Raw genomic sequence first — 134637 nt, forward strand, 5'->3', positions numbered from 1 at the left:
ATTTATTTGTCATTTCTGTTTGAAACGGACAGAAAATTGCCCATAACAGAGAAGAGAAAGATTTCGTTGTTTGTTTTGAATTTCATGCAAAGCTACACGAGGACTATTTGCGCTAGCCGTCCCTGATTTAGCAGCTTAAGACTGGCAAAAAGGGTCATCACCACCCACCGTCAACTCTTAACTACTCTTTTTTGCCAACAAATGGTGGAATTGACTGTAACCTTATAACGTATCCACGGCTGAAAGGGCGAACATGTTTGGTGTGGTGTGAATGCAAACCCACGACCTTCACACTGCGAGTCGAGTGCCCTAACCACCTGAACATGCCGGGCGTCAATATATAAGAACTCTATATTTTAATGTAGGTATCTTTTGTAAAACATTTTGCCAGACCAGACGCTCCCTTAGAATTAGTTTTGTATAATATATATATATATTAGTAATAATGTCTACAATATCTCAAAGTTAACCTCTTAGTATATATAAAAACAATGAGGAACAACAACATACTCTCGTTCTCATTACCTTAACAATAACAATACATATATAGACAAACCTTCCACGTAGGAGCAAGTGAGCATCCATTTTCAGCACACACAGGTAAAAGTTTCGTATGATAATTTCTATTGAACGATTCAGCAAAGTAATCCTTCTCTCTTTCACTAATAAAACAGAGAACAACAGACATATGAACAAACTAATTGCAATTCCACAAACAGTTGATACTGTCAATATAAAGACCACATTTCTCATCTCACCAGATTTAACAATAGTTAGTGTACATTCAAACGGCTTTCAGCTTGCTTTACACATTAAGGTGGTCAATGAAACACAAAAGAAAGACTTGTCATAGCTTATTACCTTTTATAATAAAGCAAACGTCAGAGCAAAAACAAGCTCAATTACTCAGTAAAGTAATCCTTCTCTCGTTTACTAATAAAGCAGAGAACAACGTTTCGACCTTCTTAGATCATCTTCAGCTTAGCAAAGAGAGCATTTGCAACTGACAGTTGTCAATCACATGTCTTAAGGATGAGAGAATAAACGGAGACGGGATTGTAGGGGGCGCTGCAGCTGGATGTTAGGTTATTAATTAGTATAGGTGTTCCTTTATATTGGGGGCCTGGCATGGCCTAGCGCGTTAAGGCGTGTGCGTCGTAATCTGAGGGTCGCGGGTTCGCGCCAAACATGCTCGCCCTTTCAGCTGTGGGGGCGTTAAAATGTGACGGTCAATCCCACTATTCGTTGGTAAAAGAGTAGCCCAAGAGTTGGCGGTGGGTGGTGATGACTAGCTGCCTTCCCTCTAGTCTTACACTGCTAAATTACGGACGGCTAGCACAGATAGCCCTCGAGTAGCTTTGTGCGAAATTCTAAAACAAACAAACAAAACCTTTATATTGGTTTAATTTTCGTTTTAATTGTTGTCGGCAATGGTCAATTGCAAAGTCTCTCTTTGTTAACCTCAAGATGACCTTGGAAAGTCGAAACGTCGTTCTCTGCTTTATTAGTAAATGTGCTAATACCCATACCATCCGTTCTGAGAGACATTTTTATTTCAAGTGGGTTTCTCGTCATCAAGAAGTAATCTTTCTATCATAACAAAAATCTGAGCTTTCGATGGGCGGAATAGGTAACTCATGAAATAGAATTATTCTGCATGGCTATATTTTAACTTATATCGGTAAATATATATTGGCCAAGAGTGATAAAACTTCGAAGTATCTGAGATGTAATAGCAACTAATCTAGTATATCTTAACTTGTTAAATGATCTGCAAAGCATCAACGTTTGAAATTCTTTGCGTTGACTTCAAGTGGGGTTTGAAAGAGTTTCATGCCATACTTAATTTTCTGTTAAGTTTCGTGTAACATATTTCATGTTTTAGATATGTGACAATAATTTAAAGTCGGATCTTCTATTATTCTTGGGTAAAAAATTTTTGTATCTCTATTTTTATAATTTTGGCAAAGCTATTTGGACTGCCATTTCTAGTTTTGAATTACTAACCAGAAGGAAGGTAGCTAGTAGGCAACACCCTGTCACCCATTTTCTACGCTAAGGAATTGACTGCCACTGTTATAACACACCCAATAATTTACTTAACGTTCGGGGAATATTTTTAGTAGTTCATTAATTCTAACCAGAATTAACAGCTTTGAAATACTGGGCTCTATCATTATGCTTGTTTTCAAACGCAAATCTAAGCATTAATGATGACTAAAAGACTCATAAAACTCTTATGAGTTTTTTTTTGGATCCTAAAAACAGGTATAACTTTATCAAAATGACACTAAATTCATATTTAATAATCTATTACTTTACCACTTAACTTTCAAGTAACCATTAAATTACCAGACTACTTAACAGGAATTTATGACTGAAACAACAAAAGTAATCGAAATAGAATCTAAGCCTGCAATTTGTTGATTCTGAAGGATAATTTTGATGTGAACTAAGGGCACATTTTTACTCCGTATAGGTATCTAGTTCCCTATTTGTGGTTATTATTATTTTGAAGTATCTAGCTTTAAATCTTATAGTTTTTGTTTTCTTCCTATGATTCGAATCCGAGACACTGGAGAGAAGACAGTGAGTCAACACTACAAATCTTGGATTATTCTAATGGGACGAAGTAGTTAAATTTGATTTTTATAACGTATCTACTACTTCCAAATACAGAGGGCGTTTTTATTTGTTTTTTTTTCATTAAAGTGTAGCAAACCACTGTTTGGGACACCAACCTTTGGGTGTACAGACAACAACATGTTGCTTTATACGTTCAGTAAGTGGATCGAGATGACTCAGGCTTCTTTAAAAATAAGTCCACAAGGGAAGATCATACGTTATCTACTTTAAGAATATATGTATTTATTCTCATACGTTATCTACTTTAAGAATATATGTGTTTTTATTATCATACATTATCTACTTTAAGAATATGTGTGTGTTTATAATCATACGTTATCTACTTTAAGAATATTGTGTTTATTCTCATACGTTATCTACTTTAAGAATATGTGTGTGTTTATTATCATACGTTATCTACTTTAAGAATATGTGTGTGTTTATTATCATACGTTATCTACTTTAAGAATGCTTATTTTTTATCGGGAACAAGGAGATTTTTCTCTGAAATAAGCATGTCAGTTACTCAAAAACATATATTATCAAGTTAAATTATAGAATTATTATTTGAAAAATCCAATCGTGATTTTAAAACAGGCAAGAAGAAAAAATTGAGTTATCTGTGAAAAGAGCGTTGGGTTACCTATTAAATATTAAGAAGAGTTGACCTGCCTATTACATTTTAAGGAACAAGTTGAATTGCCTCTTAAATATCAATTGTATCTAAAGTTATTAGTCTTACAACTTTGTGTGACATGCCTGTAATATTCATATAGTATTTGAACATTTTCAATATATTATTTTCTTTGCATACAAACTTCTACCGACACCAATAAAAAAAAAATCAAATCCTGGTGGGCAGTTTTCGTTCGATAAATGTTAAAATAGCTTATCACAAACTTATTATTATCCAGCTATTCTTGACTGCATGTTTTAGCTATCGGGTAAAGCTAAAAATCAACACTTTCTGTATTGTAGATATTTATTACAAATTTTTCGTTAGAGTGAAGATATACTTCATGAGTTCTAAACTTAAACTTTCGTGTTGAATTGCTACCAGTCTCAAACGACAAAAAAAGAGAAAAAGCTGTAACGCATGCCGTTTTTACTGCCTATAAAAAACAAGGTGTTCAAACGATCGCTTTTAACGCTTTTTTACTTCGATTACAAAACTCTGAAATGGAGAGAAGGCGTTTCAAATCATGACTAGTGTTGCAAAAATTACATATATGTATTTATAGAACAAAGAACTGTTTTTATTGTTACAAGGTAATTGTTTCACATGAACACAGACTGTGATTCTTTTTTTACACCAACAAGTATTTCATGTTGTACGTTGACGGCTTTCGTCAAAATGTCTTTCGTGGACTGATTGCCATTAAAGACATTATATTTCGAGCATTGTGTTAAATTTCTTTACTTTTAAAATAATTATAGATTTAATCAACGAAGTATATCTAACAAATATGTTTATTAAGTTTCCTCGCAATGGTAATATTTTTTCTCGTTGTACGCCATTTTCATTTCCTAGGAATATGTCCCCCACTAGTACAGCGGTAAATCTACGGATTTACAACGCTAAAATTAGGGGTTCGATTTCCTTCGGTGGGCTCAGCAGATAACCCGTTGTGGCTTTGCTATAATAAAACGCATACAGAAATACACGCACTCTAAGAATATTTCAAAATTAGAGACAACTATATCTAAACCCTAGAGGTATCCAACTTGCATATAAGATGAAAAATTCTTATTCTGATATTGAGAGTAAGAGAATACTGGGTTTGAGGGTACCACTTAATTTATTTACTTCTCACTTCATAGAAACAGCTAATTTTGTCCCACAAAAAAACAAACTACAAATTCATATTTTCAACATGTTTAAAATGGTTAAAGTGGTCAATCTTCAAGATCATAGTCTTAATAAACATTACTTTTAAAATAAGTTTTCACTGGTTAAAAACATCCATCAGTGGAAGTCACGAATAGCTAAAACCTTTAGTAGGCATTACTGTTTATCAGTTTCAATCATACTCGCTGTAAATCTGATATATTCTGCGTCTGCCTTGTTTAGTGTTTCGTACGGAATAAGCACAACCGATTTTATTGCTATGGAAAAGTGTTTCAGTGCGCACACATACCAGTAAGTCGCTCATCCATGATTAAGTATCACGAGCTTTGACGTCCAACCAATAAACCTAGGTTTTACATAAGATACTCGCTCTGCCATTGGTATGATAACCATTAATTAAGCCTATATAGTGTATAACATGAGCAATTGCATCTTATGAGTCGTATCTAAGATTATTATTCTCTCATTGCGATAACTCTTTTCAGTGGAAAAGATCGCTCACTTTATTTTTATGCAAAATGGCTCTTTGGTTTTAAAGTTGTCATGTCGCTCCGGTTTACTGATAAACTTTAGTACCAACATAAACGTTTATAGCTAGTGAAAGGAGATTTTAGTCGAAACTTTTAAAAATCTGAACTTGTATCTGACAACCAAAACTGAATTAACTTTTTACGTTGCAACAAATCTTGGTGATTTTATTTCAGGTTCTTGGATCTCTTTCCTTGTTGCGTTGAAGGGAAAGTTAAAATATTAATTGAAGAAAATCTTTAGTTTAAAGCACTGAACGTCATAACAAGAACTAGTAACTCTAATCCCTTTTCTCTTGAGGTTTCGTGTTGATTATTTCAGTTACGCTTTATCAAAAAACGAATACTGGAATTATTTGCGGCAGCCTTTAGGTTGAGTAACTTAATTTAATAAAGATAAGCAGTTCCCAAGATAATCTTGAGAGTTTTCGCGAAATTTAATTGTACAGTCACATTTTCGACACGTTGTTTATTTCTATAAGGCAATGATTGTATCTGAGAATTTATATACATAATGTACAGAAATGTATAAAAACCTCATATTAAGACTAACGTATGTTCTCATGATATATACTCGAGTCGATGTTGTTTTCTTAGGTTTATGAAATTTAAATAAGATTATCATTTACTGCTTTTTCAGGCTTTGTTTACACATACGCACAAACACGTACACAAATATATGTATACGAAATATTCATATATCTACCTATATTTACACAAAGTTGTATGTTTGTCTGACACCGTTCGTTAAAATTTAAAACTGTGGTACCTTCTCCTAAAAAAAAAAAAAATCAGGGTTGAATGAACATGCAATCGGGCTATTAGTTCGACATTAAAAGTTTATTCCCTGAATACCAGTAATGGAGGCTCAAGCGAGCAAAGAAGTCTATAGAAACATACGTGGGTTCAAGGCCAAATGAAAATGACGTTTAATACAGTGCGTGGTACGGATACCTTGACATCAGGTGAGCATTTCATGTACGACGACTCTAAAGAGTGAAATGGAATGTCCCGTGTCTCCTGTTCATAATGTTACGTTTCAAATATCGCATTCTTGCACACTTTTCTAATATTATGCATTAAACTTCTACACACAAAAAACACATACGAGCACATATACGTAAATATATCTTTTAAGTTGATATTTTCAGTTAGAAATATCTTAAGCTATAAATTGTTTGCACACAATTGTAGTAACTCCTAAAATAAAATTCCTCAATTATATTGCATTTATTCAGCATAAGCTATTCTACAGAACAGTTTAACTCAGTGTTGTCTTCAGTTTAAAAATAATTCCAAAATAAATCGAAAAAAACAGTAAATACCAGATCTTTATTTCTCTGAATGTCTTTTCAACTTCTATGAAAAATACAATTGACAGTTGCTATATTTCTAAAAGCCTTACTTTTAACTAATACTTCAAGTTACCCAAAAAATCCATCTCTTCATTTTTAGTTCAAGTTTAATATAAGAAACTTGGTTGTATTAAAAAATATAGCTGATTATTTTCAACTTTATATCGTGAGGTACGTTTGTTCTCTCAGTAGAAATTCTCTCTCTGCTCTTTCATTGCTACTATTGAATAAATAACATTTTATTTCTGATATATATATATATATACATATATTTCAACTTTATCAGACTATAAAAAATTTCTTTACAGAAAATAAAAAACTTACTTATATGTAGCTTAATGTATAGAAACATTAAACTGCTCGGTAGTACTAAAACGTTTAAGACTAAAAATCATAAAAACGTTATATAGTTCAGCTTGTTTTGAAGATATACAAATCGTAGGCCTAACAACTTTTTTAATCAACGACTGTATTTTCTAATTTTCAGTCATTTACTTCCATTGTTTAAGTTCAGTAAGAATGAAGATTCAGCTGTAGACAAAACATGAATGAAACTAAGAGATACATTTTCACACTATATGTCACACAATAAAACAAGTCAGTAATCACGTCATTTACAGTTTGCACTTGTGATGACTAGGAACTGTGTATTCTTGATACGATTACTAACTCAAAGTACTTACGTATGAGCGAAACCAAAGAAGAATATGTATTATGTCAATCGCACCAGATCTGCCATATTCAGTGCCAGGGAGACCTTTCGCCAATACCAGGGATCATCAGGCCGGTTTGGGCGTTTTTATATCAACAATTTCGTGAAATACTATGGTGCGAACTATATTAAATAAGTGAATTTAATCTATCATCAATTTCAGTTAAGTAGTTTACAACTCGTAATTATGGTAAAACTTAATAATACATAATCATTATTATTAATTTCATTTAACTTTTTTTTTTGTTTGTTTGGAAATTTCGCACAAAGCTACTCGAGGGCTATCTGTCCCTAATTTAGCAGTGTAAGACTAGAGGGAAGGCAGCTAGTCATCACCACCCACCGCCAACTCTTGGGCTACTCTTTACCAACGAATAGTGGGATTGATCGTAACATTATACACCCCCCACGGCTGGGAGGGCGAGCATGTTTAGCGCGACGCGGGCGCGAACTCGCGACCCTCGGATTACGAGTCGCACGCCTTACGCGCTAGGCCATGCCGCGCCTTTCATTTAACCCCGATTATTATTATTATTTTGAATTAACTTTACTGTAATTCGCTAAATCTTGTAGCACATTTGCTTGTCCCTGTAGCGAGCTAAGTCATCTCACTGGGAATTCTAAGAACCTAACGTCTACTTCTAAACTAATTTTTGAAACAAAGACAGAAACAAACTTGTAACGTTTTGTAAAGATACATGTCAAATATTCTGTACGAGCAACTAAAATGTAAATACAAAATTACGGAAAGTCAGTCAAAATTTTGTAATGAAACGAAAATTTAATGTATTACCACATTATAATAAATTAGTGTGGAATGTTATGAGCGACTAAAAAATCACTTGGTTGTGTTCCGTGTTTAAAACTAATTACTTGTTTATTTATGTACTTGCTAAAACAAAATTAGTAAAACGAGATCCATGAAACATGATATACACGTATGAATGACTAAATCAAACAATTTTTGAAGACGAACTGTCAAACGAAGATTATAATAAAAATCTTTTAGTTGTGTGCTTGACGAAAACGTACACAAAAAAGGCTTAAGGTGCCGCTGGTGTCGAGAACTGTCCCTAATTACCAAGGGACATGGCGGACATAAGATATCACATAATGCTTTATAAATTAGCTTATTCCTTCACTTGCATATAAATATGTTTTCCCTGACAGAGAATTCTGAGAAACAATATTAACACTTTGGTTCATAGACCCTTACAAGTTACGCCACCAGCAGAAAAACCACGACATTATTTTAGAACAGCGTTACACAGATATTCATTCACAACTCGAGGATAGAGTTGTAAGTTGACAGTTTTGTCGTCAACTCGATGCATGCCCGTCTGAAGTTAATATATGTGTAAATTCTTGGTTTGATGCGACGTTATGTTTCTATATATATATAATCCTTAAATATCGGCTCCACCTGTTGTGAAATTACAATCCCTCATGTATTATAGTATCTCATATCCAAATTGTTCAATGTCTCTGATATCGGATGAATATTTTAAGTCCGACGTGTTCAATGTTTTCTTAACTTACACATCAACATCACGAGAAAAAGAAGTTAATATTGAACAATAAGAAATGTTTTCTTCTGGTTTGAGCAAATCAGTTCTGAGACTAACCGATACATTACAACACAAGGTGTTAAAAAAATCTCACACTGCTCTGTTTCCTTAATCATATATGTTTGTAAACACATAGCTTATTAACTACAAACATATCCTTTCATTGTAGAGTCTGTTCATCTGGCGAAAGGAAGCTGCACAAGGACCACTCTTGTGAGAGATAAAAGTCACTGAAGAGAAAATGGATCGTCATTGGTCGATGAACTCTGACACCTACTTGCTTGTTCGTCATCTGCACGTGATTGTGGCATGAGGTTATTCTCTCCTTCCTGTACAATTTCGCTCTGTAAAAATAACATACACTTATCAAGGGAACTTTTATCAACAGCCATTTCTGTTGAAGTGTCCTAGAAAGCAAGCTGGAAATTAAAAAGTTAAAGAACGATATAAAAAACACATTAACTGGGAGGGAGTTTTTCCTCGGTTTCTGTCTACAGCTGTGGTTTGCTGACCAATCAATACGATTTCTGTTCCTAGAAAAAAGTCGAGAAGTCTGAAGGAAGTTCAAATATTGTTTCTAAGTATTTCGTACAGTACGGAAATAGAAAAGAAATGGCTGTTTGATTTAGACGTTTTTGTTGCATTGTTCTCTTAAGCTAATGTGTCTAGCATAAATATGTTAATATTTTGTTAAATGCTATCATCTGAGAACTATATAGCGTCGGAAACTGATGCACCGAAGTTAATGGTATTTGACTTTAATATTCAGTGTCATTTAACCACATTTTAATAGAATGATTGCATCTCTAATTCTACCCCGCTTAAGTGATATTGCTTGGTGTTAAGTTGTAACACTCTGAGAATGTAATTTTTAAATGTATTTTGGTCACAGATACACACTTAAATAGTTGCATTATCTTAAGCATTAAATACGTAATTGATTGTAGATTATTAAACGAAAATAAAACTTAAATAAAGAATGAATATTTCTCAAATCAAGTATGTATTTCTCGGGGCTTTTAATAACTACAGTTGGAAATATCTAAAGTTCGAACCGTATTTTGCCGCTATAAATACTCTACACTCTCAGCTGTGCAGAGTGAAAATATAAACTTTTTAACATTTTTCTCTTTATAACAAAATCTATAAAAAATCATTCTTCTCATAATCATTCATCTTAGGTTGCAAAATAAAAATTTTATCACGAATTTAATAGTTTCGGAATAAAAATATCATAAGAGCAAACATCACCTGTTCATTACCGAAGTTCAATTTGATTTATTAAAATTTTGAGGATATTAAACATCTTATAGAAGTTGTTTTCAGCGTTTAGTTTTCATATTACTTGGATAAACACAAACTACATTAGGGTTTACAACTGAGAAGTATATGTACTTACATAAGATTCTTCAAATTCTCTACTAATTCTCCTCAAAATGTACCCCACTTCCTGAACCCTTTCGCTCATAGACTGAGACCGGTTGCGTGATTGAAGATGAGGATTTAAAGATGGTGTTTGGACCACATCTGGGAGGGATTCGTTAGAAACATGAATTCTTTGGAATGTCATGGATAAATTATCAGTTTGGTCTAACATGTTGATGGCTGAATCACCTGTAAAAATTATCACGACAATAAAAGGATCAGTTGAACATTCTGTTACTAGGAAAATCAGGGGTTCGATTCCCCTCCGTGGACTCAAAAGATAGTCCAATGTGGCTTTGCTATAAGAAAAATACACACATACGCTGTTGGGACGAAATGATTGCGTAAAATACTTCACTCTATCATGAAACAAGTTTGAATCATGACGTCATCTCCAGAGGAAGTATGTATTACATTTCATACGTCATCTTATACTGAGAACATTAAGTAAGATATCGAAAAACAAAACGTAATTGAGCAGCCAGAAACAATAATTATAAACGGATTTTATGTGTCACTTTTGGATTTTACTGAAAACACGGTGTAACAATGCGAGGGGAAATTATAATATATTAAAAAATGAACTCGTTATGAGAATCTTTCGGAATTTAAATTAATTTTGACTTAATACGTGATTTTGTAATGTTAAAACTTGCAAAAAATATATCAAAATTCCGACCCTGCGAAAGGAAATGCTTATATAAATAAAGGAAAAAGCATAATCCCAAACATAAGTTATGAAAAACAATTTAAATTGAAAAACACATATTACCCAATTGCATAAATTCTGTGTACCTTATTTGATTAACATTCTAGTTCAAACAGCAGTATGGTATATACGTCGCTGACTTAACTCAAAGTACTTATCTCAAGGGCCCGGCATGGCCAGGTGGTTAAGGCACTCGACTCATAATCCGAGGGTCGTGGGTTCGAATCCCTGTCACACCACACATGCTCGCTCTTTCAGCCGTGGAGGCATTATAATGTGACGATCAATCTCACTATTCCTTGGTAAAAGTGGATGGTGATGACTAGCTGCCTTCCCTCTAGTCCTACACTGCTAAATTAGGGACGGCTAGCGCAGATAGCTCTCGTGTAGCTTTGCGCGAACTTCAAAACAAACAAACAAACAAACAAACTTATCTCAATCGCGAAAATTATGCTTTGTTTAAGTAACTTTACCTAATGTACATTAATAAAGTTCCTCAGCAACTTATACCAAAACTTCAAATACATGGATTTAACAAACGTTAGATTGAATCCATAAATAAACTAAATAAATACAGTTGTACATTACCTTGTAAATGTTAGTGAAATATATAATGATTAAACAGATATTTAAAAATCGGATAGAAAATGCTTTTAACATAATGGTCTATATCGTTTAAGAAAGACAAGCAGTCCTATTAATTGTTTTACCATGCTCCACGGTGGTTCAGGGGTACGTTTGAGGACTTATAAATCTAAACATCAGGTTTCGATACTTGCAGTTGGCGGAGCATAGATAGCCCATTGTGCAGCTTTGTGCTTAATTTGAAATAACAACAATAACTTCTCTTTAAACATTATCTAATTGAGCAAATTCAAGGTATTTACTTTCTTTTACATATTTTGAACCAAATCGTCCCCACAATAAAAATTACGTCGTCAGATAACTTGTCATTCGATACCAGTTCACACGCGCTCGTGCATGCTAACCGGTTTTTGTATTTGCCTTCTTTCAGATTCCTCGGTTTTAAACATCAAATACGGAATATAAACAAGGAAAGTGAGAATCAAATCCCAGATTTTAACGCTGTAAGTCTTCAAACTCAGCTACGTTCCACCAGGTGACAGATATATAAATACACGAAACCACACGTACCACACGAAACATCGCAATATCCAAACATCAAATCTGTGTTAGAACGGCACAACAATCTGTCCGAAATGTTGTAGACAAAAAAAAGATCATGATAACAGATTTTAATCTGTACATCACACTTATGTATTACTGTTCCAGTTTAAAGACGCCTACTTAGTATGATAAAGAAACACGATCTCTTGTTCTGTACAACAAGCATTTGTGAATAGAAAAAAAAGGAAAATTATAAAGAGTTACTTGTTACTTCATCAAACACTGTTTGCGGCTATAAAACAAAACGATTTCAAATACGTTTTCCCTCTAAGTCAAGAAACTTATTTCAATATACCTGTTATTGCTAGAAATTCGACCACAATACTGATTCTACTAACTAGTCTTCAGGTGACATTTTTGTCATCAAACATTAGTTTTGTTTGTTTGGAATTTCGCACAGAGCTACTCGAGGGCTATCTGTGCTAGCCGTCCCTAATTTAGCAGTGTAAAACTAGAGGGAAGGCAGCTAGTCATCTCAACTCGTGGGCTACATTTTTACCAACGAAAAGTGGGATTGACCGTAACATTATAACGCCCCCACGGCTGAGAGGGTGAGCATGTTTTTTCGCGAACCCGCGACCCTCAGATTACGAAGCGCACGCCTTAACGCGCTAGGCCATCATCAAACATTAGCACAAACTTAAAAATAACAGTATCGAGATGATGATCGTGTTCGTTGTATTTTTACAAAACCCTAATTTATATAACTATCGAGATACCACAGAAAATATTCAGCCTATAACAACAATACGTATGTGTTAATACGGTGATGTTACATTGCATACATATATAAGTATGCGCCCTGGCTTCACGAGCAAATGTGCTACAACGTTTAGCGAATTATCGACTGTTCAGTCTCGCAGCTTATAACTTTATACACGTACGAATTTCACAGACATTTCAGAGCAAATAGATTCCTATGGTGAAATTGTTAAACGATACAAAACCAAAAGATACAACATATGAAAGAAGAGTGGCCTCAAAGTTCTTAATGGAAGCAGAAGAACCCATTTAAAAATTGTTTGTATGAGTAAAGAGCTTCAAAACCACAGCCGAAGTCAATCTGAAGAAACGTTCTTGCCTTCAAAGTGAAAGCTATGGTTACAAATACAAACAACACACGGAAAGAAATAAAGATGAGTGTATATCCTCTGAAGTTATCAACATCATGCAGAAACAATGGTTCAACCCCAAAGAAGACCTCCTAGATTCCAACCACAACTACAAGTAAACGTCTCTACTCATGAAACAAATTGAAGTCACAGAACCCCATGCTACCACTTACATACTCACAGCAATCCATTCTACCACTCACATACTCACAGCAATCCATTCTACCACTCACATACTCACAGCAATCCATTCTACCACTCACATACTCACAGCAATCCATTCTACCACTCACATACTCACAGCAATCCATTCTACCACTCACATACTCACAGCAATCCATTCTACCACTTACATACTCACAGCAATCCATTCTACCACTTACATACTCACAGCAATCCATTCTACCACTCACATACTCACAGCAATCCATTCTACCACTTACATAGTGACAGCAATCCATTCTACCACTTACGTAGTTACAGCAACCAATCCCTCCACTTATATAATCATATCAATCTCATCTTACCACCTTCATAGTCAAAGCAACCAAATCTATAACTTATGTAGTCACAGCAACCAATTCCACCACTTATTAACCTCATTCTACCACATACGTATGAGTTCCTCAGTGAAACTTCAATGGTCTTTTGTACCTTTGTTCTTATATGTGACCTTAATATCGACTTCACTTACAGTGGGAGATTTGTGGAGAAAAAAAATTCAGAGTGAGTAGAGACTAAGATTGACCTTACGGTAATCAGAATAAACCTTATCGAAGGTGAAGGAAGTTGTTTAACGAATAGCGTCTCTCTGATAAAGTGCGATTAATGTTAGGATAGGAACAGATAGACGTATTTATGAGGTTCACTGGACATCAAACACATACTTTGATTATTTGGGTCAAAGACAATACAGATAATTGACTAAATCTACTCTTATTGCATTACAAAGGAAATGGTTAGCATAAGGTACATCATTTATGGATATATGGACAAGAGATTCGCTAGCGAGAGATTATTCTTATTGTATATGTTTTCTCTTGTGTGATTTACCATTTATATATTGTGTAGCATATTTTATTTTATATTTATCTTGTTTGGTAACAAATACGTAAAAATAATGTTTTTAAGCCAACAACTATGTGTACTGATAATAATGAAACCTTCCAACGAGATAACAAAAGCCACAAGCTGAAGTTATGAAACCTAAACAGAATATTTCTGTATAATGTACCTTAGATATGAGCACCTTAAATGCGTCAACACGACGCCTATTTATGAGCAATACTATTTTGTTTATCAAAAGATTAGCGCAGGTGATCTGTGTGTGACCTAATCGTTACCATGAAAGATTGTGAATACGATGGTCTGCACTTTAGACTAATGAGTGCATTATAGAAGAGAGAGCCAAATCCCATTAACTAGAGCAATCCCAGAATTGACGGAGTTAATTATAACTAGCTTATTTTCCTCTAGCTTAAAATTAGAAACGGTTAGCCTGAGTATTCTAAACAAACAAATTGGTGCTATTAATACTGACGTCATTTCCTTCGTAATATCCGTTATTTACCACAACGTTAGTCAAGCGTTTCAGAGACTACCGAGCTATTGAATAAAAATTGTAAATATAAAGGATCTTTCCATTTTGAGTGTGTATTGTAGTTAACGGTATTTCTTTATAAATCCTTGTCATGAATGTATGTAACTATGCAACACTTTATCACACTTTTCTGTTTAAATAATGATTCTCTGTAACTGTAGCAAGACTGCGCAATCACTAGGACATGGAAAGAAGATGACGTCATTTCAGATTTTACGACTTAAATAATCTACATAACTTATAATTAGCAAAAACAAAATCCCTAATCTCTTACTCAGAAACCAACCCAAAATAATCAGTGAAACTTCTTTTGTCACAATTGACGTCACATTATTCTAGATACGACTGGCGTAAGTCAATTAAGCAATTACATGTGAAAAGGAACTAAAATATAATTTGCGTTAAATCTCAAAGATGTTATTAATTTTACACGTGAATTATTACAAATATTTAATTATCAGATAAAAAAAAATAAACTTCTCATGCATTTATGAAAAAATACAAACTGCCTGTACTGTTAAAAAATATGCCAACAAACATTTTACATATGAATACTAACAAAACACATAAACACATAACTACATAAACAATTTGAAGCTTCAAATAATGAGTACGTTTGTCATTACTATACTTTTAACCCTTTAAGTGTATATCTTACAGTTACAATTAACCGTACGTTACACGATAATTACGTCTGACAAAAATTTAAATCTGTTATACCTTTACTTAAAAGTTGTCAGAAAATAATAAGATTATCTAATACAACCAAATTTAATCTTGTAACTTAAAAAATGCCCTATTATACTATCACATAGATAACAACAACAGACGGTGCTATATATTTGTTTGTTTGTTTGAAATTAAGCACAATGCTACAAAATGGTATACTCGGTTTCTAGTGTTCTAAGTCCACAGACATTTTTAACACACAAATAACACCAACACGATTTAACATTTAAAACAAATATAGAACACCAACATCGATGTGGTATTATTTACAACAAACAAAGAATATAAAATGACGATGTAACATTTATAAAAGGCAAATAACATTAACAATCGATGAAATGTTTATAGCAAGCAATGGACAATAACAGATGACGCAATATTTATAACAGACAGTGAACGAAAAGAGACGATGCAATATTTATAACAAACAAAGAACATCTTAAGACCGGGCAACACTTATAAAAGGAATAACACTTAAATAATCCATGAAATATTTATCTGAGACAATGAACATCAACAGATGATGGAATATTTATCACAGATAGGAAACACTAAAATACAGATACATATAATATATACAACTGTGAAGTATTTGTCACAGCTGGATAACACAGATATTATATTATTTATTTAGAATATATGCAATGTGAAACAGGGCAATATTTGTTAGCTAGAGGACGCTAACATACAATATAGTATTTAGAAAACTCAGAAAACAACGGTAACATAAAACTATTGACGGCTCGAGAGGATTAACACATTCTGTAGTAATTCTTTGTATAAACGAAAAAATACTGACAGACTAGATAGTATTTATAACAGATACAAAGAATTTAATGACTTCTTAAGTATTTATATCACCTACAGAGTACCAACAGAACGTACAGTATTTATAATAGACAGTGAACACACATAGTAATTTTGATAACAGCTGGAGAACCTTTTAGCATTTATATAATCAAGAATGAACACACAGAAAAATAGCGTTTATAACATATACAGACTCTCTAAAATTTCTAAGAGCTAGAAAACATAGAGACTGTGTAGTACGTATAATACCAAAAGAACAGTAACAAACTGAGTAGTACGTTTCAGGACTAAAGACGTTATAACAGACTATGAAGTATCTATAATAATTAAATACCATTAACAAACTGAATAGAATGTATAATAACTAAATATCATTAACAAACTGTGCAATATGTATAATACCAAAAGAACAGTAACAGACTGCGTACTATTTATAATAACTAAATAACGGTAACAGACTGTGTAATATGTATAATAATTAAATACCATTAACAAACTGTGTAGTATGTATAATAACTAAATATCATTAACAAACTGTGCAATATGTATAATACCAAACGAACAGTAACAGACTGCGTACTATTTATAATAACTAAAAGACGGTAACAGACTGTGTAGTATGTATAATAATTAAATACCATTAACAAACTGTGTAGTATGTATAATAACTAAAGAAAAGTAGCAAACTGTGCAATATGCATAATAACTAAAAAACAGTAACAGACTTGTAGCATTATAGTAACTAAAGACAGCAACAGACTATGTAGTATGTATTATAACTAAAGAACAGTAATAGTCTGTATAGTATGCATAATAACTAAAGAATTGTAAAAGACTGTGTACTCTGTATAATAACTAAAGAACAGTTACAGACTGTGTAGTATGTATAATAACTAAAGAACAGTAGCAAACAGTGTAGTATGAATAATAACTAAAAAACAGCTTCAGACTGTGTAGTATGTATAATACCCAAGAACAGTAATAGTCTGTGTAGTGTGTATAATAACTAAAGAACAGTAGCAAACAGTGTAGTATGAATAATAACTAAAAAACAGCTTCAGACTGTGTAGTATGTATAATACCCAAGAACAGTAATAGTCTGTGTAGTGTGTATAATAATTAAGAACAGTAACAAACTGTGTAATAAAGAACAGTAAAAGACTGTGTAGTATGTATAGTAACTAAAGAACAGCAACAGACTATGTAGTAGGTATAATAACTAAAGAGCAATTACAGACTGTGTAGTATGTATAATAACTAAAGAACAGTAACAAACTGTGTAATAAAGAACGGTAAAAGACTGTGTAGTATGTATAATAACTAAAGGACAGTGGCAAACTGAGTAGTATGTATAATAACTAAAGAACAGTAACAAACTGTGTAATAAAGAACGGTAAAAGACTGTGTAGTATGTATAATAACTAAAGAACAGTAACAAACTGTGTAATAAAGAACGGTAAAAGACTGTGTAGTATGTATAATAACTAAAGAACAGTGGCAAACTGAGTAGTATGAATAATAACTAAAGAACAGTAACAAACTGTGTAATAAAGAACGGTAAAAGACTGTGTAGTATGTATAATAACTAAAGGACAGTGGCAAACTGAGTAGTATGTATAATAACTAAAGAACAGTGACAAACTGTGTAATAAAGAACGGTAAAAGACTATGTAGTATGTATAATAACTAAAGGACAGTGGCAAACTGAGTAGAGTGTATAATAACTAAAGAATAGTGACAAACTGTGTAATAAAGAACGGTAAAAGACTATGTAGTATGTATAATAACTAAAGAAGATTAACAGCTTGTGCAATATGTATAGCAGCTAAGGAACAGTAACAAATTGTGTAGTGTGTATAATAACTAAAGAACAGTAATAGACTGCGCAGTATATATAGTAACTAAAAATAACATTAATAGGCTGTGCAGTATGAATAGTGACTAAAGAACATTAACAAACTGTGCAATATATATAATAACTGAAGAACGGTAAAGGACTGTGTAGTATGTTTCATAACTAAACATTAACAGACTGTACGGTATGTATAGTAACTAAAGAAGAGTAAGAGACTGTGTGGTATACATAATAACTAAAGTACAGTAACAGACTGTGAAGTATGTATAGTAACTAAAGAAGAGTAAGAAACTGTGAAGTATGTATAGTAACTAAAGAAGAGTAAGAGACTGTGAAGTATGTATAGTAACTAAAGTATAGTAACAGACTGTGTGGTATACATAATAACTAAAGTACAGTAACAGACTGTGAAGTATGTATAGTAACTAAAGTATAGTAACAGACTGTGAAGTATGTATAGTAACTAAAGTATAGTAACAGACTGTGTGGTATACATAATAACTAAAGTACAGTAAGAGACTGTGTGGTATACATAATAACTAAAGTACAGTAACAAACTGTGAAGTATGTATAAAAACGAAAGAACTGTAAAAGACTGTGTAGTATGTATAACAACTAACGAAAAGTAACAGACTGTTTAGTAGGCATAGTAACTAAAGAACAGCAACAGACTGTAGCATGTATTATAACTAAAGAACAGTAACAGACTGCGCAATATGTATAGTAACTAAAAAAATAATGATTGTGTTGCATATAGACTAACCGAAAACATTAATAGACTGTGCAACTAAAGAACATTAACAGATTGTGTGGTACGTATAATACTTAAGGAATATTAACAGATTGTGTGGCATGTATAATAACTAAAGAGCAGTAACAGATAGTATAGTATGTATAGAAACTAACGAACAGTAAAACACTTTATAGTATGTATAATAACTAAAGAACGTTAACAGACTGGGTAGTATGTATAGTAATTAAGGAGCTGTAACAGACACTGCAATATGTATAGTAATTAAGGAGCTGTAACAAACACTGCAGTATGTATAGTAATTAAGGAGCTGTAACAGACACTGCAATATGTATAGTAATTAAGGAGTTATAAGAGATTGTTTAGCGTGTATAATAACTTTATAACTTTAAAAGAATGGGTAGTATGTATAATAAATGAAGAACATTAACAGATTGTGCGGTATGTATAGTAACTAAGGAACACTGGCAAACTGTGTGGTATGTATAATAATTAACGAACAGTAATAGACTGTGTAGTATGTATAATAACTAAAGAACATTAACAGATTTTGTTGTACGTGTACAAACTTAAAAACTGTAACAGAGTGTGTAGTACGTATATTAACGAAATAACAGTACGAGACTGTGAAGTACGTATAATAACTAAAGAATAGCAACAGACTGTACAGTAGGTACTGTACAAACTAAGGAATAATAACAGACTATGTAGTATATATAATAATTAAAGAACAGAAAGAGACTGTATTGTATGTATAATAACTAGAGAACATTAAAAGATTGTGTAGTACGTATAATAACTGAAGAACAGTAACAAACTGTGCAATATGTATAATAACTGTGTATTATGTATAATAATTAAACAACGGTAACAGAGTGTAGTATGTATAATAATTAAAGAACATTAAGAGACTGTGTAGTACGTATAATAAAAAAGAACATTAACAGAGTGTGCAGTATGTTTAATAACAATAGAACATTAACAGACTCTACGGTATGTATAATATCTACGGAACAGCAACAGTCTATGTAGTATGCATAATAACTAACGAATAGTAACGGGCTGTGTAGTATGCATAATAACTAACGAATAGTAACGGGCTGTGTAGTATGCATAATAACTAAAGAACGGTAACTGACTGTGTAGTATGTATAATAACTAAAGAACGGTAACTGACTGTGAAGTAAATAACGGTAAAAGAGTTTGTATTATTTATAACAGTTATTAATTAGTTAGTTTTTAGTACATATAACAGCAAAAAAGCAGTTAATGACCATAGAATTGAATCAGAACCGATTTTATGTTCATTCGGTATTGAGATATTGTAGGTTATGGTGATTTCATTATTGAATTGTATAACAATAAATTTATGGACGAGTGAAAAACTAACTTATAATAGAATTACAATCCCACTATTTGTTGGTAAAAGAGTAGCCCAAGAGTTGGCGGTGGGTGGTAATGACTAGCTGCTTTCCCTCTAGTCTTACACTGATAAATTAGGGATGGCTAGCACAGATAACCCTCGTGTAGCAATGCGCGAAATTCAAAACAAACAAGCCTTTATTAGGTATTTGTCTTTTCACGAGTTACTTAAGTGTGCATTACGATAATCACGTTGATTAAAATACAGTGCTGTAAAACCATGTTAAAAATGAGTTTGCACAAAACAGCTTTAAGAAACAAACAGCATAGATTGCAGATTCTCTCTTTGAGAAGAAATGAATTTTGGCTCAACCAGATATATTTGCGCCACCTAGTATTATTACCGTTTATGAAATAATTTGGAGTCTAGAGTAATTTGGTATTAATATCTTTCCATGAATATGGTAAAAGTTGACTAACTATGCAACAATTGTATTAATTTTATTTGCTTGGTAGATCAGAAAAATGAAATAATTCATTTGATAATAGATATTGTTAAATCAGAAGTTTAATATAAGTTGAAGCAAACATGGTTTATCTTAAAGTTGGGTTTCACAATACTATTAGATATTAAAAGTGAAATATCCTTCATTAGATGAGCTTATACAGGACTTTAGACGAGAATTTTGTTACGTAATATTAATTTACTTTTGTTTTTATTAATAATATTACACAATGTACTCCGTCTTACAGGCTTCAAACATCTTTTTGGTCAAAACAAAGAACTAAACCTGTCAACAGTTTAAACTCAGAGTGATAAAGAATACGTCTGGACAAGATGAACGATGCAGGGATCTTTGGATCGTGTTTGGACATGTCTCCAGGGGCGGACGATACAAGGAGTAAGTAGTGCTCTGCAGTGTCTTTAGACACTGTAATAATGTAGGGTCATAAACTAAAGGGAAGACAACTACTCATCACCACCCACCGCCAACTCTTGGGCTACTCTTTTACCAACAAATGGTGGGATTGATCGTTAAATGTAACTACCCCACGGCTGAAAAGGCGAACATGTTTGGTGCGACTGAGATTAGAATCCGCGACTCTCGGATTACGAGTCGAATGTCCTAACCATCTGGCCATGCCAAGCCAGGTTAAGAAAAGGTAACCTATCATATCTAGCAGTGACGTCACTGTTGCCAATCAGTTTTTCACTAAAGAAATTAGTCACGTATTTACAGATGTGTTACGTGAAACTACACTGTGTTTTTCGTGAATCAAGGTACTAGATTTTTTACGTGTTTATTGTATGCAAAGTTAAAATCGCGATGTATATTACTAAGCCGGACTGTGTAGTTGCGAAGTATCAGATTTCAAAATTTATATAAATACTCGTTGAAAAGGGAACTTTAAAAGGACGCATGCCGATAAAAGATTAGCTTAATATCAAACCTAATTCGGTGATAATAGCTACTGTAACTCCAAGAGAAATACAAACAAAGAAATTAAAGAAGGACTGAAAGAACCTGTGTTTGTGCAGTTTAGTATGTTAATAATGAATCCAAAATCATTACGTAAATCTTGCATATGTATAAGTTTTAGTGATGTTTTGAAATTACGTTCCAGCTTAAAACAAAGCACCTTTGTTGTCACGTGACTCCAAACAAAAGTTCACACTTTGATAAAAGAAAATCAACAACTCAAGGAAGACGTAGCATCACATAGATTGTAAGAAGTAGAAAATATCTTGGAAGACGTATCATCACTTAGACTGTAAGAAGTAGAAAATATCTTGGAAGACGTATCATCACATAGACTGTAGGAAGTAAAAAATATCTTGGAAGACGTATCATCACATAGACTGTAAGAAGTAGAAAATATCTTGGAAGACGTATCATCACGTAGACTGTAAGAAGTAGAAACTATCTTGGAAGACGTATCATCACATAAACTGTAAGAAGTAGAAACTGTCTTGGAAGACGTATCATCACATGGACTGCAAGAAGTAGAAAATATCTTGGAAGACGTATCATCACATAGACTGTAAGTAGTAGAAAATATCTTGGAAGACGTATCATCACGTAGACTGTAAGAAGTAGAAACTATCTTGGAAGACGTATCATCACATAAACTGCAAGAAGTAGAAAATATCTTGGAAGACGTATCATCACATAGACTGTAAGTAGAAAGTATCTTGGAAGACATTTCATTTCATCACATAGATTGTAAGAAGTAGAAAATATCTTGGAAGACATTTCATTTCATCACATAGATTGTAAGAAGTAGAAAATATCTTGGAAGACATTTCATTTCATCACATAGATTGTAAGAGGTAGAAAATATCTTGGAAGACATTTCATTTCATCACATAGATTGTAAGAAGTAGAAAATATCTTGGAAGACATTTCATTTCATCACATAGATTGTAAGAGGTAGAAAATATCTTGGAAGACATTTCATTTCATCACATAGATTGTAAGAAGTAGAAAATATCTTGGAAGACATTTCATTTCATCACATAGATTGTAAGAGGTAGAAAATATCTTGGAAGACATTTCATTTCATCACATAGATTGTAAGAAGTAGAAAATATCTTGGAAGACGTATCATCACTTAGACTGTAAGAAGTAGAAAATATCTTGGAAGATATTTCATTTCATCACATAGATTGTAAGAGGTAGAAAATATCTTGGAAGACATTTCATTTCATCACATAGATTGTAAGAGGTAGAAAATATCTTGGAAGACATTTCATTTCATCACATAGATTGTAAGAGGTAGAAAATATCTTGGAAGACATTTCATTTCATCACATAGATTGTAAGAAGTAGAAAATATCTTGGAAGACGTATCATCACTTAGACTGTAAGAAGTAGAAAATATCTTGGAAGATATTTCATTTCATCACATAGATTGTAAGAGGTAGAAAATATCTTGGAAGATATTTCATTTCATCACATAGATTGTAAGAGGTAGAAAATATCTTGGAAGACGTATCATCACATAAGCTACCAGAAGTAGAATATATCTTATATCTTGTACATTCATCAGTATAGTTGGACTGCTACCTTGTGAAGAGTGAGTTTTCTTATCGAAATCCTGAATAGTTAGAAGTTGTGCATTGAGTAGAAAAGTATTATCTAAAATTACCCCTCCTGTATAGAAACAATCCCAACTTGTGAGTAAAATAACAAATACATCCTGCAGAAAGTATCCATAAAGAATGATACAGCAGGTATGTTCGAGTTTGTTGCTTTATTCGTGTTCTAAGTGCTAACGAAACCCTCGAATATATAAAGCAAAATAAAAGAGAAAAATGAAAATAATTTCCATGCGTGTAAATCAAAGTAAAATTTTTCGAAAATCTTTATTCTATTCTTGATAGGGCCTGGCATGGCCAAGCGCGTAAGGCATGCGACTCGTAATCCGAGGGTCGCGGGTTCGCGCCCGCGTCGCGCTAAACATGCTCGCCCTCCCAGCCATAGGGGTGTATAATGTGACGGTCAATCCCACTATTCGTTGGTAAAGAGTAGCCCAAGAGTTGGCGGTGGGTGGTGATGACTAGCTGCCTTCCCTCTAGTCTTACACTGCTAAATTAGGGACGGCTAGCACAGATAGCCCTCGTGTAGCTTTGTGCGAAATTCCAAAACAAACAAAACAAACTATTCTTGATAACTTTATTTGGATATGGTGCTTAGAGCAATGTGTACTTTAATAGTATCAAGACCAGCTTCATTTGTTTATTTTTTTTTGTTTTATTTATTTCTCTACAAACATTAAATTGTCCAATTGAATGCTTGTGCATCTAAAGGACTTTCAATGGTTGGCGCCAGTGACATAAGGTCATGTTTGGGGAAGGGGGAGGTAAACTGGTTTGGTCAATGACATCATACTACAATGACCAACCTTATTCAGTGCATGTGAATAGGTTTCCTTCTTTCCATCACGGTTTAATTTTTTTTAAGTCCGAAACTGGTCACCTTTGTTGTAGTCTTAGTACACTCTGCAATCAGCACACAACCTCTCTTTCCTTCTTCCGGTTTCCTGTTTCCGGCTCTCCACATACCATACATGGTTTTTCCAGACGTCTCGAGTTGTTTTTTTTTACCCTAACGCTCACACTCAACCACCACGCTACTAAGTCACCCACCCACTTACGTTAGAGTAGCTCAAACCATTATTATGAAAAGGCTGTAGGAAGTGTTTAATTACTTCAACCTTCAGCTCAAAATTCTAATCTTCTTTTGATTAACTTAACTCACTTTCGCGAGCGGGCTCAAGAGAAACTCAGTTTCTGGACACTTCTAATTATATTTCACTCTCCTAAGAACTCTGATAGACCTTAAATCTAAATAACTACAAAGGATCTTGACTTTTAATCGCACTTTATTTATAAGTTATAACGATCCCACGTTACAGGTAACTTTACACCATGATCTTTAAAATTTATTAGTATGTTGTTGTTTTCATATTTTCAGGCATCCATCTAAAACATGATACCCACTTCTTAAGCACTTAAAATCCAGAATTGTATTCCCAGGGTGGTAAGATTTGATTAAAACATTTGTTCATCTTGTTCAAAATATTTCGATCCACGTCCCAACATTTACGGTATTTCACAGAAAAAAGTCACGTGTGTGGACAAGTAGTAGAATCAAGTAAAGTGTTCTGAGTATAGGATAAATCGTTTACGTCACGTCAGAAACAAGTACGATACACAGATGTGGCTTATATTGTGCGGCAGTGAATTCAGTTCTATCTAACCAAACCATCCTTTTCATTAAAAATACTCCAGACAACAAACAAAAATGTTTGTGTGTACAACGGTTGTTTTTTTTCAGAAATTTTTAGCGCAATATTGGTAAGGTCCTGTGAATAAAAAATACGCTTCGTCCAGTTTTACTGACCAGAAATAAATATGTATTTCTAGAACACTTGCTACTGAATTGTTAATACAATACACTGTATCCTGTGTTTCACAAAACTAAGGAGTTTCAACGTCTAATATAATCTAAACCTTAACCTTATAAAGCCTATGGTATATTCATGGTATATTCAATGGCAAAAAGAAAAGTATAGGATAACGAGGGATATATCAATGTGTAACATTATTAGTTCATTACCCGAGTTATTGTTCGTTTGGCTTGTATATTATTCCACATAAAATAATTATCTCCTATACTGCGAAATGTTCTCAGTAGTTTCATTTTGCTCTGTAACTCTGTGCTCTGTAAACCGTGGGGAATCGAGTCTTGAATTTTAGGATTGTCATTTCGTAAATGTACTACTAACCTACCAGAAACATGGTAAGCACTTTAAACGTGAATTGTACGACCACAACATTGGTACGCAAACTCGATATAAGATTTGATAAGAAAGAAAACATAAAAGACAAGAAAAAATTACACACAGAGAAAAATAGATTTTGGTTAAATTGCAGACTCAAAACGAATGAAGGGTTTACTTTTCAGGACCGTTCTCTATTTACACACCTTTCTAAACTTGAAGGGAATACTATGAAAAAGTGGAATTTTGTCTACAGAAAAGCGTTAAAATTTCCTAAAGAACAAATTGCTCTAAGGTGTTTTTACACTAGGATCTACCAAAGAAATTTAGGAAACTAATGTGTTTGTAAAGGTAACATATAAAACGAAACTTCAAAAAAACATGCAGGTTTCCCCTTTCTAAAATTATCTACGAATGTTTTTAGATAGAAAAGGCATGGCTTATAGGTTCTCCAATGATTAAACTGAGCATACTCGCCCTTGTAACCGCATACGACGTTACAACGTGAAGAACTATCACACTTTTGTTGGTAAAGTGTAGTTTAAGAGTCAGCGTGGGGTGATGTTTACTAGCTGCTTTCCCCCTAATATATTACTTCAAAATTAGTGATAGCTAGCGTAGTTTAAATAGGTTAGTTTTCCTAAGACTACTTCTCTATTCAATAAGGCAATTTCTTTGAAAAAAACAGTGAGAGAAAAAGACTATTGATTACCAGCTGTTTATCTTTCATTAATCATGTTTACATTGCAATGTGCATTATGCTATCTTAATTTCACGAAATTTCCTTAAGTGGTATTACTGTTACAACGTCTTTTTAACATTTGCTATAACGGTTGTATTTACGCCAAACATTTTAGGCCAATGCAAAGGGGGAGAAATTTTATCCCTGGTTCAAGCACCAATGAATTACGGTTGAAAATTTCTTTAAGAGCGAAATAACCAAGTCGTGATTTCTTGTATTCTAATCATTATACGTTTTAGTTTACTTATGTATTTATTTAGGACATTAAATATTCTAAGCTATTTGTTAACTAGGACTGAATTCATTAATGTATACTTTAATTTTTTTTTATCCTGATTTATATAGTTAGTTTATTTTTGACCAGAAAATATTAATACAGAGATATTTTACTTCAAAGTGACGTTCAAATCGTATCGGTTATTTTGCCTCTGACCTGGTATAGCCACTGAAATACCCTATATTATTTCTGTTCTGTTAGCGTACGGTTGTTTCTAACGTCTATGGATAGTCACGTGCTCTAAATGCATGTGTATCCTGATTCCAGAGGATGTAGCCTCAAACGACGAGATGGTCTTTTCAGCGCCTAATAATTTCAATATTCGCTGTAGACACATCCGACTCAATTAATTAAGTAGAAAGCAGTTGTGAAAATACAACAAAATGTTGATAAATTATATTTAATAATTAAGAGTACAAGTCGTTTTGATACTCGCTTTTCGGAAAGATTGCTATGATCGATTATGACCACACCTGATTATAGAAAATGAAAAATTGTTTACCTACATATTTCAATTCTAGCTTGATATTCATGGATAATAAAACAAGTTTCCCAATACCTGAGATTAAGAGATGGAAATTCGCTTCCTATATAACTATTTAACTTCCCATGTTTTGCACACCCAAAAAAAGAAGTAATAGTAATTTCAGATATTACATTAACAATTAAAAACTATACTAATTATCAACACTCACACTTATCAGGAGATCAGTTTACTCCTAAAGTTTACTTCTAATCATGGTCATGTTATACTTTTTGTATTAAATAACATCTGTTTATCTATTGTTATTTTTAACCATTAAGCACTAAGGTGATTAATGTGTTCATATTTGAATATATTTTATTTTTTTATATTTATGATAGTAGACGAAAATAAAATCTTGTTTTTATTTTCGAGACATGTTTCGTTGTAGTGTCCAAAATACGGTGGTTTTATAATCATAGAACATTTTTAGATACGTTTTATCCGTACTAAACAATATACTACAAAAACCAATGCTGCCTGAGTACACTGTATATTTATGTTAACCAAGTAGCTTCGGAGAAGTGTAACTAAATGATAAATGGTTGTATATTAGTAAGTACATATGAACTACTTAGAATTAATTCAGTTTATCTACTCTAGTAATTCGACATTATCATTTATTGTTCTGAAGCCTTATTTGTTTATTCACGCATGTCTCTGTGAGTTTCGGGCCGACACACAGTTTGTTTGTTTCTGATTTTTCTGCAAAACTACACAAAAACTATGTGAATTAATCATTCTTAATTTTATGAAGTATCCACTGCCGATTCGCACTTTTGGGGCAACAAGACGCGAACTCTTCGAAAACCTGACATATTAAACCTTAGTCGACCATCAGCTCACCAGGAATTGAGCTCACCATCCAGTGACCTGCTTAAAGTTAAGTTTCAGTAATTACTGTTCGTAGAAACATTTCACAGAAAATTTGGTCCCCTCTTTAGAAACTAGTAAACTCGTAATGGTTTACACTCAGAGTGATCGAACCTTTGATCAATGATGTGCCCGAGGGCAAATTGTTTTCTAATATCATTATAAATCGCGACACTCCATAAGCATTGATATTAGTGTTGTAATAATGCATTTTTCTATGGAGACTCAATTAATTATGGAAGTTGGATGAAATTATTTGGTCAGTCAAATGTGGGCCGCCACTTGGTAACACAAAATTCTAAGCAATAACCACGTTGCTTACAATTATTTTGATAGCATCTCAAACCTTTAAATTTCTTGTGATATTAATTCACTTTGAAAGTTATAATTTTTTTTAGTACAAGTAAATAGTGATACATACTATACTTTCAGGAACCAATAACAAAGAAAAGGTTATTGAGAAAACGCTGGTGGTTATTTTTAATATAATATATAATCTACGGGATATTAAATAAACAGCATTAAAAACTTTCCTTTATTTTGCAAAGTATAACCCAACAGAAATTCTTGATTTCAAAACAGATTATTTCGAAGTATCTCTGACAGACAGTGATGAAGGTTACATTATAAAGACAAAGATCAGGTCGTAAACAGAAGAAAATATTGAATATTCTAAAAGTTGCCAAAAATCTTAAAAAAACTTACTTTTCAATTTATTAACGTGTTACCTTATTAAACTTCGATTATATAAGTTCCCTTCACAAAGGACACTTATCACAATCTTCCATTAATCAAGCTCCAATAAAGGATATTTTTGTTCCTTTCGTGAACGTTAGTAACTTGTTACCCTGTTAGTTTGTGATTATATAAGTTCTCCTTATAAAGGACACTTATCAGGATCTTTCGTGAATTGAGCTCCAATAAAGGATACTTTTGTTCCTTTCGTGAATGTTAGTAACTTGTTACTTTATTAGATTGTGATCATGTAGGTTGTCCTTATAAAGGGCCCAGTATGGCCAAGTGTGTTAAGGCGTGCGACTCGCAATCTGAGGGTCGCGGGTTCGCATCCCGGTCGCGCCAAACATGTTCGCCCTCCCAGCCGTGGGGGCGTTATAATGTGACGGTCAATCCCACTATTCGTTGGTAAAAGAGTAGCCCAAGAGTTGGCGGTGAGTGGTGATGACTAGCTGCCTTCCCTCTAGTCTTACACTACTAAATTAGGGACGGCTAGCACAGATAGCCGTCGTGTAGCTTTGTGCGAAATTCCAAAACAAACAAACAAACAAATCCTTATAAAGGACACTTATCGGAATCTTCCAATATTTAAGATCCAATAAAGAATATTTTTGTTCTTTCATCAATCCTTGAAACTTTGTTGATCATAGAAGCTTATATTCAACAGTTTTAAATCAATATTATTTACTGAGTTGCATTTCGTATTATAAACTAATATAATTACTATTTGTCAATAGCACTTTGTTTACTGAGTTTAATTGAAACTTACTGCAGTAAAAACAGCAACAAAACGAAAAATACCATCAGACCAACAAAAAGAAAGAAAATGTCCACTGTGGCAGATTGAAACTTCTGACAAACAAAGGCAACGACTTCTCTGTATTTAAGTAAATGATAAATTTATTTTCAAAACAAAGTGAAGTCAGTAATCCGATGGTTATATTAGACGTGGCTCTAAGTAACAAAATGATGTTGATAGTCGTTTAAAGCTCGTAATAGAGTTTCAAAATACGTGAATTTATTATCGTCTTCTTTAACCGAATTTTTACGTACGTAAAAAAACACTACAGAATTATATTTTCTTTCTCTGTTTAACTGAAACCAGAGTTCACAACAAGTGTTTGCTAGCGTACCGTAATTAACTAAAATTACTACATTATTGTAGTAATCCCACAACCTATATTTTCGATATAATACAAATTTCGTTGAAAAGGTGTAAACAAAAAGCGTAGCTTCAGAATCTCTTTAACTTTGCTAGCACTTAAGACAACTTCTCAGACAACTATCTCCAGAAAAAAAGGCAGCTTGCACTAAGAACACACACACACATATATACGTGTATACATTCAATACATGTTTAGCAATATAAAAGTTGTTACTGTACATCAATAGATTGAGAACTGCTACCCAGAAGAAAAACAAATTCTACACACATGCAGAGAATGAGCCCGTTTCGCTTGTCGGTAGATTTGGTGTGGTTATTGCCGCTTGACTTTACAAGCTGATACCGCACTGATAACACGAAATACCATAGGTTTTCCTTTCTTCGTGCGATTTAATAATGTAAATACCTTATCAACCATTGCTGTGTTTGTTTTACTCCAACTAGCTTGATAATCCTAGGTATTTAGCGCAAGGCCACGTCGGCACTGGATATAGAAAATAAAGCATGTCTGACATATTGTTATATATACTACACTCTCATTCATACGATTGTAGAATTAGCTTCTTCACAGAACATATCTTTAACATGACACAACAAATAGTCTGACCACTTTAAAAACGAAATAAACATGCTATATTTTTCTGTCTTAGTTTCTTTAGAACATTCCTATTACTTGAACTATAAGTTTATTTTGAAACTTAAAATCAAAATAAGCTTATTTTAGCATTACGACTGCCATAGCTTCTTCAAAACAGTACTCAGTTTAAGAGTATAGCTTGTCTTACTGTTTTCAAACTAATATAAACAATTCAAAGTAATTTATCATTACGTCTGCCTTAAATTTTTCCGAACTTTAGCTAGCTTTGTTGTTTTCAAATAAGAATAAACAAGCTGAATTTGTTATCAGGTCTGCCTGTCTTAGCTCCTTCAGGACACATCTACATCTTTAATGACATTTCAGCTGGTCAGACTGGTTTCAAACAAATATAAACAAATCAAATTAGGCTTAGGCTGTCATTAAATCCACCTCAGTTCTTTCAGAAGAGATTTATACTATAAAACACTATAACTAGTCTTGCTAGTTTCAAACCAGATATACCTAATCAATTAAACTTTCTTAAAATCCTAGGAATTGGGGAATTTTAGAGGTGTGTTTATTTTCCAGTAAGAACATTTTATGATTTTTATAAATAAAGTCTTAACATTCCTGCGAGAAATGGTCACTTTCAATATTTCTGCTAGTAAAAACATTTTGTGAGATTATTGAGTTCTAGTATTCGTGCTAGTAAGTGTTTTATAATTCTGATGAGTTTTAACATTAAGTTAAAACAGTCTATAATTCTACTGAGCCGTAATAATTCGTGCGAGTAAGGAAAGGCATTTTAAAGGTCTCTTCAGTCTAACATTCCTGTGAGTAAAGGCATTTTATAAGCCTATTAAGCCTTAACATTCTCTCGCTGATAACTGAAAATTAAATACACAGATCTAGCGATCTTCATATTTATGAGATATACTTTTTATGGCGAATGGTGCTAATAGTACATCTCTAGTCCTCTGACAAAGCGGGACCTGAACCGATCTATAGGATAGAAAAGAAACGCTGTAGCTAGAAAGGTATATTAAACAGTTGACCTCAATACACTCTCTTCGTGCTTGTTTGTTTGTTTTTGAATTTCGCACAAAGCTACTCGAGGGCTATCTGCGCTAGCCGTCTCTAATTTAGCAGTGTAAGACTAGAGGGAAGGCAGCTAGTCATCACCGCCCACCGCCAACACTCGGGCTACTCTTTTATCAACGTCACATTATAACGCACCCACGGCTGAAAGGGCAAGCATGTTTAGCGCGACGGGGATGCGAACCCGCGACCCTCGGATTACGAGTCGCATGCCTTAACCCACCTGGCCATGCCGGGCCTTCTCTTCGTGCTCTGCAGAATTTATTAATTTATTTGACTGACTTTGATCTTAAGAGCTCAGTAGCTACACGGTGTTTAAGAGGATTACCTATTTTATGTAATCGTTATAACTATATATCATAGTCTCGAAATAAAAAAGATTAACGTAAACTAAAGATAAAACAGAACATCCTGTTAAATACAAAAAAAAAGCATTTTACAAAATTCCATTTCAGCTCTCTAATAATTTCGTTTCCTCAGTTTTCAATTCACGTAAATAATTCAAGTTAAAAAAAGAACGAAGAAAAAGCGCCTTCTAGGTTATCAACACCCCTGCTTAAAAAAATTCAGAAATAACTAATTTATATTAATGTTACACAAAAATCAGTAACACGAACCTCAATCTCTGAGAATTAAGGCTGTCTAGAACAACCTGCTAGTAAATTCTAAATTTTGGCACTCACTTTTTTTACAGCATGTAAAGCTTAAAAATAATTTCAGAGCAGCGAACTCGGAGCTTTTTTCTGTACTGTTATATGGTAATACTGTGAATCACGCCACACAAATATTGACGTGGTTGCCGTGGTGACCGTTGCGGCACGGTTTATTCTCCGTATTAGTCTTGGTTTAGACTTGCAAAAAACGTTCTTGAAACTTCCATGATAATTGTGGCGCCAAGTCAAAACATCTCAAAAGGAAGATATGAGTGAAAATTGCTAAAACATTGAATTGGTAATAACTGGTTGTATTTACATAATGTAGTGTTTGTTTTTGTTGTTCCTTCTTTTTTAGTCTCGTTTCAGACCAGTTTCTTTTTTCGCCCGAGGTATCAAAATATACAACAACCGACAGCGCCAAGCTCTTCCTATATTCGATCGTTCCCCCATCATCACATGAGTCCCGCGTAAATCGTGACGGAAAGCTCGAGGCCAGCACGTGCAGCACGTTGAACATCACAGGAGTTCTTCATAACGACCAGTAAGTAGTACGATGGTACAAAGGGGCTTATATCAAGGGTTGATAAAAGAGCAGTAACCTACAAAGAGCCTCTGAGAAAGTAAACGTCGTAATTTCTAAATATGATAATTCTAATTATGGAAAGAAATATTAAAATAGATCACCGAATAACAGCTGACCGGTGAAGTAATAACAAAGATATTAGTTCAAGAAAGTAGCTTACATGACAATATGTAACTTACTGCAAGAAATTATCCATACAACTGACTGTATCTCATCTAACAGTATAATTTACTACTGGAAATTAGGTTTTCAGACGATAATACTTAGTAGTTGGAAGTAACCCTTCAAACGATATGCAAACTTACTTTTAGGAAGTAACTCATATAACAATATGTAGCTTATTGTCTGCAAGAAGTTCATCTACCAGTACAGTAGTTCCCTACTGAGAAGTAGGCTTATATAACAATATAAGTGAAATATTAAGTGAAATATCTATTGTTACTTTTAACCTTCATTTTTATCTAATAACTATTTTTATATAATTTTTGATAAAGATTGTTTTGCATTATTAGCTTAATATATGTGTTTAGAACTAACCTAACTTTCTCTGACCAGAAGATAGTACTAGTTGCTACTATCAAGTAACTCAACAATATATATATAGTTTACTCAGTAAGAGCTAAAATATCTCACCCAATAATATAATTCAACTTACTGTAGGAAAATAGCTGATCTAATCGTGTGTAACTTAACAAAGTGCAAACCGCTAGTTCAACGTTAAACTAGCAACTTACTGTCGGATAACATACAACTTATAACATGAAAGAGGCTTATCTAACAATAAAAGATTCACGACAAAAAAATGAAGAGTCTTACAAAATAGCTTATCACTCGAAAGAAGTTTGTCTAATAATATAACCTACAAAAGTGGCTCATCCAATGTGTTACTGCCTGTAAGTAGTTCATGTGACAAAATAACCTGCTAGGAAATAGTTCATCTAATAGCGTGCAACTTATATCTTGAAAGTATCTAATGTAATACTGTGTCTTACTGTTTGAAAATAATTCACCTAACAGTACGTAACTTGCTACCTGAAATTATAGCTAATTTAAGATTATGCAGCGGATTGCCAGGAAGATTGTCATCTAACAATACGAATCTTTTTCTGCCTTGAATTATGGCCCATATAATAATAATATAATAATAAAGCTTAATGTGTGAAAGTTGCTCACTTAACAATATCTACACACTATATTCATACTAGGAAGTAACTTAACAAGTAATACGTAATTTACCAATTGAAAATAGCTCATTCTACAATACAACTTTCTAATGAAGATGACTCATCTAATAATATAGCTTACCGTCAAAAAGGAGATAATTTAATATTAAATTTTACTGCCTGAAAACAGCTTGCTTAACTACAAATGTATCTCACTTCACGAGACGTAACTCACTAACTGAAACTAGATTAGTTAACAGTATGTAGATTACTACCGGAAATTGACATATCTAACAACATGTATAGCGAGTTTCGATACCCGCGGTGGGCAGAACACACATAGCCCATTATGTTTAATTTTTACTTAATCACAAACAAGCTTACTGTTATAAAGTACCTCTTCTAGCTGTAAAACTTGAAAACTACGAGCAGTTCACCTGCAATAAAACAGGCAAATACGCAGGCGATATGTCATAGTAACGTATACATATACATAGATGCAAGTAAGGGAATATCTGAAATTATATATCATGACAACCAACAACATGAACATAAGGGAGACCAGTGTAGAAGTAAGTTAATAAATGGGTTAATTTCTCAAAGCTTTTTATAAATTGTCTTTCTTTGTGTTATCATCTGTATATGTTAGGGATCAAATAAAATATAGCACACTTCAAGCACTTACAAATATGAAAAGAAAATGGTGGATAGAAATATTGCCTTCATTTTTATTGGGGTGTTCGTGTAGGTTTTGTATTTGTCTAAGAAATACCTTTATTTTTATCATTAACCTAAGGAAGTTATGTAATCGTTAAAAACAGTAAATAAACAAAACAATGTTTGCCTGGCAACATTTCGTACCACCATATATTTTACCTTTTTAAAATAGCAAATTTAATGGATTACTTTTACTTACTACTTGATGATCCAATGAGTCCATTAAAATGGCCTTCGTAATGATAATTCTCAAAAGATGTCTGTGTTGAAACTGAAATAACTTGATTTCTAGTGGGAGAAACTGGACTTTTAGCTATAGTCGAATCACGTTGGTTGTAGATGGGATGGATTCGATTATCCTCTGAATGGAGAGGACGAAGGGTTGATTTGTGTTGATCAACAAAAGTCTGTAGCTGAAAACGTGGATTACGATTACGTGCATACACACGAGGTCGTGAGTCTATTTCGGATGACCAGAGAGTATCCCTGGTTTGATCACTTCTAGAAGTATGTGGACGCACAACCATTGGAACACAATATCTGATAGGATTAGGAGATTCCTGAACCTCATTGCCGTCTCTGCTCATAGAATGAAAACTACACGAGCTTAAAGAAATATGAGTTTGGTCTTTTACTAAACTGCATAGTTGGTCGTCTTGTCCACAGCGACGAGATTCACTGGTTATAGCTTCTCCACGACTATTTTTTTCTGACCACTGATCGTCCTCAACAGCTTGAGACGAACGAATATCAGGAAGATACTCCTTTACAGATCTATCCATATTGAAATAAAATATTTATTGACAAGTATCAGTGACCAATAAAGCCTGGTAACCACAGTTCGCTGCCTTTAAGAAATATAACTTTAGTCAATAAATCCCAAATAGTTATCGAACAACCTTCTTTGTCAGAAATAGATTATTCATTAGATGGCGAAAACTGTCGAATGATTTGATGTTTCTGTCAAGAAAAAAAGATAAATATTATGTTAAAAGGCACAAATCAGATTTTACCTAAATATATTAATGAATTGAATAATACTGAAAGCAATCCTGAATTTTCTCATAACAGTAGTTTTACATTTCGAGAGACAAATTCAAATTATTATGAAATTCATGATACTAAAATTTTTGTATAATTCATGCACAAAAACTTAGTTTACGTACGTTATACAAGCCCATTGTGTGTGTGTGTGTGTTGAAATTATCGATTTCGTCATATTAAACCGAGTTCAAGTCTCATCAGTGATACAACTTGGTCTGAGTTCAAATAATCACTTTCAGGGTTCACCAGTTCACTTGAACGATACAACTAGATTTGTATACAAACTAACACACTCCGATTTCATTAGTGATATAACAAAGTTAAGAACTAAATAATCACTCTCAGGTCTGATTAAGGGTAAAACACAATGCGGACCTAAGAACCACTTTAAAGTATCAATAAGTAAAACACAATGCGGACCTAAGTACCACTTTAAAGTATCAATAAGTAAACCAAAGTGCGGAACTAAGTACCACTTTAAAGTATCATCAAGAAAACCAAAGTGTGAATCCAAATAACATTTTTAATGTCTCATCAATGGTAGCTCTATGTAAGTTGAAAACAAAAGAGTTACATTAGATATTAACATGTCGCTATTGGTGGCAAAGCTCGAATCTAGAGCGGCACGTCATTACATTAGTATACACATCATTGTTATATTGTACAGATAATGCACGCTGCAGGTATCAAAGCACAGATAGCCCAGTGTGTGGCTTTGTTCCTAACGACAACAACAACAAAAAGAATCTTTGCTAATTTCTAAGCTACAATGTTCTTTCACGCAGGCCTTCTCTCATTTTTCAACAAAACTTTTATTGTGATCCTGTTACACTTCTCTTTTATGTTTTAAAACTACACTTCTCATTTTATTCGTCGGTATGACATTAAATTGTGTTTTATTTTGTGTTTTCACGACAAGTATGCCAAAGTTACGTTGCAACAATATTATATCATTACTGCACAATCTCTAGAACTCTAGTATACCAACACTATACTGTCAATAGATATTATATGGCAAACCTGGCTGTTTTTAATCAGCCGTACAATACTTTTATAAGGAGATATTAAGACATATAAAACAATTATTCTATTCTCCATAGAATAAAATATTAAAACTATTCGAAATAAATCTGTATTTGTTGTAAATTTCGTGTGAAAATATGAGTACGAGACAGGCTGTAAAACCCATTTTTTATTAGTATTTATACATACAGTCTGCAATTACTGTGTAGTCAGATTTTAATAAATAAAAGGCTGTTTGCAAGAGAAGAAAAACGAAGAAGGGTAAAAACAACTGTATCGCATATTCAAAGCCTATGTAAAATGATGGCTTTGTTATTTAGTTAAAAAGTCAACTCTGCAATATAAGTCAACTTGATTGTATAAATAATGTACCATATTTTTCGTTAAGAGCATTATACCATGGTACCATAGAGTGTCACACAATATTAATCAACTTGTGAAACATTCAGGGAATTAATCTCTTCTATTCTGTCAGCAACTGCTCCTGTCTTTGATTTACGTGTCACATTCATTGTAAAATATTTCTGTTTGAAAAATAATATCGCTACACCGTGGGTGTGAAATAAAAACATTTAAGTGATTTTTTTTTTAATTATCTCATAAGCTACAGAATAATACTTCAATATCGACTGTGGTCCATTAGAATACAGAGTACAAACACAATATTTCAAGAATCCCCACCTCCAACATTTTAATAACTAAAAACTACTTATAACTCACTCAGTGATCGATTAAAGAACCATCTAACCAAATATGTCACACTTACAGAGTAATGTGTGTTTTAGTATCTTTAGAAAACATCAAAAACGTTTTTTGGTGTGTAAGTGCACATTCCAGTAAAAGATACAAGTAATTTTGTGAATTTGAAGAATTTCAAAAATCAAAGTATGCATCAATTAAGGTAAGTTAACGATCACTACGTAAGCCTAATGAAGTTTCGGACTGCAGCATATGGGATTTTATAAATCAGAAGACTTTTACAGAGATTTACAATCCACGTGAATGAACTATCTAAAAATGTTTCAATTTCATTCCAGAAACAGAACAACATGGTAGAAATAACATTTGGCCCGGGATGGCCAGGTGGTTAAGGCACTCAACTCATAATCTAAGGGTCGCGGGTTCGAATCCCCCTCCCACCTAACATCATTGCCCTTTCAGCCGTGGGGGCGTTATAAAGTGGCGGTCAATCCCACTATTCGTTAGTAAAAGAGTAGCCCAAGAGTTGGCGGTAGGTGGTGATGACTAGCTGCCTCCCATATAGTCTTACACTGCTAACTTAGGGACGGCTAGCGCAGATAACTACACGCGAAATTAAAAAAAAAACAAAAAAACACTTATGCTCAAACACTGACTAATTAAACTTACTATATAGTTTATCCTGAAGTTCTAATAGACAAATGAGCTTCACTATTCAATGACATATCACATAATGTTTATACTTCATTTATATACAAATGTTTGATTTTAGCGCAAGAGATACAATTTTGGTCATGTGCGCTCTGTCCACCGTGTTGAATCGAGCTGCGTAAACGTACCGCCGTCCCAATGTGGGAAACCTGTCTGATACGCTTCAGACATATAAACGATTCCGCCATTACAAGCGCTATTTTCTATACTTAGATATTAACTTATATGGAAATATAGCAATTAAATATCACGTTATAGCAAATCTATAATATAAGCACATAAAAAATAGAATTGCTGCACATTGTAATGAACATATGATACCATAAGCGCTTTGCTAAAGTACCAGCCTTACAAAATAGAATAATTTTACACTGCAATAAAAAATATAATGCTATAAGTATTTTTTTCTGGAATACAAGAACATAGAAAGTAGAATCATAATACTAGAATAGTTTTACACATATAACCTTCAGCAAAGTTAGAATATTTTCTGATAGCTGCAACGTGATTTTATCGCTAGAAGAAGAAACAAACGAAAATTATCACGTTTCATAAATTGAGTATTAAATAGGCACTCAGAATCAATTTATACTTTTGTATCGTTGGTGCATTTTACAAACTGTTCCTTTAAGAAATCAGCAGTCACATACGTGGCAGTGTGCTAATTGTATTACATTCATGAAATGTTCCAAAGATAGAAACCCACAGTCAAGATTAAGATATTGATCCAAAGAGAGGACTTACCTGAAGATTACGATGTTCCAAAGATAAAACCCCACTTTCAGGATTAAGATGCTGTTCAATAAATAAAACGCTACTTTCAAAATTAAGATGTTCTGAAGATAGATCCTTACTCTCAAAATTAAAATGTTGTTTCAAAGATAGAACCCTACTCTCAAAATTAAGATGTTGTTCTGAAGATACAAACCTATTCCCAAGAAGACGATGTCACGTGTTACTGTGACGGACAATGTACACTAAATGATAATTCTTGGTTCAAAGAACATAATTGTGAGGTATGTCTTTCAGCTAACAAATTTCTATTGGTGCACAGCTCTAACGAAGAAACTCACCTAGGGAATAGAAATATTTTGAAACTGAGTCACACTTGGAGTAAACATTGGGGTGTCTTGACTTTGAAACTGAGTCATCCTAAAACTGTTTTGTAACGTCCTACATCGGTAACTATGAAACTTAGTCATAACGGGAACAGCGTATGTAAAGCGAAATCGTTCTTAAGGGGTCTTGACTGACTATCATACGTTAAAAGAACAATAAAGGAATCCTCAACTACTACCTTAAGCTTTGGACACTTTATTTTTGTAAAATAATAAATGTTAAAGTTATACGTAACATACTAGCATACCTTACCTCTTTAGTTACTATTGAGTTCGTGCTTACCATTCCTATGTATGTTGCAAGTGTCAGTCAAACATTTGATATTTGTGGGCCTTCTACGCAACATGTGAATTTTATGTTTTAAGCACATACAGTCTATAAAATAAATACACAATACTCGCGGACACTTATACCTGATCAAGGTCACAAACTGATGTTGTATAAAAACTGACTATTTTCTTTAAAATACGTTAACTTGGTCAGATGACTCAGACTAACACATCCAGATATCGGTTCTACGACAAAACTGCAAGGTTGGTATCAACTCTGAATCGACGTTTGTCAATAACCGGTCTTTATTGCGTTAAAAAAAACTACTAGTGCTACTGCGGCTCATATCTTCAAGGGAAAAAAGATACTGTAATAAAAACAAATTCTACATTATATCTACACTTGGTTCTTGGGAGTAAATTGTATATCGATACAGACGACCAATACATAAAGTAATATTACACAGTAAGCGCGTTTTTTGGTTCTCTGAATTCTCAGTTTCAGCATAATTCACACAGACAAGATACCTTAAATAACAACGGACAAAGTACCACGTCTTTACCCAGAACCAAGTGCTTCCGCGTGGTGAACATCCTGGTTCGCGCACAGAGAACCCTGTCACCTGCATTGGTGACGTCATTCTAAGGCTGAAAACCTTTAGTGGACACATGCATTCACTAGCAACTTTGACCACAATGGATGGTTACGATGTGAGTCAGTTTTCCATGATATTTACAAGCGTTTTCGTTTTTTTAAAACGTTTCTTTGAATACCTTCTTTTCCAAGACATGTAAATTCCCACTGAAAAGAAAACGCAGGAATATGAGACTAAAATATTAAAAAATTACGAAGCACTGACAGTGTCTCGAGACATTTCGTCACTAACACCATTTATTACTGATAATTAGGTCATAACTTTTGTGATTTTTCAACTGCATTGACTTCACATATAACAGCCCAGTTTCCATGAGGATTTCTTGGAAGAGATTTAGAGCACTAGTGCTTCTCATTCCAAATACACTTAACCAAATTCTTCATATACAAACCTAAAATCCACGAAGTTTTGTTTGTATTACTGGTTCTGATCGTTCAAAGAATCGCTCAATAGTTGATTTTTATGAAGTTATGAAATATGTTTTTGAACACATCTTTCTTCCTACTTTATTGTCTAATTTCCAAATAAATTACATTAGCTACACAGATGATAAGTTATAGAACACGTAACCTACATACTTGTTGAAATAAAATACATTTCTGAAAGATAATATTCAATTTACTGTTTACATGATAAAACTTGTAATATGAAACTGAACAAGTGTTACATCATAATAAATGCAAACAGAAACACTTGTATCTATAGGTAGAGTTACTACTTTAACGATTTTACTCGATAATTAATATTAATATTTTAGCTCGTTCTGAAATTTCTCCAAAATCAAGCAAAGGAATTAAAGTGTTAAAAATAATATGTTTGTATGTTTCAAATATTTACACAATACTACTAAAAAGCCTCTTGCGATAATCATCTCTAATTTTGATTTTGACACGCTAGGGAAAGGTCCCATGCTAAACTTTTAGTGGAATTTTATTGTCACTCTTATAACGCAATAATAGCCCTATAGTGTGAAGCAGAAATTTGTAGCAACGGTTTGTTTGTTTTCTTATAGCAAAGTCACATTGAGTTTGTAGCAACTGAAGATGTGCCATAAATTTCCAGTTCACAGTCAGACAAGCTTATCGCTAAGCAACCCGGCCGCTTCAGTGTAATATACTCTTATGATGTGTATTATAGAGTTACATTTACATACAGAATAACACAGGTGCTCAACAACATTTGGGTTTTTTTAATTATTAAAAGCAAAGTGCAATATAAACTGAATTATATTCTCCCCTTTTTGTTTTGGTAATATAATCATTCTTCAGCTTTATTCTAACATTTATAGGAATTTTAGCTTTGAAAATATATAAGCAGACATGCTGCATCAGAGCATTTAGGTCTCTGTACTTGATTACGAAGCTCACTTTTAGCAATGACACTTTCAAGTGCTGTAAAGATATAACCAAGTGCTCTTTATCGTCCTTACTGTTTATATACACAGCTTAAATATTTAACAAGTCGTTAAAATGTCTTTCTAAAATAGTGGAAAGTGCAAATTTACGGATCAAGTTTCATCCGATGGAGTTTGAAATGGGGACACTTGGAATCACAGAAAATGTTCTTTTCAATAATCGTCAAAATAGTTTTATTCCATCAATCAAAATCCTAGGATTATTTTAGGAAAGGTTGCTTCGTCGTAGTTAAGCATTTCATTTGATATATGAGCTTATCACGTCACCAGTCGTTTTATGTAATTTGTACCTGAGTTTCATTACAAAATGTATTTTTGCCATAAAAATCTTAAATAAAATCATAAAAGTCTATACCTTTCGTGTTATTTGATTGCTTAGATCAAGATAAGAACAAAATATGATATATTTCAAGGAAATATTTTGATACACTATCATTTTTAACTAAACATTTTGTTTGATTCGGTATACAGAATATCAACATGTTTATTACGTCATAAATCCAAAATGGCCGTCATTAGGAAATTTATTTTTGACATGAAATTTATTTTAATATTATTTTCAATAATGTTCATGATATAGGCATTTTGAGCCTCTGGATCACCTTATCTATCTATTATTATTCTTCATTGCCACGAAATGAAACTATAGCTAACATTAATCTTATGAGTTTTTAATCACATTCTAGACGATATTTATAGCCACAATTTTAGTATAATGTTATTTTCTAAAATCACTGACAGGAACGTGCGAAACAATACAAATGATTACAAAACACGTGAAGTTACTTCCAAATCTTGTGAAGCAAATCTAATACGTACATAAATTCTATTTCTTGCCAAATAAGACGTTCAGTGTTACAAAAAATATGTACAAAGTTTTGATTGTATCCAAATTATAAACTATATATTCACAGGGTTATTATAATGCATCAATTTCAGGGAAGTTTATATCAATGGACTGCATGCATACACATCAGTTATTTTTATATTAATGTTATCCATACAATTATCCACATTTTGTTGTATTATATATATAGCAGTTTATACAGTTCAACCTGTAGCTACATAAATTTTATTTGCTCTCTGTGGTCGTCACTGCATTATATGTTGGTGTAATATATATATATTTTCAGGTGTAACTTTTGCAACTCTTCCTTATTGCTAATCTAAATAAACTTATACACCATTAATTGTTTATTGTGATAGTTTTTATTGCGAGCAAAGAAAATGCACAAATAATTTTTACACTAATTCATTCCGCTTACCTCTCCATTATTGTTAACGAATTAATTTTTCATTAAAACGAGTGAAACGTTTAGAAGTTTCAACTCCGTTATTACGTTGTTAAACGTAACCACATTTCATATTATAGTTAGCATGGTATAAGTAACATTTGATTTTTTTTCTCTTTGTATTTATTCTTAATGCTATATTAATACCAAAGACAGTTTTATCTTTTTCACTGATATGTAATTGATAGGATCATTGTATTTACGTTGTATTATGGACAACAATATTATTGTTTTAAAAACCACGCATTTCAAAGGGATGGCAGCAAATTACTGACTTAAGAGCAGAAATGAGTATATCAGAAGGTTTGTTTGTTTGTAGTTAAGCACAAACCTACACAATGTGCTCTTTGTGCTGTGCTCACCACGAGGTGTAAGTGCTCAGACATACCGTTGTACCACTACGCGGCGAATATCAATGCATGTGTGTTTTCTTATAGTAAAGCCACATCGTCTATCTGCTGAGACCATGAAAGGGAATCGAACCCCTGCTTTAAGCGATGCAAATCCGTAGACTCACCGCTTAACTAGCGGGGGCCGCGAATATCAAAAAGAGATATGGAGTGTTTCCAAGAGACAACGTCCCAGTGAGGGATACAAAGCTGGAAGCTTCCTCCCCTCTTACATTTGAAATGTTTTAAGATTTTTCGGGGGGAGAAAACAATACATTTTTGGCATAAAGCTTTTGTCTGCTGAAATAATTATGTTATTTTTCTGCATATTACAATTTGTGCCAAAATTTACTCTCAGGTACTCTCTTTGAAATGGTGGACCCGGCATGGCCAAGTGGATAAGGCAATCGACTTGTAATACGAGGGTCGCGGGTTCGAATCCCCATCACACTAAACATGCTCGCCCTTTCAGCCTTGAGGGCATTATAATGTGCGACTAATTCCACTATTTGTTGGCAAAAGATTAGCCCAAGAGTTGGCGGTGGGTGGTGATGACTAGCTGCCTTCCCTCTCTCTAGTCTTACGTTGCAAAATTAGGGACAGCTAGCGCGAATAGCTTCAAGATTTGCGCGAAATTTAAAACAAACAAACTGAAACGATGACCTTAATTTTCCTTTGCTCTTGCATTATCAATGTTAGTTCGAAAATTAAAATAACTTGAAGCGAAACGTGTTACATTCCTTTTCCTATTTAGTCCATGATTCATGAAGAAAATACTGTTGGCTCAAAGTAGCCATTTACTATTTTCCCTCTCGTGTCTTCATAACTGGAGTGGGGGGAGTTGCAGGAAGAAAGTTTTGTCACTCATCTCCTATTTTAGAAGTATTATACAATAGTTGTCCTATGTACCTTCTCTTTGTTTTCAGACATCTGTAAATATCGTACAAGCTGGTGTATTTGGTACAATTTAAAACTGTTCCTTTCTTTAATACTAAAAACAAAGATATACAAACACGTTTAATATGATTTGTAATATTCACATCTCTCACCGACAACCTAACCGATAGACCCTAAATAGTATGAGGTGCAGAACCTACAGTAGATAAAGGTGTTTTCAACTTACACCTCATTCGTAAAGTATAATACCTAAACTTATAAAGACTAGATCTCAAATTAAAGCACTTGTAAAGGGTGTCTTATAAAATATAAGCATGCTATAGTAATTAGAGTTGTTAAGAAAATTGCTTTACGCGCAAGCACTATGGAGTTAGCCCTTTAGTTTATTTGATGGTGTATTTGTCTGGTACACGATAGGTCCCGGGGTTAAACCTTATAGACAAGGAAATATACAATGGAAAAATAAAACATGTTACAACAATACCTTATTATCTTTCACGCTTATCACTGAAAGTGGTAAAGTCAAGTTTTGATCTGAATGCTGAAAGTAATTGAAGTTATGTTGTATATATTCTAAATATCGCAATAGTGTTGTATTAAACCAGTGGCACTTATCAATTTATTAAATGTCACTCTTTCAAATTGAAGATATTCTATATAAATTTATATCTTATTCTTTCATTTCATTTTTTTGCTTTGGGCTACCTTAAGAATGTCTCTGGCTTATTGTGCTGAAATATTATGCATATATTAATACTAAATGTTATGCTTTGCCAGCTAAGTTGTCCTACACTATAACAATTAGGCTTCTCTCGTTTACGACTAACACAAATAAAAATTTTTCTAAGACTTTGTATATGGCAACTCACTCAGCTTGAGAGTTTTGGTATTGTACGAAAAACCGCGTCAGTATCAGTATCCAATAAACAATATACATTTGAAACAGTATTGGACCAGAAACTAATATCAAACCAGTAGAAATAATGTGACTTAGATTATTATCAGTTATTGTGATTATGGGAACGATTTCATAATCCTTGATGACTTCATAGCCGATTTTTCTGTTTCTGAGTAACATTATTGTGTTTTAAGTTAAAATTGAAGTCATTAACGTTTCCATACTAATGAAACACCTTCATGTTTAAAAATGCATTGTTTTTACATTCTTTTATCGTTGGGTTAATTTAAAAGAATTTGTATTATTCGGCAAAAGAAAATTGTAAAATCTGGTTAATTTAACGATCACGAAAGCGTTTATTTCATTAAACTATAAGTTTCATAAACTATCTCAACTAATGTCCACTGATTGTAGACACTTACGGGAATTTCATTAACTTGTTAATTTCTTGCGTCTTACGCAACGTATGTCGCATTTCTTGTTACTTTCTTGTAAACTTAAACCTAATATTCCAAAACTGAGCTAACCAGTCTTGACTAAGAACTCATTTAACTAACAACTTATTACTACAGACTCAAAATGAACAATCATCTACTTTTGCGTAATCTAAGTTTTAATACTTCCAAAACCATTTTAAAATTAAGGAGAAAGTTCCAGACGTTCAAGCTATGCCATTACTTTGGGTCAAACCACCGTCCTTTCATTCAACCACAAAATGTCTAGATTAAAGCATGTTTTCAACAATATCCTCGGAATCCTCATCTCTTTAAAATAAAATGTTTATGAAAAATATCCTCGCTAACTCGTACACCTTTAGGAAACAACATCATGGTTCAAATAAACAAATTATTCTTTCAGTCCTCACTTCTATATCATACTAATATGTGAACAATATCGTCGTTAATTCGTAGTGCCTTTGAGTGACTGACTATTGAGTACGGGCGAGTTAGTTTTATTGTTGCTTCATTCTTCTCTGTGTGACAATGTTGTGTTTAAATGAAAATGTATTATCAAGTATACAACATTTTAGTAACAATGTTGTGTTTTAAATGAAGACATATTATTAAGTATACAACATTTTAGTAACAATGTTGTGTTTTAAATGAAGATGTATTATTAAGTAACGACATTTTAGTGACAATGTTGTATTTTAAATGAAGACATATTATTAAGTATACGATATTTTAGTAACAATGTGTTTTAAATGAAGACGTATTATTAAGTATACAACATTTTAGTAACAATGTTGTGTTTTAAATGAAGATGTATTATTAAGTATATAGCATTTTAGTTGAAGCATTCTCTATGTTAGAAACATGTTTAAAAATTCTCATCTTTAAGATCGTTGCCTTTCCTTCCTTAAATAATAATAAATCATTTCAGAGAGTTACTCCTTTTTAAATCGTGTATGTTACGAGCATACAACATCATTCCTTTTATATTTAGCTACCAGTAAGCAAAACGTAAACATGATCGTATAAAAATAAATGTTTATGCATATTAGTTAATATCTAATTCTTATTTCGTTGTCATAATATAAATTAAGGATGAGCTGAATCTCACTACCTTCTTTAGTTTTGGTTTGGTTTGTCTTGAATTTCGCGCAAAGCTACACGAAGGCTATTTGCGTTATCCGTTTCTAATTTAGCAGTGTAAGACTAGATGAAAGGCACTTAGTCATCACCATCCACCACCAACACTTGGGCTACTCTTTTACCAACGAATAGTGGGATTGACTGTAACATTATAACGCCCCCATGGCGAGCATGTTTGGTGTGACGGGGATTTGAACCCAGGACTCTCAGATTACGCAATCTTTAGTTATAAATTAATACAGTAAATCAGAAAATAGTTTATTAGTTGAATAGTAAATAAACCGTTAAACATATCATAATATAAATGGTTTTTATCTCTTAGTAAAGAATTTGTAAACTGTATTTGTAGCTTTAAAAAAGACGAAAATAAAGTGATGTATTCAGATCTTAGAGTACTTACAATATGAATACATAAATTGTTAAAGCATTTAAGACGATTAATTTAATCCGATAAACAAAGTTGCATACCCAGAAAAAAAGCAAAAACCATATTTCTTTAAATTAACTTGACCGTATTTTAATGCGAAATATCAACCATACCAGAAAGTCAAATATTCAAATAAAAATATTGTAAATATTCTCGAAATTGCTTAACTAATAAATGTTATAAAATCGGTAAACAGTTTTTGTGTAAAGTTACATACACCATACACATATAAGTGTGTTATAGACATAAACATTATCTTCAATTATCTTGAAGAGGAAAATATAATAATAATTGACCTAAACTTTATCTAGTTTATTTTTGAAAACCTTCAGCTATCATGATCAACTTCTTATAAATCCTTACTAAACTCATTCATCACAACTTTGCACTTATAAATCTTCAATACAGTAAATGTTTTGATTTACCTATGTGGCATACAATTAAACTATTCAAAACTACGTGAAATATATTGTTGCCACGTAACTCGAAATTTGTATAAGAAAAACTTATTTTATGGCATTGTAATTGCATGATACGTTAACGTTCCTTGAGTAATCTTTATATTTTTAATGAAAATATTGACTTAAGAGCTGTCTTACCTGATTGCTCACGTTCTGTTTGTATTAACGAGAAAATATCTGTACTCATTACAACTTGAACCGGATATATATATATATATATATATTCACCAAGGTTTCAGTTTCATTTCAGGAGCCAATCACTTCGCGTATATGCTGTCATATGCTAGGGTTAACTAGCGTATCACATAAGAGTGTGAACTTGTTTATGCTTGTGATGTCACAATAACAGAAAAAAAATAGCCAATTAGGAACGAGATGACATCATTCTTTTCGAAGCTAGTTATGATTATACTAGAGATCGGAATCACATGGTTTCCACAACATGAAAGAAAAGTTCAATTCCAGATTTATCGTCCTTTAAACTTAAAACCGTTGTCACTAATAATGTTTGTATGCGTACTCACAACAAATAGTTTGCCAGTTTAAACTTTAAAAAAAAAGTTAAAAAAAGCAAAATCTTCAATTAAAATTACTTTGCATATTATATAATATAATAATAACAGGAAAATAATTATATTAAGGAGGATAAAGTTATTATCATACAAGTAAGAGTATATATTTAATATAATGATTTTTTATCCCGCTACAAAGTATTTTCTAAAACAGAATTGGGAATTGAAAGTTGTTAAAAAAAAAGACAATTACTTCAAAATAACCTCATTCTGACATTCATAACCATCTCAGTATAGGATCCAGGCTTACAAATATCTATTTGAGTTAACATTGTAAAATAATCATAACTCGATTAGGTTTAGGTCTTAGAAGGCTGACTTTTATTATTAACATAGTTTTTAAAACACGAGTAAAAATAAATATAATGCTTTGAGGTTTATAATGGTGCTGCCATCTAGTGACAAGCGAGCGATCATTAATAAAGTTTTTATTTAACAATTATTGGCTTTGTCATCATTTAAGGAAATATTTCACAAAACTGATTAATATAACTCTTTACTTCCACTTTGAGTTACCTGAATTGTAATAATAAAAACCAACACGCGTAATAGATTTGCTTATGCAGGTTTCAACTCTAAAATTATTTCTCATTATTCTGTAGTGTACGTTTAAATGAAAGCCCTGGTAACAACCTAGGTAATGTATACGCTTAATGTGTTCGTTTTGAATTAAGGGACTTATGTACAAAGAAAACTTGTGTCGAGAATATTCCTCAGTATTGTTTCAAAGTTTTCATCGAGAGGGAATATTTATATGTGGAAGTTTGAATGCTTAAAAAAACTGCATTACTGCTAGTGTGTCAACCCTTTTGTTCAGTTGGTAGAACTCTCACTTGGTGAGCAAAAGTTCTCGAGCTTAATTCAAAATATAATTATCATACCTATATTATGCTCTAAAGTGCTGCTCGAAAATGTGTTTCAACGTAACGTCTGAATGCCTCCTACTGAAGTATATTTCTACGTAATTTTTTGAAAATCTTCTTCGATAATATAAGCCTATCAAAACACGAGTAAAAATAAATATAATACTTTGATGTTTGAAAATCTTCCTTGTGTTTATACTAATATGTAGCATGTGAAAGTTTTCATGTTTAAGAAAAGTACATTTTTAAGTATTTAAAATAAAAAACAACGTCAAAGTCACCTCAGGTTGGTTTTCTTTTCACAGCTTCGCAGCTGTCTGAGGAAGTCTCCAGTTGGTATAAACCCACTCCTTAAGTCTTCATTGGAGATACTTACCTTGTTTCAAGATATGTGGAATGAGTACCCCATCTGTCTCCTCCACCTCCAAATAAAAAACACAGTTTCATTTTAGGGAGGATCAAAACTAGTCTGGCATGGCCAAGATGGTTAGGGCGTTTGACTAGTAATCTGATTGCCGCGGTTTCGAATACCTGTCACACCTAAACATTCTCGCCCTTTCTGTTTTGGGTATGTTCAAATGTGACGGTCAATCCCACTGTTCGTTGGTAGAATTGTAATTCAAGAGATAGCGGCGGGCGGTGATGGCTAGCTGCCCTCCCTCTAGTCTTACACTGCAGATTTAAGGACAGCTAGCACAGATAGCCCTTGTACAGCTCTGTGCTAAATTAAAAAAAACAAAACGAAAATCAAAATGGGGGAGAATTTAAAAATCTTGAAAATCTAAATTATTGTTATCTCAGATACGAATAGTTCAGCCGTTGGTAGAATCGTAAATAATCTATTGATATATAATTTGTAGACATCTTTATCGAGACAATCAAGTTTTCTGTTTCTCACATTTCTTATTCATTCTCAAACTCTAAAGAATTTAGTATGTTTAGTATATTCCTGCCAGATGGTTAGACGTCTGTGTTTCGAATAATTTCTAAGAAACGTCCGGAAGGTTCCATTCAGACAAGCAAACATATTTTCTTTCTACTTTAACTCGAAGTCGATAAACTGTTACTTGTCAAGATCTTTATATTACAAACTTATGAACTAACGCAACGTATTTAAATATTTATATCTCTCTCTTTTTCTGTCTGTGTGTTTTGGAATTTATATAGTACCACAACTGAATAACACAAAAATGAGTCGTTTAATATAGTACTAAGATTATTTTTATTAACGCAGTGTTTAAGTTAGACGTCGACACATACCGGTCCTCCGGCAGCTCGGCGGCAAACCCGGAGCGAAACACGCTAATGATCAAGTTTCGTAATCGCGGTTGATATAGCACAGTTAGCCCATTGTGTATCTTTGTGTTTACTACAAAAATAAAAAAACAAATAAATATGTAATGTAGTGTTTAAGTTTTCCATTAGCAAGAGGTGTACACTCAAGTCAGAATACATATATAAGAACTATCCTATAATAAAACATAAGATTGGTGCTTAAGTAATTCATGAAAAGTTTGGAACCTGCATATATAATATGAATGACTTGAAACTATTATTATAAACAGTAGAAGAAATATATAGAAATTAAGTGATTGTTCGTGTGTATGTTGGTGTTTCTTTAAGGCTTCAAGTAACTGTTATGCCATTATTTCATTAAGACGTGTGGTTAAATTGGCAACCGTTCTGTTGCTGTTAGCCGAAAAAAAAAGTGAAGACATCTGATATAACTATGATCGTTATTAAGCACAAAGGGCTGTCTGTGCTCTGCCCACGACGTACAGGTCGTCAGACATACCACTGTGCCACTGGGGACGTAACGCAGATTCAAAGGACTAGATTATGTGTAACTCTATGTAAAGCCTTTAAGAATATCTAACTTTAGTGTTTTCGTATATTAAATACACGGTGTATTCAAAGTTCGAGATCACGTTACAAGTCTTGAAATCATAGTATTGTTATTTGTGCATACATGTTCATCTTGTCAAACAAACAAACCAGAGAGAAATATATGTACTTGTAAATACGCTAAAGCTGTAAGAACAATATAAGTTTACTGGGATTACCAAGATAACTCGACAAAAAGCAACCAATACTTTCACCTCACTTAACATTATCCACGTTATAGAGATAACGATCTACTCATTTGTTAATTGTTTACCCATTCACATTTCGTATCTCTGAGTAACGATACCTAAAAATGTCTACGCATTATCAGATTTCTATATACTGACAGAATCGCATCTCTACAAACTGACACTAACAAGTCTTTGTGCATTGACACCATAACATGTCAACACTGAGACATCATCAAACCTTTACACATGACAACTTTACATGCCAATATTGCCATATCTCTACAACATGATACATTTGCATACTGAAATTATAGCATTCCTAACAAAGACATCATCTATGTACTAATATAAAATAATATCTTATATTATACAGTCGAATTTCTACACGGCAACACTATAAAATTGATATACACACTGTCAGTATCTAAATACTAATATCATAACACCTCTCTCTACCCACTGATACAAACAGGTCTTTACATATGGTTATAGCATCTCTACACAATCATATGATCAAATCTCTATATACTTTTGGACATTATACCAAATCTACGCTCCAACACTGTCAAATATCTTCACTTCGATACTATTGTTATAAGTCTAAGTAACACTATATTAGCTGTTATGGTACCGGTATATGCTAGAGGAAATCAATTTAATAACACTCCACAAATTAACCTTAATCAAAACAGTGTTTAACACTATATATTACGTTTTGTTGTCATGTAACGACCCAAAATGCGTATAGAATTGTTAGTAGAACAGAGAGTTCACATATAAGCTTTAAATGATGCTGGTTGGACTTGAAATGCTCTCCAAAAAACGTCAAGTACACCCTAGATCATGAAACTGAGACAGGTAAACATGAAAATAGGAAAGGAAGAGGCAGAACACCTAAACCCAATGATACTGGTGTTAAGTATCGTTGTTTATACAGTTTTTAGGACAGAAGTAGGGCTGTCACTGATCTCAAGTATGAGATAAAGAACCATGTACTAAATGACAGAAAGTGTCCAGATCTACAGTATCAATAAAACTTAACAATAATGGAATACTTGATTGTGTAGCAGTTAAAAACCTTTACTTCAATCTTCAAGCATTGTCAACAGATTGACATTTATAAAAAACTGGACTGTTGATAATTGGAAAAGGGTATTGTGGATGGATGAAATCAAGTTTGGAGCATTTGTTTTAAAATATATTTCATACGTCCAGCGGATGGAAGATGAAATATACTTACCTTAATACGTAGCACCTACCATAAAGCATGGAGGAGGTAGTGTGTGGGTTTGGGGTGTTTTTTACTGCTGAGGCAACAGGAGATATTTGCATAATTGATGGAATAATGGACCAGCACAAGTGTCATCAAATACTGATTCGTCGTGGTATACCTAGAGGTTTGGTAAAAGTTCCATTATCCAAAAGATAATTACCCCAAACATTTATCCAACCTGTGCAGAAATTACTTAGCTAAGAAAAAAGCTGTTATAATCCCGCAGAGCTCCCACCCCATCTGAGCAGATTTGGGATTCGACAGATCGAAAACTTGACAAATCAAAAGTTACTTCAGAAAAACTTTATGGGAGTGTATTAGAGACATTTGGAGTAAAATCCAAAAGATTACATATGTTGAAACAATGCCCAAAATATTGTCTGCAGTTATTAAAGCAAAAGGGGAACACACAAAATATTAACTGTTTACTGAGCTCAGCACTTCCACTGAGTTTCTGTTGTACTAAACATGAACATTAATAAAATTGTGATGTTTCATCTGCAATTTACTTTCCATTTTCCTTTAAAAGTAGCCTGAAATCGTATTTTTGACTTATTGTAACACTTTTTCACAGAACTGTATATTAAAAATTTCTTTCCTTTTTCACTAAGGTGAAAATGAAAAGAGAATCTGTGACGTAGAGGCCTAATGCATTCCATGATTGACTGTACCCTCTGCTATGGACCGCAGCTTCGTCTAAGTAAAGTTCATTAGCACAGCTTGGCCCAGCAAACCAAAGAAATATAACTGGATTTCTTATAATGGTGAAGTAAAATGGACTAAAAAGACAATAGGTGTTATGTAAACTGATCTCTCTTTATTCTTAAAACAATACTCTGAAAATATCAGGTCTTTATTCATTCAACAATACTCTGTACTTACCAGGTCTTTATTCTTACAATAGTACTCTGTACTTGCCAGGTCTTTATTCTTACAATAGTACTCTGTACTTACCAGGTCTATATTCTTACAATAATTCTCTGTACTTACCAGGTCTTTATTCTTACAACAATATTCTGTACTTATCAGGTCTTTATTCTTACAACAGTATTCTGTACTTACTAGGTCTTTATTCTTACAACTGTACTCTGTACTTATCAGGTCTTAGAACGGAAAGATAATCAATAATTATTTTCGCATTTAGATTTCTCATATGGCTTTTGATTTAAATTACTTCATTTTCACACTAAGTTTCTCAGAAATATTTATTTAATGAACATTTTTAAACACAATTTTGTAAACTAACACACTCGTAAATAAGCTAGCTAAGCCGTAAGGAGATCCTAAATACGTATTTACTAAAGAAAACAAATAACCAATAATAATTTTCCACCACACAACGCACAAACTTCACCTTTTTTAAATATTATTTTCCTTATACTGATGTCATTTAAACCTAAAGGTAATAACTTCAATTGGAATTTTTAACTCGATCAACTGTAAGTTTGAATTTGATAAATTATTGGTTATTTCATTAAAAATTGGTTAAAAACAGATTATCTAAATGTTAACGTTTTTTTGTATGTTTTTTCTTATATCAAAGCCACATCGGGCTATCTTCTCAGCCCACCAATGGGAATCGAACCCCTGATTTTAGAGTTGTAAATCCGGAGACATGCCGCTGTACTAGCGGTGGGCGTAAATTTTAACATGCCAACTCAAGAGAATGTTATTGTTCTTACTCCTTTCATTTTTACTGAATTACATGAAAACTACTTACGTTTTTGTGAAAAGGAGTTATCGGTAAAAACTCATAATATGAAACTTGTTTTTCTGTTGTCTTGGAAAGAGTTAGATCATATTGTATTTATGTCTCAGCATGGAGAAGTATTAAAAATAACACTGAACTGTCGAATTATTGTAACGATAGAAACATATAATTTTCTATCATCAGAAATTAGTAAATTTACTTCTTGAGTTCTGGACCTTTCGATACGCAGCCAAACGAGCTTCGCACTTACAGTTGTGTAGAAAAAACAATCAGTTCTATTATTCGGCTTAAAGAGCAGGCATAATCCCTCATAGCGGTGATTGCTGCGATTTGGCTAATTGCCCTTTGGTCATCAGTTCAAAACAAGGAATGGCTGCATCTGAATCTGGCCGTTCATATCCACTTGCGCATAAAGTGCCTTTCAGATTGAAATTTCCAGCTGGTAAATTACAGACTTGAAATTATAACATCCATTCTTTAGTCCAGAATTTCAACATGGTTCTGGTCTGTACAAAGTCTTTAAAAAAGTAACTAAAAATAAAGTCATTTCCTACAAAACGTTGTAATTGGCAGAAGTAACACACTTTAGGTTTTGCAAATTGAAGAAAATCTTGTAAGTGCAGGAGTTACGCTGGACTATGGTCAGCTAATATCAGTTATAAAACAAGTTTTCTTAATGAGATAATCCACTATTTAATCCGGGTTCTTATCTTACCTTTATTGCACTGCATCTGTGAATCAGTCTCTACAGAGTTTTTCTTTTTCATATATTCACTCAGCTGTAACATGTCAGGATGAAACCTTCTTTCGTAATGCGTGCAGATTCCACGTATATATATGTGTGTGTGGTTTTATTTCAAAGGTTTATGAACTCTCTAAAAGTGTAAGGCACGGTTCAGTTTTAGGATGTCCGTTGTAGAGATAAAATTCGCGAAAAGGTAACCGTTCGAAAATGTCCGTTTCCACAAACAGAATACAGGATGCAATACTTACATTTACATTTCTAAACATACGTTCAAATACTGCATATCTACGCTGTACATAAACATATACGCTGATAACTGGTAAGATATACGAAACTAAGTGTTTAGGGGCTTTTGAAAGAACTCTAACTGAATCTTCCTTCTCCACTCCAGCATGTATTCGTAAGTTAAGGACAATAAATATCAAGTTACTCCATTCATTAAATGATGAATGTTAAAGTAAATCGTCGCTATAGTATTAAAACTTCTTACCATAATTGTGATATAAATTAAACTGAAAAGAAATTACACTTCACCATCTTAATATTGTTCACAACAGTTGTTATCTATTCTAGAAAGCGTCTCAACCACTACTTAAGAGCTTTGGTAGTAACAAAAGGCTTCTTCGGTACTCTATGAAAAGTAGATATAGTGTTTGTTTATTTGTTTTTCAATTTCGCGCATAGCTAAACGAGGGCTATTTGCGCTTACCGTCCCTAATTTAGATGTAAGACTAGATGAAAGGCAACTAGTTCATCACCATTCTTTGCCAACTCTTGGGCTACACTTTTACAACGAATAATGGGATTGACTGTCACATTATAACACCCCCCACAACTGAAAGGACGAGCATGTTTGGTGTGACGGGGATTCAAACTCGCGTCTCTCAGATATAGTGTGGTTGATATGTTACTACAAAATCCTCTTTACTTTAAATCATAACTTTTTATTAATAATTACACGATCATTTAACCGGTGTTTTAGCGATATCTTCACGCTTATGTAAACAATCCAAGTATTAGTTTGTGTATGAAGTGTGGTTCACTCACTCTTTAACAACTGGACTTTCGTGTATGTGTGTTATAACATATGTACCATTTTAATGTTATTTTAGCCTATCAAAGTTGATGGATACTATCGAAAATCTTAACATATTTTCCGATGTTAAACCTTAATGTCTTGCAGAAAGTCAAATGAATTTTTTTTTTTATTGTCACTACAGATCCGTTTTAATCATCGTGGAGAATTCAAGTACATTTTAGTAACACTCAATCAACGGATAGATTCAGTTATTACATTACGAATTTTATGGCTTTTTCAAAACTCGTATTCTCAAATTATTCTTTATTTATGACCTGGCGGTATGTTACTACACTAATTTTTAACTTAGCCATTAACATGCATTAAAAAAGATGGAATCGATCTATATTTTTGTTATAAAACTTAACCACTTGTTTCCTAAACTCACAATGTTTCAAGGAATTACTCAAATAACACGGGGTTTTGTTAAGATTTTAAGTTTGTTAAATAAAAAATGATCGTCGTTAAATTCCCTTAAAAATCGTGAAAATTTCAATTAGCACTGTTTAAGAACACATGGGAACGTTTACGTGCTCCGCCTATTGATGTAATATTTAAAGACCTCAAACTAATTATCTATTAGTGCATGCATATAGTTTAAGGCAAGGGGGTCCTGAGTTGAGGGGTGCAGAAAAATGTGAAGGAGTCATAGCAAATACACAACCTATACAATAATTTTAAGGTACTTAGTATCTACAGATTCATTGGATGAGGCCCTCAGTCAGGATGCAAAATTTTCAGGGAACCTCGTGATGAAAAAGTTGTTTTAAGGCATGTCCTGTATTCTGTATATTTGAAATATGTGGTTTAAGCATCACCTGTGGGGGCTACCGCGGAGAATTATAGTGACGTTTGTAGTCTATAAAAGGAGTAGAATAATACATAATTAGAATGTCACGCGAACAGTCAACTCTTAACTTTATAACCCGGTAACGGTACTATTAATCACAATCATGTAATTGGCTTCTAGGAGTTTGATATCATGATGTAGTTGAAAATGTGTTACCAAGAATTTTCTGAATGTTTCACATAAAATAAACACATGTATAATATATTTTATTGCGTTTGTCCACCTGTTTTATTGACTGATATCAAAGATCAGAAAATAGCTTTTCTTTTTTCTTTCTTTCTTTCCTTTTATAGATTTCCGTCGGAAATGGAATGTTTTAAAGTGTTATTTCCTGTCAACATTTTCAAAGCCTTTTTATAAGTATCATCCATAATACAACGAAAGATAATATTTTTCTTTTGTTCCCTTCATCACAGATTCAAATTATATTAACAATGTGATAACAACATCGCTTGAGACTAATACAATTCACTGGTATGTAAAACAAAATTCTTGAAAATCTGTTGGGAAAATTTAGAAAACATTTTTACCTTGTAATCATTGTAATAATAGCAACATATTGACCTCACAATCGCTGGAATAATAGCAGCATTTTGACCTTATAGTTATTGTAATAATAGCAACAAAAAATAACTCTTTTGGAATAGGGTTTTCAATCTGAATGACACTTTAAATTTAACGTGCGCACGTGGACAAACTGGTCAGATCAGAAATCCTTAAAGAATTAGCGTATATTCTTCCCTAATTTTTAACTACTAGCCAGAGGGAAGACAACCACACAGCAACATTTACTGTCAGAAAGATTCTATGCGACTTTCTTTGAATCGAATGACAGGACTGTCTGTCACTTTTCATATTACGTCTACAAATGAAAGTACATAGGACATTTGTACCCTATGCCTAAAACACCGACCTTTCAGGTATTCAGTTTGGCATGCTCCCCTATAGGCCCTGCTCATCTAATTACAATATCTTTAGGTGTACCTATGTCAGCCTAGAGATATTTAAAATGTATACTAGTCTGAAGAATAAACGTAACCATTTATCTTGTGCAAATAATTAATTATTTTTCTAGACTATAAATCAAAATGCAAAATTATATTACATCTGCACTTTATGTACACATATTTTACCAATAAGTAAAGAGACACCTCAGGAACTATAAACTAGCCATATCCATGACATCAGATACAGATATGTAGCTCGTTAAAGACCATAGAACACAAAAATTTATGTCATGAAAAAAAAAAAAAAAGATTCATGACAACTAATCATTTTCACTGATCGTATAGTCAGATGATGGAGAGGCAACAAGAATGGATTTCCGGTCACGTCAGGAAGCGGTGGTTTCTGCGCCATTCGGGAGTCCGAACCCCAAAGATAACAGCCTCTTCTTGTTATATGAAAAAGTACAAACAATTACCTATTTCAAAAAGCAGAACTTGCCTTCAAAGCATGGGCTACAGTGACGAAGTAGCTGGACCACTTCTCACTCCTAGCAGTATTATACATCAAAGTATTAGACATCACATACGCTATCATACGTTCCTGTCTTTTGAGATGTTAACTTTTCCAACAAGTCCAAGTTTACCAAATTCTAAGACAGTAAACGCTCCTATATTTTATGATTATCCTTCCATGACAAAATACGGCGGTACTCTTGTTTATCCGGAGTCATAGAATGGTAACCTGCCACTTTCGATTGACGAGGCCAATCGTTGGATGTAAACAAATCAATGTGATCTTATTATTATCATTTCATTATATTCTTCACCAGGAGCGGGATGTAGTTCCACAGGACTTGTGGTAATCTTTACTCTTTGCTATGTATTTATATATTAAAACGGCGTTATTCTAAGGAAGGGTATTTATTGACTTGTTCGTAGGATGTGTATGTAACTTTCATTGATGTTGTTGTGATCAAACACAAGAAAAACTAAAAAGAGAATAAAAAAAATATGTTTGTGTTACAGATATTTTAACTTATTTTCCTTCCCCGAAAATAACAGCAAATATTATACGTATTGAAATTTAAATTTTAAATTTTAAATTACGGCTTTAAAACTTTTTATTTATTTACACAATCATAGGATAAAGAGAACTTGTCACCTCTAATTTGAAGAATCGGGTCTATCATGGTAATTAGAGTGTCTGAACTTCAAAAACGCATTCCACACTTTAAAGCTGTAGTTAAACCATAAACAATTCGCAATTTAACAAATACTAGGTCTGGCATGGCCGAGCGCGTAAGGCGTGCGACTCGTAATCCGAGGGTCGCGGGGTTCGCGCCCGCGTCGCGCTTAACATGCTCGCCCTCCCAGCCGTGGGGGTGTATAATGTGACGGTCAATCCCACTATTCGTTGGTAAAAGAGTAGCCCAAGAGTTGGCGGTGGGTGGTGATGACTAGCTGCCTTCCCTCTAGTCTTACACTGCTAAATTAGGGACGGCTAGCACAGATAGCCCTCGAGTAGCTTTGTGCAAAATTCCAAAACAAACAAACAAACAAATACTAATTTCTAATATCTTAAATGTCTAGACACTTCGTACTATATAGAAATACTGACTTCTATAGAAGAAAGAGCTTATATAATTCCGGGTTATAAAACCCTTCTCCATGACAACTACTTCTCTTCCTGGTTATATAACACTCTATAATGTAAGTTCATAGTAAGTTAACATACATTAAATATTTGTTTTAACCAAACTCAAACCATTCTTAAAAAAAAATTCACAAGGAAAATCTCATTTGAAGGTGATCTGTTACTTTTGAACTGATTTATTGAAAATACTTGTTTATTCGTTTGTTTCAGTTCGGAGCCACATTGGACTATCTGCAGTGCTAGATGCTACACTTTCAACTGAATTTTTCAATGGAAACAAATAATATACTATATCAGATATTTTTTTACAATAACATACTTTTCCTAGCAAGATATGTTGGATTAGCTTGTTGGTCCACCCAAAACACCTTTAATCCTGTAATTATCTGATCTAAAATTATTGTCAATTATAAGTTAAATTTTCTTGAAATGGTTGGATTTATTAGCCAATACGTATACACAAATTAAATCAAATTCTGTACGATTTTTCTTGTTTAGATTTATTTTGTAATGAGTAACTGCTTGATAATACGGAAGAGTGTCGCATAGAGTAACAGCTGCAAGACAAAAGGATTGCATTTGCCTTTAAGTATACATTAATTATCTTTCATATACGCAGGTGACGATGTAATGAGTCATCTAGAAACAAGTGAACCGCTTGTAACACGCCGAGGATTGAGATCCGACTTTCTCTTGTTTGTAATGACCTGGTTGAAAAGTTTCAGGTGTGTTTTACTTCAATCTTATATTAGGTACAAAGGGTATACATAAACCTGTTTATGTGTCACATGAGAACCAATGCACATGGGTTGATGACACGGAGTTTCTCGTGTATACTAGTTACTCTTTGCCCTATCATTAAGAGTACGTGTTTCAATAGGCCTCATTCAACGTAATATGCAGAGTAAACATAAAGGAAATAATCGGGTTATTGCCTATAATTATGCATAAAGTTTAGAAATAGCTTATTATTAGATAACAACAATTAATAATTGTTAGGCCTAAAGACCTAAGAAGAGTTTAGTCCAGAAGAACCAATCATGCGCATTAGGAATTCATACAATAAAGAGGAAAGTTAACCTCAATAATGTCTCCTCTTTCTATGAACCTTCAAACCATATGTTAGATTTCTAATATTTTCATTGGCCTTATCAAGCAGTATTGTTAAAAACTTCAATCTGAAATGTCCTAAACTATACACCTACTTCTATTATTATATCTCAACCTAAACTATACACCTACTTCTATTATTATATCTCAACCTAAACTATACACCTACTTCTATTATTATATCACAACCTATCTTAAATATTTGAATATTGAGAAAAAAGTTGTTTGTTTAAGGCTCAATTAAATGCTCTTTTAAAAAACAAATTTCAAATTATATTTAAAATATTACACTATTGTTCTTGATGAACTGTTATATTTTATATTCCTTCAATTCCACAGCGTCTCATTTTGCATCCTCATATTCCTTCGGTTTTAACATGTCTGTTTTCTTATTAATATCCCTCATGCTTAAGAACATCGCCCCTGTATCTCGGACACTTTTAGATTATCTTATAGTCCTTTAGCTTCAAAGCATCTCTTTCTGTTCCTCACAATCCTTTTACCTTCAGAACATTTGGTCCTACAACATCTCTTTCGTCAGTATCCAGGGAATTTTTTCTTGCTATACATTTATTCCATCAGTTTTAGAAAATATCTTTTTCCCTTCACATATTCTCTCACCTTCAAATAATCTTTTATTTGTAACTTATATTCCTTGAAGCAAAAGCTTTATGAAGGTTGAGCAGTACATTATGCATTACTTCAAGAAGAATGGCTGCCGTTCACATCATAATAGAAAACAGCATGAACAACACACATATAAAAACACATTCTAGCATCAAGGATAAAAAAAATACCCTTAGTACGGTTATTCATGTTTTGATCTACATAAAAAATAATCAAACGCATCATCAGAAATCCAACAAATCCAAATTAGATCCACAGATGACAATCACAAAGACGTCATTCACGAAACCCTTTATTCCAACATTTGGGAGACAGGATGACATTTTAGTGTTGGAATAATACAATACAAAGAGACAACAAGACTGATAGAAACAAACATAAAAAAGAACTCTGAGACAATAGCAGACTCGTTGACACATTCGAGTTTTGAAAAGCCAAGAAATTAGGGAATATTTCTACAAAAACACACTAAATTCTCTATTCAACAGAGACACGGGTTTAGAAATTGGCATTTTATGGTTACCAATACCCGTGGTGGGCAGAGCACAGATAACCCACTATGTAGATTTGCACTTAGTTACAAATGAAAACAAACCAACTTTTAATCCTGTGATTGGTTTTCAAAACTGATATGTGAGTGTTAAATTGTCATCAATAATGAAAATAATGAAGCTTTCTTATAAACAGTAAATATATTTTCATATTTCAAAGCACACAGACGTTGTTTTTATTGTTTTGCATAAAATTTATTCTACAGTCATTATGCATATATTACAAAATTATATTCGAACAAACTACAAAAAAAACGCATATTGGTAGAAAAGACAGAAATACTGCATATTTCTCACGAGTTGAACTTTTTGTCCACTTTTAATGATAGCGGTTTTATATGTTAACTACAACGTTATGTTCACTAGTATTGTAGTGAATTATTTTTAGAACATTGCTCATTTGAATTTTTAAATCTTTACCGAAATAAGCTTTCATAAGAAATATATCGTTGTATTTGTCATCAGACATCAAATACTTACCCATTGTTTGTTTCTTTTTTGAAGTTCGCGCAAGTTTACTCGAGGGCCATCTGCACTAGCCGTCCCTAATTTAGCAGTGTAAGTCTAGAAAGAAGGCAGCTAGTCATCACCACTCACTGCCAACTCTTTGGATACTCTTTCACCAACGAACAGTGGGACTGACCGTCGCATTATGACGCCCCCATGGCTGAAAGGGCGAGCAATTTTGGTGAGACGTGGATTCGAACCCGCGACCTTCAGATTACAAGCCGAGCTCCCTAACCACTGGATTATGCCTGGCCAGAGGAGTTAGGTATCCCAGACGTGAAATTGTTCATTACATAATGACAGTTACTGTAATGTTTGTTAAAAGACGTCAAATTATCCATTAAATAATGACTGACATTACAATGGTCTTGAAAAAAACATAAAATTATTCATTAAATAATGGTAATTATTTTATTTGATATTAAACATAAAACTATTAGTTTTATTATGCACAAAGAGCTATCTGTGATCTGCCCACAACAGGTATCGAAACCCGTGTAGTTTTGCGCGAAATTCAAACCAAACCTTAGTGTTTAAAGATTTGTATAACAGTAAAAAAGTGAAAGGAAAAAACATGACACCATGTGCGTACTGTTTCTGTACGGATATCACGTAGAATCTTGCTGAATTAATTGTCATACGCACTACGCACATCGTACACATTTTATCAATATTTTTAACTGACTAGCGAGATTTAGTGTTTGTCAACTCAGCTGAAACTAATAAAAGTGTTCGGAGACTTATAGCCGTTCAAACCTTGGGCTTACCGGCTACAGTTTGGTTTGTTATGAATTTCGCGCAAAGATATACGAGAGTTATCTGTGCTAGCTGTTCCTACTTTATCAGTGAAATTCTAGAAGAAAGGCAGCTAGTCATCACCACCCCCTGCCAACTCTTTGGCTATTTTTTACCAACGAATAGTGGAATTGATCGTCACGGATGAAAGGGCGAGCATGTTTGGTGTGATTCGAACTGTTACAACGAGTCGAGCGTACTTTCCAACACGTTACGGAGGGCTTCTCGATTACATCTGTGCATGAAATTAAAATACATCTCTCAAATTGTATTCATAACTCCTGCTAGTTATCTATTGAAAAACGTAACGCATAATAAGAGATTCGTTATTTTAAAATTTACTCGGCTTTTAGAGTCGTTTTCAACTGGTTATCATACAAGTGTTTTCTTATTGCAAAGCCACACGGACTATCGGCTGAGCCCACCGAGGGGAATCGAACCCCTGATTATAACGTTGTAAATTCGTAGACTTACCGGTGTACTAGCAGGGAGCGTTATCATACACTTTTTAGAAAAATAATATTCATTTTAAAGTACAAGTTGATAAACATTATAGGATTTACTATTTCATTTTATAATCGCTACTTAGTATAGATAATATTTTTAACCTTACCTATTTTGTAAAATTGGCGTTTTTATAAAATTCTCAAAATCTATTGTATGCATATCTTTATGTTAATATTATATATTGGAAAAATTCCAAACCTCGAAGTTGTACACACATTTGTGCATGAAGGTTTATACAAGTAATATATTTACTAAGTTTTATATTCAACAAAATTATAATAAAGAATGAAAGGGCTTGGTAACAGAGTTTGTACTAAAACATTTTTAGTGTTGCTTAATCGGCCATCAAATTTTTTGGCACAACTCGATACAAACCAAAGCTGGATGTAATGATACGTCTGCACAGTTTGTTCCCAACAGTCTCAATCGCGTGCTTTGATTGGTTGCGAAAATCTACTGAACAGTGTTTTACTGAAGGCTCCACCCACAGCAACAAAGGAACACTATGTCAGCCCAGTGAAAATAAAATAAAAATTACTATTTCTAGTTCGTACATTAAGTAATTTAGAGCCATCCTATTAGAATTACAAAATAAGTATTTACGTTGTTTAATCTTTAAATAATGTTTTGATTTCTATTACTGTAAATGTAGCCCAAGATTATTATCAAAGAATTATATTAAAACAGTCACTTTTAAAGTACTACAATGTTACGAAATTACTGTAGTTTGTTTATCAAAATTGAGAATTCACGAAGAGCCTTTACTTAAAACTAATTCACTGAATAAATAGTAAGAAGTTTCTTCGATGTTTTAAACCAGAACATGAGAAAATGTATCGGACCTGAAGCATGGGGTTCAAGTTTCTGTGTATGAACTTGAAGTTTACAAGCTTTTAATTTGTCTTATCGTCAGTTTTATAAGGAAGAATGTTGGTTTGATTTCCGACCTTGAGAATTTGATTGGACGAAGTGTTTTGAGATTATGTAATATGAATATTAATCTCGAGTTTGTCAGGAAAATTTGAGAGAAGGGAAATGGATAAGATTTCTGGACTTCATAATATTTATTTCCACTAAAGTTCCATAAGAATTTAAAGACCGTTTTTTTCCAATCCACTTTCTTTCATTTTTGATACGTCATAGGAGAGGGACGTGGGGAAAATGTTCGAAGATTGGAGGGTTGCTAATATTATTCCAATAAACATTGTCAAAGGAGTTTTAGAACAGTTATGTTTAATTTGGTGTCGGAAAACTAATTCAGAAAGTTTGAAAAAGATGCTTCTTTAGGCTCATATGATAAAGTTCAATTCTGGCATGGCCAGGTGGTTAGGTTTTTCGACTCGTAATCTAAGGATTGCGGGTTCGAATCCCCGTTACATCAAACATGCTCGTCCTTTCAGCCGTAAGAACATTATTAAGTAATGGTCAATCCCACTATTGGTTAGTAAAAGAGTAGCCAAAGAGTTGGCGGTGGGTGGTGATGAGTAGCTGTCTTCTCTCTAGTCTTACACTAATAAATTAGGGATGACTAGCGCATATAGTCCTAATGTACCTTTGCTTGAAAACTCTAAACAAATGATCAGAACGATTTTATAAGACGAATATTATGATTTCCAACTTCCTAACTTTGATTATTCTACTTAGTATCTTGATAAAATAAAATATAATATTTTTATAAATCTTTTGACAAAGTTTTACAACACCGTATAAAATGTTGTTTACAATGTTAAAGTTATAACCTGTTCTTAGCATTTCTATGGTCATTTTAGTGTTATATATATATTAAACATTTAATTTCCACAATATTTAACCTACGTTTATATGATTGACGAATTAATTTTCCCATTTTTTCTTTTAAGACAGAAAAAATAATAATCTCATATCTTAAATATATTATATAGTGACAACTATAAAAGTCACTGTTCATTTTAAATTTTAGTACTTAGTAGACGCGTAACGGAGCTCATATGTCTAGGATTTGCATCAGAGTTTCACTTATTTGAAAATAAGAAGTGGTCCTTATGGATCAGCAAAAAAACCTTTCAGTCAAGAAAAATGAAGCTTTGATTTCCTATCTTTTGTCATAAAATATTGTCTGTATTTCTCTTTTAAAGCATTTTACTATAATTATCAATACTTAATAAATGTTTCATTATAGTTATCAGTTTGTTGGTTTATTTTTTGAATTCCGCGCAAAGCTACTCAAAGGCTATCTGCGCTAGCCATCCTTCATTTAGCAGTGTAAGACTAGAGGGAAGGCAGCTAGTCATCACCACCCACCGCCAACTCTTGGGCTACTCTTTTACCAACGAATAGTGGAATTAATCGTAACATCATAACGTCCCCACGGCTGAAAGGGCGAGCATGTTTGGTGCGACGGGGATTCGAACCCGCAACACTCAGAGTACGAGTCGAACGCCTTAACTCATCTGGCGATGCCGATAATTATTGTCATCAATTTGTTATTTTTCATACAGAAGTTTTCCTTCCTGGATATAGAAAAATATTCAACATCCACAGTTTCACTAATTTGTAGATTATTATCATTAATTGAATTCAGTTCAATTATTCAGTTAATTCAATTATTAACCTCCGACCACTGCAAGTTATGTACTGTGGCAGTAACGTAGGCAGATCTTCCACTCTGGTGGGGATAAAAAATGAAAAATCTAAAATTTATCAACACTTGTAATAAACACTGTCATTAAAACAAATCAAATGTAATAGTGTTTACAGCAGTTGCATTTTTTATTAAATGATTCAAATCGAGTTTATTATATATGAAAGCCGAAAAACAATGTGTGATCAATATGCCTAAATTGTTTTAAGGGTGCAGAACCCCCTTAGGCCCAACTTGGCTACAACTCTGTACTACGGGCGGATCTTCTTCTTTGTGGGTATTTGGATATGTTGAAAATTGTTGATACCCAGAAGGGTCAGGTGCAAAAGACCTCTTCCTCCATGAGCGGGAACTAAAAATCAGTCTTGCTTTTACTTCAATTTCGCGCAAAACTACACGAGGGCTATCTACACTACTCGTCCCTAATTTAATACTGAATAACTAGAGGGAAGACAGCTAGTCATCGTCACTCACCACCCTAACCATCTGGCTATTATAGGCCCTGTTAGAGTGAAGCTTGTAACCTTCTTTCTCTTTACAACCTGTTATTTGCATCACAAATTTGTCACGAATAAAAATTTATAATTTAGAAAAATAAGAGCTTGCTTTCTCGCCACCTCTAAGCAAATAAAATAATTGTAACTCGTCAAATCATTCAATTTATTTTCTGATTAATTAACCAGTTTCACGCTATAATTCTTACAATTTACCATTTTAGTCATCACATTTACATGTGATCACCCAGAAATTAAAACCTTTGTAGGACCCAATTAAACATCTATCTATCTTCTTGTATGGATATTAGTTACATAACGAAAGCTGGAGTTTTTATCAGTGGAGATACTATAGATTTTACACTAAATACTTCCCTAGAAGTTACATTTAGTTACATAACGAAAGCTGGAGTTTTTATCACTGGATATACTATAGATTTGTACACTAAATACTTCCCTACTACGCGATTTTCTCTTTAAATATATATAATTATTTCTTTTCCTCTAGTAGCAGTTTGCAAAATTCTATATTCACAAGATGATTTAAAGATTTGTATTTTTTAATTATTGAAAATAGTTGTTGTTAAGATGAATACCTTTATAAATATTAAACATTTTCAGAGTTACAGGATATGTAAAAGCCTTTATTTCAGAAATAACTGATATTAATTTAATATACTTTTAGGACTAGCGAATGTTTTTAATGTTTGTTCTTCTTATTAATAGTAAAACATACCTAAGTTACCTTAAGTATAGAAATCAGAAGAAAAATATTATCATAAGTTATTGAAACCAAATCTATAGAGCAAAATGCACTTAATTCACAAATCAATACACAAGAAAACTGAAACCTCTAGCTATTGAGATTCAATGAATCATTAGTTGGTAATCCTACTGTTAATAACAGTTTCATCCATCGGCTAGTACATGAAATATCTGTCCTTATATCTTACATATTGAATAAATAGGTATATATCAACCATCACTCCTTAATACAAAAGTGAAATATATGTTACCCATTAATCAGGTAAAGTAATTATCCTTCTTTAGATTGCATATTAAATATTATATATCGCTCGTTAACCCATCAGGAATTTTGAAGCATCGTAAACAAAAGCAACCCTAGAATCCTCAAATCATGTAGTAAACATAACATCCCACACCATATAGGATTTTCGATATTTTTGTCATAATAGTCTTTTGTTATTGTTATTTGTCTACCTTTGGTCAAAGAATGTTAATTAGATCTTAAGTTGATAAATTATTGTCAAAACGTTTTATTTATTTGCCCAGGTAGTGAATTTTTCTAAACATAATTGTATAAATAATGTTTATTTTCATATATAAAAGGTGCTCATGTGAAATCTATACATAAGATTATCCAACTGGTTTGTACAGAAACATTTAAAGATCACCCCTTACATTGGTACATCTACTGGCCCAGAAATATTTATATCCTTGATATAATGAACACAGAAACCTATGCATTCTATTATTTGGTTAGTTTATGTGCAGGCCATGTTTATGTAAGTTCTGTTCAAATGTTTTGTACCTGAATATCTTGTTATGGTATAATAATATGTAAAGAAAATAAATACAATACTGTAGTGCTTCTGTGTTTAAGTGACAATAATAATTTACCTTAAACTCAAAATTCAAATGTTATCAGCTCTAAAATCAGTAAAGTTCTTTATTTTCTTTTTTCAACGTGTCATTCTTCTCAGTAATGAAGGTTTATTGGCGTAATAATTTTTATAGCTCAGAGATAGATTTGTACTAAACCTACACTAAATTATCACAGAATATGTGTTTATGCTATTGATGGTTGGTTTACCTAAATATGAAGGGTAGTTTTTGCTATACGTACAACAAAACCAGAACGTGAATTATGTTGATTTATTTACAGAAGGAATCAGTTTTACTCGTTAACAAAACAGAGATTTCTAAGCCGTGTGTTACAAATTAGTCAGAGAACTCACCCAAATTATGGTAACAACACAGTGTGAAACTTTCTAAACAGACAAATAAATTACGTTAACAAACGAGATGTAATAAACATTTGTCTGAAGTGTTTTTGTTTGTTTGCTTTTTAATTTCGTGCAAAGCTACACGAGAGCTATCTGCGCTAGCCGTCCCTAATTTTGTAGGGTAAGACTAGAGGAAAGGCAGCTAGTTATCACCACCCACTGCCAACTCTTGGGCTACTCTTTTACCAACAAAGAGTGGGATTGACTGTTACATTACAACGCCTCCACAGCTGAAAAGGCGAGCATGTTTGGTGTAAAGGGAATTCAAACCCACGATCCTCAGATTACGAATCGCACACCTTAACCACCTGGCCATGCTGGGCCTTGTCTGAACTGTTTTTGCAAGAGAAGTTACATGTTGCTCATTTCACACTTGGCCAATTGACAGATTTATAACGTTGTGTAATTGGTATAAATACAGGGGGTAAACTCATTTTAGATAACAGCAATGTTGTTTATGGTTATACGGATGAAAATGTTGTTGGTTCTACTGTTCTGGCAGAGGTTAAAATTTGTGTTACATCATGAAACAATAGTAACTGATGAAAAGCTAGACCTAAATACTTCTACAGTTACAAGTTAAAAAGAAGAAAAGCATGTAAAGAGCTATCTATATTCATCTTTAGTCTGAATGCTTATAACATTAAAAATCTGGTTTTGATACTCGCGGTGGGTAATGTATAGACAGCTCACTACGTAGCTTTGTGCTGAACAACAAACGAACCAGAACTAACACCCTAAGTGAGGTTAAGATGTTATTTTTAAACTTTGTTTTTCGGTTTATCACTAAACCTTTCACTGGAGAAACACAGTGAGTCTGAAAAAAACTCTTTAAAAACAAGTACGACAACTGGAAGTAAAACGTACTGCCATAACACAAACTGTCATTACACAATAACACTGTTCAAAGTGCCTGTTGATTATATATTACACTGTTCAAAGTGCCTGTTGATTATATATTTAGATGGAAAATTTAAGAAACACAGCCAGTTTAATCCACTTACACTGGACTCTCACCAGTAAGTTATGAACAAGCTCTACGAAATCGTTTTTAAAGTCATTTTATGAATACCTTATAATTACATTAAATAAACATTTTTTTCTTAATTCACAGTTCAATGAAAAATGTTTATAATAATTAAAACAAACACAATAAGTATTTAGAAACACTGTTTTACAAACAAACTGGCTCTATGTCGACCTTCATTGGTGACATTTTTTACTCTCTGGTAACTTTCCTTAACACGAATTTGTCTATGAATTATTTATTTGTCTAATCACATTGCATCATAAAGCTCATCATAGAAATAATCCGTATTCTTCCCTACAGAAATAATCAACAGAAGAAAAATTACGTTTATGTTTTCTCTACTGAAATCTATTGTAATATTAATACCAAACTTTTAAGATATGAATGGTATTATTGAACATTTTTTAATGGAAGGGTAGAGAGGTTATTTTAACTATATTGTAAAAGACCCAATCAGTTTAGATTGTCTGGGTTATTTTGTTACTGAATATTAGCCTAGGTTTGTTTTGAATTTCACGTGAACCAGCTATTAGCGTAATCAGCTTCAGTTCTTTTAGTTATTTCTTCAGTTGATACTGTCTTTTTCAGCATTAGTTGTTTTCTGTTGGTTCATACAGATTTGTGACCTTTATGTCGAACGAATAAAATGTATATCAGAACAGATGGTGTAGGTGTTAACATTTTTACTAATAAAGCAGAGAACAACATTTCGACCTTCAGGTTAACAAAAAAACTCACTGATCTCTTTCATTAATGTATTTAGGAATAAATGCTTTTCCGTCTCTTACGCAGTTAATTTGCTTTATTAATTCGAAACAACAAACTTCGCACAAGAGACTAGATTATCAAATGTGTGTGTTTTTCGTATAGCAAAGCCACAAAGAGCTATCTGCTCAGCCCACCGAGGGGAATCGAACCCCTGATTTTAGCGTTGTAAATCCGGAGACATACCGCTGTACTAGCGGGGAGCAAATTATCAAATGTGGAACGTTATGAGCTTCATCCGTACATGTATACTTAAATTACATTTCTTAACTTATTCTACACGTGCTACTGGTTAAATTGTGCTAAACAGTGAGACCGTACCATTGTATGGGTCTTATTTATTTTCCCTGGTTATGAAGGTACATTAAAGTCACAGCACTAGTATATGTTAATCGAAGTTGAAAAGCGATTTTCGCTAGAATTTAATACAAACTCAAAAACAAACGCTGAAAATATCCACTGTTGTTTGAAATGTTACTTCAATTTCATGGTATTTATAACTATACAGCTAAAAGAGGGGGTTAGTGAGTCAGCAGAAATTGACATTAGGGCGTGTTAATTATGTTCGTTATTAACGTATGGGTTTATCTGACGTAGAGTGCTAAATCCTCCTTACTGAAGCTTTTACTCACGGTATATTATCGCGTTAGAAAACAGTTTTGTTTGTACGGTACGTTCAGTTCAGATAAGTATTACGAGACCATATATTAGCATAAACGATTCTTGAGCTATAATCAGTAGCTATTAATGCTGTGACTGGATGAATGTTTACATGGTTTTCTGAAGCTTATGTTTGCCACACAGTGTGAGTAGTTAAATTGTATATTACTTTTACAATGCATAAAGTCTTCACAGTTTGTGTGGAAACACTTTCCTGCAACAGTCTCATTTACCCAAAACCAAACTTGTAGAAGAGAACAATATGTTTAAAACTTGTGTTTAACAACTAAATAATAACCAGCACGTCATAAAACAAAATATTCGTCAGAACTTAATGCCTTTAACGATCAGACAACAAAGTGAGCCTCCAAAAAATTAATTACAAAGAATAGGGTAAGCCGCCAAAATTAGACTGCAAACAACAGGGAGATCCACCTATAACAAAACTGCTTGTTTGTTTGTTTTTGAATTTCGCACAAAGCTACTCGAGGGCTATCTGCTAGCCGACCCTAATTTAGCAGAGTAAGACTAGAGGGAATGCAGCTAGTCATCACCACCTACCGCCAACTCTTGGGCTACTCTTTTACCAACGAATAGTGGGATTGACCGTCACATTATAACTTCCCCACGGCTGAAAGGGCGAGCATATTAGGCACAACGGGGATGCAAACCCGCGATCCTCAGATTATGAGTCGCACGCTTTAACACGCTTGGCCATGATGAGCCAACTAAACTGCAAACCATCATAAACTAGACTGAAAAAAGTGAAAAAAAAAATCGGTCTTATTTTTATCGAATCCCTCTGAGACTTCGATTTTGTTTACGCTGTCAAGAATATCAGGGATATTTATTTCTGCAATGACGTGTTTGTAAAGCAAACTTTACATCGTTGAAATTAGTTTGTATACAGTTTTTTATACCTTTGTTGACTACTATCTATGTTAATTTTTGTATAACTATCTAAAAATGTTATCTTCAGTAAAACGACATTCACTTTTAAATATATGGTTCGATTTGGTGTATTTTGAATTTCGCGCAAAGCTACACGAGGGCTATCTGCACTAGCCGTCCCTAATTTAGCAAGAATAGTGGGATTGACCGTCACATTATAATGTCCCCACGGCTGAAAGGGCGAGCATGTTTGGTGTGACAGAGATTCGAACCCACAAACTTTTAAATATACTTATATGTAATTATAATATTAAGAGCTCTTACTATGGTCACATCGAATGTTTCAGCGACTTAACACATCTGTCTATAAAGCCTAATTTTTCATAACCTATCCACCCAGTTGCAACAATAATACCACATATTTACCTGTCTAATTTCGTTATTTGTTAAATCGATATAGATTATAAGTTTGCCCCAGGTGAAGAAAGGTCTGCTTTTCAAAATCATTTAGGTTATAGAGACTCATATCCTTATATTTAATCGATTTTCTTAAGCCTACGTGTTTTCCTAGTATTATGAATGTTTAAATACGTCATATTTGTAAACTTTATGTAACTATAGTTAATCATCCAAGAAAAAACTTGTTTAACTTTTGTAGGCGCTTACACGAAGTAAAGATAGCTGGGTTATACTGTTCATTACACTTAAGAATGTAATGAGGTACATTTTACTTCCATACTTGAACGTAAACCTAGCCCCCCGTTAGTACAGCGATAAGTCGACGGACTTACAACGCTTAAATCAGGGGTTCTGTTACCCTCGCTGGGCTCAGCAGATAGCCCAATGTGGCTTTGCTATAAGAAAAATACACACAAACACACTGAACGTAAACGTAGAATGGTTATGTTGTTTGCTACAGTTAAGAATGTTGTAAAGTCTCTTTTACTAACTTCCTCGTGTACACTAGAGACGACATAATTGAAGTTCTATAAACGTCTGAATGAAAGTCGAGCGTGTAGTAATACGTCAACCACGTCATATTTGCTATGTTCATTGCCGATGAGACCTTTTGCACAACACCACAGCTCTTATAGCTGACTGAGATACGACATGTATTGCAGTGGTTGAAATGTTAGTTGTATTGGCAAGGTACTTGAGCATTAACTGTAAAATATTTATTTATGTCACTACACATTAGAATTGGAGAAATAATGTTTAATACTATACTATTTGTTAATTTTAATACTAAATGTTTATTACAAAGAAGAAGAAAATAAACCAAAACTCTTAAACAAGGAAAAGTATCACATGTCAACCATCAGAAAAAAAAAATAATATAGATTTTCTAAAAAATTTCCTGCTCACGTAATGTTAGGTCGCTGTTTCAACACGCATGAGCATAACGGCTGAGTGACGTCATGCACTGATCAAAAGAGGATGATTGGTCATACAATACGAAACACATCGAATGCAAAACGTCATCCATACGTAATAAGGAGAGGTGTGCATTTGAAACTGGAAATGATACTCAGAAAATAGAAAGTTGGTGCATTCTTGTTTGATTTCATTTTCTTCATTCCGTCTAACGGTTCGTTTGTAACAACAGCAGTCATAGAACAACTAATACTTTTATGGAACTTTTACAACACGGCAATAGCGTGACGTTTAATTCGTCTCCTACGAAATACATGTCTATATGGATTTGGAAGTGTCATCTATATAATCAGCTATCAAAGAAATCCAATCAACGGGCCAGCCAATGATACAATATACCCAAGCATGTTATATTTGTTATACATTTATTTTTGATGGATATGGTGATATCGTTTGTTTTCACCGTTTTTTTACTTTAATTTGTTTGTTTGTTTTTGAATTTCGCGCAAAGCTACACGAGGAATATTTGCGTTAGCCATTCCTAATTTAGCAGAGTAAGGCTAGAGGGAAGTCAGCTAGTCATCACCACCAACCGCCAACTCTTGGGCTACTCTTTTACCAACGAATAATGGAATTGACTGTCACATTATAACGCCTCCACGGCTGAAAGGGCAAGCATGTTTGGTGCGACCGGGATTCGAACCTGCGACCTTCAGATTACGAGTCGAACGCCTTAACCCACCTGGCCATGCCGCGCCGTTTTTTTTTTTTTTTACTTTGATATACACAGTTGATCCAAATACACATCAACTCATATTTTTGTACCATGCATGTACTTTTGTTTGTTTCACAAAATGTATACGTGTTTTGATCTTGTGTTTAAAATGTACAACGAGCTATAAGCTTAGGCAGTGCATACGTTAACTCCACATCAGGTGGTTAAGGCGCTCGACTCGTGATCTGAAAGTCGCGAGTTCGAATCTCCGTCACACCAAACATGCTCGCCCTTTCAGCCGTGGAGGCGTTATAATGTGACAGTCAGTCCCACTATTCGTTGGTAAAAGAGTAGCCCAAGAGTTGGCGGTGGGTGATGATGACTGGCTGCCTTCCCTCTAGTCTTACACTGCTAAGTTAGGGACGGCTAGAACAGATAGTCCGCGAAGTTGAGACACAAACTCTACGCCAAAGATACTTTTGGTCAAAGAAGCAAATGCTACCACTGGATATCTGGTCATTGTGATCAACAAGCCACCGGAAAGAAAATATCATACACAAAGATAGACCGCAATACCTTCTTCTTCCTTTGACCGGAAACATATATAGACACTAATTTGTTCGAGCAACTGGAACCAAAATATATACAATATGACAAAGGAGATCTTTGGCGAAGTATTGTTTCCAGCACATTAGCAGTATCACCAAAGATGAATAATTTTGATTGTGTTGAGATTTGACGTTGAAATAACCACTCATCTCTATGTAGTTCAACCTCAAATTAGAAGTCATTAATAAAACACAACAATGGTCCATTTATAAAATAATTCGGTTTCATAAAGTATTTCACAATAGCTACTAGAGTTTAATAGTGGTTATTCATTTTTAGAAGGAATGATCAATAGTAGATATATATTTATTTAACATTAAAATTAGACAATAATAATAATTTCCGTTATAGCTGCATTTCCATTAGTACAGGAGAGATATTGTAATCACTTATATTTATAAACAAACACTTCATTTCCATACACCCAAAAGATTTGCTAAAGAGGGGGCTGCAAACGTTTTCCTTAATTGTCATAGACATTACTAAAGTTATTTTTTGAAGTACACAAAACATTGTAGTAGATATAGATCGAAATCACATCCAATAATCCATACCTGTTTGAATTGTTCTGTGAAAACGATTGACTGTCTGATATGCTCGATTCTCGGAAATTCTGAACCTCGCGATTATGAAATACATTGGAAAGACCCGCGCATGTACTTGACTTACTAGCTAAACTAAAAGTAGGACAGGGGGTAACTCAGCTTCCTACCCCGTGCTTAATTTAATCTGTTTATTATTTGGACTGGGGGTGTAATGCATGTATATGGATACGTAATTTTTTAGTTTGCGCCATATGAATTTGTTTTCAAATTATTTGGGAAATAATCAGAACAAATGCTCCCAAACTACAGGGTGGCCCGTAAGTCCCTACCCTTCCATATATCTTATTGTATCCAGAGTGTCACCAGTATTCTTGCGCTCATGTACCCACGTACTTGTCACAATACGCTCTTCAAGTGTAAATGGGCTTACATCGGGCATATTTCTTTGAAAAAAAGAAATAAATTTATAATACATGGGTAATTGAATATAACATAATAACATGTGGATAAGTAGGGACTTACGGGCCACCCTGCACATCATGTCTAAAAGCTGCAATATTAATGAGAGTCAAAATTGGGATTTGTAGTTTGAATTAATACAGTCAACACTATGTCTCAAATATTAAGCTTTTTGTATAGTGTTTTTGTGATGCATTTTCACTTTAAGCTACCTATCTTGTTTCTGTGATTTTGAAGATCCTTGTTATCCATTTTAAAATTAACAGTTTTTACTGATTGTTCCAGGCTCCCAGCTCAATTTGATGTAACTATGTGTTTTAGTAATTGAAATAATTTTAGAGAACGTTGTTTGTAGGGCTGTGTTTTAAATGTTGAAATGATCTTACAAAACTTGGTCTCTAGGTCTGTGCTTTAAAAATAGTGAAAATATTATAAACATGGTATATAGAGGCGTTCTTTAAAATTTCGAACATTATTGCAAAAGGCCTATACAGTTGTAAGAATGTTGTGAAACATGATATATTGAGCTGTAATTTGAAAGTTGCGACAATACTAGAAAACTTAGTCTGTATAGATGAGTTTCAAAAATGTACAGTAATCAGATAAAAATGTATTTTTTGTTGACTGTGTCTTAAAGAATACTATTACTTCATGACACTGACTTCTGACGACATAAATGTTACGCATACTTTTAGTGCCAATACACTGAAGAAATAGCTGTTTTCGCTGTATAGCATAACCATTATTACTCACTAGCGTTGCGTGTAATGCACGTTTATAATACGACCCTCGAGTTATTCAAGTTTTGTTTAGCAAGTTCGCGCCTTTGAATGTTCATTCTTTAAATTAACCAGCAGCAGTATTCATTACGACAATACAATCAACCTACCTTTTTTGATTATCTGTACTTCGTATCATAAAATTACTGAAGTGAATCGCCACGGCTTCCAGCTGTCAGTTGTTCACACCTATATAGAACACGGGGCTCTATCAATCTAAAAACTTACAGTGCTATATTGTGCAGATTAAATTAACACATTACGAATTAAATAAGCTCAATTGAACTACAATCCATGACGCTGCTCCCGGGATGACCTAATGGATCCCAACAACAATCTACGACGCTGTGCCTAAAATGGCTTGGCTACTCCCCTGGAAGTAAATGAAGTATTTAGAACGATTTAATATGCAAGAAACAGGAATTAATTACAGTAAACCATCCATCTCTTATTCAATTTCCTGTTATGTTTAACGAAAAAGGCATGAGAGATAGCTGTTGAAAATCGCTATTTTTAAACATATATGGAAATACTCCTTAAAACTCTTTCACATACCTTCTTCAAGATAAAATAACAGTCAAGTAAAGCTTGCTTACAGCAATATTCTATTAAAATAATTGAGGGAATGGTAATATGTCAATATTGCTTTACGTCTTATGGTACCCGACAACCAAGCAAGGTATCTAATGGTGTCAAAAAACATTTGAAAATGTCATTGTATTTTGCTTTAGCTAAAGTGAAAGTTCCTTGGACTTTCGTTATAAAGAGATCAGTACATTTTAACAATATCCAAGAAAAGGTCTCTCAGAATAAAGTCTCTTCGTCTACAAAATTTCACGAAACTTTAATAATAAATTAGAATGCAGAATTTGTGTAACGATAGCGATTCCCAAAGTAAGGGTTAAAGAATCATAAAAGTCTGTCTATAACGTTATGAAGAACTGATTATTCTAGAACTAGGTTTTCATACAATAATATTCTTTCTTGAAATATTTTGCCATGGAAAGTCCAACCAAACTAACCCATCGGTTTCAGATTTATTACAACACCAACAAAAGTTATAGTGCTTTGCATGTGTGTTTTTATTATATCAAAGTCACATCGGACTATCTGCTGTATCTACCGAGGGGAATCGTACCCCTGATTTTAGCGTTGTAAATTTAAAGACTTACTTATAATGTGATGGTCAATCCCACTATTTGTTGGTAAAAGAGTAGCCCAAGAGTTGGCGGTGGGTGGTGATGACTAGCTTCCTTCCCTCTAGTCTTACACTGCTAAATTAGGGACGGCTAGCACAGATATCCCTCGTGTAGCTTTGCGCAAAATTAAAAAAACAAACTGTTTCAGCAGGCATCTCTGCTTTAGGAAGAAAACATCCGAGTTATCAGCGCTGCGTGCAAGAAATACATGCGCATAATTCAAACACCACATCAAAGTTACAGTTCATAGTTCTTTTTTCATTAGTTTGAGAAGACTTCAAAATGAATGTTTTATGGGATTCTATATAAAACGACACAATATTTTGCAAACTTAGGTTTCATTCTGAAGATTCAGTCTAATTGCTACATTGTATTATATAACAATTCCTACCAAGAAAGCTGCTGAAACTTTACAGCCATAATTACTATTATCGATCTTTTCTTGGTCAAAAATTAGATACCTTCACTTCTGTATTACATCTAATTCTAGAAAATACAATATTGATAATTAAACTTACCACTGTTCTAAGTTATCAGTTAACTGCCATCGCAAGTAGCATTGCGCTTGATTGCAGAAATAAACATTGCTCGGTTGGACAGCGTTAAGTTTACGGATTTAGAACACTAAAATTCTGGGTCCGAATCTCCGCGGTGGACAGAACAGATAATCCTTTATAGGTTTGGCCTAAAACAAGAAAGAACAAACCAAAACGTCTGTGAATACTGAATACGGAAGATTAGCCAAAACACTGATAAAATAAAAATTCTATGCTATTAACATATTGGATGTTATTATTGGAGCTGATTTCGATCCCCGTGTCCCAGAATGTTTTCGTATATTTAAAAGAATAACTAGTCATCCATAAAGCAATGATGTGTGAAATTGCATGCTTCTAGTCATAATTTTGATTAAAATTTAACAATAAAATATTTTATTTTCAGAAGAGCGATCATCCACAACATACTGTACCACTAGATGTGTGATGTTTGTCTCTCTCAGGAATATGCAAAAGCGAATTTAGTATTTGCTGCTTGTACGGGAATTGTTATATTTTAGCCCAATAAATATAACTCTAACTAATATAAAATAACTGGACATAAATGGTATATTTTTAGCCAAAGTAATAATTTGATGAAACTTAGCCACGAATAACTGGTTATATCCGTTTCACCCTTTTCCATTCCCCTGCTGCAAATACTGTATTGACTGTGTCTATTATTGTAATATTGTTGCCGTTAAAGAACATGTTTCTTTAACAGAAAACAACGAAGTATTATTGAAAATATGTTTATATTTATCTTACATTTGGTTACTCTCATCTGTTTGCTAGAAGAACATTATCTGTTTTACTCTGAATTAAACCAGTTTATTTACTGGAGATAAATATATTTATTGAGAAAATATTCTAAATTTAAAATAAATAAATTGTGTAAACTGCAGAGGGGGTAAGCATAGTAATTAAAAGTATTTAAGGCACATTGTTTAGCCTAAATCGTACTTTTCGAACGATTTATTCATGTGAGAATGTTAAGTTTTCGATTTATCACTTATTTGTCCAACAGACTAAACACAACTGAAAAATAAACACCATTTCCCAAATACAGTATATACAAACGTTCATAAAAGCAATAGAACCTTAGAATATGCACAGAAGAAACGTGCACCTCGACCGCAGTCTCTTTCCAAATAGCACGCTATAAACACAAACGTAAATGAGAATGAAACGAGTCAGTTCAAATAAATTTATTTCACCCCAAGAATTGTCGCTACCACTGATCCTAGGCTAAATGGTAAAACACGTTATATTTACGATGCACCAGAGTCCTATTGCTTTTGGACAACCTGTAGAAAACTGTACAAGTCAAATTGAGTGCAAAATTCCGAATGAAAAAAGAATTTTATTATCACAGACGTGAGTTACGTAGCAGTTATATTAGTTGAGGATATTATGTACACCAGGTCTGCAGGTGGCCGGAAACTGCAAATAATATTCTATAGTGTGATACGGTTAGCCATGTAATTACCCATGAGGTCCATATTTTCAAACGCACCATTCTAAGCTAAGTGTACACCAAACTGTTTGTAGGTACGTGAATTTATAGACTACATGGTCCATAAATTGATATGAATCACACTAACGATGTATGCAAGAACACTCAATGCTGCAGTTAATCCCACAAAGTGCTGTTGAAGTTTCATATGTATTTTACATACAAAATGACTGATTTCACTGAACAAGAAATGTTGGAGGAAATCAGTGCTGTAATGAGCAAAACATATAAAATTACTCAGTACGATATACGTGGACTCAACTAATAGTGACTGTTGTATTAACTAAGTCAGTGTTATGAAGGTTTAAAAAATGCTTTCTTAGGTCGCAACGACATTGATGGAATCCTTTTGTAAAAGTCTTTAAATAGAAAGTTTCAGTTGTGTCTGATATATATATAATATGTATGGAAGTGGGTGCTGTAAATAACACGCACATTATATTTATAAAACTGAAACTTAACATATATATTAACATGAAAAAATACAGTTCTTCCATCTAATAATCTATAATCAATTATGAACATAACATCCAGAGTGCTCATGTAATTTCAAGATTGAGCTGAAAAGCATATGTTGTATACGTTACATAGTGCTACATGCATGAAGCAAATTATAATATATAATTAAATATTCGGTATTACATATTTCCTAATTATTCGAGTGGTACAACTGAAATTCATTTGATTGGCATATTTAATAACAACACATTAAAATCTATCTAACGTGAATATGTGTTGATTAACAGTCTAAGGGTATCAACATAAACAAGTCCTCACCGTAATTCTGGCTTTTCTAACCAGTAAGTTATTAGAGTAATTATTTATGTGTTTCGTTTTGTTGTGTTTTGGCAGCAGCATTGGCCACTCAAAAAACTTTTGATATACTTGGATTGTTAAAATAACATAATTACTCAAACCACGACCTTCGACAGTTAATTGGTCGAAAGTTTCTGTTATCATTTTGTATGCCAATGCATACTAATTCAAACTTCCATAGATCATTCTAAAACGCATTTTCTTTAGATTTCTCATCTCGTTATTAACATAAACATAAAAATGTATTCAAATGTTTAGACACCTCTAATATAAAATATATATATCTTTATTTTGCATTCATTAATCTATTATACACTTACTTTATGTATGTTTCTACTTCTCTTCAAACTTTCATTGGTCAACTACGACCTCCGTAGTTCCATCACGATTGTTTGTCTAGTAAACAAACAGTTACAGCGCACGTCATCATAAATTCAAATTGATGAGCTGTTACTTACAATGGACCACCCACAGTGTACAGTGTGACATACTTCTGATCATTAGTCACTCTTGGCTTTGTCCACTATATCTTGTCCGTGGGAGATCTAGAGGGTCAGTCTTGATAGCTGACGGTCAGTCGGATGTCTGCAAAGGCCATTAACATTAGACATTATAACAATTGGTCCAGCATCAATAAAAGATGGCCACCTACTGACCATCCTCGATATTACAGTTGTGACCTTTTCCTGTTTCAAAAACACATGATTCATAAATGTAGCGTGTGTTTGGCGGCACATGAAAAAAAAAGTTTGTATTAACCGCCAATAGCTGGTCAACTGACAATAAGACTATTCATCGTGCATATTACATCACTGACGAGTTTTATAAATAAGTATGACAGAAATAAAGTAATACTACAGGTTGCATTATCGCCAGACATTACAATTAGTAGCAGCAACAACAACAAAAAAGAACTATTTTGACAGTAAGGAAAACATTCTGAAAACAAACATAATTTTCTGATGTTGCTCAACCCTAAAAACAGGCAGGAACAGTCCATTAAAGATAAAGTTGTTCTTCAGTGACAAACATGACACTTTAGATCTTTGAAAGTTTAAACTAATGGGTGATTTCAAATTGACAAGAGAGAAGGTTTTGTTTATTTGTTTTGAATTTTGTGCAAAGCTACACGAGAGCTATCTGCGCTAGCCGTCCCTAATTTAGCAGTGTAAGACTAGAAGGAAGGCAGCTAGTCATCACCACCCACCGCCAACTCTTGGACTACTCTTTTACCGACGAATAGTCGGATTTACTGTCACATTATAACGCTCCCACGGCTGAAAGGGCGAGCATGTTTAGTGCGACCGGGATTCGAACCCTCGACCCTTAGATTAGGGGTCGAGCACCTTAACCCACCTATCCATTCCAGGCAAGAGAAAAGGAGCTTGAACAAATAATTCCTTTCTCTCCTAAGGATTTTACTTAAAGTTATCCATTCCACAATTTAAGTAGAAACTTAAAATTATAAAATCACTATACAAAAGAGTTACAAATAGTTTTGAAAAATAAATGTAAACAGTTGTCTTTAATTAATCTAGAATTGCGCGAAATTTTTTTTAAAACTGGAATTGATGAACGTCTGAAACACATAATTAAAATATTACTAATATAATTTCATTCATTGATCTTAAATTACTCATGAGATTTTAGTGCATTGTGTTTACATTTTACTAATGGAATTCTTTGTAAGTTGAATGTAACTGTGCTTGAAAATTGCCCACAATCTGGAAATAGGAAAACTAACAATATTTTGTTTGTATACTTGGATGTTTGTTGCGTAGACAAAAAACTGTAAAGTAGTTAATATAAGTCAGACCTTTACTAAGGTACTATAACAAAACGAAACTTAATATATTTTGTTACACAGTTAAACCATTAAGTTCAGATATTATTAAGGGAAGGATTTCATACATTGACTTACCCTTACCTTCTTCACCTACCTATCTATTGATCGATTTTCGCATATGATTGAAAGTTAATTATCACCATCTCTTAAACAATTTCTTGTTTAAGTTCTTCTTTATTTGTTGTTACTTCAAACATTTTGTAAAACACGAGGCCTAATTTGTTTTCTTTGTTTGCGTTTAAGCGCAAAGCTATACCACACAGTACAAATAACTCGTTGTTTAGCTTTGTAGTTAAAAAACATTGTAAATTAGTTAGTCGGAAACAATGACGGAAAACAATAGGAGCAGAACACGTGGTATATTATGCGTAATTTTCACATGATATATATATATATATATAGAAAAGACAATGAAATTGTATTTGCTTTTTGAGAAGAAGTGTACCATCTACAGTCTTAAAAATTCATTTCAAATAGAACTGTGGGCATTGTTTATTCACGGTGACCCGAGCGCCACTTCTCATCCATTACGGCAGAAAATGAAAGAAGCTTTAAGTTACAAATGCTGCATGTGATGTGTAAAATTTCATATAAACCTATTATTGTTGGTATCAAACGGTTTGTACTAAAGATAATGTTACGATGACAAATAAATCCACTTTCAGGGTAATAGTTAGAAATTCATCTGTTATAAACGAAACAACTAAAAATTACTTTGGCCCCACCCTCTACGTATATACATGTATAGCACTTTTACCTCACTTGTACGTTTCTACAATAAAATATATGTTCTACAAAGCGTTTAAGATATTATATTTCTGACATAGACAGGGTTTTAGTTATTATAATTTTACAAGAACTAATGAGTGCAAAATATTTCTTTCAATTTACCTTTTATGGAAGTATATATATAGTGTTTATTTATATATATGCTTATCATTTTGAAAATAAGGAACCGCTAGCGCACAGATAAACCTCGTATAGCTGTGCTCAGAATTCAACGAACAAACATTAGTGGTAACATTATTTGTTTAGTTAACAGAGGACTATTGGTGAAACCTCTCACAAGTCAAGATAAATGCTCTACCAGGTGAGCTAACTTTTTAACAACTGTAACTACCATAAGTAACTTTCTATAGAAATGTTTGTTATCAGTCCTTTATAACTAGAAAGAAATACAGAAAAGATCATATAAAACTACATGATACAGCTCAAGATCTTTTCTGATTTGTTTATATTTAACAATATTTAACCAAGAGTGTACCCAGTTTATCTGGATTTGTCAATAACCAACGTATAATGAGAGTCACGTAGTGTGTCTTGATTTATTCGTATTCAGTATAAGAATGTTTCACGAGTTGTTGGACGTGTTAGACAGTTTAAAATTACATATTTGATGAATATTGGAAACCCTGGAGTCGCTGAAGATGCTACACATTTTAAAACAAATATTTGATTGTATTTCAGAATGGCTGGTATGGGTATTAACCCTTTTACTGATAAGGAGAGAACAACGTTTCGACCTTCCTAGTTCTTAACCTGAAGATGACCTAGAAAGATCGAAACGTTGTTCTTTCCTTATAAGTAAAAGTGTTAATATCCATACTAGCCGTTCTGAGATACATTTTTATTTCAAGCAAGTTTCTCTTCATCAAGAAATATTTGATTGGTTATTAAAGATGCTTTAACAGTTTAGAATAATTGTAGAAGTTTAGACGATTCAATAATATGTATTTCAGAAACTGTTAAAGGTGTCAGAAACTACCTTACTGGTTGTGTGAGACTTTAAACGATTTAGAGACAGGTGTTTCACGGGTTATTGGAGGCGCTAAGTAGTTTAGTTCATGGGTTGTTGGGAATGCTAAATAGTTTGAAGACAAGTATTTTACAGGTTGAAGTCAAATATTGTAAGGATTATTGGAGACGGCAACCAGTTTAAAGAAATATTGCACAGGTTGTTGGAGACGCTAAACAAGTTGAAAGATATAAAATCAACCACTTGGTTGTAATTTTAGAAAAAGGCTTAATAAGGGATGCGTCTTAAAATTTATTGTCACTCGAACATACAATACATAAAACAATTTGTACTGTTAGTTGATTGTATGATAAATAGTGATATAACGATTAAACCGCAACACATAGTTTAGAATTCGTTTCAATAAATAAGACACATGAATATGCTATTTTTAGTTATCGCAAAGCTAAATATAAAACGTTTTATTTCTTTTTAGTACAAATTAACAACACTACTATTAGCCTTTTACATGCAAGATTTTCTTCACGTGGCATAAGTGCCATTATTATCTTTAATGTATTTTGCATCCTTACATCTTAAATACGAGCTGTCAACAACAGAGCGGTAAAAGCCTTTACTTCAAGAGCGCTCTCCTACGTATTTCCGGTCCATTAAAGCAAAAAAGCAAGAGAAGAAATTCGATTTTTCACAACTTCGCTTTAGAAATGAAAGCTTGCCATATTCTCTTTAAATCTGTCAAAAACGTCTCAGTTTTTTTAGACTACTTGCCAGAAACACATGAATTGAAAGGAAACTGCGGCAAATAAAGTACTTGTTTCAGTTCACTTCTGATCGCTTTGTACCCTTGCTGTCCGGAAGTTGTGACAATTTTAGCTGCCAGGAAATTCCGGAAAACTCTCTGCCTTGTACCTTGCTCCTTCCGGTTTATCATTCGGATCCAGTTTGAAGTAATCATTGTGACTTCTCATCGCTCGTGGTCTAGTCTAGTGCACGCGTACCAGAGTGGCATCATTTTCTGTATTTGAAGCATATTGTTTAGAAAGTTGTTATTTCTTAATTTCAATGAAATTGCTCTTAGTTATATTTGATAAGGAAAAACGAATAATTCCCTAAACGTTTTAAAGAAAATTTCGGCATCTGTTTTCTGCATTGTGTTTAATTATCAATTTTAAATGTCTATCTTTAGTCTATCTAAAAGAATTAAGAACCAAAATGTTGAAAAATATCGTCATCAACCACGTAGATGCTCAAACACAAATGTTGAAGTAGTTTATGAGAGAACTTTTAAAGTTTTGATTGCGATGTTACAAAAACATTCCAATTCACGTGATGTCTAGTATTTGCACGTTATGTAAATTTGTGTGTCCTTGAAGAGGCGGCACAAATTCAGTTCTATCCTCATAATCAACAGGGAAATTTTAAGTGGTAAGAAAATGTTACAAAGAAGTTTTAGAGTGTGCATTCTGAGGAAAATTTTTAGCGAACTTACATAAGTTTCTAACGTGACTCTAATGTATGTGCTGGGCGTGTCCTCGTGATTAGCGTATCGAAGATTCAAGATTGCGCCGACATACCGCACTATCAGCTGAGAGAGTGCCAAAATAGTGACGGTGAATTCGTAATAACGAGAAACCCACTCGAAGTAGAAATGTATCTAAAGACGGCTGATATGGGTATTAAAACTTTTATTAAAGTAAAGTAGAGAACAACGTTTCGACCCTCTTAGGTCGTCCAGCCGTCCTGAGATACAGTGTCGGTGAATGTTACTGAAATGAGGGATATAATCCGCTATGAACATAATAGCACAATATTATACACTGCTCTAGCTGGACATTTAGCTCAAGCGCAGATAATGTGTTGTTCGGGTTTAATATATTAATATCTATCTTTACTATAACACTTCAACTTCGGTTTAATATATTAATATCTATCTTTACTGTAACACTTCAACATTCGTTTCTGTGATAAACGCAGACAATCAGTATTGTTTAAATAATATTCACTTAGAGCTAGTTTAGTTTCACAAATTCACACTCTCACACTGCACAATAGATACCTGAAAAATACGACCAAAAACAGCAGGGTTTGGTAATTAAAATATTTATTGTTCTTAGTTCGTGGGTTATTTGTAGAAGTACAATCCCTACATTCTAAAATCGTCTTTCTTTTTATGTACTCTTAAAAAAAGAAAACAATTGGAGCTAAATTATTTTTATAGTAAAGCATGGGGGTTATATTTTTCAACAGTCTCACATTTGTAGCATCAGAATTCATAATATATTAAGAAGTTTAACCACTTAACAGGCAGGTTCAGAAAGTCTTTTTTTTTTAATTTGGACTCATATTAACGAATGTATTACATTAACTATTGTACACTTTAAAAATTCCTTAGTTACAGAACTCTTTCAAGCTTTTCCACCTCAGGGAGAAAAAAGTTTTCCAAAATTATTATGTGCCACGTGCAAATTATAGTTTGTTTTGAATTTTGGTCAAAGCTACACGAGAGCTATCTTGGCTTGCCATCCCTAATTTAGTAGTGTGAGACTATAGAGAAGGTAGCTAGTCATCACCACCCACCGCCAACGAATAATGGATTTGATTGTAATATTATAACACCCCCAACGGTTGAAAGAGTGAGCATGTTTGCTGCGACGGAGATTCGAACCGCAATCATCTGCCCATGCCGAGCTACAAACTACAGATCACACTTTTGTGTATGTATGACGTTCAACAATATTTAAATTGTACTTTGATTATACAAGATGGCCCAAAATTATTCTTCTTATTTTGAACGTAAATGAAAAAAATACTAATAGACATATGAAAGTGCAGCTTGCAACATCTTGTACGGCTGCTAGTCATGCTTTTATTTACGTTCAAAATAGGAAATGTAATTTTTGAACCCCCTGTATATGCTATTCGAGAAACTGGTTGTTTTAAGCGAAAGTTGGTTATTTTTCGGTTCGAACACTAACGCTTCTAAACAAATTTATTTGTAATTATTCCTTTACTTCACTGAAGTAGCGTATTGTAGGTTTCCACGAAGTACGAAACGAAATACAAATGCAAGTTCGTGATAGTTACAAAATAAACACAAGATAAGCGGAGTGTGATTGGGATAGATAATAACAGTTGCAAGTCAGTTTCACTAATACTTAATAAAAATCGTGTATTAGTTTTACATTAATAAGAATCTACAGTTATCGTTGAAAGTAAGTCTACAAATACAAATAAATGGTTAAAATCGTTGCATAGGGAACAGGACTAAGCGAACAACATTTAGATCTGACATCTTTCATCAGGTTTGTTTGTTTGTTTGTTTTGAATTTCGCACAAAACTACTCGAGGGCTATCTGTGCGAGTCGTCCCTAATTTAGCAGTGTAAGACTAGAGGGAAGGCAGCTAGTCATCACCAACCACCGCCAACTCTTGGGCTACTCTTTTACCAACGAATAGTGGGATTGACCGTCAAATTATAACGCCCCCACAGCTGAAAGGGCGAGCATGTTTGGCGCGACGGTGATGCGAACCTGCGACCCTCAGATTACGAGTCGCACGCCTTAACACGCTTGACCATGCCGGGCCTCATCAGGTTTATCTGTAAGAGAAAGACTGAAGGAATATCCGAAACCGGTATAACTTAGTGGCATTTAGTGAAGGTAATAATAGATAGAATGTCATATTCATTTTTACTGCCTTGAACTACTTGTTTGTTAAATAATATAGGAAAATAAATTAGTGGTGTGAATGCTATATAATGATTCTGAAGCTCCTTTATATCTATGTAAATTCACGTGGGTAAAATATAGCAAAGAAACACCGTACATGTAAGTCGTTTTATCACTAAAAGAAGTCGAAATAACTCATTGACAAGCGGTAAATCAAGTGATAGATCAGGTTTCATCTCTCTACTGAACTATGTTCATCTGTTAGTTATTTACCTTTTATGTATATAAACGTATCTTTTTCACTGTGTAAGGTGCAACAGCAAGTACAATTTCTAGATAAGCACTTTTTATGTTTCAATACAGCTCAATATAGTTCCTTAACAATAGAAAAATATACGTGTATATGTGAAATAACCTTGTTAGAAAGTGTTAAAGCATTTATGAGAAGCTATTAATAAGAGTTAATCCATGCGAGTAGTAGAAATAATAAAACTAATTTTAAAAAATTCTAAAGCTACTGATTTATCCCTCTTAACTGTAGCAAATACACATTTAATGCATTTATTCTGTATTAAATTACTAATATTTCGAAATGTTCGTTCTGAGACATCAGTTGCAATAATGAACAAATACAACGCTGTAACCTCAGTATCGATACGCGTGTTGGGCAGAACACATTTAGCCTAGTGTTTTGTTTTGTACTTAACTTTAAATACACAAACAAACAATAAACAAATATTCAACCAGCTACCTTCTTCACAATACTAACGTAGGCATTGTTATAACTAGAAATTATCTGTAATATAAAAAAAAGAGACTGTGAAAAAATGTACATCTGTTTGACTCAATGAAGGTTTGAATGTACATCTGTTTGACTCAATGAAGGTTTGAAGCTTTACAATCTGTACTGTTTCAGGGTATTTGTAATCGGTATGAAGCCAAACATTGCCAGGTGGTGAGAGTGCTCGACTGATAATCTTAGGGTCGAGGGTTCGAAACCACGTCACACCGAACAGGATCGCCCTTTTAGTCATGGGAGCGTCATAAAGTGATGGTCAATCCCACTATTCGTTGGTAAAAGAGTAGTTTAAGAGTTGGCGGTGGGTGGTAATGACTAAAACTTCCTTCCCTCTAGTCTTACACTGCTAAGTTAGGGACGGCTAGTGAAGGAAGCTCTCGCGTAACTTTGCGCGAAAATTCAGAACAAACAAACAATCAGAATGAGAAACATAAAACATTATTTGTTTCCATAGTGTTAGAAGAATAGTAATCTTATAGTGTAACGAGATTCGAAAACATTATAACAGTACTGGAGAATCATGAAAGATAATTACTGTATGGGTGATAGTTTGTAATGATCCAGAGTTAGTTTATGGTAACAGTTTAGGTTTATAGAATTGCTATATGGTAACAGTTTAGGTTTATAGAGCTGCTATATGGTAACAGTTTCAGTTGATAAAAATCTACTGTATCGTAACAATTTAGTCTCATAGAGAGTTACCGTATTATAACAGTTAGCTTACTGTGGTTGTTTTAAAACACAGTTGCTATAAGGTGAAAGTTTCCAATCATACAGAGTTACTGTATGGTACAATATTTTCTTAATAAAAAGTCACTCTATGATGACAGTTTCTAGTTTTGCAGAATTATTGTATCGAATAGTTTATATTTTTACAGTGTTACTGTGTGAAGATATTTCGTATTAATACTAATATTAATGTTAATTTCGTATTGATTATTAAGTATTTTCTTAATTTATGCGCGATTTTCGTTCGTCCATAAAAAAATATTTATTTTTTACATACGTTTGATAAATATTTTTTAACAACACAAAAGTTGAACGCATGAGCAGGTAAATGTGTGCTATAAACCATTACAGAAAGTGTTATCTACTTCTATTGATCAGTTCCCTCACCACCGAAGCATTTAGATGGTCCTGCAGTCCACCTGTCGCGCGTATTTTCCTCCACGAACAAATGACCACAAATAGCCATTTGTACAATTCAGTGAAATCAATTAATATGTCCAATAGCAAACGAGCTGTAGAGAAATTGACGTTATCCAGACAGTTAAACTCATACCAGACAGCCAGAGTACGGTACTAAAGAAATGTTACGTTATCTCACATTCGATTAGAAAGCGCTACATCCATACAACACTGGAGGGCTCTGCATGTAATATTCTATTTTCTAATTTAGAAGCATTTCTCTACAGCTATTAACTTCGCTATATTTAATCATCAATACGATACGCACAAATGAATCTGAGGTTGGTCGTCTCTCCCAAAGTTTCCGTACCATTTATGTTCATTTTCTACACTATCCACAAATCATGTATTATTAAATATAATAATAGTTTTCGTTTTTAATATTTACACACGAAACACCAAATGAATACTAGAACATAAATCTCTTGGTATAGAATTGATATAATTCTCGTTTTTTTTAATTTCGTCAAAAGCTACTCGAGGGTTATCTGTGCTATCCGACCCTAATTTAGCGGTGTAAGACTAGAGGGAAGGCAGCTAGTCATCACTACCCACCACCAACTGTTGGGCTACTCTTTTACCAACGAATAGTGGGATTGACCGTCACATTATAACGCCCTCACGGCTGAAAGGGCGAGTATGTTTGTTGCAACCGGGATTCGAACATGCGACCCTCGGATTACGAGTCGAACGTCTTAACACACTTGGCCATGCCGGGAATCGTGTGTGTTTTTCTTACAGCAAAGCCACAGCAGGCTATTTGCCGTGTCCACCACGGGGAATCGAGTCCCTGATTTTAGCGTTGTAAATCCAAAGACTTTTCGCTGTACATGTTAATGCAAAGAAAAAAATATGTGTGGTCTATGCTGAGGAGCTTTATAAAAGTCGTCTGCACGAGATTTAACAGATAGTGTGAATGTCATATTTTTACACATTCGTCTTTAATTTCACTCATAAGTTCGTCAAATTATCCCTAGTCAATAGCTCAAAATTAGGAAAGGCTATACAAAGATAGCCTTTAATTAACTCTGCGTCAAAATTCTAAAATTAAGCAAACAAAACTGTTCTAAACCACACAAAATCTAGACGTATCTGACTATTAACCTCAACATAAAATACAAGTTAATAGGCCAGAATCATAAGAATTCATTTAATGTAACTTTAATGGTTCTGGAGGCTTGTAACGCTAAAATCCGGGTTTGGATACTCGCAGTGGGTACATCACAGCTCATTTAGTAGCGTTGTACTTAACTACAAATAAACAAAATATTACAAAATTTTTGAAAAATACAATGTTTATCAAATTTCAAAACTTTTTATGGTAGTTGTTTTTACGTTTGTGATTCATTCCATGATGTCACTTTTTATGTATTTCAACGGAATGGTTCGGCGTAGAATATTTGACATTTTGAATTGCAGATCGAGGTTATTTTTCTGAAGACGAGTCCTTTCATAAAGAAGTTATAATGTTCACTTACACTTATACACCCGTCAGTTGAAAGGTCTTTAAAATTTATTGCCATATTTTCTAACCACTTTTGATATCGCAAAAAGCCATTTTTTCATCATGTTGAGTGGCGACGCCAGTGCGCAATCGTACAGGTTTTTACTAAACAGAAGCGTGCCACAAATTATCAATGTCTTGAATAGTTTCCGTTATGGATCCCATGGGTACTGTTTCCACTTCATTCGAACTATCCACGCATACTTAATATCCTCCCTCTAGCGAAGGGGCATAACTAATCTACATGCGTATTTCTCTGTATTTTATTACTACACAAATAAAACTGCTGTTGTCGGTAATTATATCCTCATTCAATGAATGCGAACTAGAACATGATGCACAGTATGCGTTTGTTTACTTCGAATATGAAGAGATAAAAATTGTATATCTGTCTATACATAGATATACAGAGATATATAGATGAAAAGAAGAATATATATGTAGAAACTGCTCGTTTGAGTTGAGAATTTTTTTTACGTAGAGCAGCGTACTCTACGTAAAAAATTTTTCTCAACCCAAACGAGCCGTTTCTACATATATATTTTTCTCTACAAGTGGGTTTTTTTGACATCACAGATGAAAAGAAGGAAGTTAAAAAAGGCATAAGATTCATTCAGTGTACGTATCTCATGTAAGCTTTACTAAACAGTATCCACACTGTATTCTACATTAACTGACTGTACAAACAGGAAGTATGTATATCATATATCGCTCACAACTCATATATACCGACTCCTTTTCTCGACATGTGTCCAAGATCACTTGATGACCACATAGCGCGCACAGTGAAACCCATCTAATCATTAGTCACCAGAGCCTTTGTCCACTCCTATCCCTTGTCTGTATGATGTCGAATGGTCAGACGGATGTCCAGCACGTGACAGTATCAGGTAAAGAGAACAAAGATTGCTGTATTGTACATAGCAAACTCAGTGACCACCTACTGACCAGAGTGGACAAAGAAACACAAATCACTAAACCGATTATTGTCACGCCCATTCCTCTTGCCCACTTTGTTTATTGACATTCATAATATTGTATAACGTAACGACTTAAAGCTGTATAAGCAAAAGCTTTAGTTTCAAAAGTTCTTATGCACAAAATATACAACCCTAAGGTGTTCAATAATTTATTTGTAATTTTTACCTCCGACAAGCTTGCATTAATTTTTAATAGCATCGATTCCAAGTTACAAAATAATTTTGCTTATTTCTGAATTTTAATCACAACTACACGAGGACTATCTGCGATAGTCGTTCCTAATTTTGCAGTGTAAGACTAGAGGGAAGGCAGCTAGTCATTACCACCCACCGCCAACTCTTGGGCTACTCGTTTACCAATGAAGAGTGGGATTGACCGTCGAATTATAACACACTCACGGCTGAAGGGAGGAGCACGTTTGGTGCGACGGGGATTCGAACCTGCAACTCTCAGATTACGAGTCTAACGCTTTAACCACCTGACCATGCGGGGCCGAGTAGTTGTGCTACTTGAAATAAGTTTAATCAGGATTAGAGTAAACTCATCTGTAACACCTTGGGAGTGGTCAAGTAGATCAATCGAAAGCGTTTGACCTCCTGAGTCAAAACTGTAATTTGATCTCAAATTGGTTAAGAGCTAAAATCTTATACTTGAAAAAACAAACAACCTCAGAGCCATCTATGAGCTACTTTGTCGCGGCTTGCAATGCAATACTGTTTAAAAATATTGTTTAAACACCAACAATGAAATGCTAATTAATCTTAAAACAAAAACGAAAACTCAAGCATATGTGTCTCAGCTTTTGAAAAATGTACGAAAATATTCCTATTGTTCTTTTCTGAGCACTTGTAACAACACGTCTCTAATGTTTCCTGTTTTCATGGCAATAGCATTTATGGCTTCTTGACTGTGTTAAAACGTCATTTCCGAAAGATAAAGGCTCAAACAGGGTAGTCAGTTGGATTACAATCCATAACGTGCCAAGTACTATGACCCTGTTTTGCTGACCATGGGTACAAGTCACGTGTCAGTTTGTCCCCTAGTTCTATATTGTAATCAGTATAAAGACTAATATTTAAGTATAACATATGTTTCATGTATTTAGTTTTCTGTTCTCTAGCCTGAGGCTTTTGCATGAGGTAAACATGAGGTGAGCACCAAAGAATAGTTGGGATGTGAATCAAAAACACCATAAAATACTGAGCTCAGAAGAAAATAGTTCCTTTGTAATGCAGTGATTTTGTTTGTTTGTTTTTTTGGAATTTCGCACAAAGCTACTCGAGGGCTATCTGTGCTAGCCGTCCCTAATTTAGCAGTGTAAGACTGGAGGGAAGGCAGCTAGTCATCACCACCCACCGCCAACTCTTGGGCTACTCTTTTACCAACGAATAGTAGGATTGACCGTCCCGTTATAACGCCCTCACGTCTGGGAGGTCCAGCATGTCTGGCGCGACGCGGGCGCGAACCCGCGACCCTTGTATTACGAGTCTTTGAGTCTTCAGACAGTTGTACCATCAGTTCCATCAGCTCACACCACTTATAAACTTAACCCAGCATGATAAGTGATTAATATTCATTCCTTCTTAGTAAACTGATGTATAGTTTATTATATGGAGATACAAGCATTTTATTTTTATAAAAATAATCAAGTTTTTAAATATTTTATTGCTTATATTTGGAACTTATATTACTTGAATCCTCCCACACAAATTTATGTTATTATTTCAACAATAGAAATGAAATAAAATAAATATTTAATTATGTTAAGCTAGCAGTGGAAACACGTTGATTCGTTTAGTTATCTGAAGTGGAAACTCTCAGAAGTGAACTAATATTAATAACACGTTTGCCTTTGGTTTGTTTTGAATTTCGCGCAAAGCTACACGAGGACTATCTGCGCTAGCCGTCAATAATTTCGCAGTGTAAGACTAGAAGGAAGGCAGCTAGTCATCACCATCTACCGCCAACTCTTGGATTACTATTTTACCAACGAATAGTGGGATTGACCGTAACTTTATAACGTCTCCACGGCTGAAAGGGCTAGCATGTTTGGTGCGACGGGAATTCGAAGTCACAACACACATAGAGTTTAGTATTCTATCTATCAGGTCACGTCCTTGCTGGACTCACCCGCGACCTTCAGATTATGAGTCGAGTGCCTTAACCACCTGTTGGCGTTTGTTTGTACGGAACTTTTCTTGCGAATTATTTAATCAAACGTTACAAATCTACTATCGTTAGAAAGTCTTTTGTCCGTGGAGTCCCGACCTCATATTGGTTTTTTAATTTATAATCACCTTATCTGTTTTTTGCTTATCAAACGTTTCAATGCAACAAGTATGATACACGATGGCACAATGTCATTGTCATCACGTGACGACTAGCTTTAGTTTCAACTTTAATCTTTTTTTATTCGCAAAGTATTTCACACAAACAATACTTGACTCGCGTATAATTTCAAAAAAAAAAAGGACTTTAGACATTTAGGTCCAAATTACGTAGGCGGAGTTCGTTCAAAACCATATATTTATTATTTTATGAACAAGCATTCAGACGTTTCTGCATAATCAGCTAAGTTTCCTTCATTACAGCTTTGCATTTATTTACTTTACGTTTTTAATAACTTACCTTCGGTTCCTTTTATAGACTACCATTTATACCTTTTAGCTACTTTTTCTTTACGACAGTTTTATTTTTCGTTTTTCTTTGTTTCAAACTCGTAATGTTATACACTAAATCCTCATACTGTTTCATATTTTGTAAACTATTATATATACACCATTACTTTATTTTTTGTTTAATTTACGTGTAGTTTTATTAAATAAAGTTACGTCTGCGGAAGTTTGTCTGGCTGTGTAACGTTTTTCTTCAAATAGACTAGAAGTTATTGATTTAACATGTAATGTCTGCATAAAAAAACAAAAACGTAGATTAAATGTTACGTGTCGAAATAATAGAATAACTAAAATTCAGGAAAAAGACATGAAAATTATAGGGATTATTTTGTGGGTCATGGCTAATTTCCTACGAATTTATAATACTTCTTTTTACTTTTAGTATTTCAGTCTTATATGACATTAAAATCTGTTTGCGTCCTTTGGTCTCTTTGTAAACTGTTTTTATTTAATGTTGCACTATATGCTATGGTTAAAGTGACTGTAGCAAAGAACTGTGACAGAATTCTCACATAATTACATGAAAAACAGCACTGATGTAAACCTGCTACATGATTCAAAATATTTATTTTGTCAAATATGCATAATAACTGAGAATGTACGTGCTGTCTCGTCAACTTTATTACGTCTGATGTCTTAATTAAGTTTAGCTTACTGCTATATTGACCTAGTATTTGTCTTCCGGTTCATTACATTATACTGTCTTTCACTATATTTACAGAGGAATTAAAAAGAAAATCTTAGGTAACACAACTGGTTTGACTTTGACAGAATGATGTATGTTTAGGCCTGAGTAGTAATGGACAAATAAATGGCCTAAGTATGGGGAATCCCGTGTCACCAGTTCTAGCCAACATTTTTATGACACAGATTGAATCTCAAACGATCAATTCAGCCTTACAATCACCACTATACTGGTACATGTATGTTGATGATACAGTTACTGGATTCACATCTACAGAACACACACTTAGTTTTTTTCAATCACGTTAACTCGATACACCCGAACATTAAGTTCACCTGTGAACAGGAAAAACTAACCAAATAACACTTCTTAACCTCAAAATCACTAGAACTGAAACACAGTTCAAAACAGAAATCCAGAGAAAAATCAACCATACTGTGTTATACATTCCTTGGGACTCAGTATATGAAACAAAACAAAAACTCACCATATTAAGAAACCAAATAAACACATCCAAAAAACTATGCTCACCAGATAAAATTAACAATGAAATCAACAAAATAAAACAACACTTTACGAACATCATCAAATTTACTCAAAAAACCGCGGAAAAAATTATACGCACACACGTAGACCAAGAACAATAAATCCCAAGATACAACAAACTACAAAACCTTATGCTGCTGTATACCATATGTTCCCCACATCAGCGAAAAAAATAACCAACATATGGAAAAAAATCTTATAACAAAACACAACATTCCAATAAACACCAAATTTATTCAAAACCCAGGTTTAAAACTAAAGTCCATACTATGTAAAAACTACACTGACAAACACAACACCAACATAATTTATAAAATACAATGCAACAACTGCCACAACTTCTATATTTGAAAAACACAGAGAAAAATGAAAACTAGATTCAAAGAACAAAAAAAACAACAAAAAAAACACATTCATACGTTTTTGAACTCTGCAACTTAAATAATCACAACTTAACCATAGCGAACTCTCTGATACCGAGTAGGAAATCAGATATAGACAAACGCAAATCAAAGTCCTACTTATACAGCAATTAAAACCAAAATTAAACCAATATAGAATAACACCTTTATACCTATACCATTAATTGTTTGTTTGTTTTGAATTTTGCGCAAAGCTACACGAGGGCTAACTGCGTTAGCCGTCCCTAATTTAGCAGTGTAAAACTAGAGGGAAGGCAGCTAGTCATCATCACCCACCGCCAGTTCTTGGGCTACTCTTTTAGCAACGAATAGTGGGATTGACCGTTACATTATAACGCCCCCACAGCTGAAAGGGCGAGCATGTTTGGTGGGACCGGGATTCAAACTCGCAACGCTCAAATTACGAGTCAAACGCTTTAACCCACCTGGCCATGCCGGGCCCGGACTAATTAATAAACTAACATCCAATAGCAACTCCCTCTACAATCCCGTACCAGTTTAAACTCTCGTCCCTAAGACGTGTTCGGCAACGGTCAGTTACAAACCCTCTTTGTTAACCTGAAGATGACCTAGGAAGGTCGAAACGTTGTTCTCTGCTTATCAATAAAAGTAATAGTACCCATACCAGCCGTTCTGAGATACATTTCTGTCGCCTACCTGGTTATAACGTTAACTATATTTTAATCATAATTTGGTAAAGTTGTTGTTTTGAATTAAGCACAAAGCTACACAATGGGCTATCTGTGCTCTGCCCACCACGCGTATCGAAACCCGGTTTTTAGCGTTGTAAGTCCGCAGACATACCGCTGAGCCATTGAGGGCCATTTGGTAAAGCAAAACAGTTTGTACTATTTTGTCTACCTATTTTATAATTATTTTATGCAAAATGTACAAAGCTTTATAATAAACTCTATAACTTAATAGCCCACGTACGCCATATTATGATAAAAGTAAATAAACAAGTATTAGGAAAGAATTTATCATTCAATAAAAACAAAACTATGCAGGAAGGAACAAAACAAGATAGGGACGGAAGTAGATATATCACTTGATCATAGCAGATTAAGCTATGTCGACTTTACATGGACAATAAATCTGTACATTACTTACTTCCTCACTGGCAGAACAAATAGAACCAGAAGTTCCAAATGTAAAATGTTACTTTATTTTAAAATAGTCGTAAGAGTAATATGCTAAAGTTACTAAATGAAAGTTGAGATTTTATACAAAAGGAAATTTCTAGAACGCTTTAGTGAAATATATAAATAGAGAAAATCAGACGAGTGGAAGAAAAGAGAGGAAGAAGTAGAGCTAAGGAAAGGAGTAGTTTAGTCATGGAAAAGTTAGGATCGGTTGAAGTTAGCTATTGTAGGAGTAAATAGCCTACCAGCTGATATGCTGAAAGCGAGATTAACAGTTTTCTGACATTTTAAGAGAATAATTTGTCTTGTCTAAAATAAATGAACCCGCCTAAGGCCACCGACATTATTGTGATAAAAGAAAAAGAAGTAAAGGAATAAGAGAATTATATATCGATACTGTGATGGAAAAAATTAGAAAAATAGTTCAGCTTGTTTAAAAGCAACTGAGGAAGCCTTAGTAGACTGTTGACAGAAAGAAGAGAATTGAATAGTGTCTAAGATACAAGTACAATCTCTATATTGTAACATTTTTTGTATATACCTCTAAATCGTTTCGAAAATATATATTACTTTAAAAAAACAACAACTGGAGTGCATGCTTTTCATTTACTATAGAATTTATCGCCAGCAAGCCACAGACACTCACTGTAGAAAAATTCTTAGCCCAACACACCCACATATTTAACTCACTATACATAACATCAAAAGTCAAGTTTCTTACAAGTGAATATCTGCATTTTTATTAAGTTACGTCACATTTTGAACTGTGACTAATAGTATGATTAGTACCTAACAGTTTACTGTAGAATATCCTGGTTGTGTTACAAAATTTAACGTCAACATTATTCAGAAGTGTTCTACTGTCATTTCAAAAATGAATGTTGAGTTTTGCTTGCGTGCACAGCTTTTCAAACGTAGCGTAAAAACCAGCCAATTAGTAACACCATCCGCCTTTGTAAACAGATGTAATAAAATCAAATATATAAATAAAAACTTTAAACATACAAGCTGAGATACCCGTCTTTTGTAAAGATAGACGGTATGATAAATACCACGAAAATCCTAACTTTCATTTATTTATTTATAACATGACATATTACCGCAGTATTCATTATTACCTCATCAAAAGATTTGTATGAGCTAAAACATGGTTTACACTGTTGGATGGTCAGGGTGACTTTGCAGGAAAGACAGTACCAACAGTAGTGGAATGGGGACGCATTCCGTTACCCGCGTTCAACACTCAGCTTTCACAGTATTTCACGTGATTAATTAATTAATGGTCATTAGCCGCAGAAGAGCGATACGGGCCAAAGTGAGAAGTGGGTATAACTCAATGAATGGCTTTTCATATTAGCCTCATGGTGCCTGTTAGAATAGAAACTTCAACTGAACTTATGTGCTATTCCAATAGTAAAGGGCATTTTTTCACTGCATTTCTTCATATAGAGTGCTAGCAAAAACAAACAAAAAACTTAAATTTTCTATAATACAACATACACTGTTTGGAGGAAGGACATCTAAGAATGTATTTAATGTCAAGTTAAATCAAGATATTAAATGCTCAATTACAGCAATAATCTGGATAGAAGGAGCTGTAAACCTGTCATTAACGTGTCCTTTGTTCCAAGCTATCATCCATAAAGTTTGATTGAGATTGACCCAACGACCTAAGAATAGTTAGATAAGAAACAACAGAGAAACACAGATATTTTTATGTTTTATATTTACAGAAGGTGAGACAAGTTGAAATCTCTGTGCAGTCTCGCAAAAGTATAATAACACTGTCCGTCTATAGAAACACTGTCTTTAGAAATACAATCCGCCTACAGAAACTCTGTCAGTCTTTGTAAAAGATTTGTAATGTGTTAGTGAAAACTATAAAGTAATTGCTAACATATGTAAAATGAAATAATTAGTCAAGAACGTATTTACTGTTATACTCGATACAGCTCGGCATGGCCAGGTGGTTAAGGCACTCGACTCGTAATCTGAGGGTCACGGGTTCGAATTCCCCTCACACCAAGCATGCTCGCCTTTTCAGTCGTTATAATGTAATGGTCAATTCTACTATTCGTTGGTGAAAGAGAAGCCTAAGAGATGACGGTGGGTAGTGATGACTAGCTGCTTTCCCTCTAGTTTTGCACTGCTAAATTAAGGACGGCTAGCGCAGATAGCTCTCATGTAGCTTAGCGCGAAACAAAAACAAAAACATCTATGCTCAAACACTGACTAATCAAACTTACTATATAGTCGTAATGGTTTATCCTGAAGTTTTAATACACAAATGAACTCACTAATTAATGACATATCACATAATGTTTGTGCTTTATTTATATACAGATGTGTTGCGTAAATTTCAAAACAAACCAAACTATACGCAGTACAAGGGAAAAGTCGTAAATATATGGGTAATAGAGAGCAGAAGAATATATTTAATCCATAAAGGCAAACTAATGAAACAGTAAGATTGTACGTTAAACAAATTATAATAACAGTGTACTTAGTGGTATCATTCACTTATAGTAACACTATGTTATCAAATAATTTGCTAAGAACTCATTTATTGTTATACACAATACCTAGAAATATAATCAATAAAATTATAGACATTGATGACATATTGAAACACCCTACAATGAACTTATCATTATATTTTACTATCTGCCTTGTAACACCATCCACCTATACAAACACTTCCCTTAATAATATTATTTGTCTATAGAAATGCCAACTACCCTCGTAAAATCTACACAATACACCTAGCAAGATCATCCGCCTATATAACCTTACTAACACTGTTAATTTGTAGAACCTTGATAACAACATTCGCCTTTAATAATAAAGCCCTTTGGCGCAGAACTATGATGTAACTTCTCACTGATACCGAATCGCCCTCTGGTGGCAGTTATTGGAATTATTACAATACTTTTGTCACGAGGGGTTCCCTCTTCGTTACTGTCTTTAAAGAGTACGTCATCATATTTTGGCCACTTTGTGAGAAAATTTATTTTATGTTTTGACTTTAATGTTTGACAGTTGTTACTTCGGTCTACCTTTTATAATAGGTAAAAGCACTGTAAGTACCGTGTAATCTAAAATAAAGTTAGGTCCACTATTACGGATCAACAGTTTATACCCAAGCAAATGTCAACATTTCTTCCAAGTGTACTTTTCAGTTCAGTTACACATGAGGAATCTCGATCATCAAATCGACTGGAAATCATCCAAAATAATATAGAAAATAAAAATTTTACTAAAATAATTGTGAAATGTTTGCTAATTCAAAGGCTGCCAAACTTCAATACCTTTGAAGGCCATTATAAACCCAACCCCTTTCTAACGTCACTTACCCTTAAGCAACTTGGGACATCTGTTATAAAACATACCATGTTTTTCCCTGAAGAATGAAGGTTCACCTTTCGAAAGCGTTTCTGTTAAATTAAATAGATTTCTTAAACATGCTTGTTTTTCTAGCATCATGATGTCATCCATGAGTGTGTGTTTTATTCATGAACAAAATCTGAACAGACGAGGAAACGTGAGAGTATCGAACTTGCTTTCCAATATATCTGTTGCTCAGTAATAGTAGATACAATCTTTATTTTAGACTACCTCACACATCTTAATAATGTTCACACGTGTTTTTATCCTCGTGAGAAGTAAACTACCTGATCTTAACGTATGCTGAGTGATTCCTTCACCTGATAAGATTGACTCCTCACAAAGTTCATACTCGAGTCATCTTAATAACAACTAAACTTTGAAATAATATGTATAAATAACAATGCTTATTTTCAACATACTGAAAAAAATTTTTTATCAAACGTTAAAACCAGAAATACTTTAAATGTTAGTACGTAAAACATACGTTCATGAACATTACCAAATGAATAAATAATATGTTATAAAAAATATCATCTGTATGGATTTTAGGCGACTAGTTGAGACCTTTACATTGTTTATAAAACACAGAGTCGACAAGTCATTATTTTCAGTCATATAAAATAATACAATGGTATAAAATGCTGTCAGATAAAATAAAACATCACATCCAAAAACGAAAAAAAAATTCAGATTCTGAGAACAGATCATATTCATCATTACAAAAAAGAAGGCGTATATCTCGTATGTCAGAATGTAGTTTCATAATAGCAATGAACATGGTAGTACAATGTCAATAAAGCAGATTAAACTTAGGGATTAAGTCCGGTAGGGAATCAATAAAAGTCATTATACTCTTATGTATAACCCCATAGCTGGTAAAACTTAGTTTCATTTGTTACAAAACAGTTATACAAAGGAAAAAATAACAATCAAGAAAACAAGTCAGAGAAAATGTCTTTGTATAGTAAAAATATTTCTGTGATAATATAAAATTAGTTGGAAATAAGGCGTGTATCCAAAATAAGATTTCCTATAATAAGAGAAAAAATAGAAAATTCGAAAACCTATAGGTTGGAGACTATTGTATATAGGTTGGAGACTATTGTACATAGGTTGGAGACTATTGTATATAGGTTGGAGACTATTTCTCTGCAGTACCGGCCGAATAATATTAATTGTGACGTTTATAAGAAGAATTATTTTATATTTTCTGGTCATCACCATTGTGCCATTTAATATTTATAAGAAGTAGAACAAATAAATGTGTATATTATACAAACACCCAAGAAGTTGTGATTCGAGATATTCATTTGCCTAGAACACCTAATCAAACACGCCTGGAATATAAACAACTTTTTAAAATTATACAGGGTTAAATCTGATTCTTTCCGTAGTCGAGTCATTCGGATCGTTCATCAGTGGGAAAAAATATGTAAGTAATTAAAATCCTCAAAACACGTAAGTTCCACGATTTAGATCTCTGTTTACAGACGAATACATAAATCTTAATTATCGATAAACTTTCTTTGTCAAAGTTGGAAGTCAAATATTTTGTGTATAATATATTATACATATTTAATTTACCGTGGTGTAATCTTCCTTAGAAAAGCTACAGTAATATTGAGTTTAATGATACAAGTCTATAATAACCACAGTCAATAAAATTGGATTTTAGTAATGGTGATATTAATTGTCGAGTAATTCTAGATTATAACTGCTAAAAAAGCCCTCTACAGGCGTTTTGGAGACATTAACAACACCAGTCGTAGCATCATCTTGATTTCTAACGAGCCTGTTTATGACGTATTGAGCAGTTTCGGAACCTTAACTGCAGTCATAATCTACTGGGTGACTTGTTGTCCAAGTGAGGACATTATTATTTCAGTAGCGTTCTAGCTTGCACGATGTCCTAGCCAACAATCAACGTAATATATAACACTGCATTATAATGACCCCTTTCAGAAGGCGTGACTCCGCGACACTCGTGTCTATAACTGCTTTTGTGTAGATTAACTTCTGATATGAAGTGTGCATAAAAGAAAACCGTGAATACTCGGATAATGGGCCATGAGAAGACGGGGATCACCATCTAACAATAAACAGCGTGGTTGATAGGAAATTATCATGGTTTTATAGGAATAAGGACCCCACTAGTTTACAGTAGTTCGTTTTTTTTTTTTATCTTGAAACCCAACAAAACCACATGTTTAATGATGTAAGCACGCCACGTAAGACTTATTACGTCACGTTTATGGTCCATAAGACTGAGTTTTTGGATTCGCAAACAGTAAAATTTTGACAGTACTGCAATCTAGTCTGAGCACTGAGTAACAAACTCGGTTAGTTTATACTGACATTGTACGTAATAATTATGTCATTTAACCTATTAGACATTGCTGTGGTATAATAAAAAGAACTATAAAAATATTATAAACAGGAACAACCATTTTTTGCTCTCAGCCTTGCAAATAAAAAATTCTTATTAATTTCTGTACATGAATATACCCCCTCTATCGACGTCCTTTGCTTTGATTTAGTTTGGCATCTGATATTTCCAACATGAATGTACTTTATGCAATACATGGGCTAAACGGTCAAAGCCTCAAGATTTTAGTGACAGTTATCCCTAATGTAAAACTGTTGACTAGATTTAGAGCAACAAGATAACAGCATCAGCCGCGTACATAATTGCTGATAACCGAGCAGCGATATTTGCTAATCGTTTGTAGCATGTTTATGAACATATCGCGGATTCAAACCTCAGACCTCCAAATATAAGGCCTACAACGCTACCCAACAAGCCTTGTCGGTTCATTTCGATTTTATGATGCAAAGTGAGATTGTTTAACGTCCTTTACGTTCCTTAGCTAATAAAAGTAACAACTCTTAAAATATTTAATAAACCTAATGCAAACAGGTACTTTAAAAAAATAAAACTTATTATTAAATTAGTATTAAAACGGTCACCAAGGAAACGTTGATATATTCAGATAATCTAATTATAAACACACAAGCTTGCTAATCGGCACGCGTTTTATTGCTTAATACGTAAAATTGATCCATCCATTTGTCTGTCTAGTCATCCTTCATTGCATCCAGTTACATACACTGTCACTAACTTCTATTTAAATAAGCTAGAACTAAAAAATAATAACGTTGAAAACAACACAGTTCATTTAATATGCCCTTTTAAGTAGGTTCTTCAAAGACATAAAATCTTGTCATGGTCTGAACGCATTGATTTCGTTATTACCTTCGCTGTTTTCGATATTCGTGGCCGTAATCCTATACGAAAACCTGCTGTGGTAGAGATGTGATCATGTGAGATTCAGTTATTTCAGTTAGATATTTTTCTATTGGGCATTACAAGCGCACAACACATAGTGACATATATTTTCTGACAGATATATAACATAGTAACATTAAGTTAAATTCTATTATGTTCAAAAACAGATTTTCTCCAAAGCTTTCAAAACTCTGTGTTTATGCAGAATACATATAAAACAATATATTTGTATATAATGCTAATAAGATGCCCTGTGTGTGCATACACAAATAAAACATTGTTTCTGTGAAACAGAATGGAAAATTAAAGAACGTATAACTAATATAATGACTTTCAGCTAATTGTAAGTTGACGGTAATACGCCGCTGGGTTTGGTTTGGTTTGAATTTCGCACAAAGCTACTCGAGGGCTATCTGCGCTAGCCGTCCCTACTTTAGCAGCGTAAAACTAGAGGGAAGGCAGCTAGTCATCACCACCCACCGCCAACTCTTGGACTACTCTTTTACCAACGAATAGTGGGATTGACCGTCAAATTATAAAGCCCCCACAGCTGAAAAGGCGAGCATGTTTGGTGAGAATTAGAACCAGCGACCCTCGGATGACGAGTCGAGCGTCTTAGCTGCCGAGCCATGCCGGGCCTACGCCGATGGACAGCGATTAGTTTAAGGACATTCAATTCTGAAACCCAGGGTTTGATTCCCGTTGATGGGCACAGCAGATACACAAATGTGGCCTTGTTCTATAACAAATAACAATAAGTTATAAATTCTACTTTTCTTTCTTGTTGTTTTCTCTTTAAAATCTTTCTTCATGTTAAAATGCACTTGGTTTACAGAGTTCATTTATTTTATAGAATTTTACATCCAGTGAAAAAGTTTTTTTTTGTTTGTTTTGCTTTCTGAGCACAATATCAGAAATTGTTATATTTTATGGTCAAATGGCACGCAAACATTTCTGCATAGAAATGACTCCATTAACTGAGCCTAATGATGTAGCTGTGTATCACCACTGTCACACTAAATTTTTTATTTCCATCAAATCTCATGCGTAGTCACTTTTGTGGTTAGATGTGTAAGTGTGTGTAACAGCAGTATTTCAGTATTATTGAGCACCATGACAACGAAGACGATGTAGAGTGCTGTTACTAAGCAACAAAAGAAACTATTTCTTTTTAAGGTTAAAACAGTAGAGATGCTGCAAAGTAGCTACCGAGATCTTAGCTGTTAACCCACAGTAACCAGGTTTTGAAACGGAAGAACAATTCTTATGAATAGCTTAACCTGCAGCAAAGTTATCTTTCAGACCTGTTAACATTTTTATCATTTTATAAATACATATGTGTACAAATGAAAACGTCGCACTTTATTGGCTTCGTAACAAGTAATGTTGAAATACTTCTTGTAACAGTGGTGCTGAAAGCCATTTTAACAAGAACTGTAAACCTTGCATGTGATGAAAGCCTTGCACTCGGTTGTTATTATTGTATCAAAACCAGCAGGTGTGGAACACTCTACATAAGCCAGGGATGATGCCTCACCCCCCATTTACCGCGCTCTAATGTATAATGTGCTATTTAACCTGTTTGTTTCACATATCTATCTCTCTGTACCTCTGCCTACACTTAGTAGTATAAGTTTTATTATTACGATCTTCAATCGTCGTCTTGGTTTACGACATGATCAATGATTTAGCGAGTAGAACGCACCCTACAGGATATATGTGTAATTTATTCAAATGTCCATTCCATATATTAGGCCATAAGAGCCATATGACCATCCAGATATAGCAGACATGGCGGAGAAACGAGAGAAGTAAATTTATTGTCACATTAGAAAGTCCAGGTCACGACAGTTCCCCATTTCACGGCTTACTTATTTATACTGTAATTCATATCTGACACACTGACCGATGCTGTAATGGCGGATGTCCGTTATTACTTCCTGACATCCTTGTACTGCAGGCGGTGAAATGTTTCTAATATCTGAAAGTGTTCGAATAAGTAGTTTTGTACAAATGACTCAATAAAGAAACTACAGATAATAGATCAAAACGGATAAACGAAGACGGTATTTGTGTATAAAGCGCCCTTTAAATAAAAGAAGTACGTTTATCTGGTTATTTAGTATATTTTTATATGTATGTATATTTCACAAGCTTCATAACAAAGCCGAAATGACTGGAATCGTTTTGTTTCTTTTTTTTTCTTTCTAGTTGTTTTTCATTTACGACGTTTATCCCAACTAGGTCAAAAATATTTATATCCGACTGGCTAGTTCAGACAGCAACCAAATAGAAAGAGTATATTCGGCGACGGGAGATTCGAACTCGTGACCCTCAGAGTACCAACCAGCCCATACCAGGCCGTTTTTTTTTTATTGAAAGTATAAATAATTATCAATACACTTTAATACGTATATATAATCTGTATGTATACATACTTGGATAAAATATCATTTTGGAGAAGATATACGTATTTCGAGCCGGCATAGCCAGGTGGGTTAAGGCGTTCGACTCCTAATCTCAGGGTTGCAGGTTCGAATCCCCGTCGTACCAAACATGCTCGCTTGTTCAGCCATGTTGGCGTTATAATGTGCGGTCAATCCCACTATTCGTTGGTAGAAGAGTAGCTCAAGAGATGGCGGTGGATGGTGATGACTAGCTGCCTTTCCTCTAGTCTTACGCTGCTAAATTAGAAACGGCTAGAACAGATAGTTCTCGAGTAGCTTTGCACAAAATTAAAAAGAACAAACGTATACGTGTTTTGTTTTTCTTGAACGTACATAGTTGATAAAATTTACACAAAGTTGAAATAACGAAAATAATGATTCTAAGTTTATAATTTAAGACCAGCTCTCCATAATTTACTTAGTCATTGTATCTGTGTTATACATTGTTATCTGGACTATTTTCATAGTGTTACACTTTTTGCTTATTTTCAAAACATTTTGAACCCATCCTAATCAGTAGTCACGTGATGTGTCTTGCGTTGTCTCCTACTAGATGTTATATACATATATATTAATTTACGGTTTAAACCTTGAAGACAAGCGAAACTATTGAAAACCGATAAGCCTAAAAATATTAAAGAATTAAGTAAACTACGCATGTTTTTTTTTTCCACATTTCTCTCAATTTGTCTGTTGTTGCTCAAAATCGTGTTTCAAAATGGTATTTCAGATCTATCTTTCTGTCTCTAACAAATCGCTGCCCAAGAAGCTTTTCGTACAACACTATAACGCGTCAGCTGGCCCGGATGATGTAAGACGAAAAATATATATGCAATGTAATACTTTAAACATCACTGTTTAAACGCTGAACGCTAGCGCACCTATTGGAAACCAATGAAATTATTATAAAAATAAAATCAACTGCAAATGTTCGTTTTTCGTCCACATTAATAGTAATTTGTCATCATCATCATCATATGCCACTTAATTTCTTAAGGAACATATGGCCGCAATCACTGCAGTTTCTGTAACAGGTTGTTTTTAAGTGAGTAGGTTGTTAGCCTACTGCACAACCCCCAATCTGGAGGACAATTTCTCAGCTCACCGAGGGAAATCGAACCCCTGATTTTAGCGTTGTACATCCGGAGACATACCGCTGGACTAGCGAGGACCGGTAATTTGTTGTAATGTTTTATTATATCCTGATACGTAATTATACTAGTGTATGATGGTGTTCCATGAATTACTTCATAATAAATGTTTATACTAGTGATTCGCAAATCATATCATAAAACGTGTTTATAAAACTAGTGCTTCATGAAATATATCTTGATATATTATTATTTTAATGATTCTTGATTTACATTTTGATGCTTAATTATGCGACCATTTCCATGAATATATTCTAATAAACGAAGTAATTTATTGTTATATGATAATATTACCACATTTGTTTATAATACACCACTAATTTATGCATAATATTCTGTCACATCACTGTCCACGTATTTTATGAATAACGAAAATGACAACAATATGTTGTACTCATTTCGCGAGTTTGTTTCCGTCGCAATATTTCATTTTAAGAGTCTTGATTCTTATTCACAAGTATTCCTAACGTTTTCTCAAAGTAGGTAATAACCATTGTCAAATGTTGATTTCTAGATGTGCATTTCAACATACTGAAATAAATTCAGGGCTGAGTTGCCATACGCTTTCAATGATACTGAGTTGTTACTTGTTCTGAGTTATATCTGTTGATATGAAAGAATTAACATATTAAGTTCTAAATAAGATTTATTTTATCCGTGTTCAAAACAACTGAATATGAAACCAGTCACGTTAACATCTTTGATATAAAATCAATGTGATTTATACTAACAACTGATTTATTAATTCATTGCTCAATGAAGTCCATTTAACAGAATTTCTAGCTGTATTTGAATGAAAAGCTTTACGACCCATATTGATAAGATCTATATCAAATACATGATAAAAACCCCAAGTAAAAAATACTATTGTTATTACATACAACTGTATCACCAAAATAGGTAGTTTTCATTTATCTGTAAAGATGACATTAACATATATATATATACCTTTCAACTACTATTCGATCCAAGGATGAATATTTCATCAACATACCACCTGCATTATTATGAATCAAACTGTTTAGACAGTTTAAATCATCCTTTTTACAAAAACCCAAAGCATATTAGAACCCATCTTATCTCTGTCTATCCAGTTTAAATCATTTTCATAAAATCCCTAAAACATATTAGAACATATTTTAACTCTGTTAGAGATAAGATATAATTTTTCAATGCACAACAAATATTTTTTTAATGTTTAACTGGTCTCATCCTTAGAAGTAAAAAACAAAATCTCAATAAATGTATTTCCTTTTTGTAAACGTAAATTTATGTACAAATATTCTGTACCTAAATGTGTTGTAACTCTAGCTTACATAAACGTCAAACTAATCCTGCAATGTAATTGTAGTTTTAGCAAATAGTTAAATATAAAGAACCTGATAAATTATTAGGACGAAACTTTTGTTTTTGCTGGACTACTTCAGAACATTTTACAAAATATCACGGAATACAGAATTTTACCAATTTTTTAATAATAATGATGTTTTATTTATTTAACTACATTGTAACTGAGAACCACCGAATAAAGATTATAAATATATAGACCTATATAATAATTATATAGATTATTCCATGTGTAACTTCTGGAGAAAATGGAGGGTATCTGTCATTCAGTTGAAAGAAAAACACGTTCCATTACTCCAGACAGAACAGTTAACTTGAGTTTCACCACTATGTTTTTGTTGGCGTTGAAACGGCTTACGAACTTTGCAACTTCTTCATCTATAAGTTTATCTGACTAACGTACGTGTGCTTATTTCTAATATAATCGGCCTCAATAAAGCAGTTATGGTGAAATTTTGGCTCAACTAAACTGTTTATTAAGTTGATTATGTTTTATGTTCAGTATGTCTGCGGACTTACAACGCTAGAAACCGGGTTTCGATACCAGCGATGGGAAGAGCACAGATGACACATTTCATATTTTTGCGGTTAACAGAAAACAAATTGTCACGACTTGCTGAGTTTGTTTGTAATTAAGCACAAAGTATGGCGAGTATCGAAACCTGGTTTTTAGTGTTGCAATCCTTAAGATATTCCGCTGAGTCATGAGGGTTTCAAGACGTAACCTCGTTTTAAAAAACTCATGTGCTACTCAAATATCTTATCACATAGTAATCTTAAATATTCATGTTACAATAAATCACTTCCATCAACATGAATGCACTACAGAAGTCAAATAAAACTTTTGATGACAGTACCCCTGAGGGTGAAAATAGTTTTATGTTCTTTATTTCTCTATTGGTGGAAGAGTTTATGACGTTGACTCATCTCCAGAAGAGGAAAACCAAAAACTGGTATATAATCTCCATCATAATAGCACAATACGACGACTTGACTTTTAGTCTATAAAGTTTGAATAATAGATTCCTGACGTTTCGTTTTTTACAATGACCTGCAGTAATAAACAAAACAAAGCAAACTGTTTAGTTTTTATTGTCCTTCAGTGTCGCTTCTCCCCAATCATCTGTGGATAACATCATGAAGTACATCAATTGAGTTGTTTCAATTTGCCTGCATCACTCATCTAATCAATAATCAACATCATTCAAACGTTAGACTTTTTGTTTGTTACTCCCTGGAAGAAGGGTCCCTAACATGATGGGCTATGTATAGTCATCAGGTATTGCAAACCCGCCTTTCGTAGAGTTTATTGTCTATCTCTGAGGGTGGTCGTAAGTTGAATCTGCTGTCTACTTTACCGCTTTATGGCTCTTGTGTTTGCTCTTTCCGCAATCGGTAGTAGACGTTAACATTCAATTACGCTATCAGTCAAAGAGAACTCAGAGGAATTAAAACTTATGGCAGTCATAGCGCAAGATTTTAAGTACGACAGTCTGGACACTGGATGCTCATTTTCATGACCCCTAGCGTCTTTACTTTTAAAATCACTATTAAGTGTAAATGCTATGTTTTATAGCCGATTCTTTGGCATAGCTAAACAGTATAATAAACTCTAGTTCGTTAAAACTGCTCGTTACTAAAAAGTGGGCTGTGCACAACTACAAATTTAATAAAATGCTTACGACATGTCATAAAACAGAGTTTGTTTTGTGAAAACACGACTCAAAATGAAATGATGAGCCCTAGCACTTCTTCAGTTCCTAAATTTAATGATAAAGAAGTTCCTCGTATTGAGTTTGTCATTTCCTGTCTATTATTTTTACTTAAATTGTTTCGTTATCAAAGTAGTCAAACTAATAAAGGGCAGCTTTTACTCACGACAACATAAATCTGTACTTGTTTATACTGATTTAGTGTTTCAAGAAGCTGATGTGTTAAAGGTGTTGTTCTACATTTTTTCAAAATTCGTGTGTTAGAATTCCACACGATGAGTTACAACTCATATCTTACTTCCTTTTCTGAATAATGTTTGAACATACAATTAGAAATATTCAAATTAAATAACTACAATAAATATTAAATGATTTTTATAAAGATATAATACAAATGCTGCCACCTTCTAAGTCATAGATGTTAATCTTCTAATGATGAAACGACTGTACTAACTATCTTTAGGAATTTTCGACAAACGTTTCGGTGTTTAATACAGTATACACTCTTTTGCTTTCCTTTCATATCGCGAGTTCGAATCCCCGTCACACCAAACATGCTCGCCCTTTTAGCCGTGGGTACGTTATAATGCGACGGTCAATCCTACTATTCGTTGGTAAAAGAGTAGCCCAAGAGTTGGCGGTGAGTGGTGATGACTAGCTACCTTCTCTCTTGTCTTACACTGCTAAATTAGAGATGGCTAGCGCAGATAGCCCTTGTGTAGCTTTGCGCGAAATTCAAAACAAACAAACAAACAATATTTAACAAAAAGGTATTTAGTTTACTGTCGTTTTACTGCACTGTCTAGCGGTTAGAATGCTTGACTGACAACCTATGGGTCGTGAGTTAAAATTTCGTCATCGAACATGTTTGCCTTTTCCGCTGTTTGAACGTTATAATATTGTAAAATAGTTGCTTAAAAGTGGCAGCAGGTAATGTTGACTAGCTACTTTGTTTCTAATTTATTACTTCTAAGTTAGAGACGGATAGTGCAGACTGTTTCGTGTAGATTTGCGTAAAATTCAACACAAACCAAATCAAAATCCTGTGGTACACATAAAAACACTCTTTTATATAATATCTTTCAACAAATATTATGTGTTTAATACAATGTATAAGCTTATTGTTTTATTTTATTCTAGCTACTACATAAAAACCAGCATCTTCGGTAAATGTGATAGTGTTGAATATAATCTATAAACATGTTGTTTCCCTGTATTGTAGCTATTACACACACAAAAAAAGCACCTGCTTCTTATGATATCCTTCGATAAATGTTATGGATTTAATATTGTATAACCAATCATATTGTTTTCTTTTTTTACAGTTCCTCCATGAAAACCTGAGGTTTAAAGTCATACAACAGACACAGTCGGTATTAGAACATACAACTCTGCATTCACTTCTGTTACAAACACAGTGCACTTACATATTGATGAAGTAAAAGAGCTTCAATAAAGATACTGGTGATAAACCTAGAACTAGATAGTTTCAACAAGTTTTTGAAAATAACTCTTATTAATGTTTCACAAGATTGTTGTCAAGAATGAATTTATTCTAAAAAAATGTTTTTGTTTGTTTATTGTTAGGCGTAAAGCTACACCTACCGCGGGTATCGAAACCTATATTTTAGCATTATAAAACCTGTATGTCGTTCAGGAATAAATAAAAAATGTAAACAGCATGACGCTAACTTTAATGATAACCCGTTAAATGATTCATATTTAATTAAAATCAAAGATATTTTATAACTGACACGCGCGCACACGGCATCATAAGATTGACTCGGTTATAGAGAAAAAGACATACAGATAAACTAGTCACATGTAACGATGAATGTCTGCAATAATTCGGGAAGTTCATTATTACAAACGTATAATGGTATATTGCTTCTTTCTTGTGTAAAAGATAGTCCAACTGTTTATGTCTATATGTAAGCCAGCTCCGATAGATGGCACGCTGTTACAAAGTACGAAAGCTAAACCCAAGTAAATATTGCTAGAATGAAACGTTCTTTCTAGTTACGTCTTACTGCCTGAATAAGTCAAATATATATCTCTGGCTTTCTACCTACGTTTCATTACCCGAGTAAGATATAAATCTCTAACTTTTTACTTAAGTTTCAATTACTGAATGTACAATGGTTCTCTAACTTGTTATTCATGTGTCATTGACTGAATGAATCAGTTTTCTATGTTAATTGTTTAAATGCCGGAATGAGACGTTCTTTTTACCAACGTTTTATTGCCTAACTGAGATATTCCTGTTATCTATGTCTCATAGCATGAACTTGTCATGTTTCTCTATCTTACTACCTAAGTTTAATTGCATAAATGAAACATGTTTCTCCAGCACAGTGGTTCCCAACCTTTTTTATGCCCCGCACCCCTAAAAATTTTTAATATATTCTCGCACTCCTCACAGTAATTATTTATTTAAGAATAAAGGCGAAGGTGGCCAAAACAAATGTTATCTCGCACCCACAAGGGGTGCGAGCACCCCTGGTTGGGAACCACTGCTCTAGCATGTTACCTAAGTCTCACTCTTGAATGAGTAATGGTTCTGTGGCCTGTTTCCAATGTTTCTTTACAAGAACGAAACATTCGTGTTGCCTATGTTTCACTGACTTAAGCTATGAATCTTTATCTAGTTTCCGAAGTTTCACTGACTTAATGAGCCATTAATATTATCAGCTCTTTACAGCCTGATTATATCATGGTTCTTTAGCTTGTTATCCAAGTTTCATTGCTTGAATTAACCAATAATTATTGATTCTGCGGGTTATTGCCTAAGTCTTATTATCTGAATGAGCCATGGTTCTCTCGCTTGTAGCCTGAGTTTCATTGCTTGCATGAACATACGGTTCTCTAGCTTGCTTCTCAAAACTCCTTCAGTAAACGAGCCACGGTTCTTTGGCTTATTATGAAAGTGTCTTTGAATGAATAGGCTATCCTTGTTAACCCAGATACCTATATCTAACAAAACTTTGAAACAAAACACATTTATAAAAGTAAATCAATTTAATACGCTAAAAAATGAAATTCGTGAAATCATATTTTGGTGTATATAAATTAAAATGGCAGTATACAATAAAAGTTTGTTACCGTACTCTTTAGAAACGAATTAGATTTTGGCACTCAGTATGATGAAACATAGGCAATTGGCTAACTGAAGTAAGATTACTAGTAAAATTTGAAATTGTAAATGTGAAGATCATGAATTCCAATCGATAAAAAGCCTAGCTGGGTGTATAGGTTAAATAAATTCATAAATGGTTGGTTACAACTATTACTCGACGTTGAAACTATCTTTAGAGACCAGGTAATCTAAGAAAGTGACACTTACATATGATTATGACAAAATGTACGTTCAGATTGTGTAGCCACATTACACCCACAACGTCTATGAATTGCACCATCCATAATTGAATTTCTGCTTGACCAATACTTAACCAGCCACAGTGTTATTATTGATATTTCGGTATTACCTAAGTAATGTGTAGTATGTTATCGGAAATCTTAGATAGACTAACCTAGATCAAGTAACAATAGTTCTCTCTTTTAATTGTGAGAAGCAGTAACCTTTCCCCTTTATCTGGAAACCACTGGCTACAACATAGGTTGAAAGCCACTGTTTGGTGGTTAGTAACATTCGAAAAGCACACCTCCTTGCACTCTTAACCAATCATACAAATGTTATAAGTTATGTACTTGATACTTGATTTCAAATCTGAATTGAATCCCTTTCACCTTGCTTTCACTTTTAATGGCAATGATCACCCACACTAGATTTGGTCCTTCAGTTGAATCTCCCTCTGTATGGTCTATTGTTAGAGCAGAAATTTTCTTAACTACCACAAAGTGTCCTGGTGTATATATTCAATAAATAAGCAATGTGACATCATTAGGTGTGATAGTTCTTCTACATTTCTGTGTTGTGGGGTCCAGTTGACAATGTGTAATTAAATCATACTTTTGCAGTGTTGTTATCCAAAGAGCTGTCATCCTTTGGGGGTCTTTAAAGTTCATGAGCCATTTCAGCAATATAAGGTTCACTCAAACAGTGAATTTCTGCTGTAAAAATGTTGTTGAATGTGTTTCACAAAGACAATTACTTCAAATTAAAACAGTTCTTTCATCACTATGAAGTATCTATATTCCAAAGACATTAATTTATTATTAGCTTATGTGACCTATTTTTCTACTCTGTCCTAAAACTGTGAAAGTATTGCTTTAATTCCGCTATCATTGGTGTAAATCCCCAAGAGATATTCATAGTTTTATTGTGTATATGTCAATGGTGGGAGCTTTTCTAAAGCACATATCAAGAACAGGAATACTCACTTGCATTCTTTACTCTATCTAAAATACATTTCATTGTCAGTAAAAACCGACAAAAATGAGACTAGCTTTAAAAAGTTGGAAAAAACTTGTTGATAAAGAAACTGCAAAATTCTTGTTTGTTCAATGACCGAGACCAGTGCTTTTTTGGCAGGATCTGTGAAGATTCCTACTCTTTTGTGCACACGAGTGCGCATTTTCCGGGTTTCATTTCCAAGACTGCTTTTTCTTATCTACTGGAATGTCGTTTACGAGTTTTCAGTTGCATATCTGAATGTTAAACCAAATTATAAGACGTAATTAGCATAGATCAGGCATTTCTCCCATCGTAACCTTTCAAGTAAAGCTTCACTAATCTCTAAAAAGCGGAAGATGTGTTACGCAGGATTAATAGTATGACACAAAATTCAAATAAGTCATCTCTAATTCTAAATGTAGTCTTTGGCTTGCTTTGGTCATCTTCTAATATTCTGCCACCACATCTGAGGTACTGAACGAAAGGGCTCTTCTAGTGCATTCAGATATTCATCCATTGACGTAAATAAGAAGGTGTCAACACGAGTTACAATTAAAATCAATACAGAATCTGAGAGAATCTTTCTTCTCTTTTTTTTTTTTTTACAATAACTATTGGAGAAATCCAAGCACTTTTTGAAGATTGTATAAATTTATTCTTTAACATCTATTGTATTTAAATGTAGATTATATCACTAGCACTCACAGGAAGCCTGCATGATATTAAGTGAAGACAGTTCAACTCAGTCAGCTATCTGGTCCTGTAAACACATCAGCATACTCCACCAATAAGGCAATGAAATGTTGCCACTGGATTGAGTCCTCGTTATCAGCACAACCCTTAACGAATGATCACTACACAGGTGTGTTGGTATACTAGTGTTTACTTTTAGACATGGTGCAACTGATACAACCCCAGTGTTATTGATAGCATCAGTTATTTTCATTTCACTTACAGTTCCAGAAACCATTTTAGCTGGTAACTGAATAGCCTACCTTCAGGCAGATAAATTTTTAGGCTAATATTTCTAGTTTTCTGGATACAAATTACCTATTTTATACTTGGACTTAATAACAGTGTTAAATCGTACTGACATTTGCAGTGCACCACGAAACTGTTGTTTTTTTACCTGTATACACTCGTATAGTCCACTTTTTTCTTAGAGCTTTCTGACTAGTATTAGACGCTCTTACTATACAACATCAGTTCACCTGTTGCACAGGTGAAATTGACTCAGTCCTTCCATGTAGTAATCAGCCAGGACATTTTAGGGTTATGAGGCTCTTGGTATTAGATGTTAGTACACAAGGGCAATGTAGCCTTGCATGTTTACTAGAAACTAATACAACTGAGGGAGTGGTTGATACAGCATGAAAACTTAGAGCAGGTTTATCAGGGTCTGAGACACTAAACTTACTGCTACAAGTTTCTTTCTTTTCTTTGAATGACTTGAAGCTACTTGAAACGTCATCACGACTGACACTGCCTCTGGTGTCACATTAGTTCACTTATTAGCCCTGCAACGAACTTGCCATGGAAGATAGATATCTTCGCAATTCACTAAAGCCATTGCAGGATAAGCTTTACTGAGTAAACAGTATAGATCATCCATGTAACTGGTTAGACTTTCTGTGGATCCTTTTATCAGGCTTTGAATTCGGCCCAATTTATCATCTTACGTTTACTCTTTTTCCCAGTCCTCAGATTTATCCTTGTTAAAACACTAGATCGAGTGTAAAGCATGGTCTGCAGTCCAAGCTAAACATGAAACATTGAGCATCCTACTAAAGAGTCCAGTCATTCTTAGGAAATATCTGACTTAAGCATTTCAAAAACTAGTCTAGATTCTCGTTTGTTGAGCCCTTAAATAAATGAAGAATATTTTTTTTTACTCTCATTTACGGTGACTAGAAAATGAGATAAAATAGTCTCTCTACCGATCTCCCAGTTATCATCTGATCCTGATGTTCTCGACGTCATCATCTCTGACAGAAAAGTTCAAGTGCCCATGCACTTCTGTGGATGGAGAATTTCTGAATTTTGGGAACAGAGCTATAGGTTTTACAGAAGCTTGTTTTTGGTTTCAGTCAGTCTCCAAAATTCTTGGTCAATCGCATTCACTTCAGCATTTTACGTTCATGTTCGGTAAGTCTTACTAATCAGTACAACACATGCCATCTCAGTTGCTAACAAGATTATTCTATTTGGCAGATGGTGTCCACCAAAGGTCTCTTAAAATTTCCAAAGCTAAGGTTGTACTCTGAGTGGGATTAGTCTGTGAGACATATACAGAACTTGTCCTACATGTATTCTTGGGCTCAAAAGAAATCACAACTCTACAGCAACACTCTGACTGTGTCGTCTTTGCATCAATATCGACTCTTAATGGAATAACCTTTATCATCTGGAATCATGTATAGAAGTTCTAAACTATTTGCCATTGATGTGAATTGTCACGACTGAAATTTCTTCACAACCACGATTCAAGGAAAATAACAGGATCTGATAAGCACAGATTTTCAGATCATATATCCTTCTTACTGTAGAAAATTCCATATCCCAACAAAGAAGTATTTTTAAATTTTTGATTAAAATTACAAGTTAAAGCAATACAGACTTTAGCATTGCAACAGCAAAGTCTACAATAAATCAATATTTTGGGAGCGAGGCACCACACTTTCTTGCTGCTTAGTCTCTCTTTATCATATTCACATACACTGAATTAATTGGAGAGTATACGATAAATTGGTAAAATTTGAAAGATTCGATAAGACAGTATGCTATGTGATAGTAGTGCACGTTTACTAGTTAAGTTTAGATCTAGAAATAACTGAGCTGAACAAAAAGTGTGATGCAATAAGAACATGCTTTTATTAAAAACAACATCATAGTCTTAGGATCACATGTCTTAGGGAAGAGAGTGTAAATGAGTACGGGATTGTAGGGGGCGTTGCAGTTAGATGTTAGGTTATTAATTAATATTGTTTTACTAAAACCAAAATTAAACTAAGATAAAAGAACATTTATACCTGTATTATAGCTTTACTAAAACCAAAATTAAACCAATGTAAAGGAACATCTTTATACCTATACTAAATAATAACCTAACATCCAACTGCAACGCCCCCTACAATCCCGTACTCGTTTACACTCTTGTTCCCAAGACGTGCCCGGCAATGGTCAGTTGCAAACTCTCTTTGTTAACCTGAAGATGTCCTAGAAGGTCGAAACGTTGTTCTCTGCTTTATTAGTAACAAAAGTAATACCCATACCAATCATCCTGAGATACATTTTGCCTTTTTTTTTTGCTGATTTAATTAGTCTACTGGACCTTCATATTTTTTATGAAGTTTTAAAATTATGGAAGCAAAAGATTAATTAACAGCATGTATTTTATTTATTTCATAACAATGTTATTCTTTGTTTTTTTTTTAATTTCGCGCAAAGTTACTCCAGGGCTATCAGCGCTAGCCGTCCCTAATTTAACAGTGTAAGACTAGAGGGAAGGCAGCTAGTCATCACGACCCACCGCCAACTCTTGGGCTACTCTTTTACCTACGAATAGGAGGATTGACTGTAACATTATAACGCCCCACGGCTGAAAGGGCGAGCTCGATTCAAACCCGCGTCCCTCGGATTAGGAGTCGAACGCCTTAACACGCTTTGCCATGCCGTGCCCAACAATGTTATTAGTTAGTTAAGAAGTGAAACGTTCTATAAAGGTTCATCGCACTACCAATGAACAGAAATTAAGTAGCATTGCATATATTGGATTTTTAATCGATTATTTTGGGATTGACAAGCAATCTACGAATTTTCTGAAAAGTAAAAACTTTATTGAAATATGCAGTAACTAAATTGTGACAAAATAATTTATGTAAAACAGACACTTTCTGAACTAATAATATTTCAAGGCGACAAAAACAGGTAATTCATTTTTTTTTAATATTGGCTTAAATAAACATTATATACTTCAGTTTCACTTTCTCTAAATAGCTTATTTACGCTAGTATTTAAAAAGAACTGAGTGCGCTATATTCAGACGTGCAGTGGATATTCCTGTCTTGAAAATTTTAAATCCTCCATCGGAATACTTCATTTACATCTGAATGTATGAATGGTTTTGTCAGAAAAGACTAGTACATATCCTTTCCCAAAGCAATGGATTTATACTACCCACAAAAAAACAACACTAAAGTGTCATGTTTCACCGCTATTTTATAATGGTTTTAGTTTTCAAGTGACTTTAATGATGTGTATTCAAAATATTTTTCATACATCAAACTGAACTTTGCATAAAACGACCTCCTGTATTTGTACTCGCTGATGCGAACACTAAGCCTAAACTGTAACAAAATCAGAACAATTGATCGCTAAGTAGTAAAAAAGACACTACATCAGATAATCGTTAATTCTGAATTTTAACTAACCCTAACTTATTTTATTCTTTGTTTTTGAATTTCGCTCAAAGCTACACGAGGGTTATCTGCGCTAGTCGCCCCTAATTTAACAGTGTAAGACAGAGGGAAGGCAGATAGTCATCACCACCTACCGTCAACTCTTGGGCTATTCTTTTACCAATGAATAGTGGAATTGATCGTCACATTATAATGCCTCCATGGCTGAAAGAATGAGCATGTTTTGTGTTACAGGGAATCGAACCCGCAATCCTCGGATTACGAGTCGAACGCTTTAACCTTACTGGCCATGCCGGGCCACTTATTTTATTACTACGTATTTTAACTGACATCAAATTTCTTGCGAGACGCATACAGTTTAATATGATTTTTGAAGTAAAAAAGCAAATGTGATACCTCTTTTTTTCACAGTAGTTTACGAACCTGAAAGTTTCGTAATATAACATTTACAAGAAAATATTCTTCCCCTTACGCTTCGAATACTATTATTTAGCATGTGAAGTCTAGGCTTTTTTTTATGAGAATACTGGAAACAATAATGAAAAAATCCTGCAATAAAAAGGCTTCTGCTTAAAATAGCACGATTTCAATGGAGTTGCCAACTGGTATGATCAAAACTTCTTAATCTATTCACGTGTTTATACAGTATAGCAAACTATCAATCAGAAAAATATTGCAGATTCTTCCTTGGTTTCGCCGTTTTCAATACTAGCTTCAGCCTGTGATAGAACTCTAAACTTCGGAGCCGTTGATCCGGGCAATATTACAAATTATTCCGCACACATCAAGCTATGGATGCTTTATAAAGTGGAAATCACCCTGATAACCCCTGGAACTGGAGAAAGGTCTATTCGGCATTGGATATAGCGAATATAACGTGGATGACATACTATTGTGTATTTCTTTTACACAAATTATTATAATTTCTCCTTGTTGGTAGTTCAGATTTAGGGACGGCAGCCATAAATACAAAATACACTTTTAATCTAATTGCCAGATAAAGACCCCAGTATAAAACTTGACGTATTACAATTTTTTGAGACAAAATATGCTCTGAAAAAATGCAAGGTCGAATCTTGACCCCTACCAACATAGAAGTATTCCTTCTCTGAACGTCTGTGAAGATTGCACGAGGTTAGCAGCCAAATACGTAATTATCAATTAATAACAAATATATAAAAATATTTATATTAGTAACTAATTAACAATTTGACTCATATTATATTATGTGTACGTATAAGTTAACTATGACAGTAGTTGATATCCATCGTCAACCCACCACAAGTTGTAACTCATGCGGCCCGGCATTATATGCGACTATGAGTGCGTAAACATGCTCGCCCTTCCAGCCGTGGGGTGTATAATGTGACGGTAATCCCACTATTCGTTGATATCCATCGTCACCTTCCCTCTACTTACACTGCAAAATTGGGACGGCTAGCAACCCTCTAGCTTTGTGCGAAATTCCAAAACAAACAAACAAACTGCATAGGCTGTTTCTTTAATTGGGTACATATGTTATTGGTTCAAATATACATATTTTCAGTTTAGTTAAAATTTAAACGATTTGTAAAAAACACCCCATCTCGATCATTGTAATCAGTATTTATTTCATAATAAAATATTTAGTTAAAATCTAGAAATACGAACAATGTTTAGAATTGTTTACATTACATATAGGAACATTTGTGTAATTTTAATACTTACAATACTTGAGAGTGAATATCAGGTATGAGATAAAAATTCAGTTTATTTCTTTTTTCTTGTAAAGCACAAAGCTACAGAATGAACTATCTATGCTGTGACCACAACGGGTATCAAAATCAGATTTTAAGCTTAAAAAGCCTTCCAATTTCCTGTTGAGCCACAGAGGGGTTTAATTAACTTTATGTATGAAAGCATACTGCGTACAAAAACGTGCAGTTTAAATTATTACAAATTTGTGGAACTAGTGTAAATTGCATGTAAAAAGAAAGTGGATTTTAAAATAATTACAATATTTACAAAATTCAAAACAAACAAACAATTATCTGAAATATATTACACATGAAATGTGATTACAACATTTTTAGGGTGTATTACGGTTGTAATAAAATGAAGGTTTACAATTATGCATAACAACCTCGAATACATCAAATAACGAAACACGCATACTGTGTATTATTCTGTAATACTTCTGTTTCATCAACAGATATACTTTGTTATTTTAAGAGCACCAGAGATAACCATAAGAAATATAAAAATGTGACTGGTCAGTATGGCTATTTTCCTCTTACGAGGGATTCCCTAATTGCCATAGAATTTCACGCAGTATAACAGACATGTTTTATCTCTGCACCTGACTATACGTAAAGTACATCATGACACATTCACCTAACCACTTCTTGGTTAAGTTAAGTATCAGGTGAAAACCTCAGTGACTGCACCAACAGCTCTGATCGCTTGTATGAAGACTGCTTCACAAGAAGTAGAAGAGATAGTTTCTTTTTACCGATGTTAGGAGTGACTTACTGGCTGTGTACTGTACAAGTGGTTTCCCATGTTTGACTTCATTTTCCCAAACAATACTTTGTACTGATTGGGTTATCGTTATTAAAGTAACAGACTGATATATTTTTGATTTTGAATATTGTAGCAGACATAAGTTGTGGAAGTGCCAGGACTATGTGCCTGTGAGACTGATTGGCCTTGCTACTCAGTTCGTTTTATTTAGCATTCCTGTTCTGCAAAAAAAAAAAAAAAAAAGGCAAACTGTAAGTGGCAAAGATATCATGGAATGACTGTTATTTTTGTCTCATATCTTTTACTGCAAACTTACCTCTAAAGGAAGCCCCTATTTCTTCAAATTGTAATTGTCACTTTAGATTTTAGGAATAGGCCTTGTATGACATATTCGTTTACACGCCTGATTCGCAATTCTACGAGTCGCGAGATCAATACCCATCACCGAACGTGCTCGATGCCAGATATTTGTTCCACATGGACTCGTCTAACACCTGAAGGTGAAAATTACCTCACTGAGTGCTTGGGAACTGTATGGCTCTTGTCCATCTATGAATGTCTTCTCAGGTGCCTGTAAGGCACGTACGTCTACTGATCGTTTTGGGGTAGATAATGAGACAAGTTTGTGTTGATAAACATCGTATACATATATTTCCATCCCATCTTAACATGAATTCCACTTCTTAAACTCTGTATTTGGCCCTGCATGGTCAGATTGTTAGGACGCTCAACTCGTGATCCGAGGGTCGCGGGTTCGAATCCCTATTACATCAAACATATTCGTTTTTTAGCCTTGGGGGTATTATAATGTGACGTACGATCCCACTATTAGTTGTTAAAAGATTAGCCCAAGAGTTGACGGTGGGTAGCGATGACTAGCTGCCTTCCCTCTAATCTTACCCTGCTAAATTAGGGAAGGCTAACGCAGATAGCCCTCGTGTAGCTTTGCACGAAATTCCAAAACAAACAAACAAAGAAACTGTATTGATATTCATTAGTTGTGAATCACGTGTGGTTATCATTATAAATTAATCATTTAAAATAGCTTAGACTTCTTATGACAAAGTCCACGTGACCATAACAAATCCTTAATTAACGGCAATTAGAATATATGGTGAATTAATTGTGTTATTGATTCATGCCAAGCGTTATTTTTCATGTATTTTGTTATAATATCCATCAAATTATTTTTATTTTCATATTTTGTTGACAAAGTTATAATATTTTAATCCTACAAATTATTGATAGACCACCCACGCTATCTTTAAAGTTAAAACACCCATGGTTTATTCACAATACAACCAAATAATAATTAAGATTGAAGCCTCTAAAACTCTGTAATTTATTTACAAAATAACCAAATAGCTGTTAATTTTAAAGGCCTCAAGCTTTATTGACAGAACAACACGTAAACGTCGAGTTTGAAATTTTTATAGTTTATTTACAGAACAACTAGAAGAGCACTACATTTGAAACCCTCACAGTTTGTTTATAAAATAATAAGATACTCTAAAAGTTTGAAGCTCTCACATTTTATTGATATAAAAACCAGATAATTATTAAGTTTAAGCTCATAGCATGTTAGTATAATAACTGCATAATTGTTAAGTTAAAGCCTTCGTCTATTTGTAAACACTCAAATTATCTTTGTGTTTGAAGCTCTGATAGCCTGTTGATTGAACAACCATAACACATGAAAAAGAAACGTAAAGTCCTTATCTACATGTACACATAGAATGGATGGTTAATAAAAAATTTTAACTGTTTAGCTCTTTAGAAACGTTTTGACTTGCTTCCGCTCGTTTTCAAGCTTACACATAAAATAATCAGTTTGTTGTGGAAGGTTTCAGTACATGCATATATAAGTTTCTATTTAGTTGTTGTTTGTTTTTCTTTATATCCTTAAAAAACAACTTTGCTATTGCAGAGTTTATTCTTAATACATTTATCCGCGAAAGACAGAAGCTGAGTATCCAATGCAAAAAGTAACACAAAATGTGAGCATTTCAATTCTATAATACCACCAAATTGCATCTACTATAGATAATAAATGAATCTTAGAATTATTGTGTTTGTTTATTTAGTATAATAACAATTCCACTATCTACTGTTTCTATCGGGGAGAATCCAGCCTCGGAGATTAGCGTTGTAAGTTCATAAACGTATTGCTATCCCACAGGGAGATAGATTAATTGAGAATGTCTGTTGAGCATCGTGAAAGATCGTGTTTGTTTTGTTCACATTATAAGTTTAATTTGCTTATGTCTTTCACGTTATTTATTTATTCAAAGCAAGTAATTACATTTAGCGAACGAAGCATTAATGAAAGAAAATTATATATATATGTATTACATATTACTTTATATATTATGCATATATAATTAATTCATATGATACCCTCTTCCCACTGACTCAGTGGTAAGTCTTAAGGCTTATACTGTTTAAAAACCAGATTCGATCTGTGGTGAGCACATCACAGATAGCCCATTGTATAGCTTTGCGTCTACCACCAGATAAATTTGATATGTGTTTATCTACATTTTCATTTACTGCTAAGTTATTGTTGTAAACACATGTGTTTTCGGATATCAAGATATAATGGTCATAGGACCTACAAAATTGCTGATTCTTTGTAACGTTTCGTGAATTACCTAACATCACGTCAGTATATAGCGGTTATGTCAACGCTTAAGTTCTCGAGATGTTGAAACTTTTCATGCCAGTGGAGCTTGCGTGTTCGCTAAACAATGATACAAGTTATAAATAACTCAAGTGTAGTCTTCCCAGCAGGGATTTCATCAGTTCCAAATAAATTATAATCTATGTGGGAGTTTGCTGTACAATAACTGTCATTTGAAATTACAAGTCGTCACTGCAGTAACTGGGATGCCAGATACAGCTAAGTAAGTTCAATCTCCCCTGTACACCCCCCCCCAAACAAAATACAGTTTTTACTATAGTAATTGATGAGCATTTTTAAATTACGGAAATATTTGAAGTGTTTTCTTTATAATATTTAATATATCTATAAGTTCATTTTTGTTTGTTTATTTTCTTATAGCAAGGCCACATCGAGCTATCTGCGAAGCCCACCGAGTGGAATCGAACCCCTGATTTTAGCGTTGTACTAGCGGGGGCCATTTCTCTAATCCTGCAAAGTTTATTTTACGAGTGTTAACCGCGTTTTACCTTTCTCTGCAATAGAATGATTTCTTTTTTTTTAAAATAAATTATCAACCAATCGTCTTTCAGAGTTTAATAGCGAAAATTGTTAAAAAACATTGTATACGGAATTCACAATAAAATCAAGAAAACTGAGCTACTCCTCTGTTATTATTGTGAAAAGTCGGGAGTAATCATCGCTAGTTATATATTTTATGATTTTACACGCAGGTGTACAAACTCATGAACTGACTTCGAATAAACCGTATGTAAAATGGAAGATCAAATTGATGTATACTTTCTGAAATGTCCAAATTTGGATCGTGAATCAAAATTAGCACACGCCTATCTGTATTTCTTTTTAAATATCTTATGTGCTTAAAAATTAGCGGTGAGAAAGTTAGCACATAGAAAGACTACGAATCAATTAGTGAAATATGCATATCAAAATTATACGGCTACCAATTTGTACAATTTCATAATATTCAGCAGGCGGCATCACGCAGAAATTGATTACTGGGTTTGTTAGTGGCTAGTTTCTTCAGATTGAATGGAAAAATGAGAAAGCGGGTAGCAAAGATATTTTGACAGCTATAAAGCCGCTTAAAGAAGATTTCCTGGTTATTAACCACGAAACTTTCCTACTCTGACAAACAGAGTACATAAGTAGAACAACCTTTTTTCTTATTACATGCAGTCATAACAAACCCGAACGATGAGCGTAAGATTTCCTCGGGGCATTCAGTTACAAGAACTGTCTGACAGGAACTTCGTTTGAGCATGATGTCTGGGTCACATACTGTTATGTCACAGTCAGCGTGAGCTGTCAAACACTCCCTGTAATACGGGTGAGACCAACTATTACTTGATTAGCAGCATACTAATGAGATTAATGTTTTTGTGGGTGTTTACGCTGATCCATCTACAGATGAAAGAGACTATAAGATAATTAAGTATAACAAAATTTTCTATGTTAAGGGTGAAATAAACAGTCATCAGACCTCAATAACCTAACCGTATTATCTGACTACTATCTCAGAATACAGGAAATGACGTAACGGCAAACGTTGGTTCAAAACTTTGTCTGTCTGGGAAGTGTGGCTAACCTCCATTAATTTTGATGAGCCAGACCAAACACCTCAATATAGTATTACTTATAACTTATTGTTTAACATACATACTATGTTTGTTACCATATGTACTGTAGTTTGCTTATCTTTTATTTTTGATGAGAGATATTTCAGAACACCGAAAACACAGCAAAATTCCGGGATTAATAATTAATTCAGATAAGTTTGTTTGTTTGTTTTTTGAATTTCGCGCAAAGCTACACGAGAACTATCTGCGCTAGCCGTCCATGATTTAGTAATGTAAGACTAGAGGGAAGGCAGTTAGTCATCACTACTCACCGCCAACTGTTGGGCTACTTTTTACCAACGAATATTGAGATTGACTAAAACATTCTAACGCCCTCACGGCTGAAAGAGCGAGCATTTTTGGTGCGATCGGGATTCGAACCCGCGACCCTCAGATTACGAGTCGAACGCCTTAACCCACCTGACCATGCTGACCAATTCAGATAAGAATGCAGAGATTATAAACATACTTAGCCGCACTTCTCATCTAAGACCAAATACATGTTCGCTAATCGATTTTATTATAAAAATAATAATTACTTATAACAATATTTTGGTTATCTACACACAATTCTCTGACAGACTACAGGGAAGACACCTAGTGAGCAACATCTACCATTAATTCTTGGACTGATCTTGTCTCATTGACGGGTGAATTTCGACGTCATTTTCATATTGAAAATGCGACTTCAAAGGGTGTTTTTGGAAGCATCAATTGAACCATTAATCCGCGATTCATAGTCTAGGCACATTAACCATTAAGCTACGACCGAACCAAATCTTCTATGAAAGATTAACAGCTATAAATGTTTCTGTAGAAAACTCAACGTAATAAGTGCGTTATCATAAACAAACACACCAGGCTGACGTTATATATTCGATTTATAACACGGTTGTTTATGATAACGCATTACAATAAACTCTGATAATATTTGGAAACTTTCATAAACGTATTTCCTTCTTTACCGAACAAATGTTAGTAAAATTAGTATAATATTAAACAGTGATGTCGAGAAAACCCACTTGTAGAGAAGAATATATATGTAAAATGGGCTCGTTTGGGTTGAGAAAATTTTTTACGCAGAGGAGCAAACAACGTTTCGATCTTGTTCGGTCATCGTGATCTGTTAACCAATTGCTTTCCATCTTGTCTATCACTTCAAAACAAATAAACAAACAAGCCAATAGGTTTGTCAATTCATGTATTAGAATATTGATAGAGTTTATCGTTACTGAAAGACTAATGTTAACAAAGATTTATTACTTTCTGTTCATAAGCATTATATCTTATAAAAAATTAAAGTGCATCTAACAGATTTTATATATATATACAGTTGCAAAATATAATTTATTTTCCTTCATAAACTTAGCAGATTTATTAAAACGTTCTAAGTCCATCATCAAATTCCCCAGTAAAGATAGAATCTGTTTGATGTTATACAAAATCAGAACCGAACAACCATTTGTTCTTAAAAAGGTATTACTTATCATGGTATATAGTGTACATGACTAAATATAACAAGCAAGTTATGTTGTTTAATGCGCAGATGTTTTCATATTAGTCTAAAGGAAGTACAAGAAAAAAACAACTTGAGGTTGCATTTAAAGAGGAAACGAAACAACATTCACGTTCTCGACCCCCAATGTGAATAGAAGCATACCCTCAATAGGAACTAAATTCCCCACAGGCAACAATGTACTTCTAACAACTATGCTTTTAGCCAATGTGTCAATCATTTCATGTGATATATGTGACCATTCTTCCTTCAGAACAACAATATGATATGTTAAGGTTTCTGGTTCGATTATGTTTGTTTATGTGCTTTAGAATAAAACCACATTTGACTATCTGCTGTGTCCACCTCGGGGAATCGAACCTCGGATTGATTCGATCGAAGCGAACATGTCCTCCTTTAATAAAAACCTAAAGCTGATTGAACAGTTGGTAGCAGGATCCAGTATTTGTACATCTGGTCGATTATACCTCTTTTGAAGCCATACAAATCTGTGGGGGCTTAAATGTTAATGCCCACCCTATTGCGCCACCATCACCACCTCAACATCTCTTTCAATGTCTAAAATCGGACAGTAACGATTGCGAGGCTCATTATAAATGCATGTACTTCGATAACACTCTGTAGGATATATCGTGATTTATTTGTTAAGAGGACAGAATTCTGCTAGTCCATATGCAAAGACACAACACCAGCCACGTCACATTTTTTGGTTTAGCAGCTGCAGCTGGATGCACACAACAGTCATCTGGTATAAAAACCATACGAAGAAAACTGATTGTCTGTGTTGAATCTGGTCTGCTTGTGGCTGTTCTATGGCCGATGGTGGTGTTTTCTTAACACATGCTGATATGGTGGCTGGTGGGCAGCTTTGTCATCACCACTGGTGAAGTTATACAATCTGTTGAAAGTAAAACGTTCCCAACTCTTTAGAACACGCTGCGGGCACTGTGGGCTACAGCCAGATTACAGCTCAAAATCTTCTTAAAATGGCCCGTCTCCATCTTACCCATAATTCTTCACATCACAAAATCCGGTAAAGTTTTTCTCTTGGCCACAACAAAAATCTATTGAGCATGTGATGTTGTCTGTTCACTGGTTTCTGCAAATGACCACTCTTCTTGACAAAAGTCTCATGGTGTCTTGAAAATCAAATGACTCTTCAGTTTGTAGCATTTTAGTTGTTTTTTGTAACAGAAATGTTTTGTTTTTGTTTTGTTGTAGTCATATTGTTGTAAGTTTGGTCGAATAGGTAAGTTCATTAATTTTATGATTTGTATAGGTTTTAACCACTGAAGCTGACTAGTATGCCTTTATTGTTAATTCAAGGGTTCGTGGTTCAAGATCCACTTCCCCGAAATAACTCTCCGCACTTTGAAACTGTGGATGCGATAAGAGAGTGGTGGTCAAATCCTATTAATGGTCAGAAAAGAGTAGCTTGAGAGTTGTTGGCTGTTGCTGTTAATTAGGTAGCTGTCTTTAGTCTAATTTATCAGTTCAAAGTGAAAAATGGTTATGTATAATAATCCTTTAGTAAAATTTTGCTAGAAAAATATTGTTCTAAGACATCATGCCTAGATTGTTTGGTTTTATAACTAAACACATTAAAAAGTTTAGGTCACTTTTGAAATTTTAGAAAACCCCAGAAATTAATATTAACGTTCGGTAAGAGCAAATTACTTAGATAGAATCTAAGAAAAAATCAGCCTAGTAATGTGTATAACAAATTAAATATACATTTCTTATGTCCTTACTATTAAAATTAGAATGTGTTATTTATTCAGTCGAATACCTTTTCTGTGAACGATATTTTCAGCCATAATCCCAATAATACCTCATTAGGTTTGGCCAACTTTGGAGATTTAGGTTAGTCCTAAATACACATATTAAGGTAGCAATGCAAAATAATCTCTATAATAAAAGTATAATAATAAAGAAAAAAAAGATAACAGAATAAGATATATTAAACGTTCTGACTAATAGTGATAACGAAAAGAAAAGTACAATAAACTTTATTTAGGGAGCATACAAATAATTTCCAAAAAGAGTAGCCTTATTTTAGTGTTAAAATCCGCATACTGCAATATGAAATAGTCTTTGTCTAACCTGAGGTCTGGCATGGCTTGGTGGTTAGTCCTGGCGCTCAACATCCACTGCGCGGATCGTTATTGTGAATCTCGAACATTCTCGAACTTTCAACCTTGAGGACGTTATAATATCTTGATCAATATCACTATTCATTGATGAAATAGTAGTTCAAGAGTTGGCGGTGGGTGGTATTAACTAGTTACCTTCCATCTAGTCTGTCACTGTTAAATTAGAAAAGGCTAGCGCAGACAACTCTCATGTAGTTTTACGTTAAATTCAAACCAAACACAATTCTTGTCACGTAATTCAGATATGCTCAGTGTATAAAAACAAAATGGCACTGGCATGGCCAAGTGGTTAAGGCGTTCAACTCATAATCGAATACCTGTCGCTGCAAACATGTTCGCCCTTTCAGCCGTGGGGGCGTTATAATGTGACGGTCAATCCCACTATTTGTTAGTAAAAGAGTAGCCCAAGTGTTGGCGGTGGGTGGTGATGACTAGCTGCCTTCTCTCTAGTCTTACACTGCTAAATTAGGAACGGCTAGCGCAGATAGTTATCGTGCAGCTTTGAGCGTAACTCAAAAAAACAAACAAACAATAGGAACAGAATATCTATGTTTTATGCAGTAATTTAAGCTTTGCACTTTTATGATTTAACTTTTAATATTATGATACTGTAACTGGAATACACCTTAACTGTTTTTGTTGACATTGAGTAATTACGACTATTTTCAAAATTGATGCACGTTATTACTTTAATAAGCCATTACATTTTGTTTCTTCCAAAACCTGTAAATCGCTTGTAAAAATCTAAAAAAATCAATGTTCACTATTTAAAACGAAATTTAGAGTAAATATAATTGTATCAAAGTCAATAAAGGATCAACTTTTTTTTAAACATACAGAAAATAAAACTTTGGTGAAAATTAGAATTTTCGACCTAAGCGGCCTCTTACACTCATAAGGGCTAAACAACAGGGTCGTAAACCATTAAATTCCAGGGTTACTTGTCTCTGATTTTATGGCCCCCTCTAGTACAGCGGTATGTCTTCGGATTTACAACGCTAAAATCAGGCGTTCGATTCCCTTCGGTGGGCTCAGTCGATAGCGCAATGTGGATTTGCTATAAGAAAACAAACACACATTCAGATTTTATATTTGTGATCATGAAGGAAGGCAGTCGGCCAGAAGCACTAGCAGTGACAACAACCTCGTCTCACTCTTTGAGTTGTTACGTATTAAAACTTCAAATAGGCTAAAACTGAGTTAAGTTGTAATTTTTTCTTAACACAAATTTATTTTTGTGAACAAAAAATAATACAATTTGGAATAACGGTTGTTACAAATAATGATCTATGTACAAAAGTTATAAATAATATCAAGTCTTCTTTCTGGTCTGGAACTTCCTTGATGCCTTATGGAAGTTCACGACGAGCGAGTTAATTTCAAGTTGATATAGGTACAATTCCCTAAACAGAAAGCTAGTAAGCTCTTCGTTTTTTCGCTGATCACACATTGAGTTTTTAACCGCCGAAGTTACATGATGTCTTTATAAAATTACTAATGTCCGATGTGAATTCGCTGAAGTCAAACGGTTTGTAACGTTCGAAATTTATAAATGTTCCTGGTCATATATCTGAAATGTAAATCACAGTTATAGCTTGAGAGGGTTATAGTATACCGACTGTGGCAAACCAGTAATATATACTTTCTCTTGGCGCTAGTATTGGTTACATTTATAGACGTGAGAAGAGTTTCTAGAAATTTGAGCCTGCCTAAGTAAACACAAATTGTTGATTCTTGCACTTAAAAATTTTCTCTAATTTTAATGAATTGGCAGGAATTTCACAATATTAATTTAACAGTACATTTCTAAAATTATATTTAACTTAAAGAAACGTCAATATTAAAATAGATGTATAATAGTAAATCCGTTACAAACCGAATAATAAGACTGAATGTCACTTTTATAACGTTTCTAAAGGTGAAAGTGGGGAACATGTTCATTTGCATCACATCATGTCCAAATCTGGATCCTTTGATGCGCAGCCCGATACGTTAACTGTTAAGGCACGTTAGGCCTAACTTCAAAACCTACCAAATACAAAGAATTATACTTAAGAAACAAGTTGTTGTCTCAAATGCAATAATGCAAATCTAAATAGACGCAAAGAAGAGATGAAATTGAGTACATACAAAATCTTAAGAGAATAATATTTAATTTTAATAGAAAAAAAAACATAAAAAGTCGTTAAATCAACTTGCTTGAACAATGGTAAAAATGTAAATGTTTATATCAATTTTTGTAGAATATTAAAAATCAAATGTCAACCATTTATAAAGTACTTTTAAACAATATATTAACCATTTGGATATTTTATTAACCTCTGAAGTGATCCGGCATGGCAAAGAGGTTTTAGCACTTAACTCGCAAGCTGAGAGTCGTGGGTTCGATCCCTCTCATCAAACATACTCACACTTTCAACCGTGGAATATTATAATGTTAGAGTTAATCCCACTATTCAATGGTAAAAAAGTAGCTCGGTAGATGGAGCCCCCTTTCTTCTAGTCTATCATTGCTTAATAGAGGAAGTCTAATGCAAATAATTATGGTGTAGCCAGCAATATGTGAAATTGTTTGTTTATTTGTTTTGTTTTTTGAATTTCGCACAAAGCTACTCAAGGGCTAACTGTGCTAGCCGTCCCTAATTTAGCAGTGTAAGACAAGAGGGAAGGCAGCTAGTCATCACCACCCACCGCCAACTCTTGGGCTACTCTTTTATCAACTAATAGTGGAATTGACCGAAAAATTATAACGCCCCCACGGCTGAAAGGGCGAGCATGTTTGACGCGACGGGAATGCGAACCCGCGACCCTCCGATTACGAGTCGCACGTCTTAACACGTTTGGCGATGCTGGGACCGTGTGAAATTCAAAACAAACCTTTTAAATCTCTTCGTTTTACTTTATTGAAGAGTTTCTTCTGGACATACCTACACAATTGGCATTCTTCACCGCTAGGAATCGAACCATGAATCTTGCAGTGTCAGTCAGTAAACGTACCGGTAAACAATTAGCGCGTCCCCCGCTAGTACAGCGGTAAGTCTCCAGATTTACAACACTAAAATTAGAGGTTCGATTCCCGTCGGTGGGCTCAGCCGATAGCCCAATGTGACTTTGCTCAAAGAAAGCTTAAACAATTGGAGTTACAAATCCGAAATACCAGACATGTATATAAAATAGTAATTCGGTAATTTTTAAGGTATAAATAAGTTTATATGCTCGAATTGTCAAGTTTATGATTATCTGATAAGTTTCGGATTCAGCGATACTAAAACTAAATGATCTGTAGGATATACGTGTTAATTAACCTTACAAACGTAAATATGATATTCATAGTTTTAGTTTTCCTAGAAAGTAACGTATTAACTGAGTTGTAATATTTTACCTTATCTAAGAACTTCTTTGGACTATTTATATGCCAGTTTATGACTTTTAATTAATTTGTATGTTTATTTAAATTATACAGTTAAGTATGTATATGATTTATATTCATAAAGGCACACAGGTTAATCGGAAGTCAAAATTCCAGAAATCATACCCTTTCTATTTCAGTAATTTTAATAACATTGCACGTTTTGATAGACAGGTAGAGAGGATATTTTGTGTTATATATATTTTATAAAGTCATGATTGTAACAGAAAAAATATACATACTGAATAAAAATTTAGGAAAAGCAATTCATTATAAATTTTGGAGGAAAAAAATAGAAACATTCGAAATAGTTTTGTTCGTATAAAAAATCAAAAGATTTAGCCATATTGGGCTACGTATGTCACAAAATTACACGTGCAGAAAAATGCAAGGTTTGTAAACCGTATAGTGTTTCTTTATCAATACAATACGCCATACTAGAAACGTGATACAACCGTAGAAAAATAAAGGACCAATAATAGTTCATGAGCGCTTTAAATATCTCCTCTCAGTTCACACTGTATTTTAAAATACAGTTACTTTTGATCTCATATTGTCTATGTAAAACTTTTCTCTTCTATATCTTCAGCATATGTTCACTCCGTAAAGAATGGCACTCAATTGATTAACTCTTTATTCCCATATAATTTTGATATGTGAGCCCACATACGACACCCAAGACTTGCACGTGCTTACAACCCTCCCTTTCACGTGTCTGACATGGCTTGTCTGACTAATTTAGCTGTGATCTTCAATCTTTAAAGTGGGGTTTAAATGTGTCTTTCATGACGATTATAATGCAATCTTATATTATTTTAGGCTTCCTAATAATTCTTCATACTGTACAAAATTCATTCTGATTTATTACATTAATTTTATGTAATCAATAAAGCGTCTGTTCGTGAAATACAATAAAGAAAATACACAAGTTAAAAGTTACTTTGAGAAAATCATCTTTAAATAGTTTATTAATCATCACTGTTTAGCAAACAATTTATTACTCATCACTGTTTAAATTTAACAAGAATAAGAAGTTTTACGAATGAAAAATTACACAGTTCAGTATGGTAGTCGGTGT

The 134637-nt window shown here is 33.7% G+C and overlaps 1 protein-coding gene across 2 annotated transcripts; it reads right to left on the reverse strand.

Moving 5' to 3' along the window:
• Nucleotides 1-6313: 6313 nt before the first annotated feature.
• On the reverse strand, nucleotides 6314-47748 carry LOC143252099 (uncharacterized). Of its 2 annotated transcripts, none has more exons than XM_076503722.1 (4): nucleotides 47605-47748; nucleotides 34772-35532; nucleotides 10036-10250; nucleotides 6314-8980 (listed from the first exon to the last, which is right to left on the reverse strand). In XM_076503722.1, exons 2-4 carry the CDS (start codon nucleotides 35352-35354, stop codon nucleotides 8864-8866), a joined length of 915 nt encoding a protein of 304 aa, XP_076359837.1. In that variant the 5' UTR covers nucleotides 35355-35532; nucleotides 47605-47748; the 3' UTR covers nucleotides 6314-8863. The 2 variants fall into 2 exon arrangements, with proteins under 2 accessions (XP_076359837.1, XP_076359845.1); XM_076503730.1 differs by lacking the exon at nucleotides 47605-47748 and adding an exon at nucleotides 38794-38994.
• Between the last annotated feature and the right edge of the window lie 86889 nt (nucleotides 47749-134637).

This window comes from Tachypleus tridentatus, chromosome 1, assembly GCF_004210375.1.
Source record: "Tachypleus tridentatus isolate NWPU-2018 chromosome 1, ASM421037v1, whole genome shotgun sequence".
NCBI lineage: Eukaryota > Metazoa > Arthropoda > Merostomata > Xiphosura > Limulidae > Tachypleus > Tachypleus tridentatus.

Excerpts from the sequence above, each read along its gene's own strand:
- LOC143252099 (XM_076503722.1), bottom strand. The coding sequence starts at position 35,354 with ATGGATAGATCTGTAAAGGAGTATCTTCCTGATATTCGTTCGTCTCAA. Across the intron at positions 10,251-34,771 it reads ACTCATTGGATCATCAAGTA|GTGATTCAGCCATCAACATG; the intron begins GTAAGTAAAAGT and ends TAATTTTTACAG. Across the intron at positions 8,981-10,035 it reads GAGAATTTGAAGAATCTTAT|AGCGAAATTGTACAGGAAGG; the intron begins GTAAGTACATAT and ends TTATTTTTACAG.